Raw genomic sequence first — 140,130 nt, 5'->3', positions numbered from 1 at the left:
ACCGAAAAAGGAATGGATGCAATAAACATAAGGTCCTCTATGGTGTTTAATAGGAGTCTTTTTTGACATAGTGAAGGACTTTTAAACAGGGGTGCCTATCAAAAAAGTTAATAGTTTCCCTACTCCTAGCTATCACTAGGATTATCAATGTGGACAAAATAGCCAACCATTCCCATGGCAAATTGTCTCCAACTCTCCATGCATGGAATCATCTAATCACCTAAACTCTTTACTCTTTACTCTTTTTCTCAACTAAGAAAATAATTGAACAATAAAATTAATAAAGTGTTTCAACAAAAAATCAAATAAAAATAATAAAGAGATGATCACCTAAATATCTAGGCCAGCGCTTTCGGAAAAGTAAAATAGTTTCCGGGGTGTGAAGACTTGTTAAAAAATCGGTCAATTTTGTTTGACAATTTTATTTTGTAAGTTGTTATAGGGAAATAAAAATAAAAATAAAAAACCCTCCACCTCACCTCTCTCTCTCCACCTCATCTTCTCTCTCCCCACCACTCTTTCTCTCTTCTTTCCGGCCAGCCATCGACCATGAGAAAAAAAAAATATATTTCACTCACTCTCTCTCTCTAGAAACTCCGGCGAAGGGGTTTCCCTTCGTGGGAGTTCTGGTCTGTTGAAACATATTCTCCATAAAATATGTTTCCGCGGAAAATTTTCAAAATTTTGCATATTCCCTTTAGAATTTCACACCCCAGAGACTATTTAGCTTTCCTTAAAGCGCTATACCTAACTATACAACCCATGGTTGATGTACAAGTATATTGTTTACTTTGCTTAAACAGGCCTCCCGTGTGAGAAAGAGATATTTTCACAAAAAATCTAAAATGACTGTCCCAAGCTAATTTGCAAAATTTCTATATAGGTGGACAAATTTTGGTGGTCTCGATCCCACCGCCACTTCATAGAGGGGGAGAGATAGAATTTAGAGAGCGAAAGAGAGATGGAGAGAAATACGGCGGTGTTTATGGTTCTGAGTTAGTGGTGGTGGTGAAAGAAGAAGTTAAGAAGAATTTGTTTTAACGAAAGGTCGTCGACAATAGTTGTCTATTTGTATTGTAGGCCGACATGAAGAGGTGGTGGACGATATCATCATTGAATCCAAAATTTTCCAACTCCTAGAGCCCTTATAAATTACTCCATGTAGTTTATGTGAAAATCAAACAGAGAGAGAAGAAGAAGTGATGTTAAATTTTATGTAATAACACGAAAGGGGCAAACTGGAAAAATCTAATAAAAATTAAAACTCAGACGTGAGAACAGCCCTCGTGGGAGCAATAATCAATTTTAACGTCGCTATCTTAATAACAGGAGATACTCCTAATTTATATTGAGATGGAAAAAAGAAGTAAGGACGATCGTGATAGAGAAACTGACATATATAATGTGAAACCCTATCCAAAGACTGGGATTCACCGGTTTTGATCAGGAGAGAGAAAGCGACATGAATCGAATGGTTTGATTGGAATTTACGTCAAATTCACGCTGAATTTGCCGGTCTGGTTGTCCTTTTCCATAAATATATAAGTTATTTATGTATAGTTAGGAAAGGAGGAATGGCGTGTTTGGTTAATTAAAGAAAGAAAGTAACTTGTTTGGATTTTTCTTTTTAGTTTGGATTATTCTGTGATAAAATCAAAATACCCGACCAGAAACTCTTAACAACCTCTCTACCACAAACTACTACACTCTTTCCTTCAACTACTTTCTCTCTCTCTCTCTCTCTCTCTCTCTCTCTCTATTTTCTTCTTCAACTTCACATTATCTCTTTTCTCCACTCAAGGTATTCCAATCCAAACTCTCTCTCTCTCTCTCTCTCTCTCTCTCTCTCTCTCTCTCTCTTCTGTCATCCTACTTTGAGTAATTTAATTATTCTTGGTTTAATTTGTTGAATTGTTTGATTAATTTAGTTGAATTTTGAACTGTTATTATATGGAAATTGAAGTTTTGGAACATTTTGAAAGTTTAAATTTGTTTCCTTCTACTTTGATTTATACTGTTCCAGTGATGAAGATGAATTTTTCTTCTAGTAGTTATTTTGATTTTGGTGTTATTTGGAAGCAGGAATTGTTTTAGTACTACTATTTGTTAGCTATCAATTAGGAAGAAGTGGAAATGATGAATTAATTTTCTATGAGGAAAAAGATTTTCTTAATTGAAAAACCACCACTCAGGAGGAGGCCGGTTTAGAGGATTCATAGATAACCACCACCACCCACTAGTCCGTTCAAATAAGAATCAATTGGTCTCTATCTCTTCTCATGGTATCTGATTCTATCCCAATTTTATTGGTCTATCTATGTTCAATAGCATTATGTGAAAATTCCAATAATAGAATTATGTGACATTCCTCCCAACTTTCTTCTAACTTTTCCAACTAGTCAAATTCCCACCATTTTGTTCATAAATCTTACCATCTATTAATGGTTGTTTAGGTAGCTAAATTGGGAATTTTTTATTCAAATTTTGTTTCCTCATTGCTATCTTTAAGACCTTCCTAGCTCCTCAAGTGGTGGTATTGGACCTCTCTCACCCCAAAACGAAGCTCAAGAGGCGAGGTTTTGGGTCAAACTTATAAAATGACCTCCACCCTCATCCCCTCCATAGCCATTGTCGGACAACTCCGACATATAGTACTACTTGCCCATTGATATGCTTTCATGGTAATCTCGAGTCGGAGGGGCCGGAGTGAAGAGCTTGTGATGGGTTTGACCCACATAGCTTTTCCATGATGAGTTTCATTCTTTGACAATATAATTCGGCATTGTTTTTGTACAAGAACAATATATGACTAGTTCTTTTTATGACAAGCAAAATAATTCGGTGGGGCTGTTTGGTATTTCCTTTTTGTGACTAGTTCTTTTCCACTATAAGCTATGCACTGGCATTTCAAACAATTTTGCTTTTATCAGAGTTCGATTGGCCCAATATTATGTCTTAATTGCTTTTTTTTATTTGGTCAGATTACAGGTCCAGGAACAGTTACAATCATCATATAAAATGCATTCAGAAATCCGGTTTTCACATTTATCTTGAGTGAACTTAAGGTTAATCTTCCAAATCGTTTTGGTTATTATGCATGTCGGTCCCTGTGGTCTTTGTTGATAATGTGGAAGGAACACTTTCTCGCTTTGAAAGAACAAAATCTCATGATACTAATTACCTTAGTGGCAAGGAGAATTTGCTAACATTAGGTAATGGACAAGTTGCTCATCCATCTTCTGAACCTACAACGTTCAGAGTTTGCGATCTTTCGCTTCCTGATGGTGATTCTTACTCTGGTTCCTTATTTGGTAACATGCCTGAGGGTTCAGGAAAGTATGTATGGTCAGATGACTGTATTTACGAGGGTGAATGGAACAGGGGAATGAGGCATGGTCTCGGAAAGATTCAATGGCCTTCTGGGGCTGTCTATGAAGGTGAATTTTCAGGAGGTTATATAAACGGGGAAGGGACATATACTGGACCTAATAAAATAATTTACAGGGGCCGTTGGCGGTTGAATCTCAAACATGGGTTGGGATATCAAAAATATCCTAATGGAGATTCCTTTGAAGGGTCTTGGAGTCAGGGAACAATAGAAGGGTTCGGTAAATATATTTGGGCTAACGGCAACGTTTATTTGGGCCACATGAAAGGAGGGAAAATGTCCGGAAAAGGAACTCTGACGTGGACGAACGGGGATACTTTTGAAGGAAGTTGGTTAGATGGAATGATGCATGGACTTGGAGTTTATACCTGGTATGAAGGTGGTAGTTATGTTGGGATTTGGACTAGCGGCTTGAAGGATGGAAAAGGAGCTCTTTATCCAAATGGAAGCAGACTCCCAGCTGCACAGGAACTTTACCTTAATGCCCTGAGAAAACGAGGGATATTGCCAGAGGTGAGAAAACAGATCCATGATTTTCATAGCCGAAATGATTCTTCAGTTGATATCGGAAACTTCAATGCTGGCGAGAACCCGGGATCTTCTCATGAAACTTTATCTGATAAACTTCCGAGAAGAAATCAGCTAAATTCGGAGCACTCTCGTTCGAAGAAGATTTTTATGGGAAGGCGTTGGAGTCTAGAACCAGCAATCGAAAAAGTACTTGGACAAGTTCCGTCATTCAATTCAGTAGAATCCTTTAGGGAAGGTGATGAAAAGGATTGTAATCCAGTTGCTGCTCCAGTCCTGGAGCGAGAATATACACAAGGTGTTTTGATAAGTGAGGTTGTACTTGAAAATAGTTTTTCAACGTCAAAAAGATTAAGAAGACAACAGAAGAAACTTGCAAAGGAGATAAAGAGGCCTGGTGAACAAATCATTAAAGGCCACAGGAGTTATGATCTAATGCTCAGTTTGCAACTTGGAATCAGGTAATTGCGAGGTATTCATTTCACGAAATAATCGAAATATTTCCATTTTTTGACTCAACCGAAACAAAACCTTACTTGCAAGATTTTTTTCTATTATTTCTACCAAAATGACCGAAACTTGTAGTTTGTGCAATTATAATGATTTTCGTCGTGTTATTGACTAGGTACACTGTGGGAAAAATAACACCAATACAGAGGCGAGACGTTCGAGTATCAGACTTTGGTCCCCGTGCAAGCTTTTGGATGAGCTTTCCCCGAAATGGATCCCAAGTGACACCTTCTCATCACGCGGAAGATTTCAAATGGAAAGACTATTGTCCCATGGTTTTTAGGTAGGACATAAAAAATACTATCATATTTCAGTATATCACATGTTAGACCCTAATAGTTGCAAGTGTATGACTAAGAAGGTTCATTTATCTTCTAACAGAAACTTGAGGGAATTGTTTAAGATCGATGCTGCAGATTATATGATGTCAATTTGCGGAAGTGATGCTCTTAGGGAGCTTTCTTCACCTGGGAAGAGTGGTAGTGTCTTTTTCCTGTCTCAAGATGATCGGTTCATGATTAAGACACTACGGAAAAGTGAAGTGAAGGTATGCACAGACGGTGTCAGTTTGAATTTATTCATATCATATTTTTCTGCATTCTCTAAGAACAGGATACTTTTCTTGTATGACAGAGGTATAACATTACTCAACTGCAACATGTCAATTAAGCATTTCTGAATTTTGTTGTTAGACATCATATATCTACGATTTTCTGACAGAGTTCTTGAACTTGTAGGTTCTGTTGAGGATGCTCCGAAATTATCACCATCATGTTCGTTCATACGAGAACACACTTGTAACTAAATTTTTTGGACTTCACAGGGTTAAACCTTCAAGTGGCCAAAAGGTAATTGATACAGTGAATTACAACAACCATGCTTTAGTATGTACTAGATTCATTTAAATGCAGACTTGGAAGAAGAAGTTACTCTTCTTTTGTATTAGAGTTGGTTATTCGTAAAGAACTCCATATGAAACTCATCTTACTATCTTATTTCGATTTTGCAGTTCCGCTTTGTAGTAATGGGTAATATGTTCTGCACCGCGTTAAGAATTCATCGAAGATTTGATTTGAAAGGTTCGTCTCTTGGGCGTTCCACAGATAAGGTTCAAATTGATGAGAACACCACACTTAAGGATTTGGATTTGAACTATTGCTTTTATTTGGAACCTTCTTGGCGAGAGGCTCTATTAAAGTAATGATGATTTTATTTCCTCTTCATTTCGCAAAAAATTATATACTAACAGGTTTTTATGTTGAATTTGTAACTCATTGCTCTATATTTTGCAGACAGATCAAGATTGATAGCAAATTTCTAGAATCAGAGCACATAATGGATTATAGCCTTTTATTAGGTGTTCATTATCGGGCACCACGGCGTTTGCAGTCTCTCATATCTTATCAACAATGTTTAACAACTACTAGCTTGGGGGTTCTTGTCGAAGAAGGTCATTCCTCATTTATTTACTGTGATCATTTATTCTACTTGTTGTCCCATGCACTAAAAACTGAAAATTTGTGAAGGAATTTGGAGCTAATTGTCTCAAACCTAAGCTCGAAGGCATTAATATTGTATATCTAAAAACTTCTACGTGTGAAACTTCATTCCTAATTCGGTGATGACACTATGACAGAACCTCTAGAAGATGAAACTGCAAACCACCCAGAGGGACTTGTTTTGGTGCCGCGTGGAAGTGATGATAATAGTTTCGTTGTGGGACCTCACATTAGAGGTAGCAGGTTACGAGCATCAGCAGTTGGCGATGAGGAAGTCGATCTCTTACTTCCTGGCACTGCAAGGTGAGCTTAAAGTGATTAGTCCTGTTATACCGACATAATTGTTAAACATTTGGAACTCATCTCATGATAACTACTCTGATTATTGTAATCACCTGAGCCCTTGGCAAATATTGATAATGTTCCAAAAGCCCATGCCCAAGCCTAACGGGTACATGATTTTGTTCTAGGGAAATGTTCCACAAGCTCACCCAAAAGGGCTCTTCACTTACTAAGCTCGAGCTTGCACCTAAATTCCATCTCCGAGCACTCCTCTAAGTGATTTGTGATATTAGATTCAATGATTTTTTCCTTATCGTCCTTTTATAATTTGATCTTGATTTTGAGCAGACTTCACATCCAACTTGGAGTGAACATGCCCGCTAGAGCAGAACTTCTTCCAGGAGTAGAGAAATCACAGTTGCTTCATGAGGTGAATGATGTTGTTCTATATGTGGGTATTATTGACATATTGCAGGATTACAACATGGGCAAGAAAATTGAACACGCGTATAAATCCTTCCAATTCGATTCCATATCTATCTCAGCTGTCGATCCCACATTCTACTCTACGCGCTTCTTGGAGTTCATTGAGAAGGTTTTTCCTGAAAAACCTTCTTAGCAAGTCAAAAAAGACCTCGGGTAACAATGAACGCCTCTTTATATTTTGGAACAAGAATGTCTTCGGGTTGTCCAAGAATACAGATCTTGTGAGAAAATTATTCAGTTGAGATGATCTCTTCCCCAATCTACCCATTTGCAGATCAGACCTCAAGATCAATCTCATTCTTATCTATTTTTTTTTTTTTAATGTTATGGAGCTTGTTACATTATCCCTTTCACTTCTATTTCATTGGATTGACATCAACTTTTGTTTTGCTGGGATTCTTAAGTTTTCTTTCCTGTAAAACTTGTAACATTTGAGGAAATATTTGTTCATATTAGTCAATGTATCATAGACTGGCCTTTTAAAGGAAATAATGTGTCGTTCTTTTATAGTCGTAGAACTCAATAGTACGGTAACTCCAATTCCAAAACGAAATCGAATTCCATTCTTTTCATTCTCCTTATCACAAACTAATAAGTGTTATCACTTATCACAAGAGTGGTTCAGAAAGGTTTCGTTGAAGAAACCAGACTCTTGTACGTATGTTAGCACTAGCCATTATGTTAAGTTTGTGGTCGTCCAACTCAAAACCAATTGACAATGAGTGGAGAGGACCTAAACATTATATTCCTGGTTGCTAGATAGCCCTTCTCCCATGTGGAACTATTCTCACACATTAGACATCTGCGATGTCAAGAAACTCAAAAGCGAAAAAAGTGATAACGAGTTCAGTGAACAAGCCTTTTCTCACGAACAGGCATCAGGTTGTGAAATCCCCGTCAAACCCGAGTTTTAGCTTAAGATGCCTGAAAAGAAAATTCAAAGACATAATCATGAAAACAACCTAGAGTTACTCAGGCAGCCAAGAACCATGACAATCCCCTGTTCTGTGCTTGGATAGCTCTTAGTATGAACCAAGCTGCTTACCCATACAAATTTAATTCTCACCCTAAGTTATTATATGATACGCCTTCCATTTGAAGCTACGTTTGTTTAAGATTTTTGCTTCTCAACAATGCTGAAATGCGCTAATTAATCGAGCCAAAGCTCCATGTAACTCGGTACGAATACGTAGGTCCACAAAAGTTCACCCTCTTTGTCGTACCACTCGAATGAGTCTAGACGGGTTCATAGGGACAAAAGTGGGGCAAACTCTTCATTACATTCAAAATTTTGCATATTAAACATAATTTTTGCATTATTAGACGAAGCTCTTTCCGTGTCTCCTTACTATTATATATTTTTTCGAATTAGGAAGCAACTTGTCCTTTCAACTATTTAGGAATGACCCATATCACATGTGTTACTATGAATCTTTTGTTCTTCTTCTCATGCTATTATAAAAAATGACTTGTGGACGACATTCTAGTGCATCAAAAAGTACAGTTGTACTTGCTTTCGATCTCTCTATACGTAAACAAACACACATAGTGATGTAGAACGCAGCGGAAATAAAGAAGACGATAAATAAACGAAGAACAATTAAAAGAAAGATTAAAATAACTCTAAAACTTGATAAACTTTATTAAACTCAAGGGGATTTTCTCTTCAACATGAGGATAATGGACAAACTAGACATCCTTTTATAGGATTTTGGACTTTCCTAGATAGACTTGAATTAGACTTTCCTAAATAATTAAAAAACTGCAACTTCCTAAATAGCTAGACTCAGATCTGGACCTTTCCAATTATTGGAAATACTAAAATAGCATAAATTCCTAAACCTAAATTCTCTAATAATCATACTAAAATTGGGACTTCCTAAAAACTACTCTTCATGGCCGGATGGCCTATGGCCCGGTTTGGCCATGGAAAAAGCCTCCACGCCGGGTGCCCCTGCATCAGCATCCCCTTCCCTCAAGAGGTTCGTCTCGAACCGTTGTTGAAGAGAATGTAGTTCCTCCGATCCATCTTCAATTGGTAACAACGTCACAATCTTCTTGTTCCATGGAAATTCATAAACATTCAAACGACCACGGTAAGTGGCATCAACATCAGATTGCCATGGTCGTCCCAATATGATGAGGCATAAATCCATATCTGTGACATCACAAGTAACTGTAGACAAATAAGAAGAACCAATAGAAAGATTAATAGTACACATGTGATCAACCCGTGTAGTAGTACCCGACTGAATCCAAGCGGTTTTATACGGGTTTGACTTAATCATTGTAGTAATACCCAAGAAGTTGACAAGCTTTGTAGAAATTAAATTCTCTACACAAGCATTGTCAATCACAATAGTACATACTTTATTCAGTACTGTTCCCCGTGTAACGAACAAATTCTTTCGTTGAGGTAAATTCCTCTCGAAAGGTGTAAAAAGAACTCTCCGAGTGAGTAACATAACTCGATCACCGTTGTCTGGAATAGTGTTAATACGTTCTAATTGATCTCCATCTGAATCTGAATCTGATTTCTTTTCTACAATATTTGCTTTATCGCGAGAGGGGCAAGCATTAGAATAGTGTCCCGTTTCAAAACAACGATAACACTTTACTGGCGGAGGTTTTTTTATAAGGATTATCGGCTACCGATTTAGTACCCTCCTCCGATTGTTTTGTTTGATCTAATTCATCCAGTAGAGTTCGAACTGCTTGACTTCTAGTACTGTGTCCCCGGAAGATGGAACGTGAATCTGATTCAAAAGACCGAGCTACACTGATACATTCAAAGACCGAATTAAAAGACCTTAAATTAACCAAATCTTTAATATCATTCCGAAGTCCGTCTTTGAATTTTTCTACTTTCATTGATTCTGAATCTGGGAGATTAAGCCTTGTAATTAGTCGTTGGAATTCCAAAGCATATTCCTCCACTGAACGTCTTCCTTGACGGCAACGTAAATAATCAACACACAATTGGTTCTCATAATCCGGAGGGAGGAATCGTGAGAACACTAATGGTTTCAACTCTAACCAAGAAGAAATAGGAGGCAGGTGTAATAAACGACGATTTTCAGATTCTTGTTTCCACCAAGTAAGAGCAGTTTTAGATAAGTAACCAGTAACACAATGTACCTCTTCAGGACCTTCCACTTGCATAACATCAAAGAAGATTTCTAGTCGTGAGACGTAATCCAAGAAATCTTCAATATTTATCGAACCATCATATGATGGTACTTCCATTCGAATACGGTAAGAGGAGTTGGGATTGTGACACTCGGTTTCAGTTGGTTGAGTGTTATGTTGGTTGGTTTGAGGGTGTTGGGAAACTAAAGGTGGACGTTGGGGTAGGTTGATTGGACGGTCGGTAGGTGTATTGGGTTCTCGGGTTTGGGTGATGGTTAGGTTGGGTTCTCGGGTTTGGGTAATGGTTAGGTTGGGTTCTCGGTTTCGGGTTATTGGTTGGAATGGTTCTCGGTTACGTGGGGGTGGTGTGTGTTCGGGTTGTTGATGAAAGTGAAGATTCGTCTCGGTGTCATGGTTGCTTAACTGGTGTAGGGTTTCATGTGGACGGCGGTGGTGGATAGGTGGTGTAACCGGGTCACGAACGGTGGTGGTGAATCTTGGTTCAGTTTGGAGGTGTTGGTTGATTTGATGAGGTTGATAATGTGATTGGTTCTCGGTTTGGTTGATAGGGTTAGGTGTGTATCGAATGTACGGGTAAAGAAAACGTGGGTCTTGGTAGGTTGGGGTGGTTCCCAAAGGGATGATCGGTTGGTGGTGGTGTGCATTGTTTCGGTTGTTGATTTGGGTGTTGGTGAGGAGTGGGTGTTCGGCTGAGAAGGGGGAGTCGTGTTGTGGTCGATGTGGTGTTGTAGTTGGCTCGGAGAAGGAGAACGATGGTGGTGTTGGTGTATGGGTAAAGGAGGGGTACGTAGGTGTTTGTAAAGGAGTGTGTTGTGAGTAAGATGTGATGAAGGGTGGAGTAATAACCGGAGGGGGGTTGCTAATGGTGTGACCGAAGAGTGGTGTAGTGGGTTCGGGTTGAAATCCGAGAGGTGGAAATCGGTTGGTGTTGGTGGTAGTCGGTAGTTGTGAGGGTTGTTGAGTTGTGATAGTGGTGGGGGGTGGAGTTTGGTTTTTACACATACCTTCGAGTTGTTTGGAGATGAAGTTGATGGAGTCGTTGAGTTTATCGAATCGTTGATCGATTTTATCGAATTTTTCTGTTGTTTCTTTTTTGTACTCATTGAAACCTTCTTCCAACTTTTTACCTGCAGATAGCCCTTCTTTAATGTTGTCCCATTCGGATGAAAAGGTTGGTGTTTTCTCCTTAGTTGGTGTAGCGGTGATAGTAGTATTAACCATGGTGATAAAAGTGAAGAAGAGGAAAAAAAAATTTTATGGCTCTGAATACCACTTGATGTAGAACGCAGCGGAAATAAAGAAGACGATAAATAAACGAAGAACAATTAAAAGAAAGATTAAAATAACTCTAAAACTTGATAAACTTTATTAGACTCAAGGGGATTTTCTCTTCAACATGAGGATAATGGACAAACTAGACATCATTTTATAGGATTTTGGACTTTCCTAGATAGACTTGAATTAGACTTTCCTAAATAATTAAAAGACTGCAACTTCCTAAATAGCTAGACTCAAATCTGGACCTTTCCAATTATTGGAAATACTAAAATAGCATAAATTCCTAAACCTAAATTCTCTAATAATCATACTAAAATTGGGACTTCCTAAAAACTACTCTTCATGGCCGGATGGCCTATGACTCGGTTTGGCCATGGAAAAAACCTCCACGCCGGGTGCCCCTGCATCACATAGGATGACATTTGAGGATAGAGCTTTATATTACAAAGATATGATTCAGTATTACCTCATATAGAACTCGACCGCCGATCTTGATCCATTGAAGCAAACAAACCATACCAACACAATTATCAATATATCTAGAGTTATTTCCTTTTTGGCTCCCTACTTTGTGACCAATTTCTTTTTTGGCCCCCTATTTTTCATAAATTCAAATTTGGTCCTCTATTTTCAAGTAAATGCCATAACTACCCTTCCTAATTTCAAAAAAAAAAAAAAATATTAAAAAAAAAATATTTCTACCTCACCTATTTTCAAGTAAATGTCATAACTATTCGGAAAATTGTCTCTTTTTTCTTAATATTTTTAATATTTTTTTGATAGTTTTGTTTAGAAATTAGGAAGCGTAGTTATGACATTTACTTGAAGGCCAAATTTGAATTTATGAAAAATAAGGGGCCAAGAAGGAAACTGGTCACAAAATAAGGGGTCAAAAAGGAAATAACTCATATATCTTAACATGGTTAAGACCCATTTCAAACTAGTTGCTTTTGTGGGAAACCAAATTACATTAATACATTGTTGAGCTATCCAAGATCATCACGAAACCCTAGAAAAGGCAAAGGCTCGTGAAGAGAAGTTATGTCTAATGAAGAGATATATATCTATAAATTATGATTGTAATGGTAAAGTGTGGAAGTGGAATAACATAATCATCTCAATGATATATTTGCAATTATAGTTGCCACTATTGCCATTGCCATTATCATTGAAAACGATGTTTATGAACTATATGTTGTTGAGGAATGCCAGAAAAAGACTAATTGGATAAACTGGAAACTGGAAAGAAGCAATCCAGACCAAATTGAAACCATTTTCAAAACATAATGTTTTTGGACCTTCAGTTCTGACACCCAAAAAAGTAAACACAGTAGATTTTTGATGGGTATTTGTTAGAAAACGAGGAAAAAATGAAGTATTCTCTATAAAGCGAGACTTGTGGCACAAAATTTCCTGCAGAGGTTGGAGATCGTTACGAAGAAACATTTCACCAACTATGGATGGAATATTTTCGGTGTTTGATCAATTTAGTAATTCTAGAAAAAAATGGAGATTAGTTTACGGGCGTGGTCACCGTGTATGTGTATGTGAAATTAGATATATATATATATATATATATATATATATATATATATATATATATATAAAAGTCCCTGAAGGATTTAAATTACCTAAAGAAAATTCATGTACAATGTATTCACCAAAGCTTAATCAAGCTTTATACGGATTGAAAAATCTAGACGAATGTGGTACAATTGTCGTGGTTAATATCTAATCAAAGAAGGTTATATGAATGATTTCATTTGTCCATATATATTTATCTAGAAATGGGATATTGAAATTTTTATTCTTCCAGTATATGCAGATGATACCAACCTTATAAGAATTACAGAAGAGATCTCTAAATTAAGCAACAGAATATATAAAGAAAGGATTCGAGATGAAAGATCTCGAGAAAACAAAATTATGTATTGACTTACAAATTGTCAGAAGTACATGTGACATACTTGTACATCAAATATTATACAATAAAAACATCTTGAAGCGCTTCAACATGGAAATATCTTATCCACTTAGTACTTCCATGGTTGTAAGGTCTCTCGACACACTAAAAGATTCATGTATTCCTTAGGGAAAAGGCAAAACACTACTTAGTCCAGAAGTACCATATTTGAGTGCTATTGGTGCATTATCATACTTTGCTCAATATACTAGACCTAATATTATTTTTGCAGTAAATCTATTAGCTAGATATAATTCTGCACCAACTAACGTCAGTGGGTTAAAGTAAAGCAAATTCTTCGTTATATTAGAGGAACAACCGATATGAGGTTGTTTTATTCACGAATTTATCTGATAATTTCCATGTATAGGGACACACAGACGAGGTTATCTACTTGATACGCACACAGAGATTTCAAAAATAGGCCACGTTTTCACAAGCAGATGTATAACTTTCTCATGACGATCTAGTAAACAAAGTATGCATGTTACCTCATCTAATCATACATAAATTATTGCTCTCCATGAGACCACAAGAGAGTGTAGGGGTGGCAATTTGATCCGAACCGGTGGGTTTTTTCCCGAACCCGCCCCTAATGGAACGGGTTTTACCGCCCCGTTTATTAAATGGGACGGTAATGGTATGAAGACAAAACCATTTACCGGGTTCGGGGCGGGTTTGGGATTAGGTAGTAAAACCCGCCCCGCCCCGATTATATATGTTATGTATTATATATACAATAGGTTTCTAAAACTTTTTATCTTATATCATCAATTTAACTAGTTTATATTTTATATTATGTAATAAGTTGTAGTGTTTATAGTTGATAAAACCAAAATGTTATAAAATTTTGTTTATAATATTTATATTATTTTGATTAATCTAACTTATTTGAAATAAAAATATGAAATTTATGTTTAAATCCGACCCGCCCCGCACCGTTTCATGTTAAACGGGGCGGGGCGGGTCGGTAATGGTTAAGTAATTTCTAATCGGAACGGGTATGGTAATTAAATACCCACCCCGATTAGCTATTGGGACGGGAATGGTAAAACCCGTTTACTAACGGGGCGGACTTGGAAAAGAGATAACCCGTCCCAAACCCGCCCCGTTGACATCCCTAAGAGAGTGTGTATGATTCAAATACACTATTGAGCACATTAGAAGCTCAAGTGGTTTCTTTCAATCATAAATTCTTCCACAATCATTCACGAAGATAATTGAGCATGCATCATTTAGATCAAAGGCGATAGAAGTAAGCACATCTCTCCGAAATTGTTCAACTCACATCTACTCCAGAAGAATAAAGAAATCGATGTCCATAATATACAATCATGTGAGAATTGTGTTGACTCGTTTACCAAGTCTTTGCCTACTACAACGTTCATAAAACTAATGCGTGGCATCAAAATGCACCAATCAGTTCAAGTATGATATGTTGGGTTATGTGGTCTCCTAGTGTTGGTAGCGGAATCTCAGACATCTAACATGTTGGGTTCTTGAGAATTTTTCACACCTTATTTAAGTCTTAAGAAGCATTATATAGACCCCCTAAGTTAGAGTACAACCCTAATTAGGTCTCCTAAAATACACTTTTGAATAAGATTTAGGAAACCCTTAAAAATAGCAACTAGTTGCTATTTCCTTGTTTCACATAGCTTGGCCGACCACATCATGACCATCTTGGGCAGATCTGGCCGGACCCTATAAGGGAACACGCCCAAGCTTGGTTGTCCCCTTTTGGGCCTAAAACATCCCTTTTGGTGCCCGACCCAAATACCCCTTCTTTGCCTTTTGTACTATCTTTGTCTAAACTATTTTTAGGCCTTTAGGACATATCTACGGGTCTTACCCAACCATATATGTCTCATCCCTCTAGTCATATCTTCCGATCAAGTTGACACTCTTTGTGTAACCCGATGATCCGGACGAAGTTAGTCGTGAATCACTCCGTGATTCGACGATCGTAGTTGGTTTTTAGCTAAAACCTACGACCCCTAAATCATCCGGACTTAATGATCTTCTTCATAAATTGTCCTATCCAACAAATTGCTCGCATTACATCTCTGGTCGAAGGATATCTCCTTCATGATATTCATCAGAGGGAGCCTATCATCATTGAAGAATTCTGTATCGCTACTCTATTTCCTTCGTCCAATTTTCGTCCCATTGGATTTTTGTAGCACGCCTATAACGAAACAATGTTTGCATATCTAGCGCCATTCAGAATCTGTACTATCACACTTTTTCCTTCACCAATTTTTATCTTACATGGTTTTACTGACAAGATTTTTGACGAGACAATCATTACAGAGACGATCATGGTCATCTAAGGGAAAAGTGTTGTAGATAATGATGATGTAGACGCCCATAGCTTTATGTGGAAATCAATTTGCATTGCCCAGACATGAAGTTAAAGAAGTGCCCAACATAGCATGAGGTCTCTATACCACAAAATATCACACATAAATTCGCTCCATCTCCCACATGCAATTAGTTTAGAGCAAATCCAAAACTTACGCCTAAAAAACATTTTTTTTTATTATAATTAAATGAAGGGGCTCTACCTCAAAATCAACCCCAACCTTAAAGGGGCTTAGACTTAAAAATTGTGCATGCGTGAAACACGTGGGTATGTTTTTTTCGGTGTCGAAAAGCGAGTGTGATCTTTGGTATGTGCGAAACATGCGCGTTAACTATTTTTTGTGTGTTTTTTTGTAATCCAAATGTTTTTTCTTTTGAAAATTTAAATAGGGAACCAACCCATTTGGATTGTTGGACCTAATCCAACGGCCATAGGACTTTCCCACACGACCGTTGGAAGCCCAACAGTGTCAGTCGACTCTTCTTGTGGAATCGATTGAGGGTTGTCTTGGGGCTCAGACCCAAGCATCCCGGGTTGGACCATAAAGGTTGAGGCCCAAAAGTTGAATGTTGGGCCTCAACCCCTATGGGTTGGATTGGCTGTTATGTACATTTTTTTAATACAAACACTTTCAGTTTTTGTTTTGTTATGTTGAAAGACACACTTGCAAGTTACTAATAATATATATGACCACTAATATAAAGAGTTTATAAATTTGGTTGCTACTTAGAGTATTAGATATCTCTTTGGCATCTATTTTTTGTTTACAAACATTCTCATAGACAGTTTCACATTAATTTGATTGTCCCTGTCACAATGTTTATTTTCAAGAAAGATGGGTTTTGTGTTATTGGTATTGCAATTAGGTCTTGCACGAACCATAGACAAAATCATCAAAAGACCCCACCATCCCCACTTGATATGGGAAAGGAGAGTATTCTTAAGAAGGGGGGGAAATGAGGGGGGGTTGGCCGGTTGAGGGAGTAATAAAGGGTGAGAACAAAGCATTTACTGCCTTGTCTTCCTTCCTCTTCTTCATGAATCATCCATTCATTCATTCCCCAACAGTCAAAGAATAACCCCTCTTCTCTTCCTTCCTCTTCTTCATGAATCATCCATTCATTCATTCCCCAACAGTCAAAGAATAACCCCTCTTCTCTTCTTCTTCTCGTTAATAGTACTAACAGATAAAGAAAGAAAGGAATCAATCTACTTAATCAGGGCCGGTCCTGAGATTTCGGAGGCCCGAAGCAAGTTTAAAGAATGTGGCCCCAATTTGTTTCACAATAAAAAAAAATCGTATATTGAAACTTCTACGTTTTCCTTATACTTAATATCGAGCGTAAAACCGGCTCAGATTCGAAGAGAGTACTAGTCGGTTTTTAGTCGAACTTTCAATTTAGTGGTTCAACGAGATTCATAAGAAAAAAAAGTTGAGGCATAAGTGTCGGTAATGGAGGTTTGATAGTGATTTATGAGAAACCCGACCAAGACAAAAAAAACGAGTCAAACCAATTGTCTAGTTTTATGTAAGAATTAATTGTGCTATAATGCAACTTTCTATATTTGTAGGCTTGTAGCAATTGCTATGTCCTATTAAACTAATGCTATATAAATTTGAGTTTTTCAGTTTACATAAAAAAATAGTTCATGTATTGTTATATAATACTACTAATTGTTTTGAGTATGTTATTAAATTTGCAAAATAAAAGTTTATATTTAATAGTTGATAGCTCAATTGGTAAGTACTCTAGGTCCTAAATTCAATTCCCAACCGATGTGAAATTTATAGTTTATAAAATTTGGATTATTAAAGTATAAATAAACTAGTTTGATTACATTTTTTATAAATTCGTGGTAAACCTTTCAAAAATGACAAGAACAATAATAAAAATTATATTTATAATAATATCAATAATAATAGTGAGTGTGGTTAAAGTGATAACAATAAATGAAAATTACAATATTCCCATGGGTATGTATCAAATAAATCAGAGTGAGAAGTCAAACAAAACAAAGAGGGAGTCAGAGAGAAAGGTGGGAGAGATATAGTATGAGACATACGAGAGGAGAGGAGATATCGCCAACCGCCTAAAAGACTTTATTGTGGGGCCCTTACTTTGTTTTAATCCTTAGACCAACATTATTGTGGCCCTATTTCCCAAGAAGAAAACATTGTTGTGGCCCTTTTCTATAATTGTTACTTGAGATTTTAAAGGCACCTCAAGTCAGATTTCTCTTAGAAGTGGCCCTTAGATTTGGGGGCCCAAAGCGACGCTTTGTTCGCTTTGGGCTCAGGGCCGGCCCTGTACTTAATTGGTCAGGCTCTATCTCTCTAGTCTCTATCATGTAGTATCATCTCAAGTGTTGTCTTATCTCATAGTATCTGAGTCAAAGTCAGATTCAGATAGAGAGATTGTCTGTCTGTCTTTCCGTCTTCACTTTTCTTCTTTTTCCCCACCACCACCCACTCAAACCCCACCCCAAAGCGTTGGCAAACTCATTTCCCAATAGCTTCTATATTCTTTTCTTTTCGTTATAACGAATACATTCTCTCTCTCTCTAACTTTACACTCTTTCTTTCTTCTTCTTCTTCTTCTTCTTAACCAAACCAACAACAGAGTAGTTGTAGTAGTTCGATTCGATCACAGAGAGAAAAAAACAGAGAGAGAGAAACAGTACTAAAATGGGTTCATCTTCAGGAAATGGGAATAGCAATTACGATCTGTCGTTTAAGATCTTGTTGATTGGTGATTCGGCTGTCGGCAAAAGCAGTCTTCTTGTTAGTTTCATCTCCAATACTTGCGAAAATCTTTCCCCCACTATTGGTACTAACCCTTTCTCTCTCTCTCTCTCCCATATCTATCTAGTACTATTATATATCACTTAATTTCATTTTCTTCTTACTAGTTTCATTATAACAAAAATCAATTTTTATTCATTTTTATTTATACGCATAGAAAAGCATTAGTATTAAGTTTCAATCCGCCTCAATAACATACAAAAATGCCTGAATACGGATGCTTCTTACGTTTCAATCCGCCCCAATAGCATTATTACGTTTCAATCCTTCCGTAGTTTCCACCGAAACCAAAATTTCATTCCTTGCTTAATAGAGACTTGGTTGGGCTCGAGCTGGCTGAGAAGGAAGGTCCCAACTACTGAACTTTACTACATAGAATAGATATGGTTCCCCCTTACTCCTGGAGCCATATTCGTTCCGCTGTTGTACTTTGGGTGCATTAAGTTGTGCTGTAGCTAAGTTTTTTAAATTTTTAGGTTCTCCCTCAATTTCTGCAGATTACTTAATTTATCTGCAAATTTACTTCATTCACCTTTTTTCTGTTCATTCCCCTGAATATCATGATTATCGTCACACATTCGTCTTGTATCTTGTCTCCTCTCTTTTGCAGGTGTGGATTTCAAGATTAAGTTGCTCACAGTTGGTGGGAAGAGGTTGAAGCTTACAATTTGGGATACTGGTAAAAGCAATTTAGTCATTATTTTTTCTTCACATTTATATCGTCTTGTACTTTTGAAACAATGCATTTCAGAGAGCCCTAAAAGGCTAAAACGTTATTTGAATATTGAAAATGTGGAAGTGCATCGACATTACCGAATCTGTTTAACAGAGATATGTCATCATTTTTTCTATTGCAGCTGGACAGGAAAGGTTCAGAACATTAACAAGCTCTTATTACAGAAGTGCTCAAGGGATAATTCTCGGTATATCACTTCATCGAGACAACTTCTTATTTTCCGGGTCTTTTTAGTTTCGTCATAAGCATATTTGGGTGGAATGGTGAAGCTATTAGTTTCTTACCTACCATTTGTTTGATCTTCATTCAGCAACTAATTCATTATTTACTTGTAATCTTAGTTTATGATGTTACTCGACGAGAAAGCTTTACAAACTTGTCAGATGTATGGTCAAAGGAAGTCGAACTTTACTCCACTAATCAGGATTGTATTAAGATGTTAGTTGGAAACAAGGTTGATAGGGTAAATCCTTTTTGTCTCTGTCTCCTTTAAATCTAGGATTATTAAACACGGGGAGATAGACAAAATCCACAACATTTCATGTCGTTTGATACATGAATTTTTCAGGATAGCGATAGGGCAGTAACAAGAGAAGAAGGGATGGCTCTTGCCCAAGAATTGGGATGTTTGTTTCTTGAATGTAGTGCGAAGACTCGAGAAAACGTGGATAAATGCTTTGAAGAACTCGCTTTGAAGGTAAACCCTCTTTCATCTCGAAAATGTGCTAATGTATAGCTTCTTGAAAGTTCCTTAAATGATGGTGTAAAGTCGTTCTAACGAAATCTAAAAAATTCCACAGATTATGGAGGTTCCAAGCTTATTGGACGAAGGGTCGTCGAATGTTGTTAAAAGGAACATCTTGAAACAAAAACAAGAAGATCAAACACCCCTGAACACAGGTTGTTGCTCTTAATTGGTCCACAAACAACTGTAACTGAAGTGTGAAAATATCTGCTATATACTATATATATAAAAATCATGTAAGTGGTGAAAATTTTAAAAACCTTAAAAGTTGTCATTTAGTTTCTGCAGATATTGGGATGAATACAAGATTGAGTAGATAATGTAAGAATAACGTTGTTATTATCGAAACCCTAACATTCATTTTTAGTCTTTCATATGTCGGGGTTTGTTCTTTGTGATTGAATGCAATGAATTTTATTTCTTTCAATATGTTGTAATCATTCATTTCTTCTTTCATCATGAGTACTTTTCCCCTCGATATTGGAACAGCCTCATGAAAAAGATTTGACCTCAATGTTTCCTCTGCACTTATGGCTACGCTCCTGGCATGTACGTATTTGCGATGCCTAGGTGTGTGACTTTGTTGTACCATCACTTGGGTTGTGCTTTCCGCATCGCTTTTAAATGTGCTTTTAGCTCCACATCTCAGACAGTTTTGCTGGTGCTTCAGAGCAATGCTTTTCCCTACTAGCAACAACGATGAGTGGCTGAAGCGTTGGCGAAAATACTTGAAAGCGTAACAAGTGCGACATAAATGTCGCCGAAAGTACATATACCTAAAGTAAACTACATACACCGAAAGTACATATAAAGCCTTAGGGGAGTAATATTATGAATTTACTTGCAAACGATGGCGAAAGCAAATAAATAAAAAGAAGATGCTATTTGACCCGAATGGCCCAAGATAGCGCTAACATCATGGTGCAATCACTATAAAGTTTTGTTTTTGTGGTCCGTTTTAGGCCATGATGATGCAGGGGCACCCGGCATGGAGACTAATTCCATGACCGGACCCGGTCATGGTCCAACCGGCCAAGGAGAGAGGACTTAGAAAGTTCTTATTTTAGTATGTTTATTAATTAATTTTGGTTTAGGAATTATGCTATTTTAATATTTCCAATAATTGGAAAGGTCCAGAGTTAGTCCAGTTATTTAGGCAAGTTGCAGTATTTAATTATTTAGGAATTCTAATTCAAGTCTATCTAGGAAAGTCCAAAAACCCTATAAGAGGGATATCTAGTTTGTCTATTATTTTCAGATTTGAGAGAAAAACCCCATTAAAGTTTTAATAAAGTTTATTATTTAGAGTTATTTGATCTTTAATTTCATTGTTCTTATTTAGTTATTTCATATCTTTAATTCCGCTGCGTTTCTACATCAAGTGGTATCTAGAGCCATAATTTTTTTTTTCTTCATCACTTTTATCATCATGGTTAATACTACTACTACTACACCAACTAAGGAGAAATCACCAACTTTCTCTTCTGAATGGGACAACATTAAAGAAGGGCTATCTGCAGGAAGAAAATTGGAAGAAGGGTTCAATGAGTACAAGAAGGAAACAACAGAAAAATTCGACAAAATCGATAAAAGATTCGATCAACTCAATGACTCAATCACCATCATCTCCAAACAACTTGAAGGTATGTGTAAAAACCAAACTCCACCTCCTACCACTATCACACATCAACCCTCACCACTAACGGGCACCACCACCACCACAACCACTCGGTTTCCCCCTCTAGGTTTCTCCTCCGAACCGACGACACCACTCTTCGGCCACACCATTAGCCACCCTCCACCGATTATAACACCACCCTTCACCACCTCCTATTCACCAAACACATTTTTTCCAACACCTAGCTACCCCCCCTATACCCACTCTTCAACACCACCATCATTCTCCTTCCCCGAGCCGACGACAACACCACACCGACCACCACACCGACCACCACACCGACCACCACCCGAGAGCCACCTCTCGGCCGATCACAATACCCTCACCACTCCATAAACCAACAACCGAAACATCACCAACCTAACCCAACCAATTGGCCCTTTAGGAACCGTTACGACCCAACAAGACCCACGTACCCTTTACCTGTATAACCGATACCCATCATTCCCAACAAACCCAATCGAAACCAACCCACCGTACCATCAACATCACTACCAATACAACCCTCATACCGAAACACGATCAACCACCACACCTTTTGATCCGGTCACACCACCTTCACAACACCGTCGCCCCCTTGAAACCGAACCACACCACAACCTCCCTTTCCAACCCGACAACACTACCAACCAACGTCATCAAAACCACCCGGTCAACCGAAACCGAGACCACCTCTGCACCAATTCTCTAAACCGTGACCTTACTATCACTCTCACCCGTCCAACCAACATACAACAACGACAAACTTTGGGAGTACAAAGCAACCAAACCGAACGTGATCACTACATTCCACCCACCGACATCGAATCTCCAAATCCTAGTTCATCATACCGTATTCGAATGGAGGTACCTTCATATGATGGTTCGATTAATATTGAAGATTTCTTGGATTACGTCTCTAGACTTGAGATATTTTTTGATGTTATGCAAGTTGAAGGCCCTGAACAGGTACGTTGTGTAACTGGTTATTTATCTAAAACTGCTCTTACTTGGTGGAAACAGGAATCTGAGAATCGTCGTTTATTAAACCTTCCACCTATTTCTTCATGGTTAGAATTGAAACCATTAATGTTCTCCCGTTTTCTCCCTCCGGATTATGAGAACCAACTATGTGTTGATTATTTACGTTGCCGCCAAGGAAGACGTTCCGTTGAGGAATATGCTTCGGAATTCCAAAGACTTATTACTAGACTTAATCTCCCAGATTCAGAGTCAATGAAAGTAGAAAAATTCAAGGATGGACTTCGTAATGATATTAAAGATTTGGTTAATTTGAGAGCTTTTAATTCGGTTTCTGAATGTATTAGTGTAGCTCGGTCTTTTGAATCTGATTCACGTTCAATTTTTCGAGGACATAGTACGAGAAATCAAACAGTCAGAACTCTACTAGATGAATTAGATCAATCAAAGCAGGCGGAAGACGGTACTAAATCACTAACAGAAAATCCTTATAAAAAGCCTCCACCAGTTAAGTGTTATCGTTGTTTTGAAACAGGCCACTATTCTAATGCTTGCCCCTCTCGCGGTAAAGCTAATTTGGTAGAAAAGAAAGCTGATTCGGATACAGATGAGGATCAATTTGAACGAATTAACACTATTCCCGACAATGGTGATAGGGTTATGTTACTCACTCGACGAGTTCTTTTCACACCTTTCAAGAGGAATTTATCTCAACGAAAGAATTTGTTCGTTACACGGGGAACAGTACTGAATAAAGTTTGTACTATTGTGATTGACAATGGTTGTGTAGAGAATTTGATTTCTACTAAACTAGTCAATTTCTTGGGTATTCCTACAGTGATTAAATCAACACCATATAAAACAGCTTGGATTCAGTCCGGTACTACTACAAGAGTTGATCATATGTGTGCTATTAATCTTTCTATTGGTTCTTCTTATGTGTCTACAGTTAATTGTGATGTTACATATATGGATTTATGCCACATCATATTAGGACGGCCATGACAATCTGATGTTGATGCCACTTACCGTGGTCGTTCGAATGTTTATGAATTTCCATGGAAGAAGAAGATTGTGACATTATTACCAATTGAAGATGGATCGGAGGAATTACATTCTCTTCACAAACGGTTCGGGACGAACCTCTTGAGGGAAGAGGATGCTGACTGATGCAGGGGCACCCGGCATGGAGACTAATTCCATGACCGGACCCGGTCATGGTCCAACCGGCCAAGGAGAGAGGACTTAGAAAGTTCTTATTTTAGTATGTTTATTAATTAATTTTGGTTTAGGAATTATGCTATTTTAATATTTCCAATAATTGGAAAGGTCCAGAGTTAGTCCAGTTATTTAGGCAAGTTGCAGTATTTAATTATTTAGGAATTCTAATTCAAGTCTATCTAGGAAAGTCCAAAAACCCTATAAGAGGGATATCTAGTTTGTCTATTATTTTCAGATTTGAGAGAAAAACCCCATTGAAGTTTTAATAAAGTTTATTATTTAGAGTTATTTGATCTTTAATTTCATTGTTCTTATTTAGTTATTTCATATCTTTAATTCCGCTGCGTTTCTACATCACATGATGTTTCGGGCCAAATAGCTTTGTTAAAAAATATCATTGAAATATCTACCAGAGCATCAATAAAAATACCTTCTTGGTCCTAGTGCGTCATTAGGATAACAACAAAATGTCGAAAAATAGAGAATTATTTATTCTTTAAGTTCAACAAAAAAAAAAGAGAATTATTCTTTACTTCATAAAGTAACTTATAAAATGAAATCACAAATGACACTCAACAAAATAGGGTATTGTCTACATTAGAAACCCTTTCAATAGACAACTGCCCTTTCATCTAAAGGGGTGTGGAAAAATCAAAATTGAAGTTTTGAGGAATCCCAAATGAACCAGTCCAATTCCTCACATTTGATTCAACTATTTAAGTTCTAGCTATTAAAATAGCAAATATAAACCAACATTAGTGTTTTCAACAAAAAAAAAACAACATTAGTGCTTTTCATTTTTTAAAACCAAACAAATAAAACGTGCCCATAACCAATCACATTACTACTCAAAATGTCTGCTAAGCTTTTAAGGTGGAGTAAGCCATACCAGCACTTTAGATGAATGAACCCAAATTTCTCACTCATCCTTTCCTCTTATCTCTAAAAAAAAAAGAGAGTTTGTTTTTAATGAGTTTGATGTAAAATTGCCAAATCCCAAGCTAAGAAAGGTTGATTTTCTATTTTCAGCAAATGCAGCTGAATGTATAGCATTCCAATAGATCATGTTGATACGTGTCTAAGATTTATTTGCTTGATCTATTCCACGAATTTGAGTTCGACCTCATTCCTAAAGGAAATTATTCCAAGATATATATTATGTCATGATCAAGTATTTGGAGTAAGATACTTATGCTCAAACTATCAAGTTTTGTTCAATGCCTTCCATAATTATGATAGACGATAGCAAAGAAGATGAAGAGGACCATAATTTTTGTCGTATGTGATATATATATGCAATATTCCAACCTAGAATAATACGTTTTTTTTTTGTTAATTTAGCAATTTGTTATATCATTCATCATTTACCCCTGTAGACTCACTCACCATATATCCACTTAGCAAATCGAAAACTTATTGAACTTGGGTATAAAGTAGGGTAGATTAGATGGGCTTTAGGTCCCTTAGGATGGCACGTAAGCAGATGTTTGTGGGCTTTAGGACTCAAATGAGACAGTTATAATGTTTATTCAATTCATTAATATTGATATATGTTTGTATTATCTCTTATTGATTTATCAGTGTCTTGTAATGATGACTATTATAGTCCATTTAGAGAAAAAAATAGAAATAAAAATATATATCAACCATTTTAAACTAAAATAAATGTCCTCCAAGCCGTCATAACAACCGCACAACGAGCATAAACACCCTAGCTAAATACTCTAGATGTAACTGTAGCCGTATACATAGAAACACTTGCGCGCCCGATTTCAACTACAATTAAAATTAAAAAGGAAGAATATCATTATGTTCTTATGTTCATTTCACAATACGTATTATCATTCCGCAAGCAATCACAACCACCACCACTCCACAAGAGGCTTATATTATATGCTGTGGAGATACACTCTAAATTACAATGTGTGAACTCATTGTTCTATCATACCAACATAAGTGCAACCAAATCTAATTAAGTCAAATTTGATTAGATGTGAAAGAAGTATATTGGGTGGGGAAGTTAGAAGTAAAGGTAAGATATGCCGGCCAAATTAAAGAAATGGTAAAGAACCCAAAACTCTAAGTAGAATATAAGCAAATAAAAAGTGAACAGATGGATGAATAAGAGGATGATTGAGTAGTTACCTACTCAGCTTCCTTATGGTTTATTTTTGTCATTTAATGAACAAGATGGAAAGAGAGAGAGAGAGAGAAGCTTTACCTTTCTTGCAAATGAAACAATGGAACCTAATCCATGACCCCTTTTTGGGAGGTGGTGGAAAAACCAATCCAACCTCTCTCTCTCTCTCTCTAGGAGTTATAGAGAGAGAGAGAGAGGAAAGAAGATGCTTCCATCACTCACTCACTTTTCGTGAAACAAAGGCCACCATGAACCACACTACCCACTTCACTACTCAACCGTAAAAATTCATAATCATCATCAAAAAAGTAAAAAAAGAAAAAGATAATCAAATTTACTCATAAAAAGAATGAACTTATAACAATTAAGAATGATAGTAGTATTAACAATTACCCCTCCCACCCTCCCCACCCCCCCCAAAAAAAAACAATGTAAATAATTCACAATCTCCTATTGAATTAGTGGGTAATTTGTTTGATATGTAAACATTTAGTAATTAGGAGAGTCATGGGTTTTAACTCTCTCCTAATTTTAATTTGATTTCTCTCTTTCTCTCTCTCTAGCTCTAGCTCTAGCTCTAGCTTTTGCTGATGATATCAGTAATGACAATCCACTAGAGAAGAAGTTGATGAAAAGATCAATTTTTGTTGTTTAGAATTGAAGAGAAAATTTGTTTCTCTATCTTCTTCTGGTGCTGGAAGATTGAGATCCAAAGTTAATACGGTTTTCGCCTTCTTTGTTATTATCTCTTGATGATGTTGATTTGATAAATCTGCAGTCATAGTGGTGGTGGATGCCCTATGTCTTCTCATATGACCACCTAAAGCTTGACCTGATGAGAATTCTGAACCACATATAGAACACTCGTGAACCCTAGATTTGTTACTAGTATTATTATGAAAATGATGAGTTGAATTACCCATTTGAAGGGTAAGAGAAGGAAGACTAGTTTCATTGAATTGGTGGGTTTCTTCAACTTGAAGAAAAGGTGATGATGATGGTGATACTTTCTTCTCTTCAACCATGGCCTTATTAGGTCTTTTGTGACTTGCCCTGTGCCCGCCTAGGGCTTGAAAAGACGGAAAACATCGGTTACACGTCTTGCACTCGTATACATATAATCCCGATCCCTTGTTAGAATTATTTGTTGTTGTTGTTGGATTGACAAATTTTCGATTACAAATTCTCTCCAACCCACCACCACCATTTTCATTATCAACTTGTTTTGATTTGTATTGATGGTTGTTGTGACCACCTTGAGCAAGGAGAATTAGGCAATTAGCCATGTCTTCTTCTTCTTCGGAATGAACGGAGAATTGATCAACCGAGGTGGTTGGTGATGATGATGACAAGTTAAGATTTTGATCTTCTCCACCACCACTAGGACCACCACTAGGACAAGCACCACCACCACTTGATGAACTTGTAGTAATGGGAAAAGCATGAGGAGACAATGGTCTTTGTCTTTTGGTGCGTTTTCCCTTGACAACATTATGTATGAATTCTTCTTGAGGATGAACAACGTCCATGATCTTACTAAGTAGACAAAATCTTAGAGAGAGAGAGAGAGAGAGAGAGAGAGAGAGAGAGAGAGAGAAGTGTGAGAGAGAAGTATGAGAGAGAAGTATGAGAGAGAGGAAGTAAGCAAGGTAAGGGAGGAGGAAGAGTAGACGTTATTGTTTATTTATAATGAATCAATGAATGAATGAATGTGAGAATAATAGAGAGAGAGAGAGAGAGAGAGAGAGAGAGAGAGAGAGAGAGAGAGAGAGTTTTAAGTAGTCAAAGATATATAGGGTGATGGTTGTGAAACAGTAACCGCATGAATTAGTCCGCAAAACTTCCCTCTTGCGTTAATTTCCAACCTTTGAAGTTATTTAGTGGATACTCCAGTAGTTTTAAAATCACAACCCTATATCTATATTAGAGGTTGAAATTCTAGAGAGAGAAAGAGAGTGAATTAGAGGAGATTAGTAACTGATGAAAATAGCTTAATTAATAACTAGAGATGAAAATTAGAGGTCATAAGTAGTAAGTAATTAAATTAGAACTTAACAGTTGGAGAATTAAAGTGGTTAAGAGTCCGTCCGTCCGTGTCACACTCCCTTTCTCACACTTTGCCAACACACTCACTCACGTCAGGTTAAAACAACAACAACCCATTGGATTGGCATCTCTTCTTCTCTACCTTCACGGTAAAACCATGCCTAGCTTTCCCTCCCTCCCTCTTCTTATTCACAGCTCGATCCTTATTCCTTAGAGAGAGAGAGAAACACTGTTTTAGAGAGAGAAAGAGAGATTCGGTTGGCTGTGAAGCAAACCCAATCTCAAATTCTCTCTCTCTCTCTCTCTCTCTCTAGAGGATTGGAATGCAAGTCTGTAGCCACGGAATTTGCGGTGATACCTTTCTTTTCTTCCTCTCTTAATTTCTTAATTTGGGAATATATTATTTTTAGATTAGACAACTCTTTGTACATGGCTTTTGGTACAAGAAGAACACTATTTAGTAAAGGCAGTGCGTTATAAAGGTTAATTTATGTATTTGCTCTTCCTTTACCAAATTAGTTTAAGGAGGGCGTTATAAGGATCACTTAATAAATAGTGCCAAAATAGAAGGACTTAGATAAAAATTAATAATAAATTTAATATTTTATTCACTTGTAGTTTCTCTCACATAAACAACCAAAACCCTAATATCGTCACTACTATCAACATCACCATTAGTATTAAAAAACTTCCAAAGTTTATCATCACTATAGTCTTAGTTTCGAGATTTTAATGATGCCTCAGGATCTCATGGATGAGGAACCACCGTTAATGAAGGAGGCAACCTACATCAAGAAAGAAGATTCCTTCGACCTAAACGAACCCATCAACTTAAACGAAACCATCGAATTAAACAAGGACATCGACTTAAACGAAGTTATCGACTTAAACAAAGACATTTATAATGAAGATACTATGTCTCAGGTAAAGAAGTATCATTTTCTTGTCTTCCTCTATGGTTGAGCAAACGTTTTAGGGTTTTAGGTCGTTTTTCTTTTCGTAAAGAATTTTCGGTTGGATCGACTGAAAAAGACAACAAATTTCAGTATGGTCGGTTGAAAAATACAACAAATTTCGGTAGTAACAACTGAAAAAGATGACAAATTTCGGTTGGATCGATTGAAAAAAATAACAAATTTGGGCCGGTCCCGCTGAAAATAGTAATAAATTTCGGTCGAGATGGCTGAAATTAGTCTGTTTTTTCAACCGCTCTGGCCGAATTTTTTATAATTTTCAGTTGGTGTTCATGATTTTTATTTATGCCAAGCGAAATTTCTTTTATGTAAATGTCACTTATATATTTTTCGAGTTACATCTTTTTTTGTATTCTTTATTGCAATATTGATACTTGAAATCCTCAAAAGTTACTTTAATTAGTGTTAAAACCCTAAAAATCTATTGAGAAATCAAGCAATAACAAGAATTACAAACTCTCTATGGAGATGAGTGTTGTGTTAGTCATCTAAGGTTTAGGTTTCTATCTCTATATCTATCTTTTAGATAGGATCAAACAGATTTAGGGTTTTTCTCCTTCTCAAGATGTTTATCTCTCTTCTCTCTCTCTTTGATTTGATCTAAGGTTTTAGGTCGAACAGGATTCTCTCTTCTCTCTCGAAGGTTTTTAGCCGGATAGAAGGATACTCTCTTCTCTCTCTTTTGGTCCAAAATAGTTTGATGGGAGGGACCAAAGTATAAATTTGGGATATTTTAATAAAAATGTTTATCCCTCCCTATTCTAAAAAAAGTGATCTCCCTATCTAATGCACTGCCTTTGCTAAAAAATGCTCTTCCTATACCAAAATCCTTGTACATCTAGGTTGGGCGGCCTTCTTCTTAACTGATCATAACTAATTATGGAATTAAGGATTATTATGTTACTATTATAAGTGAAAGGAAAATGCTAAAATCACATACGATTTTGACAAAAGAAGATTCCCAGCTGATTTGATTGAAAAAACGGACTTTTTTCAATGAATTCTGATTTCCGTATAAGAAAATGGGACTCTGACCAGCCATTTCTGTGTCGGGACAAGATTTAGAGAGAATGTGTTTTATTTTGTCAAGCTGTATCACCCGAACGAAAATCAACTAGGAGGCCGACCACGCATTTTATCACGATATTCTATCTAATCATAATAAAAAAATTGTAGGGTTAATTCCTATTTGACCCCTTACTTTGTGATCAACTTCCTTTATGACCCTCTATTTTAATGTAAATTCAAATATGACCCCATTTTTTAATGTAAATGTCATAACTACCCTTCTTACAAATATTTTGTCAAAATAAAATTAAATAAAAAACATGAATTCCACCTCACCTCTTTCTCCACCTCATATCTCTCTCCAACTCACCTCTCTCTTCTCCGACGAAGGTCGCCGGCCGGAAAATTTTCCGACCGACGACCTTCAAAAAAAAAACTCTCATCTCTCTCTCTCTAAACACTCAGAGAAGGAGGGTTCTTAGAGAAAGCTTCTCGATTGAAAATCTTACTAACCAGAGTTAAAAAAGATGGTGATGGCTAGTAAAAGCAACTATAAAGATCTCTGACTGCATAGATTGCAAGAAAAGAAAAGAGAATAGATTATCTCAAGCTCAATCATCTTTCTCATTCTCTTAAAAACTCATCCACCAAGTCTTCACCAGTTCTATCTCTCTCTAAAACTCTCTTTCTCTCTTTATGATTTCTCTTTCTAATACATCCCTTTTATTCAACATTTTAGGTTAAACAATCAAAAACCACGAATGATTCAACATAAAATTGATTTTGTTCAAGTAAGAAGATCGAGTGGTTTAAAACATACAAAATCAAATTTTGAAACAATTAACATAAGCCCTAACCCAAATACCCTAATACCTATATCATCTTCTCACACAAACATAACTATTTTGAAACCCTAATCACATAAATCTTCATACTTTTAAACAAAACATAATACCCTCTCACCTATTCGTCATGGAAAAACGCTCTCTCTTCACGTTAGTTCTAAAGATCTATAGAGAATTAAAGTCTGCACCAGAAATTTTCCCGTGATCATCAACAAAAACCTAAAAAAAAGCAAACTTTAATAAAGACCCAAATCAGAATCAGAAACATAGAAGAAAATCGATGAAGGTTACTAAGAGAAAACCCTAACCCCGACGAAGGGGATGAAGAGAATTGAACCCGCACCAGAAATCTTCCTGTGATCATTAACAAAAACCAAAAAGAATTAAAACCGAGTTTCAAGTTTCAAAATCACGGCGATGAGCTGAGTTGTTTTCAGGGCTAGCACAATCAAATTTCAAGGATCTTGGAAGCTTAATGGAAAGTTCCAAATTTTTATTAGGTGTTTCAAATTCCTTAATAGCACTTCCCAGATCAAGAATTTGGGGTGGATCATTAGAGGAATTAAGCATCTGAACAATTTCAACAACCGTGACACTTGTACTGACTTCACATCCATTCTCAGAGGTCAATCCAGATTTCGATGATTCTAAGAAAAATTCTCTGAAATACAAAATACAGTAACGGAGCTCTTAATAAATACCCAAATCAGAGAGAACAATCTTATTGAAGATGGATTATCCATGATTCCCTTTCTGGGCATGAAGGGAGAGAGTTTTCAGAGAGCAAAAGTTTTTAGAGAGAGAGTTTTGAGATAGAAAATGAATGTTTTTTTTAAAGTTTGAAGGAAGCCGAGCGGAAAATTTTCCGGCCGGCGACCTTTGTCGGAGAAGAGAGAGGTGAGGTGGGAATATCTTTTTTTTTTTTAATATTTTTATTTTGAAATTAAGAATTATGGCATTTACTTCAAAATAGGGGGCTAAGTTTGAATTAATGAAAAATAGGGGGCTAAGAAGGGAGCTGGTCACAAAGTAGGGGGCCAAATAAGGATTAACTCAAAATTGTAAAATTGAAACATTTAAAAACATCAAACATGACTAGAAAAAGAATGGTCATAGGTAAACCGCAATCAGTTATCTCTTTCCTTAGACAATAAACAACATATTATGTGTATCTATAATATGTGTGAGTGTCTCCCAAGATACGTTGACTTACCTTCTCTCATTTTTTTTTATCTTAGGTACGCACTTCTTATCGACAATCAAACGAATTTAAATAGGTATTAGGAACTCCTAACTTCGGTTTTCATCTCTGGAATTTCTTTGTAATTTGACGATTTGTTTACACTCAGAATCTCAGTCGGGGATCTTCCACTGCTGCAAGTATCATAGAGGTTTGTCCTGCAAAGGTATCCGAAACGAAATATTTAATCTTTCGTAATCAATTGCATTCTCCACATAAAACTAGCTTTAGCCTCAGAGTGCCTTTTGTAACTCCCAAACACCCCCTTCCCATCAAGTTAGCATAAATCATTAATATCTCATTCATACAAAATCAGTTTTGTGCAAGCCTTAACCTGAAACTCAATCGCTAGACTACACAAATGCAATGGTATGCAAATCTTGTCACCTTGATGATTCAAACTCACTCAAAATACAAAAAAACAGTCTCAACTAAAGGTTTGATTCTAACATCTATTATGTTAGCGATAAAAGTTCAAATCTTGTTATTTCAATTTTCTTACAAATGCTTTAAGAACATATTTGGTGTGAGGGAATGAAATGTTGTTACGTGGAATTGCTTTTCCAATTTTTCGACGAAAGTGCATTAAAATCACATTTCTTATAGAATAAGATCTCATTAGTGAACCCAAGAGTGGGTGAGTTTGCAATTACTAACTAGTATTCACACTGAGTGATTGTTATTCCTCGCGGATTCGGTTTCGTATGGCAAACATAGTCCATGAGTAATTTTAAGAAAAAATGGTCCAGAGGTAAAAAAAAAAAAAAAAACCTTAATAGTGTTTATAGTCCATCCATCTCCCAAAATGTATCAAAAGTCCAAAAATAAATGATAAAGTCACATTTAGTCTAAATGAAGATCCCAGAGCACCAAATCCCATCTCTATGCAAAAACTTTTTTCGCTTCTTCCGACTTTACCCCTCTATATATACATACATACAGATTTATGCATTCAACATTTCGAATAGTGTACAACTCAAGTCCCATACAAAGTCATTTGTGCATTGAACGTTTTGAATAGTGCATAACCCAATTTTTCAGATATTAAGAACCTAAAGTGACTGACTAAAATGGATTACAAACCTAAAATTCAATGTACAAACTACCAGATGCAATATACAAACATTGAATTAGAAATGCATTACATCCAAGATCTATACAAAGTCATCTAGGTATAGTTCATAACCTAACTTTTCAAATGCTAAGAACCTAAAGTCACTGACTAAAATGGATTACACACATAAAAGTGACTAACTAGTATGGATTACACGCTAGAATGTGCATTGTACAAATTACCAGTTGCAATATACAAACATTGTATTAGAAATGCATTACATGTAAGATTAATACAAATTCATTTCTGTACTCAACATTTCTAATAGTTTTTAACCTAATTTTTCAAATGCTTTGAACCTAAAGTCATTGAATAGTATAAATTACACACTTGAAAATGTATTTTACAAACTACCAAATACAATATACAAACATTGAATTAGAAATGCATTACATCTAAGGTTCATACAAAGTCATTTATGCATAGTCTGTAACTTTATTTTTCTGATGCTAAGAACATAAACTAACTGAATAAAATGGATTACATATTCAAAAATGCAATATACAAACTACCAGATGCGTTACACAGACTACCAGATGTATGAAATCTTTTGATTGAAGGTATTTTGGGCAAAAGACTAAAAATCTATAGACCTTTATGGGTGGATCTTGGACTGGATTTTCTCTAACTTTTGGACTTCCAACCCATGACCCCTAATTTTAATTTGGTTCACATGTCTAACTTGAGCCACACGACATACAGATGATTCAATTTGAGTATGACAAAATTAATTCGTTATTCAACTATGATGTACAATTCACATATGATATTCTTAAAATGTAACACCTCTAAGTGGGAACCAATAATAAGTTGCTACTAGAATCATTATCTTTTTTTTTTTGTTGAAGGTATTAGGATCATTATCTTAATTATTAAATTTAAAATTAGATATACAGATATATTCATTATCCATTAACAATGTCTTGCCTCTGTGCCATCACCAAGATGGAATACAAACAAAAAAATAGAGAAACTGAGTTTTGGGAAAGGAATATTAGTACTATATAGTTTTAGTTAGTGTATCTACTCAACTATTGGGGTTCCATTTCAATTATTCTGTACTTAAGAACCAAGTTAATAATTAAAACCAAACTCCCACATTTGCTTGGTTCCACGTGGCGAAAACCCACGAACTCCAAGTAGTCCCCTAAAACTACACCTTGTAACACCCTATCAGAATTTTGATATCTTATTGTATTGAAAAGTAGTCAGTTAGTGAGAGAGATGGCAAATACAGGTAAGGTAGTAAGTCAATGGGGGAAAAAAGAATTAGGAGTGATGAGGGTTAGAGAGAGAGAGAGATTCTTGGCGTTAGGAATTATTTAGGTAGGTTGTGTGAAGCACGTAAGGGGAAAGGGCAGAGAGGTGTTAGTAGGAGTAGTAAGGAGTGGGAGTATTTAGTATTATGAAATAGAGAGTAGGTGGTGGGGGAAGGAAAGCATCGGTTGGTGGGGGATGGGAGATACATGGAAGCAAGAATAAGAATTAATGGGTGGCCTTCATCTCCTCACTTCTCACTCTTCTTCCCTTCCTCACCTTCTCCACCTCCTCTTAATTTCTCTCTCAACAATTTAACAAGGAAAACTTTATGCATATCACCCTATACATAAATTTGATTTAATTTGTGATTTGTCACCCATTAAGTCAAAAACTTTTTCGCCTGACCGAAATTAGGAAGTCACCCATTAAGTCAAAACTTTTTATACACGTAAGACGTAACATTTGGGATTTAGTAATTCGAGAGTAGTCTATAGTGATTTCTTTTGTTGCAAGAGTAGGCTATAGTGATTACCAATTTGCCAACAATTATAGATTGCGTTTAATCGTTAGATCTCCAATATTAATCCTAATTTATCTACGTTACTTGATGTAATTTTAGATTTGATTAGTTTGATTCTAATTTGCATACGTAACAAAAAAGAAAAAAAAAGTTGGATTTAATCTAATCATGATATTGTGTCAAGCAAATACTGAATTGAAATTCGATTGGCTATGAAACATAACCAGACTACTGATCAATCAGTATTGAGTTTTTTTTTTTTTTTTGATGAAAAATCAGTATTGAGTTTGATATGTCCAATTTTTCGAAAATATATATTGTGGGGTAACACATTTTTTATCCTGAAGTTTAGTATGTCTTATTTTTTTATACTTCATTTCATTAGCATGCCACTAGTACAAAATTGGGTAAGACTTATAGTAAGTAAGTATGAGTAATGACTTTTGAATTAATAAATATTTCATGAATGAATAGTAAGCTTAAAGAAGGTGTCAAACAATCAAACGTCACCCACATGAAGAGATTTTTTCAGTGACTTTGGAGCCACTCATGCACCAACTTTCTTCTTGCAACTAAGCACTATCCTTATTACCTCCATTCTTGCCTAAAGACACAAAAAAATAATGAACAATACCCTACAAAAGTCTACTACACTCTCTCTCTCCATTTCATATATTTTTTTCATCCCTCATCCATCCAAACTGTCCAATATATTTTTTTGATTTGGCTGGAGGGCTCCTTATGGAATATGGATCATTCAAAAATATATATTAAATGCATGACCAACATACCGCAAATCTCACTTACGCTCTGTAGCTTCCCACTATGTCCGCTTGTTCGTTGGATCCGGTCTTTGCCTTCTACTTTTCTATATAAGTTTCTAAACACGTCTACATTTATCTTGGGTCTTTGTTGTTTGACTTACTCTTACACTTTAGTTTACTTCTGATCTGTAGAGTGTAAGTCAGATTTTCATAGCTGTCAATGTGTACCCAATTATTCGTATCCACCCCTACTTTAGATCTTAAATTTTGGGGTTTTCTTGAAGGTGGAACTCCAATAACTCCTACAATTTGGACCGAATAGATTCTTGGCTCCAAATAGTTTGTTAGTGAATAATTGAAGGTTTGGTGCATATTGGGCAAGTAGTAGTGGTAGTAGTTTATTGGTTAATCATCTACTTAGAAAGCTAAATATACTGACATCTTAATGACTTAATTAATACTCTTATTACTTTATTCCTAAGAAAACCAACTGTCTAGAGACTGACTACAGATCAAATCATTGAGGAGTAGGGCTACCTATTCTCCAACCAATTAGTTGTTTGTTTAAATTTTATAATTATCTAAAAGTGGACTAATACAAAATTTAGTAATCATATTTCTTGCTCAAAACTACTTTTTTTTTTTTTTTTTTTTATGAACACAACCTTGCATTAACTAAACCAAAGAGTATACAAAACACAAAACAAAGCTACTTTAAAGCAGAAATAAACGATGGTACAGAGTTCCACACTTTCTTACTCGTATGTCTTCGTCCCCACTTGGCAAGCGCGTCCGCTGGAGCGTTACCCTCTCTATGAACAAATGAGAAGATCGCGGCTTCAAATTGCTTTCTGAGGGTCTGAACTTGTTGTAGAGTTGATTCCGTCTGCCAGTGTATGCCCACTTTGTTACCTTTAATAAAATTAATCAAGGATTGATTATCACTTTCGATGTGGATGTGTGAAATCTTCAGTTCTAAGGCCCATCTCATACTGTGGAGTATAGCTAAACCTTCACCTTCTTCAGCATTTTGGCAACGAATCGAGTCTGCTGCCGCTATGATGAAGTTTGAATCTTCATCTCGTATGATGCATCCGATTCCTGCCTGTTCTGTCATGTTACTAAAAGAGGCGTCCACGTTTATCTTAAGGAAAGGTTTCTCCGGGGGGATCCAGGATCTTCCCTTGGTTTTCTTTCTGTTTTTGGTTTTGGTTGTCGTCTCAATTTTGAGAGGAGTAATAGTAGTGTTATTGATTCTGTCAATAATTAGTCTCGGATTTTGTTTGTTTTCATTAAAACAGTTTTCGCATCGAGCTTTCCAGATAAACCATAAGATCTTGGCGTATAGTTGAGTAAGCTCCTCTGGCAAATCTTTCCATTGAAAGATCCACTGCATGGTTGAACCAATTTGATCCGTCCGAACTTGAAAATGGAACCAAATGGCTTTACCAAAAGTGCAATGAATCATTACATGATCAAGTGTTTCATCCTCTGCACAATTAATACAAGTGTAAGAGTTACCAATGAATTTACCAATTTTTGCTTTCACCGGAAGGCTATTTGTGCAACACTTCCATATGAATAGCTCAAAACTAGTTAGGAGTATATATATTTTTATCCAAACTAGAGTATTTGTCAGTCCAACCGTTTTCATTTCGAGATTACACTCAACTCAGTTAATATTAACACGGTCAAAACATGTAGGGAAAGATAACGCGTCAAAATTCTTACCAATTAATTAGACCACAAAATCTTCAACCTAATACAAACACACATTATATATATATATATATGTTGAGTGATAATGGTAATATGTGTATAGTAGTAGTGGTGGTCATGACTACTACTTGCTTTTGGGAGTTGCAACTAAAATACACTTTAACTGCTCATCATCCTCTCTGTGGAATAGAAATTAAATATAAAGTAGCACCAAAAGCCTCACTTATCTCCCTTAAAAGGACAATGACTTTATGTCCACCCCACCTAAAGTAGACTTATACCACTCTAGTTGGTACTCTCACTCTTGCCTCCTAAGGTAACTCATCCATCTCCCAAAGTAATGAAAACCTTCCTTTAACTCTATTTCCTTGTTTGGAAGCACCAATATTTTATACATGCAGTACTTGGTTAGTTTTGGGGCCATCTCACCCAAAAATTAGATCAACAAGTGATATTTTTTCATATTATATAATTCATCGGAAACATTTTTCTCTCTGTAATAGTTCGATATTATCTTATCGTTATAGAACCAAAATCTTAGAACTTTCGTGCAAAACCATGCGTCTTTGTTTACCTAAAATAAAGTAGTTGGAATTGTAGGTTTGGAACATCAAAGGAATTTTAAATAGTTGCAGATTTGCAATTTATTTATGCAACTAACTTAACTATAGAGTTCAACAAAAAAAAAAACTAACTTAACTATAGAGTTTTTTTTTTGTTGAAATAACTTAACTATAGAGTTGATCCAGGATTAAGGGAAACTCTAAAGGCGATCCCCCCTTAATCAAATTCCATGTGTGAAGGGACCGCCTTTAGAAAACAGGGCTTCTTTAGAACTTCTTAATGATTCATTTTATTGGTAATGGGCCTATTCGTGAGGCAGCATATCCTGGGCCTGGGCTGTGAGCTAGTTCCTTGGTGCCCGACGTCGACCCACTCATTAATTTTCCAATAAGCAACCGGGTGAGTCTAAAACCACAACTAATAACAAACCCAAATTCGCCATATTATTACTCGGAGTGTTCAAGAAAACTTTGTTTATACATGGTCTCATACAAATTAAACTCGGGCCTATGCCAAGGATATTATTATTACAAACAACCTTAGGTAAATGTGTACTTCCAGCGACAAATGACCATGAAAAAACACAGGTCTTTGCTTCCATACTTAAGAAAAAGTCAAATCATCTGATTCCAAAACACGATAATCCATTTTTGTACTACTAGGCTATCCCTAGTACTCTTTCGGTAGATTCTGATATTTATGTCTCTATCTTTGATTCAAAATCCCAAATTTGTCATGTTGTTTGACATATACTCAAAACCCTGGTTCAAAAGAGCCCTATTCACCCATAACCTCAAGTTTGACAAGCTCATGTCTTCCCAATCACCTTCTTTGACCTGTTTCATGAACCACCAAGTCACGATAACGAAAATCAAGGTGTGTTCAAGAAGAAGTAAATAAAGATTAAAGATATGCTCAAACAAATCTTACATTTAGGATAAATGTGAAAACCAATCGTTCGGGAAACATAGCAAAATTTGAACTTTGAATGTTGAAGGCTGTTAGAGACTCAAGAGCTCTGTAAAGAGCAACTGCAACACCTTCTCCTATGCTGCATACCAATCTCACACAGAACATACTTTCTTCTAGGTCTACCACATCCATCTACAAAATCATGTAAAAACTATTCTAATAAATCACAATGTTCGAAATGTAAATAATTTTTGTTTAACAAATGATCTTCTTACAGTTAGTACCCATAGGCTCCAGGGCCAATCCTGGCGCAACAGGCTGCTTAAGCACCCATGACGCCTGGCCTAGCCCAATTTCCACCCGTATCCTTACCTGCAGAATCTTCTTGTCAAGTTGATGCTTATAACAATCTTGAGTTTGTGACTTCTTTCCACAGTTTTGATCTAAACTTTTTTCTTTAATGGATGCCGATTCAAGTTCTTCTATTTCAGTTCCGAGCTTCTTAGCTTGCATCTGCAACTCTTTGACATATGAAACTGCATCTCCAACTATTGATGCTTTATCCATCTGTAGACCCAATTAAACAAGATGAACTCTTATTAAGTATAAACATCGAATATATCGATCCTTAATTTATGAAGAAGCATTAGCTTAGCTAGATAAACTATATACCTTGGTAATGTTAGGAACCAATGCACGTAAAGCGTAAAGCTTCTCCTTCATTCGAACTCTCCTCCTTCTTTCTGAAGTTATCATCGATCTTGAATTATCAACCAATACTCTACCATTTGACGATATTGGCGTAGTACCAGTTGTTGTAGTCCCTGAAGAGTAGTCCCCTACGTTTGCTTCTTCTACTTCTTCCATGTAGTTAACACCAAAGGGTGGTGTATAAGCTATGTAATTTGGATCATAACTAGTAGTACTAATGTTGTTGAGCCCAAACACTTCCTCTAGTCCAAGACTAGTGGACAAAAACGGCTCACCACCACCACTACCACTATCACCAACATCATCACTACCATAAACACCACCACCACCACCAAAAAGAAGGTCTTCATGAAGGGTTTCATGATGAATTGGGGTATAAGAGTCAAATGAGTCATTTGCTATTTGTTCAATGAATTGCTGAAAACTCGCATCACTAATAAAATCTCCAAATAATTCAAAATCGTTTAGCGGAATTCGAGATGTCTGGAAAGGTTGAATGTCATTCATTGCTAAGCTTGATTTGGATGTTAATAACTGTGCTCTAGTACTTGGTTGTTGTACAGTTATCGATTAAAAGAGGTTAAGAGTGGTTCTTATACTAATAGTGGTACTAATTAGGTGTTCATTAACATATATAAACTAAACCAGGCAATAGTTGGAATAGAATTTAAATTTTATTGTTGTTTAAATATATCGCTTATGTTTTTCGAAAACTTTGTTAATAACTATACCTTAGTTTATATAAAACTTACTTAATAATGCTTCTAAAACTAATTTAAAAAAATCGGGTTTCAGTGTTTAACTATGTTTATAAAAATAAGTCATTTCGAGATCAGGAGCTTGTACCTATCAACTTCTACTATTTTTGTTTGTTTAAATCAATAATGGACAATTAAAATTAATATTTTATTTAAATAAGTTACCAATTGGGAAACATATCTTAGGTCATCCCAAAGTAAGATTACTGATAATAATGGTATTTAATTAAGAGAGAGAAGAAGAAGAGAGTCAACTCATACTTCTTAGTTTAACTTACTATCTTATGGGTCGAGTTAGAGTTACATATACATGGGTCGACAGGTTAACTCATTCTTTAACTCTGATTTCATTCGTCCAAATGAACCGAGTTGAATTGACATTATTTTTGAAATTTTCTCCCCTTGAGGAATTACCAAATTAACATGATAGATCAAGAAGGTTATTCCCAAAAGTTCCCTTCTTTCATCTGGTACCTTTCAACATAAAATTGATGAGACAAAGGGTTTATGTCACTATATCGATTCTAAAAACAAGAGGAGCAAACGACTCAACGTTTTCTTATGCAGTGACCATCTTCTCGTACCATTTGGAGTTATTTCTTTTCTTTCTTGATTTTAGGTGGTTAGACTATCTTCGTGGTTCAATTTTTAAGAGACTGGAATATAGATAAATCAAATACATTAATTGTGAGGCTATCATTCAATTGCGATCCCTTTTGCTATTTGGTGGGACATTTGGAAAGAAATAATCGGTGTATTTTGTGGCATGGAGGCGAGTCTGATTTAGATAATTAAATGAGTGAAGTTTTTTTTTTTCACATAGAGAGCTTAGTTTACATGTTTAAAAGACCTCAATTGATCATCTTATCATCCCAATTTTTTTTTTTGTTGAAATATCTTATCATCCCAATGAAAAACAATTTCGAAAAACACCCAATCTATCTTGTCTGTGTTATCTTTCTTTTTAATGTATTTGGTGCCATATTGACACTTTGGGGTCACACTATATGACTGACGGTCAGAAAACTTCAACTCTTCTCATTTTAAAGGTGAGTTGGGTCAACCCACGGGTTGATGACCCGTGATGTAATTGCTAAGGCTGCCCTAGAATGTGGGAGACACGCATGAAGTTGGAGGTGGTATTTGATGGATGGGAGTCGCACACAAGCTTCAGCTGCTCATCTTTTTATATCAAAATTAAAACCTCTTTGTTCCTAATCCACTGCACGTTACTCCATGTGCCTTTCTTTATACTATGGATTAGTTCTATATTAAGAACTAATGTTGTATTAGTAGTTTCCTTTTTTAATCTTTTCTTGCTTTCTTCTTCGTCGGAGATGATAGTCGGCTCAAGACCCCTACATCCAAAAACCACTTCTTTTATGTTCTTCCTCCCTTCACTTCTACCACCATCGTCCGATAACCACAATCGTTCGTTGGGTGATTTGGGGTCTCTCTCACTCCAAAATCTAGCTCATGAAATAAAGTTTTCTTACACATATAGACTCACCTTATGCCCCTTTCCCTTCCAAAGCGGAATTATCCTGACATCTCTTTCGAAACCAATTAAGTTTCATTTTGAAAAATTAGAATGTTTTAAGATAGAAAAGCATGAAAAGGAGAAGAGGAATAAGAAGAGGTAGTGGGGGTCGACGAGTTGGTGGGGGAAGAAGAAAGAACAAAAAAATATATTTTTAATGCAGGGATCGACACCCCGTAACAATTTGTTAGTCTTGGACGAAGAACAGAGTGAGAAAAGATAGAAGATTGGATAATTTTGAAAAGAAAAGTAATAAGAGAAAGAAAAAAAATCAACTATCACAATTGACTAGCAGAAAAATAGGCCAAAATAAAAGGTGATCATCTTTAGGTGAACCATTTTGGTGAGTTATCACCATTAAGAGCTAAGAGGCTAAATGGGGATTAGCATTTTCTTTTCTTTCATCTTTATCCTCCAAGCCTTTATCTAAACTTTTGTACTTTTTTTTGTTGAACTCTAAACTTTTGTACTTGAAATAGGAACCCTAATAAATGCAGGCCTTACACATGAACCAAAGTATACTTAGGATCCCAAACTTCCATTTCAAAATTCCCTCTCTTTTTTATTTCTTTACCCACTATCACCCTTTTCCCTCCATACACCCTTTTTCAAACTTTAACCTATTATTGTTTGACTTGCATTACATAATGGTTCTCTTCTCTCTCAAAGTTCTCAAAAACACAGTTAAATGACAAAATTACCACTGACTCCATTTATACTGTCAAAATTACCAGACTTGTCTGGTGGAAGAAATGCTGTATATATCTGAAAAGTACAGAATCATTCAAGAAAAGCTGAAGACAAAGCAACAAAGTGATTAAAATCTTGGCTCCCACCTGAACTGAACCAGAACTTACACATCCCCACACTTCTAAAGAAAGGCTATTTTCAAATAGAAGAACAACCCGCCCAAATAAACAAACCCATCTCTTCAAATTTCAAAACTTAAATTTTACACCTCCAATTTCACTGTCAGAGAATACGTGGTCGACAGGACTGCCTGTGCTGCTAGGCACAGGTTATACCTAGTTATCATACAAGAAGAACCCTCCCTATGATCTTCTCTTTACAACATTCACACAAAGACTAACGCATTATATACATAATATGTTGATGTAACTAGGTCATACATACTGACGTGTGGAAGCACGAATCCGTGCTACAGTTGCCAAGTGCCGCCTTCGTGTTGCACATTATTATGTAGCGAGTTTTCGTGGTCTCCTCGCATCACTCTTTCTCTTACTACTCTTTGCTCGAGTTACAAAATCAAGAGCTTCCATCGCTGTCCTCAGATAGGGTATTTGACTGGATAACAACCCGAGCTCCTGATGTCAGCCTGCAAGAGGAATAGACAAATTCAAAACCGAGAACATAAAGAAGTTTACTACATTATTCAATTTTAGATTATGGGAGAAAATGAGAGATCTGGAACCTAACTTTCTTCTATCTTGATCACTCTATCTTTCTCTCTAACCTTGTCTGATTTCTGTGTCAGTCTCTCCCCAAAGGACGACTCCAAGATTCTTACGCTTTTAGGTGTTTGTTTGAAGCTATCCGTTTCAGCGGAAGACTTCTTAGGTTTATCTGAAACAGGGGATCTCATAGAGCCTCCTTTGGGCTGCTTAGTCAACGAAGCTTTAATTGACTTAAAAATGCAATTTGAACTTGCAGAATCAATATCTTCGTTGTTTCGTGTTGAATCCTGTGGGTCAAAGATCCTGCAGTTTACATGTCAAGTTTTAGTTTCTTATTAGGATTAAATGCAACGGGCGTCCAGTCAACTCAAAATCAATGTGGACCTAAGAAAGTAACAATGCCCTCAAATTTGTCTCATATCGGTCAATGTCGATGTTAATGGGTATCTAATTCTCAAAGAAAACTCAAATGCATCTTCAAATACTGGAAAAATATTTAAGACTTGTCTAATGGAAAAATATTTAATACTTGTATAATATACATATACAAGTATAAGACTATTTTCTTGATCAAATTTATTAATGAAGACTTAATCTGACTAAAATACAAAATGAAATTTAGAACTTACCTATAAACTTCATAAGATAGGAAAATTTCTATGCGTTTATCATCATGAACACCATAAACTTTTCATATTTGTATTGCACAAAGCGAGTAGGAAAATTACCTGATCGTGTTGTAGACCAAAGAATGCTTTAGACCTTCATCCTTGTATGACTTAATGTCCATTGGAGTCCCAAAGGAATAATCTTTGTCTTCCAATCTTAGACTTGTTAGACTTGGATTCTCTGACTGAGTATCAAATTCTCTTAATACCATTGAGCTAGAGAAGAATGGTGCATGAGAAAACCTAGGTCTGTAGTTTGGGATAAAACCAAAACTATGATCTTTCATGGGGAGAGAACCACATGAGATCAGTTGCATCAGTACATTTGATGCCTTGAGTTTTGTATTCGTAGGTACACAATTTTCTTCCCCTTCAAGTATTGTAACGTTGTTTGTCTTCTTAGCCTCGGCTTTAATCAGCGATTCCAAAGTCTCGGTCTTTCTCCCACAAGAAGAGTTACTGGAAGAGGACGGAGGTAGAGAGATCTCCTCTTGGCAAATCCCGGGCCTCCCCGTTTCAGGTTGGATTTCATTTTGTTGATTTGCGCAGGACTGATCCTCTAGCGACTTATCATCAGTTGAAACACCTCTTGTACAAGTTTCTCTAGTTCTAGCTTCTAAGTGTTCTTCAGTCTGACTCGAAGCATCAACAGCTCCTTCACCCTTGACAATCGTGTACTCTGTTAAACTACTAGAGTCACTAGATGAATGACTCTTTCCAGTGCTAGAATCAGGTGACGTGCTAGTTGAATTTGGGGGTTGAAGTCGAGGAGAAAGTTCCTCCTCTTGGGTTGGTCTATTAGTCTCATTCGCAATAACGTTTGAAACTGAGTTAGAAGCTTCTTCGCTTCTTGAAGAAGTGGGTTCTTGCAATTGTTCTATATTCTGCGATTTAGTAGAACTACCGATCGGTAAATGATCTAACAACATACAAATAAAAATCCATATTTCAGTTTTCGGTCTTCTTTAACAATTGTTAAATGGATTGATAGAGAAAAATGGAAATTGGTCCAAATTTGAGTTTCTTGTTACCTGAATGAGATTCTTCGAGGAGTTCGGAACCCTTGAGAACATATTCATTATGATGAACAGGAAGTATCAAGTCATCTTCACAAAGATCTTGCCAAACAAATCCATTCCTATAACTTCTGCATCAAAAATTTAAACAAGAAATTTCTATAAGAACCCTAAACACAGGAGAAAGAACTTGAATTTTGTGTTAGAATATATGGTTATTCACCTCTTACAAGACCATGAATACATTGTAGCCATTCCTTTTCCTCTAAGAACATTCAAACGATTAATCACATCTGAGAATAAACAAAAAACATTAAACTCAGAAACCCTAAGATTCAAATTAGGGAAACTTGACCTAACTTCAACCATGAATATATTTTTACCTCTCAAGTAGAGACCTTCAGGCGAAGAGAGAGAAACTTCAATGAAATGGGGATGTTCTAGATGGTGATTCCTACAAAGATAATAAACCACCGGAACTTTTCTATTCCGGTGGTGCTTTGGCGACGGTTCTATCCAAATTTTAGCCCTTTCTGGACTTACTTGTCTTGTTTTCTTCACTCTCGTCTCCATTTCTACTTCTAAAATAACCTCAAATTCGAAAAACAGATCTAAAACGAACCACTTCAAATTCAATCAAGTAAAATCCTGAACAAAAAACCAACAAATTCACACCCATAAATAAAACAAGGAGTTAAACCCATGATTTAAACTTGAAAGTTAGGAAATTTACCTTGAAAAACAGAAGTTCAAAAGTAAAATGAAAAATCCCTTGTTTGCATTTCTACTTCGCCATTAGAGAGAGAGAGAGAGAGAGAGAGAGAGAGAGGAGGTAAGTAAGCTCTACAGTTTGAAATTTAGAGAGAGAAAGTGAAAGAGAGAGAGAGAGAGATCGAAGTAGAAAAGAAAAACAGAAGCTTTTTTCAGTTCTGTTGAACTTTTGTTCGTTTTGTATTTGTAGACAAATCGTTAGCCTTATATTAGTTCCGCACCGTTGGATGATCCTCGTAATGTCATCTGAACTTGCTACAAAACTTGGTGCCTATAAAACCTCCCTTGAGTAAGACCAGCAAAGAGCACATCAAGAGAAATTTTAAATGCACTACTCATTTTAGTTATATACTCACATCCAAGTACTTTTTGTTCAAGTCAAATATGATACGAGTGTGGCAGGTAGAACTAATAAGCATATAGTATAAAATTTCCCGCATCTAGATTACGGATAGGCGAAAAATTAATTTAGGACTTTGGGTGGCCCATGGGTCATTTAGCTAGCTCGATACGACAACTCAACCACTGACATTTAGTTGATACTGTATATGTTATTGAAACCCAGGGCCAAGTCCAATAAGTAGTTCGTCCGTCTCTTGTCTCTAGTCCGATTTTGGATCAAATATGAAAATACAGAAGGTTGTTGTGATAAAGCATCTTAATCCATGGAGACAAGTTCCATCGATATCAAATTCATGGAACTTAAGAAAAAGCATCTTAATCCAATGAATGGAAAAGTTATCGGCATCTTCCTGTTGTTTTCTTTACTTTGAACTGGCCATAATATTTGAAACAGATTGATTGTTAATCTTCTATACGTTTGGTATCAGTATACTTTCAAGTTTCTATTGTTGATCTAGCTTATAACTTGACAACTTCTTTGCCTCTTTCTCTCAAATGGAGATAAGTATTGATGTAGATTGTTGCGGAAGCGTAAAAGTAATGGAATCCACCATTGTTAATAAACTAAACTAACGAAATAAAACTGATAAAATAACGATAAACAATAAACTTGATTGATAATAAACTTGGTTGATAATATTCTCTGATCTGGTTAACAAAGACAGACTAGACTTCTCTTATATAGAGATTGTACTTTCCTAGATAGACTCAAATAAGGAAATAAGATAACTACTAATAATACTTTCCTTGATTGCTAAGACTCATAATTATGGAAACCCTAAATACTTAATTATAAAAACTACGCTAATGTAGCTTCTTGACCGTGAGGCCCACTATCACCATGGCCGTGAGGCCCAATAGGAAGATGGTCTCCATCATACTCCCCCGCTGCGGAACAACTTGCCCCCAAGTTGGTGTTGTCATAAAGCGGATCGTCCAAGTAATGAGGATATATATGAGCGATGTTGAAGGTAACTTCGGCGACGAGTTTGAAGGCAATCCTTAGTTCCCACTTTTCACGAAAATTGCCGAAAATCCGAAGAAGAAAAATATTGACAATATAACCAATTATAATGTGAAACATATATTGCCAAGATACTCGCAAAAGCAATACCAACGTAGATACGTCTAGTAAATTGCGACATCGCCCGTCGTCTTTTAGTTTGACGAAAGAGGTCACATCTACAACCTGTCTTGTTCTTGGAAAAACAATGGATGGCCATGAAGATTGGTTTGTATGATTCTTTGAAGTTGAAAGCCATGAAGAAATCAATGGAGGAGAAAGTATTTATGATTCGACACAACTAATTCGTCTCCCGGAATCATATATGGATCAAACAACTTATTCGAGCTTGTGTTAGTCAGTTGAATTTCTTCTTCTTGATCTGGCTTATCGAAATTTTCTTCCTCCATTATTGAAAAACTAGGATTTTTTTTATCAAAAACCTCTCCTTCAATAATATTGACCATGGTAGTCGAAGGAATTTCGGATAATAATTTGTTCGATTGGATTTGAGATTCTATAAAAGATAAGTATTCATGTAAAGGGAGAAAAGCATATCGAAAAATACTTTTCACTTTATTCCAATCATCTACGAACGATTTTCTTTCATTAACGAGTCTCCATTGCATCTCGTTGTATTTTTCATACACTCTTGTAGACAAGTGTTGTTCAAGAATAAAAGCCTTATCTTCATCACGAACCTCTTGGTTTATAAACCAATCTTCCATCTGAGAATCCAAAAATCTATATGATATTGATAATTAAACATAGGAATTTTGGAATCGACATTAATTTTGTTTTGATCTTTTCGATCAACATAGAGTTGTTGTGCATCTCTTAAAGGATCCCAACCTAAACGCGGAAGATTATTCCAACATTCAAGATGAGAAGTATTTAAAAAGTTATCTGTTCCCAGATTCTTAAAGCTCTGAATACCAGCTGATGTAGATTGTTGCGGAAGCGTAAAAGTAATGGAATCCACCATTGTTAATAAACTAAACTAACGAAATAAAACTGATAAAATAACGATAAACAATAAACTTGATTGATAATAAACTTGGTTGATAATATTCTCTGATCTGGTTAACAAAGACAGACTAGACTTCTCTTATATAGAGATTGTACTTTCCTAGATAGACTCAAATAAGGAAATAAGATAACTACTAATAATACTTTCCTTGATTGCTAAGACTCATAATTATGGAAACCCTAAATACTTAATTATAGAAACTACGCTAATGTAGCTTCTTGACCGTGAGGCCCACTATCACCATGGCCGTGAGGCCCAATAGGAAGATGGTCTCCATCAAGTATTATGACATCAATTTTTCGATGTAAACTCAGTCTCCATGTCCAAATGCATTACAAAAGTCCTCACTTACGCATATTATTGGCGACCCCTATCTGACAAATTGAGTCGGTGGGTTGACTGTCTTAACATATTTAACACTCGTTATAAACATTTTTTTTGTTGCAAGTCAGTTATAGTACGAAATGATTTTTTGGAATTTACCTTTATAAGGTTGCATCCAAGTATCCAACTGTCTTGGGTGAATGGTGATGTCCAGATATGAGAATTGGTCTCTTACATCTAGGGCTGCTTAGAATGAATACCATGCTTCATTTTCAGTCTCTGTTGTTTCTCTAGGTCTCGTGACATTTGATTTCATACCGACCTGAAAGGGACTTGAGGCCCATCATAATTGCTATACACGCTCATTTTACGCACAAAATATCACTAAAATTTGGTTATAAAAGGGCGGCTACAACAATATGCTAGGCATCTTTAGACTTTCTCGACTGACTTATTTCTTATCCACTTTGCCACATCACACCCAAATGCCTTGGTCTAGCTTCTAAGTTTCTTTGGAAGGCCCAAAATTAATTGTACTATTCTATCTGGGATTTATGGGTTTATAGTCCAACAAACAACACCTAAACCCACATTTAGTCTACCATAATATTAATATAGGTTTTTAATCCAAAATAATAATTATAATGGAAATTTAATCCAAATAGTCCTATCTCCGTACAAAACACAGATTCCTATGATATATATTTTTTCCTAATACTCTTTATAACCTTCTATATATGTTTCATCTATAAGAGGGTAACAAGGTCCAAAAGGGAAAAGGACTAAAATCCCTTTTTCTTTGAAGATAGGACCCTATTCTGTTTTAGGATTTTATTTTGGGCCTAAAATCCATTGTCTCTATTTGTCTGTACGTAAAATCTTGTTCCTGCAAAGTTGTATGTGCTAATTTTTCGTTAATCATATTGTGGACAACTTAAGGGTTGAAAAATCAACATGAATTTTCCTGCAAGGTTCAGAAATTAGAAGGGGAAATACTCCAATTTGTCTGGAAAAGTAGTGGCAATAGGATTATTCTTCTGAGTCTTAGACACCTAATTAGGTGATCCTAGCTAGGCTAGTTAGATTGCAACTACAACACAAATGGTTGAACAATTGCAACCAAATTGGTCCTACCACCCATGTGGAGTGGAAAACGGATCCAATGAGATACCTAAGTGGGTCAAGTCAAGGTCCATTATCCATTACCCAAAAAATGACCAAAAACCCCACCAAAGCAACTTCTCTTCTTGTTAGTAATAGTAATATTGACTATTGTGTAATAATCATGCCAAACCAATAAAAAGTGTAGATCTTGGATTCTTGGTACTACTTTTTGGGATCTACTCTATGATCATTAACGAATAACCTTAGTAGTGTTTTTCTCATAAGTAATAGTATTTGAAATCAGACTCGAGATCTGATTTTACTCTATTCAAATTTAGATTGTTTACCTTTGTATGCTCTTGATATTTGACGTATCAAATGACTGATTTGAGATCTAATTGGATTAAACAATGCACATTAACGAGTCAAGCTAGTGGATTTCTACAATGGAAAAATAAACGAACCACCTTAGTCAATCAACTATCAGTCTCTCTCAAATGCTACACGAACAGACAAATCCAATTCTTCAGAAATCAAAATCGAATGTACCTAACTTTCCATGTACATTTGCAACAAAAAAAAAAACTTTCCTTGTACATTGATATCAACCAACACACAACCAAGAAAGGTGGAACCTCTCTCTATTAGAATCTTTATTCTTTCTCTAATAAGATAATCTACTAGTATACAAGTTTGCTTTCTTGATGCAAATCGACATAACAAAAGACTAGATTGAAAGATATACAATTAGATAATATAATTAGAAAAGTATAACATTAGTAACTAAATTTGGTTATTGTCAATGCAGAAGAGTTCTTCTTTGGTACTTAGAAATGATAGAAGAAATATTAGAACCTTCACATAAAGTTCTTTTCTTGTCATTAACTCTACCAACAAAATTGTTGTTATTAGAATTGGCAATGTTGATTGTAGTAGTAGAGTCTAGGTGATGAAGAAGATGAGAGTGTACTAGTGGTGGTGGTAGAGGTGAAGAAGGAACCACAATTGATGGGATATCAAAGGAATTAAGTGGGGGTGGTGGGTTTTGCCATTGAGGTAGTGGTCCGGCGAGGAGAAGTGTCTGAAGGAGCGGTCCGGCGTTCATCACAGCTTCTAGAAGTTTCCCTTTTTCAGGCAATGGCTTATCAATTCCTACTTGTAATATCCTAGCCGGAAAAGGGCCGAAAGCAACCGGAGAAGAAACATTACTTTCGTCATAATCTGATGAAGATATTGCAGTATATGAATCTCCAATTCTTAATTCATCTTCTATGCTAGAAACTCCAGAGAGAGGTTGTTGTTGTTTAAGGATTAGTACCTTTTCCATTAAAAGTGTTTTATAATTATCTTGAGCTTCATCTCTTTCTTTAATGGCTATCTTTAAGAGATCTTGAAGCTGAATCATTTGATCTTCTTTCTTTTTTATCTCCTCTTTTGCTGCAACTCTTGTTTTTTCTAGCTCTAAACTAGTATACAACAGAGATTGCTTTAAATCATCAATGCTCTGAAATTACAATTCAAATTTCAAAATCAAACAATACCCATTGAAGAAAACATCTTTAATTACTAGAAAACTATAAAAATTTCAGAGAAATCAAGAAATGGAAGTCTGGTTTTACCTTTCCTTGGCAGAAATAGGGCCAGCTGTAATGAGCAGCATTTCCTTGAGTATTCATTTTTTATTTGTAACTAAGAACTCTGTTTTGAATATGACTCTTCATTTGGTAATGCATCAGTCTTTATAGAAGATGTTTTTTTTATTGGAGTTGGACAAAGCAGAGACAGCCAAAAACCCTAGTAAGACCAAAACATCAGCTTCATCTCTCTCTCTCTATATGTCTATAGGGTGGGAATGTGAAACCAGTGTAAGAGGTAGGAGCCAAGTCATACCTCAACTTCTTTAAATGGAGGTTCAAACATAAAGTAGATGTTACTGCAAAAAAGGTGTTTGAAATCAACTATGGAAATAACAATAAATATTGAAGTTAAGCTTATTTTTCTACTCAAGAAATGATTTTATATGACTAAATAACATATTAGTACAGTATATTATAATAAATATGATAGTGAAGTGGGTAGAGTAATAGAGTTAGAGTACTTACTTTTTGTTTTGTTTTTGTCAATTAACTTTGTAATGGGTAAATAATTTTTTTTTATTAATGTTTAAGCCATTTTAGTTTCTAATTAGTTAGATGGTTAAGAATCTTAGGATAGTTAATTTGAAATAAATATTTCTCTAATTTATTACTTTTATAAGTTGTTTACTACGTCTAATTTTAACAGTCTACTAGTTGTGTACTCATGAATTACCCGAAGCTAACGAACCCCACTTAGAAAAGTACAATATGAAGTAATTAGTCTCTCAAATTTATTTTCTCAAGTACGAGTGGGAACGATTTTTTAGAGCTAAGAAGCTCATATTATAAGAAGATCAACTCCTTTGTTGTCTTATTTTGTCAAAAATGTGGTGAGGTACTTGAATAGTTGCAGTCACACTATTTAAAGTTCTAAAGTTTTCAGGGTTTGGGAAGGCAAATTCACACCAAACCATTGCAAAGGAAAAGATTATGGGCATAAACTTTAGGACCCATTTGGATAAGAAGTTCATTAAGTAGACTAATTGAAGATCTCATTTTTTAAATATCTTATTGAAGGTGAGAAAATGTGTTTGTACTCCATAAATAGTCGAACTTAAATATCCGCTCTGCAAATTCCATCAATTACATTAGCAGAATTGCTTCCGTTACCACACAAAGGTGCAACTTTGTAATTTCAAGGTAGTAACTTCGTACTATAATTTGTTCATTTCGGGATGGGGGGCCTAGTGAAGTAGGCGCCCACGACCTTACTTAAGTGTCTATAAGCTCGACATAAAGACAGACCGGCCTGGTAGTGCCTTTAACCTGAGGCTTGAAGTGCTCAAAGATACTTAATAGCTGGCCTATGAAACACATTGCCAAGACCCAAAATGTAGAATAGATATGAAGGCCCAAACCTAAGCCAAGAATAGCCAACCCTCTGTTTGCAAAATTTCCTCTAGCAAAGCAAATCACCAGTCATCAACCAATTAAAGAATAAATTTAAGATATGGACAGAATGTAATCAAATATAGTATTAGTTAGGGGGATATTCTCCCAAAAAAGTCGTGGGTGGGGACAAGAAAGCAGAGGAAAGAAAGGGGATCAACTTTTGACCTTTGGTTATGACAAGTTGTAAACCAAAACAATCCAATCCAGTAGGACCTATCCACGAATGGATTTTAGATAGTCATTCTTTTTTTTTTTTTTTTTTTGTTGAAAGAGATAAATATAATTAAGCTAAGCATCCATTACAATATAATTTAGCTAGAAAGTAAGGAACATGCTTCCAATTCATGTCACGGTTCTGTCGCCTAGCCCATTTGGCGATAAGATCAGCCTGGGAGTTTTGGGATCTCTTCGTATGATGGAATATGATACTGTCGAGCTTTGAGGTCAACTTTCTTATGCCATGTACATGAATTTTGGATTGCCATGTAATAGCTTGTCGATGATCTTGGATATGCTTGATGATGCTTTGGTTGTCGCTTTCGATGATGACTCTTTGATATTTTCGATCAATTGCCCATTTGAGACCATTGAGTATGGCGATTGCTTCACTTTCTTCACTATTTCTTGCCCTGGAAACATAAGCTGTCGCTTCTATGAATTGAGACTTCGAGTCATGGACTACAAGTCCAGTTCCTATAGAGGTATTGATTGAAGTGAAGGAGGCATCTACATTAATCTTCAGAAATGAGTCGTTCGGGGGTTTCCATTTTTCAACTTTCTTCTTATTAGGAATGGAGATCTCTATTCGTTTCTCTGGGTAGCTATTGATCGTATTAATGATTTCTCTGGTGTCAGCCTTCACATTCTTGAAACAGCTGTCACATCTAGATTTCCAGATGATCCACAGAATAGTAGCGAAGTGAGATTTGTTTTTATTATTACATCTATGTTGATCATTACTCCACGAGAAAATCCAATCTTTGATAGATTTAACATTATCAACTATGATATTAAAGTGAAACCAAATATTCCTAGCAACAGGGCAGTGTAGGAGTGCATGCTCTAAGGATTCAATGCAAGGGCATAAGTGGCAGTTCAAGTTATTTCCTATATATTTACCGATACGGTTTTTAACAGGTAAAGCGTTATGACAAATTTTCCACAGGAAAAGCTGGACCCGTGGGAGGACCGGGAGTTTCCAAATGAAGTTCCAATTTAACTGTTCAGGGTTAGGGGTTATATTGGCCCTTTTCATGTGATTGTATAAGGATTTAACTGTGAACTGTCCAGACTCCGCCAGAGTCCATCTGATTTCGTCTTTTCCTTCATTATAAATAGGAATAGCTTTATTAAATTTCTCGTGTTTTCATCGAAATTTTGTTCGAGTATATGGTCATTCCATTCATGGTTAGTGATAAGCTGAGCGACCCACTTTAGATTGGACTCATAGCGGTTAGGGATGGGACTCTCCATAGAAGGGATCCAATTATCCTGCCAGATGTTTATATTTTCTCCGTTGTGAACCTCCCAAATGCTAAAGGTGTTAATAGTATGAAATGTTTTGCAAATGTTTTTCCATATCCAAGAATGATGTTGTTTGAAGGCTCCCGGATTGTCTGTGTTAGGATAGTATTTAGCCTATAGAACTCTCACCCAAGCTGCCTGTGGGTTTGACTTGATTCTCCACGCCAGTTTGCTCAGCATGGCAATATTATCTATTTCTGGAAGATGAATACCCAGGCCTCCCAGGTCTCTCGGGAGACAGATAGATTTCCAAGCTTTAGTGCAGATTCCTTTAGACTTACCCCACCAGAAAGACTTCTGTAAAGTCGAGATGCGCTTGCTTACGCCTTTCGGGATGACAAAGCATTGCATCTGGTATCGGGGTACGGCCGCTGCGATAGCCGAAATGACCACCGTTCGACCAGCTTGAGAGAGGAACGCATTGTCCAAATTAGACAGTTTTCTATTGATCTTTTCTACTAATTCATTGAACACTTTGGTTTTTTGAGGTCCTATGAATAGTTGAGCACCCAAATACTTCTCCGATGTCGACGCATATTTAACTTTAAGGGATTTCATGATCATTCGTTTGAATTTTGGGTGAGAATTCTTTGAGTAGAAAATATTGGATTTAGAGTAATTAATCATTTGTCCCGAGGCCGCCCCGAAAGTATTGAGAATATTTTTAAGGTTGGCAACATTTTCTAGAGAATTACGACCAAAAATGATACAGTCATCTGCGAAAAGCAGATGATTGATCTCACAATCGTTATTGTTGCTAGGGAAGCCAATGAATTTTCTGTTTTCATCCTCCGCGTTAAGAAGACGGCTCAGACCTTCCATAGCAATAGTAAACAAGAACAGAGAGAGAGGATCTCCCTGTCTGATTCCTCTGGAGGGAGTGAATGTCTTGCTAGGCCGCCCGTTTAAGAGAACCGCCATGGAGGAAGTCGAAATGCAGTTGTGAATCATATTGGTCCATTTTTCTGAGTATCCTAAATTCCGCTTAATGCTGATAATGAAAGGCCACTCAATTCTGTCGAAAGCTTTCGACATGTCCAGTTTGAGGCCAAAGTAGCCTTTAGCGCCTTTCATTTTCTTGAAGGAATGGATAATCTCTTGACCAATAATGATATTATCGGTAATTTGCCTCCCTGGGACATAAGCCGCCTGGAAAGGGGACACTATGTTATCCAGAGTATACTTGAACCGATCTGCTAGAATTTTTGTAATGATTTTGTAAGTGGTATTGAGGAGGCTAATAGGTCGGAAGTCCGCCGGAGAATGCGGAATGGGAGTTTGCGGAATGGGAGTTTTTGGAATAAGACAAATGTGGGTATGGTTCGTGCCAGCTGGTAGGACTTCCGACTCGAAAAAATTCCAAATTAACACGTAGATGTCACTCCGCACTGTATCCCAGTTGGATTGAAAGAAAAAGTGAGGGAAGCCATCCGGGCCAGGAGAGGCTTCCTTTTTCAGCCATTTAATGGCCAAATCAATTTCCTCGTGATCCGGTTGCCTCGTGAGATTGTAGTTTTGATTGGAGGTGATAGTTGGTTGGAATAGCTGTAGAATCTTTTGATTGTGTTCCGGAAAGGAGGAAGAACTAATGTTAAGAAGATGAGAAACAAAAATGTTTTGAATGTCCGTGATGTTTTCTTGCCAATCGTCATTCTTATCTTTAATAGCTAAAATACGGTTTCTTCTATTTCTTTGAATAGCTTGGGAATGGAAATATTTCGTGTTTTTGTCACCTAAGGTGATGAAATTATTTCTGGATTTTTCTTTCCATATACTTTCTTGTTGTCTATATAATTCTTCTAACTTCATATTGAGGTTGCGATAATCCTCACTATTATTGCACACCTGAATGGAGGAGATGGTTTTACTGATCTTGTTATCAATATTCCCGAAGACCTCGGTGTTCCACTTCGTAAGGTGTTTACTCAAGTTTTTAAGATTGATTTGGATATTATTATCCGTGAGGTCCTTATCCTCCATAGCCCATTTATCCGCTATGAAATCATGACAATTTGGGTGCGACATCCAAGTACGCATAAATTTAAAAGGTTTTGCTTGATCATGTTTCGTTTCCTGAACAGACAGGAAAATCGGAAGGTGGTCAGATCCTACCGATTCAAGATGAGTAATCCCAGAGGATTTGAAAGTGTTGAACCAGGGGTGGTTAGCCAGCGCTCTGTCCAAACGTTCTTGAATAAAAGTATTTCCAAATTGTTTGTTGTTCCATGTAAAAGGGTTGCCTTTGAAGCCCATATCCATAAGCTCAAGTTTATTGATAATGTCGGTAATCTTAGAAACGATAGAATTAGTCGCACGATTACCCCCTTTTTTCTCCTTGAGGTCCAGAATGACATTTAGGTCCCCTATTATCACCCAAGGATGATCCGGTTCCGGTTTGAGCTCAAACAATTTTTTCCAAGGTTTAAGTTTATTATGGTGATATGGACTACCATAGAGGCCCGTAATGTTCATTTGGTTGTTATTGATATCATCCTTGAGATTCATATGGATAATGTTATTATCCGAGTAAGTAATGTTAGCTTTTAAGTGGTGTTTCCAGAACATCACTAGCCCTCCCGCTTTATTGTTGGGTTCAACGAAGTGATTGGCATACATTTTTCCAATTTTAATATGTTTGTTTATCTGAGCCGAGTGGTTTTTCGTCTCGGATAGAAACATAATGTCCGGACTGTGTTTGTTAATAAGATGTAAAAGATATTTTTGGTTGTGAAGGCATTAATACCCCTGACATTCCAACTTAAGATTGTGGGACACTCCCTCGTGGGAGCGATTATGGCTACCATTGACGATTGAAACTCAAAACTCAACACTAGCCTAGCCGAGAGTAAGTCCACCTGAAAACCAAGAAAAAACAAGAACCAACCAAACCAGAGAGTATCTACAAGTAACAGAGGAATAGGAAAGAAAGAAAGGCTGAAACCTAAAGGAGGAAAGAAAGAGGAAGGACTAACACAGAATCCACGAAAAATAAAATAAAAACTAAAACGACTATAACTAAAACAGAAGGACAAAGAACGAACACCTGGAAATAACTTAATAAGCCGAAACCCAACAATCTAAATAACTAACCAGATTCATAGTATCATTCACATAACAGAGATAGATACAACCCAAAACACTTAACAAAAAGAAAACTAGGATCAAAGCTTCAACTATACTTGAAGATATCCTAGTAAACCCGTAAACATGCACAAAAAGATAAACTAAGAACTAACAGAGAGAGGATAGACCCATAAGATCAACAAAAAGATAACTAAGATTCAAAGAAAACACAGACTTAATCAGCTAGACCAGGTTGTTCATTAAGACCATCATCACGAGCATTGGAGGAGTGACCAGGAGAGACCAGAAACGAATCCGAGAGCTTGTGTCTCCTGCGTTCTTCTTGACTATGGATAGATTCAGGAGGGGAGATATACCAACTAGGTGGAATAGCGTTAGCTTGATCATAAGCCACTAGAGCTCTCCCATAAGAAGTGATTCCACGAAGGTTTTCCCCCCTCGAACTACTGCCCAGCTCCTTATCTTTCTTCTTTTTAAAACCAAGGTGACCAAACTCCCCTTCCTCAATCTTCACATCCATCAAAACCTCAGTCTCTTTACGCTTGCCCTTCTGTTTATGAGTCTCCAAATGAGATGGGGATACCATCTGTTGTTCCAGAGAAGGAACAACAGATATGGCCCAGTTGCTAGGATTGCTAGGGGCAGACTCATTAACCTCCATAGGAGTGACTGAAGTTCTCTTACTAGGTCTGATACAAGGAGTGGCCGGGTGTTCTATGATGCGACACACACGACAAATAGCCTTGGGAAACCTCAAATAACTGAAATTGATAGGTTTACCTCCATCAGTGAAAATCGAGTGAAGAGTAGCCAAGAGAGGAGTGCGGACATCATACATAAATTGGATTCTGATCAGGGAGTTACAGACCATGCTGAAATTCTTCGGCTGAATTTGCATAATATATCCCATGCAAGAGAAAATCACCTCCAGATCTTGCTGGTTTTGAATGGCTGACGGCAAACCAGCAAAACTGCACCACATAGGCTCACACATCAACTCATGAATTTCATCTCCTAGAGGGAAATCAACCTCCTGCATCACCACTAACCATCTTCTAATGATCCAAGGCCTTCCTTGGTTTATTTCATTCATCACTATCTGACTCCTCGGCTTAACAACAAATTGGTTGGGACCTGATGAAGCTTTGGTAATGGCACATTCTCTAAAGAACTGAGACTGAGCAGATAAGTGTTTCCTAATGAAACCAATACCAAAGTCATTCTTAATTTTATATGTGTCTTCGAATCATTTTCACCAGTCTAGTGACCAATAGTAATGCATGTCGGTTGAATACCACCAAATTCAACAGATTCTATCGTTCTCATGATTTAAGGGAAAGATCAAATCCAAATTGGCTGTCCATGCACCAACACCCCCATCTCCTTCACCATCTTCATCTTTACCATAGTTTATAGTCTCATTGGGTTTCTGATCTAGACAAAGGAAGAACAGGAGAGAAATGAAGATGGTGAAGAAAATGGTAGTGGTGGTGTTGGTAATGGTTGTGGTGGGAAAGAGGAGAGAGGAAGAAGATTGAAAGATTTTAAAATCTCATTTCAAGTTGAAGATTGCTAGAAGACAACCAGGGGCAGAGCCGGGATTTGAACTCAGACAAGACTAACTTAAAATTACGAAGTACAACCAAGGGCAGAACCGCTCTGCGACAACTTTACAACAGCTTTGAAGCGCCTTGCAACACCTTTGCAATGCCTTGCAGCTCTTTGCATTCCCTTGCGACACTTTTGTAAAAAATATTGGGTTTTTAACCACACAAAATACAAATATTTGGTTTTTTGACAAAAAAAAATACAAAATTTGAGTTTTTAGCAAATAAAAATATAACTTGTCATTTTAACTAAAAAGTTTTATAATTGGGTCTTCGACCCAATTTCCTATTAGAATTAACCCATGATTTATTTCACATTAACTGTTGACCAAGTTAATACAAAAGTGACTTATGTACTGTTGAGGGACTTCATTTTACTTTCGTAAGAAGAAAACTTCATTTCATTGATGATTATTATATAACATTGTAAATGGTTGGGACGCCATCAAGTGAGAATCAAATTGCATCGTAATGATTGGGAAAAGGGAAGTTTTATAGACATGTAAAGGATAATATATTTTTCTCCCAAAACTTGGTCAAAACAGGTTGACTAAGTATGGTCAAAGGCAAATGCCCAAATCAGAGGGTGCTTATCACCTACTTACTCTTTTCTCTCCTTCCAACCAAAAGTCGTCGACCGACAATGGCCCTAATTTTTTTCTCTTCTTCCTCATTTTTTTTTCTCTCTTTCTCTAAACCCCCTTTCGTCGGCAAGAACCCGACGAAGGGGAGCAAAGCAAGGGTTTCTAGAAAAAAAAAACCTTCATGAAGGAGGGTTTCTGGAAGCCTACCGTGAAGGCGAAGGGCTTTTAGATCGGGAACCCTTCTTCAGGCGAAAGGTTATAGTAATTGAAGAAGAAGAAGAAGAAGGAGTAGAATAAGGAATAGTAGAGGAGAAGGAGGAAGGAGAAGGAGAAGAGAGTTCAAAAAGGAGAAGGAGTAAAAATTTCTACAAACCCTTAAAGAAAGTTCTAAAGGCCCTACACCCAACAATTATACAATATTTACCTTATGTAACGCGTTGCGATTATTTAGCTACTATGTTTATCGAGACAATAACGGTAAATGAACCAGAACGGTTGGAAAATATTCAAGCCCCTAAAAGAGCCCGCTATACGAAAGTCATTAAGAAGAAGAAGAGAGTTCTACAAATCCTTAAAGAAAGTTCTAAAGGCCCTTCCGAGACCCTTCAAGAAAAAAAAAAACCCTCAAAGAAAGTCTTAAAAGAGCCATCCTCAAAGAAAGTTCTAAAAGCTCCATGTGTTTGTGGTATTAGCGCCCAATTTATAGTTGAAGACTTGAAGATCCCTGAACTTTTGCTTGCTAATGAGCACCAAAGCAAGAACCTCGGGTGTCTATAGAACCACCTTACCTTTAAAGGTGATAAGAAGACCTATCAATGCGACAATGCCTAAATTTTTTTTTATACCATATAAGGGCACATCTTTTACTTGAACTTAATGAATATCACTTTCATGATGAGTCGAATCCACTACTTCTTGGATTTCAAAGTACAATAGATCAACCTGAGCTACTAAGAGAAAAAAATAAAAAGTTCATGAATATGTCGGGTTGAGGTCGTTGATCGACTATGATATCTTCTTCTCAACGTCCTCTCTATTTTAGCTATTGGGTTAACCAATCCCAACACCATAAACGACTAGGCTATGCTGATTTCTTCTACACCCTTCAATGTCGGGCTGGTGGTACTCTCCTAATTCCTTGTCTCATAGCGCTAAGTTATCCTAGATTCTCCTAGCTAATCGACCTTTTTCTTTGATAATAAAGTAATAGGATGATGTTGTCAAACTATTGTAAAGCATTAATAGTATCACTTCTGGTTGCTTCCATTTTGTCCTTGTTAGATGCCAAAATTTGTTTAGGGTTGAGACTGCTTTGTTTATCTTTCTAATGGTTTAGAGAAAAACAATTTCAAATGAAAAGTATACTAGAAGGCGAGTCATCCCGTTGGGGATACGCTCAAACGAAAGAAGATAGCTCACCATTGGACAGCACACGTATGATGGAGGACATACTCAAACAACGACCTTAATTTGAATCGCTTACATTTTCAAGGTCAATAGACTAGGAAAATGATAAAGTGGACAACTATGTGAGACCATCTAGAAAGATTTTATCCTCGTCACGTTTGCATGTTGTACATCCAGACAATCACTCCAGTGTGATTTTAAATTCTTCCGATCAATAACCAGTATTTAAAAAAGAATGTCTCATAAAAACTACTACAAGTCTATTCAAATTATCTAGTGGCCAGACTCGAGCTACAACCTAAGTCAGCCCACTGGTTGTTCAACCCTTCCCCAACACAAAAAACTATGAAACTATAATCCTTATTCTTTTTCTTATTGTTTTATGTGGTGCTAGGATGACCTCTTGTTATCAATCATCTTCACAAGGGCAGGGCTAACGCACATCTTTATAGTATTAACAGAATTGATTACTTTGAATATCCAAAGATGTGCATCAAAGCGGGGATAGCTCAGTTGGGAGAGCGTCAGACTGAAGATCTGAAGGTCACGTGTTCGATCCACGTTCACCGCAGCATTACTTTTATTTTTTATTTAATTTTTTGAAACTTGTTTCAATATACTCCGTAACAATTTTGAAATATGCACATTAAAATGTATCAGAAGGCACTCACGCACCCATTGTGAAAAGATAAATTGCTTTCCTAACAAGATCGAACAAACTCATTATTCAATGTAACTTTTGAAACTATTTCATTCCTGTGGAAAGTTCCAAATCCTGATTCCAGTTCCAGCACAATTTGAATGACATACAATAATACAAAAAGAAGGAAGCTGCTTTGAGAAATATTACATGAACAACAAAGTCCGCGAGAAAAAAACAAACAAATAAAACTAGAAAATTCTTCCTACACATTAATAATCTGCAACTAAGTATGATGCTCCGTTTCTCGTACACTAAATTACACCATCGATCACTACCTTCATAGATGATATCCTCTTCCGGCACCACCACCACCCTCAAGAGCACCACCACAACCATCCTTTGAAATCTCTAACAGACAGAATCGGGAAAAAAAAATTAATTATGAAGATAATAGCATGAATTCAAAATCCATCCACACCAATCCTTGAAAATAATCAACCGGTCCAATGCCTAAGTAATCAGCTAACCATAACTTCCTCTCCTTCGGCTATTGCTGCAACCACTTCTTCTAATCTTTTCCATGTCTGTTCACGTTGTTCTTCTACATCTTTGGCCCTAGCTTCGTTCTCTTCGTATTGCATATGACACTTTTCAAACAACTCCATGTCTATTTCAGCGACCATCTTTCGCACATTACCAGTCAGCCCGTGAATCGCATGGTTCCAGTGGCTCTGCATATTCCTTTCCAATGCATCAAAGATGATTGGAAAAATTACGCTTCTGTGCTGAGCTATTAAGCTGACAATGTGCTCATTGTTCCATAAGAATAGGGCACGTTCTGCTACCTGCCACAGCACTTTCATTTTAGAAACGAAATCAAATGCACTTCCATGACGAATAAAGTTGTATTATAAAATACAAACAATACAAAACTACCAACTCACGAATTAAAGATGGAATCGTGGAAAGGAGTTCGATAATGTGAAGCTAAGCAGTTAAGGATCACATGGGGCAAGGGCTGATCTCTGATCCAAGTCGAGTAACTTGGTCTAGTTTTCACTTACCTTTACACACACGCACACACACATATATGTACCCATTTATATAGTGCAGTACATATATAATATGTGTGTGTGTGTGTGTGGGAGAGAGAGAGATCTTTATTATACAAATGCCACAAACTCTAGTTCAAAATAAACTCCAACAATTCAAAGACTCGTACTTGACAACTACTTTGGGGGTAAACCATGGAATCACCTCAGCCTTCGCAATCCTGATCTGATCCATGAGTTAACAAAAAATACTTCGATACAACTGTTCGATTAGATCAACGAGAAGCTTTGCAGCTTACAAGAATAGTCATGTACCTGAAAATGGGAGCTATTAAGGCAGCGACCAATCTGTCTGAAGAGAGGCACCATACAGCGTTGGAATTCCGGAGATTGGGTAGCATCAAGCACTTCCTCTAGTTCGTTGAGGTACATAACTTCCTTCTGACAGTTGGTGACTGGCCAATACTTCAATAATCCCCTTATGACAGTATCTGCGAGCTTGTAATCCTTTTCGACAAATTGGGTAATGCAGTATAAGAGCTGCTGATGGTACATGCCAACCGATTTTGGTTTATGAAGTGGGATAAGAGCTCGAATAAGGAACAACTTATGCTCTTCTTTCATCGGCAAGGCAAACCCATTGATTATGCTCCCAAGAATTTCTAACAACTCGCCGATCCCAGTGTATCTATCAGTCTCAAATATAAACCTATAGAAAATGTTGTTGATCCCTTTCCTTATAAATGGACGGTGCACCATAAACTTTCCGTATATGCGATGAAGTATAGTCTTCAAATAATCTCGCTCACGAGGATCCTCAGAATCAAACAGATTAAGAAGTCTCAGAACAAAGGAATGATCAATGTACTTTTTTGCAATTTTAGCATCAGTATCTGGTGATACAATGTATCTTAATAGCAATTCATATACAATTTGCAAATGTAACCATGCAGGTTCAAGATAATGATCATCTTCTTCCGCATCTTTACCCTCAGATCCCGTGTTTTCATGGGCAGCCGGGGGTAAGCACCGAAAAATATTGAGAGAAACCATTCGTATTAGTTGTTCCTGAATATTTTCTGTGAGTTTACTCGAACCAGATTGTATGAAATCTACAATCTCAAGCAAAGTTTGACGTTTCATTTCCTTCTCCCGGGCAAAACTCATAGTGTCCGAAAAATCAAAGAGTAGACAACATATCTTCAACTTACGGAGAAACAAGTTCTCACGATCCGAGATATCGACATTCCTAAATAACGGAAGAACCTCAACGATATCAATTGATGCCTTATCGAGGTCATTAGATAATTCGGTTTGGTGATGACAATTACCAATAGAGGGTGAAACACTAGTTCTTGAAGCATGATTTACAGTCAAATTCGATGCCGATAGACTCGAAACTAATCCAGAGTTGGCAAAACCAGAAGATGTATCACACCCAAAAGAATCAAGCTCATTTGTATCAGCTTTGAAACCCTTGCGGGTTCCACGTTTTATGATTTTATTAAACATCTATAACTTGAATAAACCCTAACTGAGTAACTCTTAACCCTAAAAAATCTAATATTATCTAGATCTTTCTTATTTTATTAAGAGTGGGTATATGAAGTAATCAATCAAAAACCCTAACTGAGAATAAAGTTTTGTCTTTCTAAGATCTGAATACAAGTAGAAATCAAAAGAGATGGATCTGGAAAAATGAAAAGATAAAAGGTACCTTTTTTCTAATGAAATCATGTGAGAGAAAGCCAACTTGACACTCGAATAGGTCTGAAATCGATCAAGTGAAGTGGGTTTCTGGTGGTTGCTTGCTTATGAAATTGATCCATCGAAGAGAGAGAGAGAGAGAGAAAGAGGCAATAGAGGGTGAAAAAACAGAGTGGAAATCTAAAAGGTAGAAGAAGACAAGAAAATTAGTGTGAACAGTGAAGTGGGACTTAACGGGAAAATAGAGATTCCAAAAGTTTCAGCCCAAATTTCCCACCAAGTATGTAAGTACCATGTGAACATAATTCAACAACTACTTTGGTCAGTTAGTTGTGTATCTATAACGAAAATCTCTCGCTTTGTTTTTTGTGAAGGCTCGGCAGAGGTTCTTCTTAGACGGAAAAGAGGGGGAGAGATAAGAGAGGATAAATCTAAGGCCCAAAAAAGGAGCCCAAATACCAAATCCAACCCAATAGGGAATATTATCTAAAAAAAACCCAAAAAGTGATTTTACCTCTCTATCCCTCCAAAAGAAATGCTTACCTCTCCTGTCCCTCACTCATTTCCCGCCCAAAAAAGCCAACCAGCCTCTCTCCTTTCCCACCTGACTTGATATGACCCAAGAGACATGCCAACCTTTCTCTCTTCTCTCTCGGTCTCCGCGCTCTCTCTCCTCATTCAAACCCAAAATTCATTAGACAAAACCCTCTCCATCTCTCTCTCTGAAAATTTTGAAACGATTCCTCTCTATCTCTCCTCTCTATCTCTCCTCTCTATCTCGATCAAACGATTGCTCTCTTCATTCATTCAAAGCTGCCTCTCCGTCTCTCTCTCTATCTCTTTTTCAAGCGAAACAACCACAGCCATTAACACCTACATTCGAAACGTTACCGGTGAATCTCTCTCTCATCAAACCTATTTAAGCAACTTGATCTACTCATTTCTCTCTATATTTCGCTCTCTTTCAACAAATCTGGTGCTTCTCTCTCGATTTCTCTCTCTTTCAAACACAGGTACGTCTCTATTCTTCATCTAAATCTTGTTACTCTCTCTGTTTTTCGTAAATTTTTAGGATTGTTAAAACATTTTTGGGGATTCTTCTTTCAGATCTTTGTTTGTTGGTAATATTTTAGGGTTGTTGGTACAGTTTTAGGGGTGTTCAAAATTTTGGGGGTGTTTTAAAACAATTAGGGTTTATTTTTTCAAGTTCAGTACTCTGATCTTGAGTTTGTGAGAAAACATTTTGGGTTGTTTTTCAAAAAAGTTTTAGGGTTAAGTTGCCCTACAGTTTGTGATAAAACATTTTGGTTGTTGTTTTGTGATTTCGGAAGCATTTGGGTGTTTATGGTTCTTCATCAAGCTTCTAGGTTAGGTTTGTTTTAACATTTAGGGTTGTGATCCGAAAGTTAGGTTTCTGTGGAGACATTTAGTACTTTGTCTTTGATTTTTGGGGGTCTGTCTTTGTTGATGAAGTGAATGATTTGTTTTATCATTCTAGATTGTGTTGAAGAAATGTTGGATTATGTTTAGACATTTTGATAGTTGTTTGTGATTTCGGAAGCATGCATCTTCACAGAAAGGTCATTTGGGTGTTTATGAATCTTCATCAAGTTTCTAGGTTAGGGTTGTTTTAACATTTAGGTTTCTGTGGAGGAATTTAGTCATTTGATTTGGATTTACAGGTGTTTGTCTTTGTTGATGAAATGAATGGTTTGTTTTAACATTCATGGTTGTGTAAAAGAAATTAGTATATGTTTAGACATTTTGGTTGTGTACATACATTCTGTGTTTGTTTGAAAAATGTGGATGTCTAAGACAAAACATAACTAATTTTGCAGATTACAAAGATGGTTAAAACAAACACAAAGAAAGGAGATGGTCCTGAAAAAAAAAAACAGACTCCAGTGAGGGCTAGCCCTAGAAAGAGGGCTAGTGAAGAACCATCATCTGCTGGGCCTAGCAAAAAAGGCAAGAAAGTTGCTAGTCCTAAACAAGCAAAGGTATGTTATTGTATACACATCTTTGACAATGTCCTGTAATTAATGTTTGTGTTCTCACATTTCTTATAATGGTTTGACATATTTGTTAGTGTGTTGTCATTCTGTAAAATGTTGCTTCAATTAGAGATCTGTCATTATTGTGTAGACCATTGGCCTAGGCTTATTGTGTAGACACATTCAAAAATGATCTGCCATTACTTATAGTGATGTAGCATTCAGATTAGTGTTGAACATTTTGTTGATTGCCCTGACATTTCTGTTACTGTTTGTGTGAAGCATCGAGGGTATACTTCGAAGACGAGAGAGTCGACGGTGGAGCCTCAACCAACAGAGGCTAGGGAACAGATGAAGAAAACTACTTTCAATTACAAATGTAATTTGAAAGCAGTTTATAAGGTGGCGCGGGATTGTAAATGGGACATGACTGACGAGCAAAAGAATATGGTGTTTGCTTCCCCATTCGGGGCCTTCTTTAAGGCACTGACCAGTGGGAGTTTCCGAAAGGAGAATGTGATGGAGAAGCCTAACAAAGCCATATACGATCTGCTCTACTGCTTCAACAAACAGAGCCAAGCCTTCAACATCGGAGGGAAGATGATTGAGTTCACTCCCGGAGATGTTGCTTTGCTGTTGGGAGTCCCCATGGAAGGACACGTTTACGAAGCATTCCCAACAAATGTCACCATAGATGTGGCTAAGGACCAGTTTCTGAGCAAGTATTTCAGAGACTGTATTGTAGAGAGGAAGTCTGCATCGTTTGGGGGCCCGAGCATCGAAAGGGCACTGAGTGTGGCTGCCAGAACAAAGACTCCTGCCATTGAGTTCTTGAAACTCTGGATCATGTACATGGCAGCAACCTTCATCTTTGCTTCAGCGGCCGGCTCCTCGGTGGTCGGGAGTTTTTATCACAATCTCCAAACGGAGAGAATGATAAATAGAGTTTCATGGCCGAGAGCTATTCACTCCTACATGATGGAGAGAATCAACAAGCACTCGGAAGACCCGGCCAAAGCTTCAGGCTGCCTGACTCTGCTGCCCGTAAGTATTCATAATCATGCATGTACATGTTTCATAATTTCTTATAATGATAAAAGTCAAATTATTTTGCTCTGACATTCTTTAATATGTTTCATCATTATTTTGGGGGGCTTATCTAATGCCGAAACACTTTACAGAATGTTTGGGAATTTTATAATATGTTTTTCCATTCCTTGTGATGATACAGAAAAACACTTCTGACCTATTTGTGTTTAATTTATTTGCAGTACTGGTATTGCATGCACACCAGGATCCATGAGGATCTGGTAGAAGAAGTAGGGGTAAGTCCTAGAATAGCTCGATGGATGATCGAGCCATTCTTCCTTAAAAGACTGGAAAGCATTTCAGAGGAGCAGGTAATTTGTTTTAACATTTCCTATAATGTCTCTGTGATTTGAATAAATGTTCTAACATAACTGATGTCTGAGTGACATTGTGTCAAATGATGGAGCATTTTCATGAATTTTTACACATTTAATTAAATGTATGCATTTTTTGGGAGGTGTTGAGATAATAACCATATGTATCCCTCCTTGTAGGTGAAGGTGGAGTTGGTGCCGGAGTCTGTTGAAGAGGAAGATTTGTTAAAGTTCACTGAGAGGGTGGTGGTGGAGATGAATGATGAGGAAGTTGAAAAGTTGAAGGAGGAGGTTGAGAGGTTGAGAGAAGAGAATGTGTTTGTTAAGAGAGAGAATGAGATGGTTAAGAGAGAGAGAGAAGTATTAAGAGAGGAATTGGGGAGGATGAAGAAAGAGAGAGGAGAGAAGAATGATGTTTTGGAATTTGATTTTGGTGTCGGAGGGGAGGTGGATGTTCGAGACGAGGTGATTGGTCGAGATGAGGTGATTGGTGGAGAGGAGGTGGAGGGTGGGGAGGTTCGACAAGAGGTAGAGAGTGGAGATGGTGGAGAGAAGATAGTGGAGCAGGAAGTAGCCCCAAAAAATCCGGAACAAGTAAACGTAGAAGCCCGCCACGAAAAAGAAAGTGATGCCGAAGCCCAAACTGGAAAAGCAGAAATAGACAACAAGGGTAAGAAGGCAATTTCTGATGAGTTGGTAAAGGGTCAATCTTCAGGGGATGTGCAAAACCAGGAGCAGACAGAGAGCCAAGTTGCTGGGTCAAGTGAGTAAATGCTCACGCAATTCTTTACTTCTGTTGACATTCTTGTCTTTGCTTGAGAAGAAGTTCGAAATGTTGAAGAAAATACCAGAATGCTTCAATATTTAACATTATGTTTTTAAATCAGTCTACATTTATAAAAGAAATGAATATTGTTTTTTTAGATTTAAGTTGGTTTTATTTCTAGTTTATTTTTTTTTAACCAACGTATTAACTTGTGTGGAATCATTCTATCTTCTCTGAAATTCTTACTTACTTGTCAGATGATTGGTATGAACATAAATTGTTCCGCCATCGTTACAAGTTTTTTTGATAAACGGTAAGTAAAAGAGTTCTATCGTACTCCCACGATGTCTTTTACCACGACAATTGAAGACTGTCTTTTACCACGAACGACAGTAGAGTGGTCGACTAAGTAATAAATAAGAAACAAACAAGTAAGTGTTCTTCTCCGCATAAATACGTAAAATGTTAGAACATCCGTGATAACGTTTATATATATTGATCAAGAATTGGAGAATGATTTTTGTTAAGATTTGGTTTTCTATCGAATGTTGACTAGTTAAACGTGTGGTGGTGGGAACAGGTGAAAAGCAATTTGCAAGTTTTTTGAATGTAGGTGAAAAAGAGACGGAAGAACTTGACTTTCAGCTGACTTGGCCTTCAGCTTTCTTTTCAGAGGTTTGTGAGGTGGCCAAATAATATGAAAACTATGAGATCGCGGAGAATGAAAGTTCTTCTGAAGACGATTTTGTAGATAAGCCAAAGGTTGAAATGTCTGAAGTTGATGAAAAGAAAGAGAAAAACAAACAAAACTCTTTGGTTAAGAGGGTTAAAACTCAGCCACGAACCCGAACTATGACCGAGAAAGCAAAGCAACTCGAGAAAAAAAAAAACAATTAATGTAGAAGACATTGTAGAGTTGGGAGCCGGAAGGTCAGAAGAGGAGAAAGGTCAAAAGCTTGGAAACTGGAGAAGAAGCCCAGTCTGGAAGAATGTGAAGGAACAAGAAAAGGGTCTGTTGGAAGAATTCCTCAGGAAAAGTGACAAAAGGTACGAGTAGGTTACTGTAATGTTCATGCACTGACAATAATGTTTTCGCTTATTTTCGCTTACTGTAATGCCCTAGCATTGCCTGAAATGTCCTATCATTAGAAAAGGTGACACTGTTTTTTCCAAATTTTGCAGTACGAAAGTCTGGTTTAGTGACGGGATTAACGACATCTGTGGGAAGCAGCTCGATATGTTGATGATGAATCTCGAATGCGATTCACAAATAATTAACTGGGCGAGTTCCTTCGTCACTAATCACCAGGAATTGAAAGAAAAGAGTGTGCTATGCCTCCCATCCGAAATCTATGTAAGTTAAGTGATTAGAATGTTTTCCTATAATCATCTTTTATATGAGTGAACATTTTGATAACTTTGTGTTTGTTCTACAAACAATGATAAAGTCCGAGGTCAATCAAGCTTCCATCGAACAAATGCTCAATTGTACGTTGAGTAATAATACTGGGAAATCGGAAATATTATTTGTGTGTGCACCAATCTGCCAACCAACAACGGGAGACGCCGCAAGGGGGGCACTGGACACTCTTGATATATAATGTATTTCTCCATCGGTGGACCCATTATGATTCGATGTCATTTGATAAGAAATGACCAAGGAGTATTACGAAAATGCCAAAGAATACGCGGCATATGTGGAGGATGTAATGGAAGAGGTGGGATTCACAATGTTTAGAACCCAACAAAAATATGCAGATGTTCTTGGGGAGCCAGAATTCCCTACTCAGGGAGAAAAGTAAGTGTTTTCACTCTTTATTTGTTCCAACATTATGATGCATGGTTTAATTAGTTTGAAATTGTTCCTACATTCCGCGAAATGTTGGAACAAAAACCTTTTATGTTTTCAGACAATTGATAAAAAGACACGTAATTATTATTAATGTAGTCTCATTTAACATTATGTTTCAATATTGTCTGTGACTGTGGAAACATTATTGGTTATGCTTTAACATTTCATTTGTGTCTTGAACGCCCGGATTGCGGTCTGTTTGTAATTTTGAAAATTGAAGAGCTGGTGGAAGACTGCATGACAACAGGAGCCAAACAGCGTACACAAAACCCAGATTGGGTTTCTCTGGCACAAAGGAAGAGGGCTAAGCTCACCCACAACATATTGAAGGAGAATACGATATCTTGGAGGATGGCCCGAGCTTGAAAGTGTGGTTGCCCCGACATATGTTTTTTTTGTAAAGGATCTTTTAATAAAAAATGAAGTAGTTGTTCAGGTAACGGGTTATGTTCATATCACTAAACCCGAAACGACTTCATTCTTGATTAGATTACAAACAAATATGGTTTGTAAATTATTTTGGGATGTTAACAACATACAATGATTTTGGATGGGATATTTATGTTAAAACAATATGAAGTAAATTTGAATATATTATTATTTTTCTTCAACAACATGTGTGACATGCATTGTCCCCTTAGAGTTTGTTTTAGGGAAGAACATACACAGACATGTTAGAACATTCCTCTTAATGGTGGGACATATTGACAAATGTCTTGAGAAATATGTAATAATGTTCGTTCATTAATGAGAATGTATTCAAAAAACTTCATAATGTTGACACATTGTAAATAATAACTAGACATGTAAGGATTCATTCACTGAACATTTTGTAGAATGTTATAACATATTCACTAGACAAAAAAATATGTACTAAAGACCAAAAGATTTTACTAAAACATTCAACACAATGTAAAGACATTCTCTTACATGTTGAGACATATCGTTGAATGTTAAAGCATTTAGGAAAATGAGAACTACAGTTGGGCTCGACATGTTGCACTGTTGTGATAAGCGGGTTGGTTGCACCTGCGACATATTCTTTTCCTCCTGATAACATCTCCGGAACTTTGCAACCGTGTTGTACCTGGTCTCCCTGGTGCCCTTTTAACTAGTGGAGGAAGAGTCTTGGTTAATGGATCAAAAGTATAGGGTTCGTCAAAATTTGGAACGGGGTAAACACAATGTTGGTATGTGTTTCTGTAAGCCTCCACCGTCCAGACCGGATCGTAAAAACATGTACTATCACCACGAGTCTTGTTGATGCATAACATTGCATGTTGACACGGAAGCGAATCTACTTGCCAACGCCGACAAGAGCATGTGAGAGTACCAAGATTTACGGAATGACGTGGAGTCGAATATACTTCATAAATAAGTGGGGTTGCCTCAACGTATCTCCAAGTCTCCGCAACTTTGTATTTCGCTTGTTGCTCCAAGTTAATGGATGGGCAAAGAAATGTATTCCATCCAATAGCGGCGTCTCTATGCTTTCTCATCTTGTTCATAATCTTCTGTCTTATGGCATCCAACAATGCTGTAATAGGGAGAACGCGGGCTTTCTTTACCATGTTGTTGAAGTTCTCAGACAGTTGGGAACTGATGGCGCCATACCTGTAAGAAAACATTATAACGAAAGACACAACATTTAATGGAATGCTTATAATAAATCATGTCGTGTTAGAACAGTGCACTAAATGTAGTAACATGTATCAGAATGACGGAACACTAGAAAGAATGCCCTTTCATAACAGAAGATATGATTAAATGTGAAAAAATAACTGAGTAAACTTAAAGTGTGCCGGTAACAGGGTTCATGGTGTTTCAACATTTCAACTGAAAAAGAGTAAACAAAATACCTATCCCCTGGGAAAAAGGAATCTGCCTATGATTCCGGATTAAGGGATTGGAAAAACCTCTCCACATTGGTTCCACCCATCTCAACCATTTGTTCAATGGTTGCGTGATACTCGCTCTCGGGTAATGCCCGTGCCGCCGTAAACATAAGACTCTGAAAATAACGTGACTGGCGCGCCCCGTTACGTATTCTCAAGTTCAGATTACATCGTAAGTGCCAAGCACATAATGAGTGGTGAGCGGTGGGAAAAACATTCTTCACGCCTTTTAGAATTCCAGCATGTCTATCCGAAATAAAGGTGTAACGTTTTATCGGATCCACCACTAATTTCAAATTTTGCAGAAACCAATCCCAATTATGATCATTCTCAATGTCCACAACTGCGTAAGCAATGGGGAAAAGACCAAACAAAAAAAAAAAATACAAAATTAGTTATGTTGATTCATAAAGCAATATTGCATAAGCATTTGCTGAAATGTCCAAACATACTTGGGAATGAGGAATGACATCAATAAACGACGCAGCATCTCACTGTATGCCGCGTCATTGTAGATCATGTTCTTAACATTTTGTCAAGTGTTAGCAGGAACAATAGAATGTTAACGTAAGATGTGAAAATGAAAACATACCGTCGTTTCCGTCCTTGGTAACCGCAGCTAAAATGCAGCCATTAAAACGAGTTTTGGCGAATGTTCCATCAATATAGATCACAGGGCGACAGTGTTGAAACCCAAGGATAGATGCGTGAAGGGCAGTAAAAACTCGGACAAATCTATTGGTAGTGGGTTCGATTTGCAAATCAATTATGCTATTGGGATTAGTCGCCAAAGCATCTACGTACCACTTCAACTTTGCATAGGAATCACCCTCCTGCCCAAATACTTTGTCCATGGCTACCTTCTTACCACCGTAAGAAAAGTAATAGCTCAACTCAACACCGTAATCGTCTTGAAACTTTTCTTTAACTTCAACCGTACTCCAATTTGGGTGTTTTTTGATGTCTTCATCCATTAGGCTGCCAACAAGTTTACTAGACAGTTTGGGATCCGCAGGTTTGAGAACAACATCGAGACAATCGTGTTTCGGTTCGTACTCTTTCAACAGAAACACGGATTTACATCCCAATGGTGCAACCCCGTGGACACTCCAATTACATCCGGGTTTGGAACAAACGGCAGTCACACGACCTGGTTCATTTTTGATATATTTGTAGTTGTTCTTGGTTGCATTGGTATATCGACCAAGAGCGTGTCGAAAAGCTTTGACACCACCGGGGAATATTTGCCCAATCTCCGTAAATACGTCGCCCCATGAGTCACATACTAACTTCTTGTCATTATTTTGAGATGTAGAAAGTGCCCTTTCAGTTTCCATACTGCAAAATTGAATAAAATGTTTTGAAAGTATCATCAATTGTCTTAACAGGTTAACAAATGTATGAACATCTAGTATAATGTGTGAGTTTATGTGAAAATGATGGATAGAGCATTCTACTGAATGTTTCGAATATGTGGTATAATCAGGTGGTCCAAGAAGCAATGTCTGATCATTCTATCAAATGTTGGTCAAAGTGATAATTCCATAGCTATGAAACAAATGTGTTAACACATGATAAAGTACTGTTAACATGTAACCAAATGTTCAGAAATTTTAGTAAATGTTAACACAAACTTTAAAGTTGTACCAGAAACAAAAATAATGTACGGACAACGAAAGAACTGTACGGACACTTCAGAAACTAAGCATTAGACAAGAAGGATGAACAAGAGCATAAAATCTCATAAAAAAGAGTTTCATCATCAACAGTTACCTGGATTTATAGGAGAAGAAGATGGTGATTCGAACAAGTTGATGGCTGAAGCAGAGTCTAGAAACGAACAAGTTGATGGCTGGAGAAGATAACTCGATATGATGAATGAAGAAGAGGGTTTGTATCTCGGTTTGTGTCTGTAGGTGATGACTGAACGAAGATGATGAAAATATTAGAGAGAGAAAGGTGAAAACGAAGATGATGATCGAAGAGATGATGACTGTAGAGAGATGAAGGTGGAAAATAGGGTTTGTGTTTCGGTTTAGGTAGAGAGATAAAGTGAAGCAGATTTTGGAGAGAGAAAGTGAATCAGATTTTTGAGAGAGAAAGATATGATTTGTTAGGAGTTGTTGGATATATATAGGAGGGCAAAAGAGGGTTTAGAAGAAAATGAGAAATCTTAGAGATACGAGTTGGGCCCGGATTGAACATTGGGATGTGTATTTGGGTTTGATTTCAAATATTAGTTGATTTTTGGGTTTTTGGTGGGTTAATAATCCCTATTGGGTTTTTTTTTTGTATTTGGGCCCAAAATTTGGGCCTTTCATCAAAATTTTCGAGAGATAAAGGGTGTGAGCTAGGAGGTTTAGTCTTCCACCTTCTAGATCATGAGTTCGAACCACACTAACAACACACTATTGGTTGGACATCAGAAACTAAAAAATAAACAAATCAATTTCTGGACTAAAAAAAGATTGTGCACTAAATTAAATTAACATAGTTTTTATGCGCAAAGGGACCATTTAAAGGGTAAAAGAGACATTTAGAGTGGAGTAGTTCTTTTGATGCAACAATTTTTTTATCTAATGTTATTTTGCAACGGTACTCTTTTTAACTCTCATTGCATTGTAAAGGTTCCTAGGTTTTCGTAACATTAGAGAGGGAGACTAAGATATCGAGGTCTACACAAAATGTCTCCTAGTGATAATTGATTCATAGGTGTAACGAGAGGTTGAAATATTTTAAACTAGCGGTTAGAAACAAAAAAAACTTTGCAATTTATATTGTGAAGCTAAAAATCAATAATAATTGTTTATTTTTGAGTTTGAACCATCACAAATAATTTTCTTAAAGTTTCTAATTTCTCAAAATTTCTTAGTTTTGGTTGGGAAAATTCTAAGTTCCCATTTATTGAAATGAACTTTTTTTTAGTACTATTATTCTTCTTGGTTCTTGGGTTTTTCTTTTGCATTTGTTTGTCTTTCTTTTCTCCTCTCTTCTTCTTTTCCTCATCTTCCAATAATGGTGGATTATTCACTCTCTTTTGATCCATCCCATAATTAAGGTCCATATTAAGCCCAAAATACAACAGCCCATTACCATTGGAGCAATCAAGACTCAAATATCTCAATCTCTTAATAACAGTCCAATGGTCAATAATAATGTAACAGTTCATTAAATAACCTAACAAGTTACAAAACCAATTTCAAACTCCAATTTAACTTTTAGATCAAAGCAATTACTATAGGTTAGAACTTAGAACAGTTTCAAATCTATATTTGTATATAAAACTAGTATAAATCTTCTCTTTGGTACTGCAAGTCATATTTGAATAGCAAATTAAGATCATAAAAATAGAGATGTATAACATTAGATCTTTAAGCTTCTCTCAAGTGGTGATGGTGGTGGTACCACTATTATTCCTAACCACATTAGAACCAACCACCCTCGTCTCAGCCTCCATCCCTAAACCCAAAACATCGATCGAAGAAACCAAACAGGTAAATGCCGGGGTGTCTGTGGATTGGTTTCGTGAAGTAGACTTGACAGCACTACGGCCTCAGTTCGTAAAATGTGTTGGAAAATGTCGTCCGGAATGCAAAGTGTCTGACGGGAGGGTGATTGATGGTGAGGGTTGTGTAAATTGCTTGTACGGATGTGTACAGCTTTGTGACGTACCTTCGCAATGGTTTGGGTTGCTCCTACCTCGACAATATCAGAGTTCTCCTACATATGCCCCGGCCCCTTCCAGAGTTGGTGATGCATATTCTGTGGCCTCATCGTTGCCTATATTCTGTCTTGATCATCACAAACATTAAACCTAGGGGAACTAGTACCTCTACAAGAGATTGAAATAAGTAATAGACAAAGAAATGAATTTGATTGAAGCAACCACTCTTGCCTTTAAGTTTCACTTTCCACCTCAGGAACTACTCCTAGATTTTTGTTAGCTAGTTGGTGATTTTATTTTTTATCATGTTATTTGTAGTAACGGTAACTTAAAGCGTCTAAATACTTGTTTTTCCGCCAAGAAAGGAAAGAACATAATTCTAATGGTTAACGGTCTATCCTAGTCTTTTTATGGTGTACACGCATATCCCACTTCTTGGCTATATACTTTTTGTTGGTACGTTGTCGAAAAATTGTTACACAAGTGTTTTTCTATTGAAAATATGGAAGTTTTCATTACCATAACAAGTAAACCTAAAGATCAAGATATTGGAGAAATAATATCATTAGCTTGAAAATTATTGAAGAAACAACAAACGATAATGGAATTTAAATCCTACGGCTGTAAATCATTGTTCAATCCGCTTAAATTCATTGGAACATCTTTGGACGAAGCAGTATACCGAGTTTCTTCTGCTTGGCAATGACTTATGCCGCTTCCACCTCTCTGAACTTCTTATATAAATATGTATGTGTGTGTAGTGTGTGTTTGTATACCTTGGTAGAACTTAATAGTCCTCATAGCCAAAACAAGAGAATGAAGCGGCTGACTATGATAGAAACATATTCTTAGCTTTGATTTCCTATACAGGTCAGTTCTTTTCCTGTTTCCCTTTTAAGTCCTTTGATACTTGCTTGTTCTAATGCTTCTTTTGTAAACATGGGTTATGTTCATGCAAGGCCCATTGCCCAATTGTCATGAACAAGGCCCATTAGTATTCCTATACAATAAGACCATGCATAGACTCCTCTCTTTAACCGTCTCTCTCTCTCTAAAACTTCTCCGATCTGCGTTTGCTCTTCCGGCGAAGGGTCATCCCTTCGCCGGATCCCTCTTTTTTCATTGTTTGTTAGTCTTCCTCCATTAATAGGGCCTCTCTTCTGCAGCCTTCTTCCACTATATTCCATCAATCGATTAGGGTCTCTCTTAACGTCATGAAGTTTTGATCGGAACTTTGTAGTAATGGTTTTGCTTCAAATTTTTGGGGACAGAAGAATTGGTTTTGCTTCAAATTTAGGGACAGAAGAACTGGATTTGCTTCAAATTTTTAGTTTAGATTTACCTAGTTATAAGGGATTAATTCAAGGTTTTGTCGATCTTTTAACCTATGGTTCATCTTAGAAAAATGAGTCCTTGATTAGAAAGTAGATGATATTTGAAGATCCAAAAGTATTGATTATATAAATCCATCTTTAATCTTTTGTTCACATCTTGATAGAAGAGTTATTCGTTGAAGGAATTCTTCAACCACGATGATGTTGTTAGTTAAATCATCTTCTTTTTTATGTTCTTTATGAAGCAGAGATTGATTTCCTTCTGGAATCAATGATCAAGTTCATTCGTTCAGTCATGATTGGAATCTGGAGAGAACTGAGTTGATGCTGATGAACGGATTGGTGTGGTTGTGTGGTATGTGGCATTGAGTAATGGCGGTTTTCCTTCCCGGCGATGGCAGCGGTTTTCCAGCGATAGAATCGGCTTTCCGATGACGGCGGCGATGGGGCAGTGGGGGGTTGCTTTGGCGGCGTTTCCTCTGTGGTGGTGGTTCTCCGAGAGATGGCGGCGGCTCTCCGGCGATGGAGACGGTATTCCGTGATGAAAAAAGTTTTCTCCGGTGACGAATACGGTTTTTCCGGTGAAGACTAGGGTGGTTATTTTAGTACTAGTATTGTATTAACGGTCTTTAGTCTTTTCATTCGCGACCTTTAGGGTCTTTTCATTCGCGACCTTTAGGGTCTTTTCATCCGTGATCTTTAGGATCCTTTCATTTTTCGACCTTTACGGTTATTTTATTGAGTCTGTCTAGTCCAATTTCTTTCTCTTCATGAGGCACTTTGCATTTAAAGGTATGTAACTCTCATGAAGTTTTCAGAGGAGAGAAATAAGAATTCATCCATGTAAACATTGTGATTTAATCACTTATTAATGGAAATTGTTCCCTTGGTTTTAAAAAAAAAAAGATCATGCATAGACTTGTTGGGTTAAAGGTTTGTTGGGCTCATAAAACTCATTCATATATTGAATCTATGGACACTAACTATGGGTTGACAACAAGATGAATCTATAAGCATGAGGTGTGTTATCTTGTGTCTTGGCACTTAATGGTCTTGTTGTTTGACACATAAGGGACACTTGTCTTGTGTCTTGACAACTAATGGTCTTGTTGCTTGACACATAAGGGACACTTGTCTTGTGTCTTGACAACTAATGATCTTGTTGCTTGACACATAAGGGACACATGTCACCCATGTAGTAACTTGTACAAGCTCTATGATAGATTGGAGACTTGTACTAGTATAAATAGAGATGGAGTATAAGATGAAGCTATGCTCTTGCTCATTAACTCAAGCTAGTCTCTCCATCACTAGTGCCTGAAGAATAAAAGAGAAAAGAGTATACAAGTTCATCTTCTAGAAAGTAAGGAGTCAAACTTATTGAAGTAAGGAGCTTATATTGGTTATAGTAAGAAGTTTTTTTCTAATCTCTACAATGGAGAAAGGTATGTAACTATTTCATGTTAATAATTACTTAATGTGCATATTTCCATATTGATTTTGTGACAAATATGAGTCCCTAATTTCTTGTGTGTTCATGAGAAAATTTTGATTTACTAATTTGTCTCATAAACACTACTAATTGAATGCATAACATGTGGTATCAGAGCTATGGGTGTGGATTTCATGTTTGTTCAAAATCGTTTTGGCAAATTATCGGATTTTAATCTATGTTTTGTTGCCATATTGAAAATATATTTGGAGAAAACTATATGAGTTGATTTGAAACAAAAAAATCCTTTTGTATTATAGAACTCATTTAGTCTCATAAAAATCTTTTATGTATTAGTGTAAAGTTAGTAAAAACCATAATTGAATTTTTGGTTTTGATTTAAGAAAAACCTTTTTTCATGTGTTTTTATCGCCTTATGAATTTGCGATACGAAACTAGTCAAGGGTTAATTTTAGAACTTGTAAGGAGACAATATTAAAGTTTATTATGTTGGCTAATTAAAGTTTGTTATAGTCAAATAATTGAAGTATATGTAAATTATCTTCTATCAAAGTTTTAAATGAAAGTTTGACATAAGATTAAAAGTTTAACCATGATATGTATAATTAGTGAAAAAAGGTTGCCAAAGTGACTTTAGAACTAATCCCACATATCTAAGAAGGTTAATTAAGGTTCAAACTTATGTCGAATAATTTGAATTAAACTACTTCAGGTAACGTGTAATTTTTTCAAACAAGAATTATAAGTTGATTGAGTACTATTGTTAATGCTTTGTACCATCTAATCAATTTGGTTCTATTGCCCAAAGGTGATGAATCCTTTTGTAGTTAGATGATACATTAATAGATTCATTTATGTATGGTATTTAAATGATGAATGGTATGGTATATATATATATATATATATATATATATATATATATATATATATATATATATATATATATATATATATATTAAATTAGACCCAGAGGATAAATTTTGATATAGTTAACTTGCTTATAGTATATTGTTTAAATGTTTGCAGTATCTGTACTGATATCCCTACATTCGCAAGTTGCGTCTGTTCCTTTACTCACTGGTTTAATTATTATTTTTCCTAACAGTATACTCGGTTTATTCTGCTTGGCAATGACTTCTTACATTAAAGACATACGACCCAAGTGACATTGCCATTATATTAGTCCTCTGATTGTCTATCTTTATTTGGTCATCTCCTATAGGCACTACAATCCTGCTTTTGTATTTAGACGACATCATATCGATTGGTTCCTTTAGTTCTCTAATTCAAACTCTGATTTTAGCTCTCCCAGATACATTTGCCAAGTAAGACTTGGTATTCTCTATTATTTCCTATGGATTGAACCTTCTTATGCATCTAATAACTCTTCATTGATGCTCACCCAAAACAAGTATGCATATGACCTCTTACACGAATGGGTGTTGCACATTCATTCATCCGCGTTTGATCTCCTGCAGTTCTCACAAACAATCCGGTACTGATTCGAAGTCGTCTTTCAGAGGCTGAATATCGATCCATATGGTGTATATGGAGTGTTACTTTACATTTTAAGTTTAACTCATAACAGGAGGATAATTTCAAGTCTATCTTTTCCTGTTATAGTTTAGAGATTTCAGGCTCCATATTGAGATGAATATGTTGATTCTCTCTTATCTGCAAACTCAAAACCTCGATTGAAGAACCCGAACAGATAAATGAAGAACCAGGGTGTCGGACGATTGGTTTCACGGGTAGACTTGACAGCACTATGGCCCCAGTTCAAAAGATGTCGTCCAGAGTACGCAGTATCTTATATTAGTTGAACAATGATTAAATGGTAAGAGTTGCGAAAATTTCTTGTGTGGATGTGCAAAGCTTTGCGAAGTAGGCAATGGTTTGGGTTGCTCCTACCTCGGTATATCGGAATTCTCTTATGCCCTGGAGCCGGCGAGAGTTCCTGATGCATATTTTTGTGGCCTCATTGTTGCCCCCAATAATTTCTCTAGCCTCTACAAGATACTAAAAGAAGTAATAAACAAAGCTGTGAATTTGATTTAAGCAATCATGCCTCTATGTTGAAATTTGCACTTTATGGCACTACTAGTAGATTATTGTTTTACCATTTCGTTTCATTATCTTCTTATTTGTAGTAGACGTAACTTGAAATGTCCAAATATATTGTTTTTGTTAGTTGCCTATTCTATACGAGTACTTTTTGTTGATCGAAAAAAAATATTTTGTCGCTCTTAAATTGTTTTCTTATTGAGAATTTGAAGTTCTCATGACCAAAACAAGTAAACTTAAAGATGAAGTTACAAAAATTCACGATTCTTTCATCCAGACACACCAATATATTAGTCTTTTTTCTTGAATCTTTCTTTTGCATTTGTTTTTCTTACTTTTCTCGTCTCTTCTTCCTTTTCTTCATCTTCCAATAATGGTGGGTTACTTGAGTAAAATACCATTAACCACAATTCACTCTCTTTCGATCCATCCCATAATTAAGCCCAAAATACAGCAGCCCATTAAGATTCGAGCAATCAAGACTCACATATCTCAATCTCTTAATAACAGTCCAATTGTCAATAATAATGTAATAGTTCATTAAAAAACATAACAAGTTACAAAACCAAATTCAAACTCCAATTTAACTTTTAGATCAAAGCAATTACTATAGGTTAGAACAGTTTCATATCTATATTTGTCTATAAAAGTAGTATGAATCTTCTTTAAAAGCAATTAAGATCATAAAAATAGAGATGTATAACATTAGATCCTTAAGCTTCTTTCAAGTGGTGATGGTGGTGGTACCACTATTATTCCTAAACACATTAGAACCAACTACCCTCATCTCAGCCTCCTCCATCCCTAAACCCGAAACCTCGATCAAAGAACCCGAACAGGTAAATCCAGAATCAGGGGTGTCTGTCGATTGGTTTCGCGGGGTAGACTTGACAGGACTGCGGCCTAAGTTCGTAAAATGTGTTGGAAAATGTCGTCCGGAATGCAGAGTATCTGACGGGAGGGTGATTAATGGTGAGGGTTGTGTAAATTGCTTGTACGGATGTGTACACCTTTGCGACGTACCTTGGCAATGGTTCGGGTTGCTCCTACCTCGACAATATCAGAGTTCTCCTACATATGCCCCAGCCCCTTCCAGAGTTGGTAATGCATATTCTGTGGCCTCATCCTTGCCTATTTTGTGTCTTGATCAACACAAACATTAAATCTAGGGGAACTAGTACCTCCACAAGAGATTGAAATAAGTAATAGACAAAGAAATTAGTTTGATTGGTGCAACCAATCTTGCCTCTCAGTTGAACTTTCCACCTCAGAGACTACTCTTAGATTTTTGTTAGCTAGTTGGTGATTTTATTTTGTTATCATCTTATTTGTAGTAACCCTAACTTAAAGCTTCTAAATACTTAGTTTTTCGTCAAGAAAGAAAAGAACGTAATTCTAATGGTTAACGGTCTACCCTAGTTTTTTATGGTGTGCACACATATCCTGTTTCTTGGCTATTTACTTTTTGTTGGTACATTGTCGGAAAAATGTTCCACATAGTTTTTCTATCGAAAGTTTTAAGTTTTCATAATCATAACAAGTAAACCTAAAGATGAAGAAGTTACTGAAATAATATCATTATTGCAAGTTACTGAAGAAACAATGAATGAAAATAAAAATTTATCGAATCTTACAGCCGCAAATCATTGATCGGACGTCTTACATTCATTTGATACATCTTTAGACAAAGCAGTATTTCGAGTTTCCTCTGTCTTGGCAATGGTTTCCTCCCCTTCTACCTCTCCGAACTTCTTATATATATCACCTTGGTAGAACTTATATGTCCTCATAGCCAAAACAAGAGAACTTAGCAGTCCAATAAAAGTCGAAGCGGCGAGTATAATAAAACATAATCTATAACACTGAGTTCCTATACAAGTTAGTTCCTGTCCTATCTCTCTTTTAAGTCCTTTGACACTTAGTTGTCTCAATGCTTCTTTATCATAGAGTTTTCCTGCAATTCTTACATTAAACACATAAGATCCAAGTGACATTGCCATTATACTCCAATTACACAATGTTGAGAAGTATTTGAGCCCAAATATTTCAGATATGATGGTGTAGTTCATTGCTACTTGTGCTCCGTAAGAGAACCCGATGATCACCGAAGAAATATACAAGGAGCCCATAAATGGGAAGGCGATAAGTATATGACCGATACATGAGAAGAAAAGGAAGATTGTCATAACAAGTGTTCTTGGGAATCGACATTTAGTGACTAGCCATTCAGAGGCGAAACCGATACCAACTCGTCCGAAAAAGTTCCAAATACTTATAAGTGATAACGATGAGCTAATGGCAAGATTTGGGTAGCCTTGAGATTCACCTATTTGACCCAAGTTATCGATTGCTGTGAGACTAGTACCAAGTCCCGTAAAAGTCATAATGAGGAGTAAGAACATATCGATGCTCATTATCGCTTGTAAGATCGTGTAGTCTTCGCCTCTCTTTGGGGGATTGAAGACATCAGAAAAGCAACCAGAAGTTTCGGGTTTTTTACATTCAACTACCTCTGTTGTGGGCAATGGCGAAGATATCGATCCTGTAACTGGTGGTCTACTACTACTATCAACTACTATCGTTGTTGGGTACTTAAGCGCTTGGGTTTTCTGATTCCAAATCGAAAGCTCTTCTTTAATTGAAACTGCCAATGGAAGAAAGAGCAAGAAACAGACAGAAGTTGCAGAAACTACGTATCCTCCATGAGAGAATGTCTTATGTTTCTGAGTTATGGTAATAGCCATTATGAATAAAGCTAAGACAACCGATATTAAGAGATAGCTGTGAAGGGCTCTTTGATCATTTGGCCTTCGAACGGCTTTAATCTCCCGTATCGTGTAGACGAACAAGATCAAAGCAACAACAGGGAGCCATGAAATAAGAAGGATTAGAGATTTAGAATCATTACCATATATGGCTAAGTAGAGTTGAGTCATGATAGCTCCACTAAGACCACAACAACCCTTTAACAACCCGATTAATACTCCTCGACCTATTAGGAAGTTCTTCACACAAGTAGTTAGAACAATTGTATTAGCAAAGTTTTGTGAATTAGCACCAATGGAAATGAATAAACACATTTGCCAAATTCGGGGTTTGGGTATTCGACTAGTAACTGCTAGCCATAAACTGAAGTAACCTGCAAAGTTCATGGATGCACCAACAAGAAGTGAAAACCAAGCAGGAGTTATCTCCGCGAGTAAACCAGAAAGAATACCAACTGTAGTTCCAAGATCCTTGAAGAAACCAAGTAAATTAAGGGTTGTTTGATCATACCCGAGAGACTTTTTAATGTCTTTTGAGTAGATCCCGAATACGTATGTTGAACCAGAACCTGCCATTATAATGAACGAGGCGAATAACATGAACCATCTTCCTGTGATTAGTTGTGCTGTAAAACGGATAATCTTAGTCGAATCACCACCTTCCTCCACCATTACTTCCTTTTTTCTTCTTGAATAGTCTAAAAGAAGATTAAGATGAAGAGTTGATGAAGAATGATACAATGTGAATCTTTAATGGAACTATGCTTTAAGTCAACTGTTTAAGCTTCTGACAACTATTTGGGGGGGTGTTTTAAAATTAACATAGATTGATGGGCAAGACTTTAATATATAAATATTTAATTTATACACAAATCTTCAAAATAATGCCATGGTTGTGTTGCTTGTGCATTGGGAGCAGTTACAGTTGTATATTCTAAAGTTCACATTGTTTTGTCTTGTGAAACATTTCATGTAATTTCCACTCTGAGAAAGTACAACCATGGAATCAAATTGAAGTTTCTTTGGATTGTCAACTCTCTCTCTCTCTCTCTCTCTCTCTCTCTCTCTCTCTCTCTCTCTCTCTCTCTCTCTCTCTCTCTCTCTCTCTCTCTCTCTCTCTCTCATGCAACTGAATTAAGAAGAGAATCTAATAAGATCTAAGTTGTGCATAAAATAGTAGCCTTGAGTTTTCAATTTTAAATTTGAAGTTGTCTTGAATAAAATACAAGAAAGGAATCTGGGACATATCAAATAATAAATTTATGTGGTTCATGTGAATACTTTTGACTCTAATTGAGTGTACCTAAATACTGCCTGCCTTCTTGGTTGTTTCTTCACAAATTTTCTGCAACTTGAAAGGCTCTCCTTTATTATTTCTTATTATGTTAACAAACATCATTGAAATTGGAGATGATATATTACAGACTCCATCCCTTTAATCTATTTACTACTACAAGAGAGATGAAATGTGATACTCATTTTGGAAGAGCGCGTCCCGAACTTGGACACTAGGTTCAAGCTAAACCACGAACCTGGACACTAGGTTCAAGCTAAACCTTAATAAATGTCGAGTCCTTTTGGGTTGACTCGTGGAACCAGGAACACAACACCGTACCTCGTGGGCTTGGGCCTGGGTGTCTCAGCGGGGACAATATCGATAACTGTTTTTTTTTTTTTTTGAGAAATCGACTACGATTTGCGTTAGTCGTTACAAGGCATTGATACATCATGAAGATGTGATAAGCACGATAACCGCCTAATTTAAACTATTAATGAAAGAGACCTAAAGCCCAACAACATGAAACAGGCTTAAAGCCCGACAAATTTATTACATTAAATTACTATATTTATTGCCTAAATTGCATGGGATAAATCTTGATGGCAAACTGCTTCCACCGAGACTCGATCCCACGACCTCATGGGTTTAAGAGGGGGTGTCTAACCACTGCACTCCTTGGTAGACTCCCTTGCTTAGGTGGTCAATAAGACAAAGGGTATTTTAGTCTTTTCACACTGACAAAGACTAAAATGCTTCTTGTCTATTAGGGAGGTGTACCAAGGAGTGCACGAGAGAGTCCCTGTATCCGCATATCAACTTCCAGTAGTTAAACGGAGAGTGAGGATGAAGTACATTTCATATTCTTAAAGCATCTCCAATGCAACACTTAAACTCTAAATCTTACAGTGTCACATAAGATTTTTTTTAGAATTTTTCTTTAAAATCCATCTCCAATGCAAAACTCAACATGAATCTCTAAAGTGATGTGTCAAGATTTATTTTAGAGATCCTTAAGAGGACACTCTAAATTTAGAGTGTCCTCTTGAGATTCTATAAGTGCCACATAAACAAATCTATTAGTTTTAAACTAAAATATAGGTTTTTAGAGTTTCTCTTGAGTGTTGCATTGGAGATGGTTTTGAAATAGAGTGTCTCTAAATGGCCAAATAGGAAAGAGACCATTTAGAGATCCATTCTTCACACTTGATACATAGGATTTTTAGAGTTTTTCTTGAGTCTTGCATTGGAGATGCTCTTATCTAGCCAATAATGATCTTTAGAATCATTCAATAAATAAATTAAGCATTTACAGACAGACATGACTTTCATCTCCTTGTTACAAGGAATTCTAAGAAACCTACATTTTTCTCCTCATCTTAGTTACCATTTTCTTTCTTCTCTTCTACTACCAAGTAAAATATGGATCTTATGATTCAAGTTTACTACCTGACTAGAAATTCTTCTCTATCAATTTTAAAGACACTGTATTGTGCAGTGGATTTGAACCGAAAAAAACGTGTCAGCTTTATGCAGAGTGTAGTAGTATACCTACTCCCAACCCATCAACATCTTCCTGACTTCCCCTTCAATCTTCTGGCTCGATAAAGAAAACCCGTCCCCTTCAAGAAGGACTCTATAAACTTCCCATTCTCGATCACTAATTATGCGCCTTCCAATCTCAGCCTGAAAATGGAATCAACTAATTTTGATTAGGGTAGGAGATAGTAGTTGGAGTATTAGTCTAAGGTAGTATTCTTTTAGTGTCTGAACTTAACTCGTCTAAGGTCTGACTTATCTAAATCTGGACTGTTTGGGTCCGACTTGTTTCGGTTAGGAGCACAATAGTCACTTCAGGTTATTTTATGACTCGCTCAGATGGAACAAAAATCAGCTTAAATGAGCCATTCAGACGAGTCAGACGCACAAGTCAGATTTCATTACTCAAATTGAAATAATAAAAAAACACCACCACCTCAGTTCAAGCATAGAAAGATCAAATAGTACCGAGAAAATGCAAACATTGAGCATTTTGAGAGCGAGAGTGATGTCGTAGAAAACAAGAGGGCGCCCCTTGCCTGATAACTCAACAGGGTTAGCAACCAGAAGCTCAGTGTCAGGACCTCGAGTCAGCATTGTGACTCTGAGAGGATGGCTGAGCTCCATGCGCAAGCGAGAGCACAATGAGGTCTGTTTGTTTGGGTCGACAACCTTCTTACCATCTGATTGCACTGTAAATAAGTCGACTTCACACTTTTTTCCTTCTTTCGTGAAAAATCGTCCATAAGAAATCTGATCAAAACAGTTGAACAAAAAAGAATCACTTCTCCAACTAAGAGATTCTTCATCAGGTTGGTTTCTTAACATATATATACGGTTTTACAGATAGAAAGCAATATAATCAAACAATACTAATTTTTTATTATTAGTATATACCTGGATGTTATAATCCTTTAAAGTTCTCATAATGTCATAGAGTAGGCCTTTGTGATCTAGACAATGGATTTGGATGAGTGTATGAGCAGGGCTGAGAGAATTGTCCACCGTGACAGAGACACTATTTTGATCCGAAGAGCCACTTGATTGTTCGCTCGGCAACTCTAAGCTGAACATCTCTTCTGCGAGTACAGGAGGAAGAAAAGAGTTCCCTTGCGAACAAGTAGCCATCTCCGAACCAGCTAATTCGATATCACAACTTATCATTACATCCCCTAAAACCGCTTTCAAATGCTCATATGTATCCTTTCGTCTGTTATTTGTACGAAGAAGCTCCCTGATAAAAAAACCACAAGAATCAACATATACAAGTTTCGGTAAATAAATGAATCAATATAAGAACATCAAAGGTACACATATCATATGAATTTGAAAGATGTAACAATTTGTCACTGTCGGTGCATGAATTAAGAGGGTTTAGAAGTCTTAGAACGGACTTACTTCAGATGAAATGAACTACTATATGATGACGAGGTCACCTCCAACCGGAAATCAACTCCTATCTGACTCAACCCTATTCGTGTACGTGTGAAAACAGACCCACAAAAAAAAATTACAAAGGGGAATCTCATGACCAAAACTATAATACTCCATTTAGGGGTCTCTCTACTTATTGCTAATTGGCTTTGAGTTAGTAGCCCACAAAGTGGACATGGTATAGAGGTAGGCCCACGGCGGTAGGTCAAACGGTCACATGTGTTCCATGTAACCCAGAACAAAAGATACATACATGTCAGATCGAATTGGGCCATAGGTGAAGGGACGTGCAAGAATTGTCCTACACTGACAAACTAGGCCCACACATAGTAGGCCCATTGGTGACATGTGTTCTACGTCACCCAACAGAAAGTATACATGTTAGACTCGAAAAGGCCATCATAAGTGAGGGGCCGTTCTAAAATTGTCTTACATTGACAAAGGAAGTACCGTAACCTAGAACTATTGAACGATCGAATGGATGCCTACAAACTTAACAGTACAATGCATTCTAAATCAGAAAATATTTGAACGATCAACATAGATCATGCAGAACCCCAGACCTCTAAATTATACGTCAAGATGAATCTTCTTCTTCTCACAATAAACTCAAAAGCATCACCTCTTTGGAGATACTTATCTTCAAACAAATTGACTTGGTATAATTTGACCTTCACATTTTACTTTAAGAACTTGTCTTTTGGGGGAAATTAGATGTTATATTAATCAAACACCTAACATTTACTTCAAATCCCATAAGAAGATTCAAATATGGAAAAATTATTAAGAACAACCAAAAGATTAAGCAAAAAATAATTTAGAACCTGGTGTCTGTAATGAAGAACAAATCCATCACTCTCCCATCTGGGGTAGTAGATACCTTCACCCTCTTTATTATAAGCTCAAGTTCATAAAGAACCTCTGTCACATCTGCCATAATTCCCCCCAAGATATTAGAATTCCATATCATAATTCTATAAACCCAAATTTCAGTTTTTCCTAAAGAATAGATAAAAACCCTAAAACCCAAGAATCAAATCTCACCTAATGAGCAAAAAGGGAGAAGAATTACAAAATTGAGATCAAAATGAAGAAGAACGAAGGGGATCTTACCATGCAAAAGACCTCTTCGATCATTACAACATAACTTCAATAAGAAAACATCAGGAGGGTTTGGGTGTTGAGTTTCAGCCCTAAAATAAGAAATTTCAGAAGCTGAAGAACATGATGGAGATGCTTCAATCAATCTCTTCTTCAATAAATTCCACTTTGTTTTTGGTTTCCCAACTACCCAAAACACTATATAACACCACTTCCCATCCGTAGAAACATCTTCAAGAATCAAGAATCAAGAATCAAGATAGAGAAAGTTATTGATATTGATGAAAAGAACATTAAAGAAAAGAGAGTGATGATTTAATAAGGGGTTACCTCCTTTAATGATGCTCAAACCAAACAACAAGATAATACGGCAAAGATCACAACCCAAACCAGTTTTATCTGGACAATTTACAGTAATAACGTTTGGTTCTCCTGCTTTATCTGATTCTCTAATAAGTACTATATCATCTGAAGGTATACCCATTTCTTATTTCTTCTCAAATCTTAAGATGATCAAATCACTATTATTTCTTACTGATTCTCTCTCTCTCTTTCTCTCTCTCTTAACTTGTAGTAGTACTAACTAGTTATTGCTTTTAATTGGTCAATGAAAGTTGTAAAATAAGTGAAGTAGAATCAAAGTAAAGAAATACTAGTTTTCCCTTTTTCTTTAATCTTTCGGATGTGAGTCCACATCAAAGAACCACTCAGATAGTAGGTGGGGGTTTCCTCTGCTTTTCTTCTCTCTTCTTCTTCTGGTTTTCAACTTCTCTCTGTCTACTGTTTTGGAAGAAAGAGATCAAAATGAAGAATGAGATATTAACCTAAATTAACAAGGAAGGGCTTCAACTCATTATTCCAATACTAGTGAAATTTGTTACTACAAATTCAAAGAATTTTTACTTGTTAGGTGCAGATTCTTACCGGTAGGTGTGGATGAAGATTCGAAGATTTCAAAAGGAATATACGTTTTATTTTATTTTATGGTATCTTTGATACAATATTTGAAAATTATCAAGGTTAATGCTAGGGGGCATCCAGTTTTAGTTGTGGGCATGTAGAATTTGAGTGGGTTTGATCCAATTAGAAAAAATTTAGGCTAGAGGACCACTTTTGGGAATTCTTCCGCTAAAAAGACACGATATCTTTTTTTTTTGTCTTTAGAGGCCAACTATATTTTCAAAATAAGTTTCACTCCCAAAATTTGAAATGAGTCTAACGTCAAATTACTAAATTACCCTAACTATTCTTTTATATTTCATCGTAAACCTATTGGAACAGAGAAAAAGAGAGCCACGAACTGAGATTTTTCGAGTGAAGACTTTGGCGGTTTTATTGATTTGTTGTTCGAGAAACTAATGGACGATCTATTGCTCCATTCAAAAGAAAATCAAATTGTTTAAGTTTTTTTTGTTGAATGTATTGAGAATTTTATTTTTATTTTCTTGATTTCCGGTTGCAACCCACTTAGCCCAATTGCGAAAAATTTGTTATGTTTCTGATTTCCACTTCTTAATTGCAATCAGTTGCAAATGTTGTTTTATGCTGTTGATTTCAAGTTGTAAATTGCAAACTAGTTGCAAATTAATGTTATGTTCCTGCTTTCTCGTTGTAAGTCATTGTAATTTTTTGTTTAACAAAACATCACGTGCAGCCTTTTTTTGCAGAAAAAAAAAATTAGAAAAAATTGTAAATCATTGCAAATACTATGCAAACCACTGCCAAACAGTTCGGAAAATGTAACAAACAATTCAGATAAAATTAATCGATCAATTTCAGAGTAAACATATTAGTGTATAATTCCTCATGTTTCATTATTTGAAGATTAAAAGTGTATTGTGGTCATTGTTGAAGTTTCAAGATCTTTTATTTTCTTTTCGAGTGTTGAAGAAACTGAATCCTACGATTTTTTTAGAAAGTGGATGAGTAAGTGTTTCTTTTAAAGATTAAGAGGTGTTGCAGCTATAAATTAGATCGACCTTGCTTCGTTATTTATCTTAATCAATTGATTGATATGAATTTCAACAAAAAAAATTAGGATTTCAAATATTGAAATCATACGATTTTTTATAAAGAGCAAACGAAGAGTAAAAAAAGATAAGTATGATTTTTAGGGAGGGGAAGATCAAGGGCATTTTCATCGTCTCTATTTTTTTCTTTCTTTCGCTATTGGGAGAAAAATGTAAAGAATGATGATGATGATGATGACGACGATGACGATGACGATGATGGGCGTTGATGGTGGTGGTGGAAGAGAATAACGAGAGATGAATAAGAGATTAAAAATAAAATAGAAACGGATGAAGTAGGTGTCAGTCGTCTATCAATGACTATTTTCGTCAAGCACGGAAGAAGAAAGAGATATAAGGAAATATTCTGGAAATAATGGGTGAAAAAGGAAAGAAATTGGACTATCAAGTTTGTTTAACAAAATTATGATCTTGGGGCCCAATTAGAACGTTGGATAAATATAGGAACCGAATTTTCCAGTTGGTTACAGACTGGGGTCCAACTGGAATTAACTTATTTAGAACACAAAAGTCACATGTTTGTTTATTAATCTTAATCTTCACTTCATCATCACCATCACACTTTTTCGATTTTTGTCCTATTTTTCTCTGTTTCGAAACAGAGAAAAAAAAGAGTCTGCAAAGAAAGAGAAGCGAGGGGAAAGAGTAAGTCTGCAAAGAAAGAGAAACGAGAGGAAAGAAGGAAAAAAAAAAAGATAACAACGGAGTTGGTCCAAGGTGGTGCTGTGGTGGTAATGATGCAGATGAAGATGAGGGGTGAAAAACAAACATTTAATTTCAGGTTCTTAAAATAATTTGATCTCTATTGACCCAGGTTTTCGTGCCCCCAAAGAAAACTAGATGCCCCCAAAGAAAACTAGATGCCCCAAAAATTAAGTTATTTCAATATCTCGTGAAAAATTAGATGAATGTCTCTGGTATCTCGTATTTAATCACGCGTCATCAACTTACGAACACGTGCTTGTGGATGTACCAAATATCATGCCATTCTATTGGAAGATGTATGGCTTAATTTTAATTTGACCCCAAATTTTGACTAATTGGAAATTTTGCTCATATATCTATTCCACATTTCAATTTAGCCCTAGACCATGTCAAATGTAACAGTAAAATATTTCTTTCTTTTTTTGCACCCCTATATTAAAAGTATTTCTTTCCATTTTCTTTTTTAGTTTTCTTATTCGTCGTAGGGGTTATCGGCAAATGTCGGTGGACGTTACTTGCCGATGACCTTGAACATAACTTTTTTTTTGTGTCAATTTCTTCTTCTTCCTTTTACACCACCAGTATTGTTCATCTCTCTCTCTCTCCTTCATTCTCTTCTTATTAAGGCTTCAAGACTAAATAAAATCTTCTGATTGAAGCTTTTGTTGAAATTCAAAATCAAACAAAAAAACTGAAGCTTCACGGTAGAACAAAATCCTCAACATGGTGTTTACAACTCTTCGTTTCATTAAGGTTAGTACGAGAAGAAAAAACGGGGGGGGGGGGGGGGGGGGGGGGGGGGGGGTAGATTAGAGTTCCCTTGACTTTTTTGCATTTGGTGGGTTTTCGTCATATCGAGAGAAAAATTCTTTATATTTCTTTCTAATTTGAGGAAAGATAAGGGATTTTGTTCGATCATGGACAACTATACCGGAATTTATAGTGAACTAAACACACACAATTTATTCTTGGGATATTTTCTTTATAATGAGTATTAGAAGAATCTCATCATTCCTCAGGAGAATTAGAGAGAGAGAGATGGTGGCAATTATTGTGGTGCTGGTAATCGCGGTGGTAACGTGAAAAAAGTTATGTTGAAAGTCGTCTTTGATAGTCATGGGCCCTCTCGACAACCCTTCTGACGATTAAGAAATAAGAGAAATGATAGGTAGAGAAAGATTTTGAAACGAGGTAAAAAAGAAAAATAATTTTGTGAGTTGAGTTTAACTATTGAAAATATATTCTTTGAGAGCAAATTAGAATGTTGGACAAATATGTAAGCTAAACTTTCTAGTTGGTCATAAATTGAGGGGCAAATTGATATTAACCCAAGATTCTCACCTAACCCTTGGTAGCCAATCCTAGAATAACTGTCAGCAGGCGCCCACGTGCAAAATTGCTGGTTGCTTTATCACGTGACACATCTAAGGCCCCCCCGTGATTTATCTCGACCAATCTGTTGACAGTCAAACGAATCTACGACTAGAAACGTTTTTTATTTGCAAATCACTACTTAATTAAGATCTCAGGATCTAGTATCTGGAATCCCCCTTGAGGATAGGAATGGGTTTCAATTACAGTTCGACCTCTCATCTGTGACCAACTCAACAACGTGGTCTCTACATTTCACCACTCGGACTTCACCTCAAAATTATATTTTTGTTAGTCAAACTTAATAGTCAATGTTTTATTATTTTATTTATTTTTCTATAAGTATTTTTGCATTTTCTTCCATAAATTGGAAACGTGTCGACGACAGGTGATTAACCATTTTGCCCACCTTCACAAAAGAAAACCATCTGTCTTTTTCCGCATTTCTTTCACCACCACCACTTTTTTCTATTGTTTTTCCTCTTTACTTTCTCCCCCTCTTTTTCTGTAAGATTGGAATTTTTCATCATGTAAATGTCTCTAGGAAACCCCAATGACGTATTCATCTTCATGAAACCCAATGAGGCTTCACTTTCCCTTTATGGGTTAAAAGCAGATGAACATTTCAGGAGTTCATGAAACCCCAAATTATGGGTTTCCATGTACTCCATGTAGAGTTCAAATATTTGATTATGAAATCCCAGTGGCCAATGGGGTTTCTTAAACAGGTAGAGAGAAAAGTAAAGAGAGAAAACATCAAAGAGGTGGTTGTGATGTAAGGAGAAGTGAAGAAAATAGAGACAAATTTATTGATATTTTTATTGTTGGACGTCTCCACCAGATGGTTGGTCCATCGTCCAACAAGGACAAGATTCCGAACAAGAAGGATGAAAGACAAGAAGAAAGTCCTTTTGAAAGAATTGGAAAAAAAGAAAAAGTAAATATTGACGGTTAAATTTGACTAATAGGTATAAAGAAAAGGTTAATTTAGAATGCTAAACAAATATGGAGACCTACTTGAAATTAACATATCAAATTTTCTATGAAACCCTCCATGTGTGTAAGTTGTAGAATTAGGGTGTGCATACAAAACTTCTCGAATTTGCGACATCAGAGGTGTGACTGGGATTGTGATGGCCTGGTTTCTAGCCCAACTCGCAAGCCCACTTCTCATGTGAGGCGTGTATATGTGTATTGGAAGGTCTACTGTCTTTTTTTTGTTGGAAAGAATTAATATATGATATATCAACCGCGTAAAATACTATTACAATAAAGGTGCGACAACATCTGAAGGACCGCAGTCTAGAGATGATCTCCAGATTTTTTGTTAGAACGTCGTAATAATGCTTTGTAAACTTAAACTTGATGGATGTGATTGCTGTTTGCATATTTCTTGAAATTGACTGATGGTATGTTTGGATTGTCCGCGGATGTCTTTCGACAATAAGATGTTGAATATTTTGAGATTAAGCCCACTGATACCGAGGTAAATGACTTCCGCTTTACAATCTCAAGTTCTGAGAGTCAAGGCTTTAGCAATGATGAACATAGGTTCATGATTGTGTAATATGAGGCCTCAGCCAATGTCTTCAGATAAGTTGGAAAGTCTACTTAGCACATATCCTAAGCTTGGAAATCCATATTACTAGGTGCACGGGAAATAGGGTCAAAGGATCTCGAACATAAAGAGAATAGTCTCACATAGACAAATTAAGCCTTATATTAAAAATATATCATTCCATTAATGTCAATTAGTTTTGAGTGGAAATCTACAAAAAAGTAGTAAAATGAACATTCTTATAGAAGTATGAATCAAGAAAAAAGACGAATGACGACCCCCATGGCAATAGCTCAAGACTGTTTTTTTTTCTTTTGAAGTAGTCAAGCTAGTAACTTCTACTAGTGTTCACCTTTGCAGGGAGTGTCAGTGCAACGACAAACAGGTTTTCCTGAAGCTTCCCATCCGTTGAAGCCACGCTCCAAAACCATGACATCCTTTATACCTGCTGCATCTTCTCCCTTCATGCCTTCAAGATATTCCACTAATTTACGCGCACAAGATGGACCTCTAACCTACAAAATCATAAGCACACCCGGTTAGTGATGCATTAACGTTTTCAAAACCATCTCTTATATTAAAAAAATGGTTACAAACTTTAGTTCAATTGAAATATCAAAAGTCTTAACATACTTGATAATATCTAGCTATAAGGCCACTAACGAAGGCAATGGCTCAACAATTTGTAAGAATATAATGTGGGTGTGGTTTTGGGCCCTCTTATCCTCGTGTGGTCTTGAGCCTCTCTCACTCCAAAAGCTAGCTCAAGAAGGCGAGGCTTTCCCTCACACTTATAAAGTGACCACCACTCCTCTCACAGCCAGTGTGGGACTAACTCGAACATTCAATAAGGGAATTTAATAAAGATAAGGACATTGGTTGTGATGGGAGTCTATATCAAATTGCCATGGGAATTTATCATAATTTCTTTTAAGACGAATTGGAGATATAAAGGGATACATGTCTCACTTGACAAACCTACTTCCCCGTCTCACTTGACAAACCTACTTCCCCCAAAAAATTCCATATCCATAATAGAATAAGGATGAGAAAGAATCTACGGTAATAACCATGGCTCCTCTGGAGTGCCTAACCTAGACCTTGCCCCGTAGAAGTCTAATAAGACTTAAATCGTGTTCCCTATCTAAAATAAAGTATATAGTATATACACATAACACATACATATAATTCTACAACTACACACAAAAGCATAACATTTTCTTGGTTGGAAAAGACCAACTTATGATTCCTATTTTCCCAAATTGGGTAACAGGTACAAATCCATAATTGACTATAACATAAGTTCAACTGTGTTTACGAGAATAGTCCCACATGGAGAAAGAAAATGTGGCAACCTAGGGCATCATCTCTCTCCAGTCACTGCCAAATGGTTTTGATAGTGTCCACAAACTTAATACTATTTTACGTATATTCAGCAATTCCGGATAAACTGTTCTGGTCCCAACATTCATTCACATTAGCAATTTTGATGGGTAAAGTTAAGAAAATATAACATTGATCTCAAGTCCATATCTTTTTTGGATTCAAGGAAGAATCAAGTATTCAAGTTCATGTTGTTTATTCAAGCAGATTTATGGGTATTGTTATTTGCAGAGAAATTGGTCCATTTAGGGTTTATCTCGACCCAAATTGAGAAAATGAATCAGCATAACATCATTATTAGATTTAGGGACGGATTAGGAGGACTTCATTTCTATCAAATTTCATTGTTGGATCATCCAATACATGAAATTGAATTTAATCCCAATTAAATAGAACTTCAAAAGCAAAATAACAAAGAATTTCCAGAAACCCAGATCGAGAAACCCAAAAAAAACCAAAACCCATAAATCAGAAATTCAAAGGACATGAATTTTTGAAGGAGGTGAAAGAAAGAGACCTGGCTTAGGGCACAATGAAAGACAAGGGTATCTTTCCCTTTAACTTGATGAATGAGGTTAGGGATTTTGTCAATGAAAGTGCCGCTGGCATAATGAAGAGAACCAGCTATATGTGCATCGTAACTTCTCTCATTGTCTCTGTAGAAGAAGAAATCCAACAAAAGAAGTAACTTTCTATTCTCTGATTTTGAACTTCCATTCGAGGAAATGAATTAGAAATTAGAGAGGGAAAGAGAGAGATGGTTGAACCTGACATCGACAATAGCTATGTTATTAGGTTTTCGTTTGAGAGAGAGGAGTTGAGAGCCAGTGATGTAGGAGATACTTCGAGCCATTGTTTTCTCTCTTCAACCAAGACCTTTTTCCTTCTTGGTGAGAGAATGATGGATGACTTCAATATGAAGGCGAATGAGCCATGAGAGTGAGCACCCCACATTGATGGTCTCAAGAGGGGGCTCACAAGTAGAGAAATTTTACCGGGAGATTTTATAGGGCTCTCATTTTTGTTAAAAGGCCCCCTCAATGATAATTTACCAAGTAAAATGGTTCATGGGGAGGCCTATCCATCCTCCCGTGACTCCCGTTGGTCTTTCCCCCGTCCTTTCGCCTGATGTGCCGACATATCACCTGAGCATACTTAGACCATTTTCTCTCCATTTATTCCAGATTCAAATGAATATGTCGCCACATCAGGTGGAGAGACGGAAGAAAGACCAAATGAGGAATAAATAGAATTATATTTTCAACACAAGAAGTCTTGAAGGCATCCCATGATATCTTTATAGGCGTCTTACTTGCATAACTTGCATAACTTGCACATGAACCACTTAAAACTTGGCAATATAGTGTAGCCCAACCACTAATGTGTTACACCTATAGAATTACTTTTTAACACAACAACATCTTCAATATTTAAACTTTTACGAAAAGTTTAAATATCCTTAGGTTTGTTAAAAATTGAACGACACCATTTTACTAACATAGTCTAAAACACTATTAGTAGAATATATTGTCATCAATAGTAGTATTATAACTAGGGCTGGGAAAACGGTCTGGGATCCTGGGGTCCGGCCCGGACCGTAAGAGCCTGCTGTCCGTAGCCAACCCGAGCCGGGCTAACCCGGGCCGATGAATCGGGGTTAATGGGCCGGGACTCGGACATAACTTCAAATCCGAGTCCCGGCCCGTTATACCCGTCCGTTACCCGAGCCCGATAGAGTCTGTCCGCTACCCGAGCCCGGGAACCCGCGATCCGTGTGAAATTCTTTAGATCCAACGGCTAAGATAGGGCGTCTCTTCTCAGTCGTTGGATCTAACCTACTTTTCTTTTTACCTATTATAAAAGGATCCAAGAACAGAAAACCCTAAGAAAAACCTAACGCCTCTCTCTCTGCCTCTCTCTCGGCCTCTTTCTCTCCCTCTCTCTCCACCTCTTTCTCTCCCTCTCTCTCCGCCTCTTTCTCTGTAACTTTACTTTCTTCTTTGTTTATTTGATTATCATCAATTATCATCAAGCAATCAATCATTTCTTTCATTTGAACTAACATGGAAATCAGAGAGAGAAAGATCGTGAAAGGGCTCAAGCTAGAAACGACGGCAAGAAAGGGAAAGATGATGGCTTGACTCGTGAACAACGTCGAGAAAGGTTTACTTGATTTATCAAACTTTGATTTGATATTTGATTTGGGGTTTTTTTTTCTTATTAGGGTTTGATTTTGTTTTCTTATTAGGGTTTGATTTGTTGTAACTTGGTTAGTAATATATTTTATTTCTTATTAGGGTTTATTATTTGATTTGTTTTCTTATTAGGGTTTAAATGTGATGTAATTTTTTATAGATCTGGAAATGGTTTGTATTTTGCAATGTTTTACTGTTTTTTTAGATCTAGGGTTTACTGTTTTCTTTAGTATATAGGGTTTACTATTTTTTTTAGATCTTAGTTGTTGATGTATTCTTTTTAACAATGGGTTGAGAACTTGAGATGGTTTGTTTTATTTTGTTGTAATCTAGTTTTTTTTTTGTTGAACTTGTTGTAATCTGGTTACAAGAAAAATAGTTTGATGTTTTAATTTATGTTTATGTAACTCTTTAAAAGCATAATAGCACCAAAGATAAGAGAGGGGCAGAGAGGTTGACCCTAATGCATGATTAAAAAGAAGCACAATCAAATAAAAAAGATACTAACCTAGGGTTACAAAAAGAGTTGGCTAATTATTAAAAAAAATACTAAGTTACAGGAGTTGTAATTAATAAAAACAAATACTAAATTAACCCGAGCCCGTCCGGCCCGACACCGATGGAGCCCGCTCGGGCAGGCGGGCTCGGACGGGCTACGGGCAGTGAATATGTTGAATCTGTCCGGCCCGATCCGCCCGGATACTAGTAGCGGGCTAGGTATTTTAGTGTCCAATCCGCCCGAGCCCGACTCTATCACACCCGAGCCCGACCGAACCCGCCCGATTCCCACCCCTAATTATAACTCGTCTAATAATATGCATATCATTTTACAAACCCAGTCTAAACTCTAAAACACTAAAAAACTGGCCCGTTTTAGCCGTTACACTTGTTTGCCTTTCTTAAAGACGCATTTAAAGCTTCATTGCTATACTCACTAAGAGCATCTCCAATGGGACACTCTAACAAACACTCTAAAAGTCCTAGTTGTCAAGGGCCAATAGAGATTCTCTTTCCTAAATATCAATATAGAGACACTCTAATTTTAGAGTATCTCTCTCTAGACACTCTATAATAAATGTGTCCACCTCATATTAGAGTGTCTAATAAAGTGTTCCATTGGAGATGATTTTTTATCAAAAAAACTCCAAAAAATCTATGTGGCACTCTAAGTGTTAGAGATTGAGTGTCCCATTGGAGATGCTCTAAGTCACTATAGTACTCCAGAGGCTGATAACGCACGGTTTTTCCGGCTTCCCGCGGTCTCTCCAAATTTAGGGCTTTTATCTCTCTCTCTCTATCTTTTTATTCAACCCTCTAGTGTTAATTTGAGTGATTTTGTTGATGGACGATTTCTATTACGAGGACGTAGTCCTGGAGGAAGACGTCGAATATACTGAAGGAGAGGAAGATGAAGATGATAACTACATTCCCCCAATACCAAATCGATCAAGAACTAGGGTTTCATTAAATCCTACTCATCCCAATATCATCGGTGAACCACATGTAGAAGAATTGCAGGACGAGGAAGATGAAGAGGAAGAGACAGAAGAAGAAGATGAGGACGAAGAGGAAGATGAACAAGAGGAAGAAGAAGAAGAGGGGACATTTGTTGACGTTTCAAGCAATGCAGTCGAATTAGTTGATGTTGATGAATTAGAAGAACGCTGTCAAACAAATAAAGGCGAATCATGTTCGAAGAAGAGAACTGAAAGAGATGAAAGTGGTAATTGTGGTGACTCGATTGGAAATGAAGGGGATTCTGTTTGTTGTTCTATTTGTATGGAGTCATGGTCTTCTGAAGGTGATCATCAACTTAGGTGCGTTTCTATTTTGCCCTAATTCTCTTTCTTTACAATTTCAATTTTATAATGGTATTACTTTTGCACCATTTGGTCTATAACCCTTAACTTGATTTCTATGAATTTTTGGCATGGTAAGCAAAACAAGTTCAGAGTAACTATTAAAAAACCCTAAAGTTTAGATGATTTTGAAGTTTATTATAGTTATTTTTATATTGAAATCTGGGAATTACTTCTTATGTATTTATTTTCCGTCTTAGCTTTTTGTATTTGAGATTGCAGTTGTCTTCCTTGTGGACATTTATATGGTTTATCATGTATAAAGAAATGGATTCAACAATGTAAGGGAAGGTATTCCAAGGTACTCCCTTTTTGGTGATTTCTATTTTTATTCGTCGAATCACCTTTCAAATTTATAAATTGATCGATGCCCTCATCATTTCTGATGTTCGATTGTCGTCTTTGTTCTTAGTGTCCTCAGTGTAGTAGGAGGTGTACACAGAAGGATATCATAAAGCTTTATGTTACGCGACTGGCTGTTACCGATGGAGAACAACAAAAGGTTAGACCAGTCTCTCATTATTGTTCTTCTTAAACTTATGGGTTTGGACCTTTGTTGATGCCCTTTTCCTCTCTGCAGAAGTGTCTCTCTCTTCAGGCTGAAAATGATTTTCTTAAGATGAAGGTAAGACAACTCTGTCCATTTAAGCGAGTACTTTGTTGAAGAATATTCTGTATTAGGCAATTGAGCAGCCGGGTAGCCTTTCTTAATATTCTTACGTTGGACTAGTTTGTTAATGATGGTATTACAGTAAATAGCTTGCTTAGTAATTGAATAGCGGTATAAATATGTTTCACCGTGTATGTGTAGATTGAGAGTTTGAAGGAGAGAATACAGCAAGACAAGGAGGAGAGGGTGAACAATGTGAAAGAGAAGACGGCTGAACAATGTGCCATCCTTGCTCCTCTGTATAAGATTGAATTACAGGTGAGGTTGGATTGGAATTCTTTTGCTGCATACTCTTGCGTTATTTTTCGGTTGTAAATTTCCAATTTCATGTTTCCTATTCAATTCTATTAATATTTATGTACTGTTGAACATGTCAATGCATCTGACAAACTTAATCTTTTCAGGATGAGTTAATTGTACATGGTGGGCGGGTATTTGATATGGATATGTCTAATCAAGTCCTGATTTTAGCACGAAGACTGGGGGGATTGGGAGGATCACATGTGCTTAGCAAGGTAAATTTTTTGTATTGAATATAAGCATCAGATTTGAGAATATTTACGTGTGCATATTAAGCTAGCGGTGAACACAAAACATTATAGCACTATATATCACTTGAAATATGGATGTTTCTCTTTCTGGCTTTCTGCAGATTAGTTTGATGTATCCTTATGAATCTGAAACCATTTCCCTTCCTCCTAGCACAAGAGCTGTTAGAGACATACGTGCTTCCCCTTCTGGAAGAGTTGCACTTTTTGCTGCATTGGGGAAGAAAGTGTCTATTGTCAGGTTTGGCCTTTCTTTCACCTTGATGGTTCTTCTATCCTCCATTACTCAACTGTATTATTTTGCTCATATTTGAAACTTATTTACTCTACTCCACGTTTTCAGCATGGAAAGCAATAACATTGTTCTATCGTATGATTTACCGGTAAGGCTTCTATCTACGAACTGGTTGATTCTTGACCCTTTAAAAAAACTTCTATGTAGATTAAGTAACACAGATTTGGTTGGTTTGACAAAGTACTTAAGAAGCATAAACATGGAAAATTGACATCATATGACGATACAACCAAAAACTGACAGAAAGGGTCCATATACCACTATCACACTCTTACACAATTGACTAATTTCATGAATTATACAGAAAATAGATGATCCTATTATATACTTACAACTCAAACATTGACATAAATTTAAGAAAGTAATTATGACTTTAGGAGTAGTTATCTTGGATACATAGTTGGAGTAAAAGAGTAATTATCTTGTTGAGTTGTTTCATCTGTTATTTACTTGGCCCATTATTCATTCAATCGTCACTTGTAAACATGATAGTCATGATTTTCTGAGTACCTTCTCCATATTCCAGGCCCCTGCTTGGTCGTGTTCATGGGATCTTAATTCTCAATATCATATATATGCTGGATTGCAGGTCTGTCTTTTTTTCTCTACTGTCCTAAGAAAGTTCTTAATATGAATTGGAGTTTAGATGATTTTAGGAGTCGAGACTAGCTTAAACCTCTTCTCGGTAAAATGTTTTGTTGCAGAATGGAATGGTAATGGTGTTTGACATGCGACAAACATCAAAACCTATGGAATCCATGAACGGGCTGACGACTCACCCTGTTCACACCATACACTCTCTTGCACATAACTCGGCTCTTCCTGGTGGTGGCAGAACAATCCTAAGTGCGTCTCCAACTGGCCCATGTGTGTGGAGAACTGGTGATAGCGGAGAAAGGTTGGTCTATGCAGTATGCAGGTATTATGTACATTATCTTGATGCTATAATCAGCAAACGGTTGCACTGATCTTTACGCTTTGGTTTTTGTTGAAGGCCGCTTCTGATCCCTGGAATGGAGAATCAAGGTATATGTGTATCACTTGCTTATAATCCCACAAGTGATGATATTGTTGCTACATATCGCCCAAAAGTTCAGATGTCTAATGAGCCAAACAGTTCCCAACTTCAATTTTCATCTTCACCAAGTATTCATGGACAAGCATTACCAGGTTCTCATTTTCATATCAAGAGAGTAAGTGGTAGCCATTACCAGAACATGGGATTAGCGTCAGCCAATGTCAATGATATTCGAATGTCGAAATCTACAATTATAAACACACTTAATGAAAACCCGTTATTTGTACACGGCGATGAAGTAACCCGTGGATTAAACTTATGGGAGTTGCCATCGTTAAGGACTGTTCAGAATCTTCAACCAAATTCAAATCCTATTTTCGACGTGAAATATGCGAGTAACACAAGTTCTCCTGGAAAAGGTTTACTTGGCTGTGTCAGTGACGATAAGCTTCAACTCTTCTCTGTACAGTTCTAATAGAGCAGGTATCTCGATGACCACTTTTCTTTTAGTCAATTTCTTTTATGATGCCTTGTTTTTAATACCTTCCTCTTTCCTCTCAACTTCAACACAGGCCTTAAACCATGCACCTAAATCTTTCTTGAGCTGCAGTCGATGATTCATCATACTTGGTTGCACGAACTGCATCGCCTTTTCTCTCTACAGGTTTTATTTGTAATTTGTAAATCTAAGTTAGTTCTTTAACAAAATGATATATAATTCGTTGAGACCAATGAGCAGCCTGATAACACTATCCGAGTAATTCGGGATTATTTTTGTATTTTATGTTTTACAGTATAGTTATTCAATATTTTGAAATGTAAAGTGGAAAATGGGCAGGATGTTTTTTTATCCATTTACAAGAAATAGAGATGGAAGGAGTTTCTTATGGACTCTTTGAATATCCTCCCTTGAACAAATGAGCTTATATTTCTTACTTGAACATGATCTTAGAATGAACCCAATGATGGATGATGAAACTGTCATTTGCAAACCCTAATTTACAAGCAGGTACTCTTTACCTTCAATTTCAAGACTAATATTTCTTTTTTTTTTTAGAAATAAGTCAATAACCTTATATTCCAAATAAAAGTTCCAATGCTAGTCCAAAAGAAATAAATTGTTACAAAACAGGACTAAAATATAACTAAGTTAACTACTAAAGTATCAATGTTTGATATTCAAAGTTGGGGGGGTTAAAACCACAGCCGCGAGATCATGGACGTCTTTAATGTTAAGCTGGTTACAATAACTAATCACAAGATGTGGTTCTTGGGCCCTCGATCTGAGATTGTCGATCTAACGCATCAAAGCCAGGAACATTCAGAATCTACTGTGGATATCAGCTCAAGTAAAACCATACTGTCACCTTCCACTATAAAAGCTTCTAACCTAATTCCTCCGCTAGTTCTAGTCCACTTTCAAACCCTAATAACTAACTGTATATTGGGGACTTCAAAGTGACGACGACCTTAGCTTTAGTTCCTAAAATCTGACCCTTTGAGTTACTTGCAATTCAAAACCAACTATAGGTTGGTTGAGTAATTCAAAACCACCATTTTCATCTTTGTCGCCCTTTAGAACAGATTAGGTCTGAAGTAATGTCCATCTCAATGAAAAACATTTATAATTCTGCAAATAAGAAAGTATTGAAAATAAAAAAATCCGACCTACCGGATTCGAACCAGTGACCTAAGGATTAATCTGCTTTCACACTACAGTCCTCCGCTCTACCAACTGAGCTAAGGTCGGGATAGTTGCTTGAAGAGAGGGTTGGATGTAAACCTACCATTACATAATCAGAATCCATACAAAACGTCAATGGAAAGAATAGATTTGGAGAGATAGAGAGAGAGATGAGTGACTGTGAGGAGGGCATGTGGTGGAGAAGGTGGTGGTAGACTTATCTATTTTGTTTTTTTTTTGGAACAATTCATGATTCCATCCGGTGGAAAAATATCTACATCTATTTGTTATATCACTTTCTAAAAGTACCACTACCCATGCTAGCTCTTTGCTCATTTTGATAAATTCTGCATCATTCATTTTGTAAGGACTTGTCCATTCATATCCATTATGTTTTAATTAGACAAGTTTAGTTGCAACTTTTTCTACAAAAAAAGAGAGAGAGAGGATTGAACAAATTATAGAAAAGAAAAAGATGAGGTATCCACTCAACAATTAGGTCTAGTAACCATTTATATTAAGTTTGCAGTGGTGTCTCCGTGGTGTGCACGTCTTTCTACTAACAAAATCATCCAAAGAATTTTTAGTCGGATAATGCCCATTGCTTATCGCATATCCACTTGATCATTAATATTACGTTCATCTTTGTTTTCCTTTTTGTTCAACTCCTCATATTTTGTAAAGTCTTATAACTTTCAGTGAGTGTTATTACACTTTTTAACTAGTGCAAACAGATTTATGAACTTTCTGATATGGAGGTTCTAAAGGTGCTCCATATTATTGTTGTAAGTGCCCCTTCACACATGAATCCCATTTTCCTATATTTGTTTTTGATAACTTGGTCAATATGTAGACACATCCCTAAATTTTTCTTCGTTTATTTGTTGAAATTAAATCATCCTTTGTTGAAAAAAAAAGAACATCCCTAAATCTTTCTTATCCTGTGGATGTGGTCCCATCAATGATAATATGTGAAGTTCAAACCTGATAGATGCAATATCCTATTCTACTCCTATATCTTCTCATAAATTTAACACTACTTGTTTTGTAATTCAAACTTATTCCACCACACTTGCAAAGTATGTTCGTAACAAATTTACATATATTTTGCAAAGTTTGACATCAATTTGCATAGCATATTACATTCAAACTCATCCTAAAAAGAAAACCAAGACCACGTTAAAAAAAATAGATCTGCAACAAATTTCTCATGTTTGACTTTTTGAGAATATTAAAAATTCGGCCCCCCCCCCCCCACACCACCACCCCTTCTTCTCCACGACCATTAGGTTTGTCGGCAATTTGTTGGCGATGATTACGATGGTAGTTGTGATTAGACACAGTGGTCGGAAGTGAGAGGAAGAAAAAAAAAAATCTAAAAGAACATTTGAAACATTGGCGATAGAAAATTTGTTGGTAACCCTTGCTGGTGTGAGATGGTGGTGGGGTAGATCAATGGAACTGTCGGGTAGAAAAGAACTTATTCACTGTGTCGTGGTATGGAGGCCACTGCCTTGAAAGTGATTTCGGAGTAACCGGGGTGCTAATTACTTGATTCCGATCACTCCCCAAGGATTGACCACAGCTTACTTCCTCTGTCTGCACTAACAGAGACAGTAATGGAGATAACAGAACTCGAAAACTTGAACAATCAGAAAGAGGAAGATAGCCGATAATGAGTTGTGTTTTCTCTCTTGATTTCGGCTGGTATATATAACCTCTGAGAAAACCCTAACCGCCTAGGAAACGTGGTAGAGAAGTTAAGGGAGTGGGAGATAAACTCGGAAACTGATTAACCCTACGAAATCAGTTAGAGATATACTCAAATACTGATTAGGTTAATCCCGCCGACTTAGTCAAAATCCGAGTTTGAGTAAAACTACTCTTCGTGGCAAAAGAGTCTTTTCACTATAAGCTCCCAAGCTCCCAAGCACCCGAGCACCCGAGCACCCGAGCACCCAAGCACGCGGGCTCACGGCCCAAAGGCCCATAAGCCCAATTAGCCCAAATAGCCTAAATAGCCCAAATAGCCCAAATAGGCAAAGAGTTCAAATTGGTTAAAAGCCCAAATGCCTCACATGTGTGCGTGAGCATGTGGGAGCCTTCTCTACACCACCATGTGCTTTACAATGAGTTGTCAAGCAACTTATTATAAGACACCTATAGTTTCACTAGTTGAGAGATGTGGGACATTAATTGTCTAGAGAAAGAAAGCTTTGAATGCCATCTTCCTTCTAGAGGTGGAGCCCACCCATGTGCTAACTAGAAGACAAATAGTCTTGACTAGTAGTGAGTGGGTGAGGCTCACTCTCAATTAATTATTAGATGGTAATGGGCCCAACCATGGAATCACCCAAATGGGCCCAACCATTGTATAAACCCAACAATCCCCCACAAGATGGCTATCAAAGACTTCTGACTGCTAAGCTGGAAGTGGGACATGTACTTAAGTGTTCAATATCTTTCGATTTGAATTGACACATAGTTAGGGGTGGCAATTTGGTCCGAACCGGCGGGTTTTTTCCCGAACCCGCCCCTAATGGGACGGGTTGTACCGCCCCGTTAATTAAACGGTTCGTGTTTGGTATGAAGTTAAAAAAACTAATCGGGTTCGGGGCGAGTTTGGTATTAGATAGTAAACTCCACCCCGAACCGATTAGTATGTTATATATTAAATATATTTTTTATTTAAGGTTATGTTTCTAAAACTTTAATCTTATATTATCAATTTAATTATTTTATGTTTTATATTATTTAAGTAGTTGTAGTGTTTATGATTGATAAATTCAAAGTCTTATAAAATTTTGTTAACAATTGTTATGTTATTTCAAACTAAAATAACTTTTGTGAAACTAAATACTTTGAACCCGACCCGACCCGACTCGTTTTATATTAAACGGGATGGGGTGGTAATGGTTTAACACATTTTTATTGGGATGGTTATGGTAATTGAACATCCACCCTGATTAATTATTGGGACGGTTATGGTAAAACCCGTTTACTAACGGGACGGAGTTGGGAAGGGGATGAACCGTCCCAAACCCGCCCCGTCGACATCCCTACACATAGTGGAGTGAGGCAACAACCAAAAATAAAGCAACCAAGTGAAATTACTCTTGAACTTGGAGATTTCTGGCTGAGACCCCCACAACACATACGATACCCGGTGAGTTCTGCGTTTTCCGCGATTCGTTCATGTTCATTAAGTAGGCCCTGAACATACCTTGGGACTGGTGAGGTTTTAAGAAGACTGCTGTCTGTCTTCCATAGAGGGCGGCCTTACACCCTCGGGCTCACGTAGGTGATCTCGGTGAGTCTACCTCATCGTAGGCTCTGACCCCTTACTCGGGTATGAAATCATTAAGAACTTTGGGAAGTTCATCCCCATCATCATCAGCAGCTAAACACCATATAGTCCATCTCAAAAGGACCACCATTACGGTAATGGATATATTAGCTATCGGTGTATTCATCAAGTCCGTCTCATTAGAACCACCACAAAGGGCTATGAATACATTAAGAGCCTTAGGCTCATCCTTAGGTCAAACTCTGACCCCTCAATGGAGCTCTGCTAGTTTTATTCTAGCTGACTCCGCTCCACGTCACAAGAATGGAAAATCAGCACAGAGGCTTCAACCCCATTCCCTTAGACGTCTCGAGAACTAGTCTCCTCGTTAAGCCTTTAGTAAGTGGGTCTGCCAAATTCTGTTCTGACCTCACATAATCCAAGGCTATTACACCATTTTCAGCATATGCTTAACTGCAGCATGCCTTATCCTGATGTGTCTCTTCTTGCCATTGAACACACTGTTCTTTGCAACTGCAATGGCAGCCTGTGAGTCACAGTGAAGGGAAATTGGTGTAGTTTCCCTTCCCCATTGTGGTATGTCTTCCAAGAGACTCCTCAACCACTCTGCTTCCTGACTTGCCAGTTCAAGAGCGATAAACTCAGACTCCATAGTGGAACGTGCTATGCATGTCTGTTTGGATGACTTCCATGATACAACACCTCCACCTAACACAAAAACATAACCACTGGTTGAACTGACTTCGTCATTGTCAGTGACCCAGTTAGCATCACAGTAGCCTTCCAGCACTGCTGGGAACTTTCCATAATGCAGGCCTAGATCAATTGTGCCTCTTAAATACTTAAGCCGGCGATGAAGTGCTCTCCAGTGTTCCTCACTAGGGTTATGTGTGTATCTACTGAGTCTATTTACTGCGAATGCAATGTCAGGTCTGGTGTGATTCATCGAAAACATCACACTTCCTATGATCTTAGCATACTCAGATTGTGAGACACCTGGTCCTCCATTCTTCACCAGAGTTGTGCTAGGGTCATAGGGGGTTCTCACAGGATTCACATCATAGGAGTTGAACTTTCTCAGTATCTGTTCAACATAATGAGGTTGACTTAGAGAGATGCCATCTCGGGTTCTCTTGATTTTGACCCCTAGTATGACATCTGCCTCTCTTAAGTCCTTCATCTCAAACTTAGATGACAGAAAAGTTTTTACCTCATTCACATCATCTTCATTGGCACCAAAGATGAGCATGTCATCAACATACAGACATATGATGACATATCCAGACGTACACTATTTAGAATATACACATGAGTCTGAGTTATTCACAGTGAAGTCATTGCTCAACATGGTATCATCGAATTTCTCATACCATTTCTTGGGTGCCTGTTTTAGACCATAGAGAGACTTCTTCAGTCTACATACCTTGCTCTCCTGACCAGGGATTACGAATCCCTCTGGTTGAGACATATAAATCCCCTCATCTAGATCTCCATTCAGGAACGCCGTTTTAACATCCATTTGATGTATTACCAGGTCATGCATGGCAGCCAACGCGATTAGAGACCTAATTGTGGTGATTTTAGTCACTGGGGAGTAGGTGTCAAAGTAGTCAAGTCCCTCTCTCTGAGTAAAGCCTCTGATCACCAGTCTGGCTTTATACTTATCTATGGTCCCATCTGGCCTAATCTTTTTCTTAAAGATCCACTTACTGCTAATGGGTTTACACCCTTTAGGTAAGTCAGCCAGCTCCCACGTATGATTGACTAGGATAGAGTCTAACTCACTTTTTATGGCCTCTTTCCATAAGCTTGCATCTACTGAAGTTATGGCTTCATGATAAGTCTTTGGATCAGTCTCAATTAAGAAACTAGATACAAATTGATCGTTAAGCCAGTCTACACCTTCAGATAGAAAGGCAGTAATGAAATCGGGACCAAAAGTTTTCTCTATCCTACGTCTCTTACTTTTCCTAAGTTCTGTTCCATCTTCTACATCATCAGTGGAAGAGTTAGATGGAAGCATACTGTTAGGCACTTCTTCATGTGTGGGTAAGTTAGTAAGCGACGAATCATTCATGGGAATACTTTCAACAGGTAGTTTCAAAGGAAACTCATGTTCAAAGAATTCAGCATCTCTAGATTCTGTTATGGTTTCATCTTCCAATAACATGAATCTATATACTGCACTATTTTAAGCATAACCAATAAATACAGAATCAACTGTCTTTGGTCCGACACTGACTTTCCTAAAGTCAGGTATACCCACTTTGGCCAGACACCCCCACACTCTTAGAAATTTCAGATTAGGTGCATAACCTTTCCATAATTCATAAGGTGTTTTGTTTAGCTCTTTGTGAGGTACTCTGTTGAGTATGTGGCAGGCAGATAAGATCGCCTCCCCCCACAGTTCATCGGGTAATCCTGAGCTTAGAAGCATGGCATTCATTATGTTTTTGAGTGTCCTATTTTTCCTCTCCGCAACATCATTCTGTTGTGGCGTATAAGGAGCACTAAATTCATGGATGATTCCATGTTTTTCACAGAAAGATTTAAGGGTGTTAGAGTTATACTCTCCTCCCCTGTCAGACCTAAACCTCTTTATTTTTCTGTATAGTTAGTTTTCTACTTCAGCCTTATAATTCAGAAAAGCTCCTTCAGCTTCATCCTTAGACCTCAGGAGGTAAACTTTCGTGTACCTTTAGTAGTCATCTATGAAGGTAATGTAGTATCTCTTACCTCCTCTGCTAGCTAGGTTTCTGAAGTCAGCTAAGTCTGAGTGTACTAGTTCTAAAAGTTCTGTCGTTCTAATTGTGACATTCTTAAAGGACAGTTTCGCATGTTTAGCTTCTACACATATGGGACATCTAGTGTGATCATCAAGATCGTCTGCACTGATGATTCCATTCTCTTTAAGTTTCTTAATAGAAGCGTAATTAACGTGTCCTAATCTACCATGCCATATATTAGAAGACTCAACGATATAAGCAGAACTAGAAGTATTATTAATTTCTGAATCGACGTTCACTACAAAAAGGCCCCCACTCAGATATCCCTTCCCAACAAAGACCCCATTTTTAGAAATTATAATTTTATCAGACTCAAAAACTAATTTTAAACCAGCTTTGTTGAGAAGAGATCCCGAGATTAGATTCCTCCTAAGGGTGGGCACGTAGAGAACATCGTTCAGAGACAGATTCTTTCCAGAGGTGAGTTTCTGAAGAACCTTTCCTTTGCCCATGATTCCAGCTTTTGCAGAGTTGCCCATGTAGACGCTGGATCCATCGTTCATCTCCTCGAAGGTCTGAAACATCTCTCTGATTGCACACATATGCCTGGAAGCTCCTGTGTCTAGCACCCATTCATGTTTGCTTTCCACCAAACAAGTCTCGGCTACTGCAGCAATGATCTCTTCAGGTTCAGCGATATTCAGTACAGCAACGTTTGAGCGTTGGTCCTTCCTCTGGTTGCACTGGTATGCCTTGTGTCCTGATTTTCCACAGACATAGCAGAGACCTTTCGATTTCTGGATCTTCGAGTTGGACTTTACTTCTCCAGTCTTACTCTTTCCAGACTTCTTCTTCTTCTTATTAGTTTTGGACCTGTCTTTGTTTCCAGAGGGAACAGATTCAACCAAGTTAGCAGAAGGGGAATTCAAAGATAGGTTAGCAAACTTATCCTTGAGGCGATTTGCCTCTTCAGTCCTCATGTGACTGATCAGCTCCTGAAGAGACATGTCCTTCTTCTTGTGCTTCAGATGGTTTCTGTAGTCACTCCAGGATTGATGAAACTTTTCCAGCAGAACATTGGCTTGAAGGATTTCACACATCTTCATGCCTTCAGCAAGTATTTCAGCAACCAGGTTCTCATAGACATGAACCTGCTCCATGATTGAAGAGTCATCGTTGATTTGGAACTGTAACCACTTTCCCACGATGTACTTCTTCCTTCCAGCATCGTCCGCTCCATATTTCTTCTGAAGGGTATCCCAGATATCCTTAGCAGATTTGTAGTTGACAAACAAGTCGAATAACTTGTTATCCATATGATTCAGCAGATGTCCTCGAACGATTTTGTTGTCTTTCTGTTGTTTGACAACATCCCCATTCGAAGTAGAAGACCTATCCTTAACAGGGGTAATATCGATGTCGATTGAAGAAAGAGTGGATAAATCTTCGAACAAAATATAATCGACTTCGAGTTGTTCGAAGAAGATAAACAGCTTCTGTGACCACCTCTTGTAGTTAGTTCCATCAAGAGGGATCATCTTTGACATATCAGGTAGGGTTTTGAGATTAACAGCAGCCATTGATCAGAAAATCACTTTCAAATTATTGGAAATATGGGGTAGATCAATGGAACTGTCGGGTAGAAAAGAACTTATTCACTGTGTCGTGGTATGGAGGCCACTGCCTTGAAAGTGATTTCGGAGTAACCGGGGTGCTAATTACTTGATTCCGATCACTCCCCAAGGATTGACCACAGCTTACTTCCTCTGTCTGCACTAACAGAGACAGTAATGGAGATAACAGAACTCGAAAACTTGAACAATCAGAAAGAGAAAGATAGCCGATAATGAGTTGTGTTTTCTCTCTTGATTTCGGCTGGTATATATAGCCTCTGAGAAAACCCTAACCGCCTAGGAAACGTGGTAGAGAAGTTAAAGGAGTGGGAGATAAACTCGGAAACTGATTAACCCTACGAAATCAGTTAGAGATATACTCAAATACTGATTAGGTTAATCCCGCCGACTTAGTCAAAATCCGAGTTTGAGTAAAACTACTCTTCGTGGCAAAAGAGTCTTTTCACTATAAGCTCCTAAGCTCTCGAGCTCCCGAGTACCCGAGCACCCGAGCTCACGGGCTCACTGGCCCACGGGCTCACGGGCCACGACCCAAAGGCCCATAAGCCCATAAGCCAATTAGCCCAAATAGCCTAAATAGCCCAAATAGTCAAAAAGTTCAAATTGGTTAAAAGCCCAAATGCCTCACATGTGTGCGCGCGCGTGTGGGAGCCTTCTCTACACCACCATGTGCTTTACAATGAGTTGTCAAGCAACTTATTATAAGACACCTATAGTTTCACTAGTTGAGAGATGTGGGACATTAATTGTCTAGAGAAAGAAAGCTTTGAATGTCATCTTCCTTCTAGAGGTGGAGCCCACCCATGTGCTAACTAGAAGACAAATAGTCTTGACTAGTAGTGAGTGGGTGAGGCTCACTCAAAATTAATTATTAGATGGTAATGGGCCCAACCATGGAATCACCCAAATGGGCCCAACCATTGTATAAACCCAACATAGGGAAAAAAAGTTTCCCACACATCAACCTTCCTTATTTCTCTTATTGGTGCACTATATGAATATAAAAAATGGGACTTCATACAGAGAGCACAAATAATAATATAACTCATGTTGGTAACCCTTGATGGTGTGAGATGGTGGGTTTCTGTAAAAAAAACCAAGAATTCTTTCACTGTTATGTGTAACACAGGAAAAACGAGAGCGAGAGAGATGTGGAACTCGTTGGATAGTTGTGTTGGCTTTTTTTTTTTGATGTCATACATTTGGAAAACATCCTAAGTTATTTATAGGATGCCAAGAGATACAAATGCATTGGATGTTCCTAAAATGAATAGGTGTCATCCCTATTCAACCCACTGGATGTGGCGGTGGATGCATGCTGTAAGAGGCGGTTTCACAATTCCAATTGAGGCGGTTTCTAATTTAAGAGGCAGTTTCTAAATTGTGACTTCCACCAAAATTTAGAAACCCATGTTCCTATTATTGGGCTTGTTATGACGGTGGATATCCTATATAAATAGGGGGTTTGAGTGCTTGTAACAACACACCAACACAAACAACAACTCTTCTTTAGAGAGCTAGAGAGAGAGCAAGAGTGAGAGAAATTTTTCATAGTTTTTGAGCGGTGTTAAATTTCTCGGTCGTCGAAGATTTAGTATAGAGGGTTATTACTATACGGTACCATCTTGGGACGAACTTGCGGATTGTGTTAGTCGTCTTCATCTATCCTTCAATAAAGATTTCTTGTTCGCCCGAGGACGTAGGCTTTAAAGCCGAACCTCGTTAAATTCTGTTCGCATATTTGATTTTGACTTAGCTTTTCGAGTAATCTTCATAATCGGATCAATTTCTAGGATAGGTTCGATAGCTTCCGCGACTTTTAGTTATAACAATTGGTACCAGAGCCTTGTTGAGATTGAACGAAGAGAAGATGGGATCGAGAAGTGGTACGGTCAAAGCAGGGAAATATGAGATAGAGAAGTTCAATGGGAAAAACGATTTTTCTTATTGGCGGATGCAGATGAAGAATCTGTTAATCTCGCAGAAATTACACAAGACGTTGACGGGAAAGAAACCAGGAGATATGTCAGATGAGGATTGGGAGGAGTTAGATCTCGAAGCACGGGCTACCATTATGTTGTGTCTTGAGAGGGACGTGGCGTTCCTAGTAGACGGAGAAACAACGGCGGTGGGTGTGTGGTTAAAGCTAGAAAGCAGTTTCATGACGAAAACTTTAACAAATCGGGTCTACTTAAAATCCAAATTATTCACATGTAGAATGGAAGAGGGTTCTTCTATTCAGGAATATGTGAATAGGTTTGACAGGATTATCTTAGATTTGAAGGATATCGATGTTAAGGTTGAGGATGAGGACCAAGCCCTCATATTGTTACTTTCATTGCCTAAATCCTATGAGAACCTTGTTCAAACTTTGATGCTTGTTGGTGATAGTCTAAGCATGGAAGAGACGAGAAATTCGCTATTAGCGGATGACCTTCGTAAGGTTGCTACTAGCAGTATGGCGTCGGGTGGAGTAGACAAGGATCAAGCACAAGGGTTGTTTGTAACGAGGGGGAGGAGTAATGAAAGGGGAAAGGGAAAGGGAAAGGGAAAGGGCGGGAAATCTAGATCCAAATCTAGAGGCTCTTTCAAGAAAACGTGCTTTAGTTGTGGTGAGCTTGGCCACTTTAAAGCGGCTTGTCCGAAGAGAAAGTTGAAGCAAAAGAACGAAGGCTACAAGGAGAAACAAGAGATGCAAGAGGCGGGATATGTGTCAGAAGAGGCGGACGAATGTTTCTCGGTGACAGAGGTGTCTGAGAAGATCTTCGATAAGTGGATGCTTGATTCAGGGGCGTCACACCATATGTGTCCAAATAGGGAGTTGTTTACTACCTATAGGAGTATAGATGGTGGTACAGTTATACTGGGTGATGATAGTATATGTAAAACTGTGGGACTCGGAACAATACGGATCAAGATGCACGATGGAGTGGTGAGAACATTGACGGACGTAAGACACATACCCGATTTGCGGAAAAATCTAATTTCCCTTGGTGTGTTGGAGCGGAACGGCTGTAAGATAATTATAGAGAATGGCTCCATAAAAGTCGTTAAGGGTTCTTTGGTGGTAATGAGAGGTACTCGTTACGGTAATTTATACAAACTTTTGGGGACAACAATTACGGGAGATGTAGCAGTAGGAATCAGTGGAAGGAATCCAACGGCTAGTACGAGGCTTTGGCATATGCGCCTTGGGCATATGTCAGAAAAGGGTCTATCTTTGATGTGCGGGAAAGGCTTGTTGAAGGACATGAAGAAGCCTTGCATGGAGTTTTGTGAGCATTGTGTGTTCGGGAAGGCACACAGGGTGACGTTCTCTACAAGTAAGCACAGGAGCAAAGAGGTGTTAGACTACGTACACACCGATGTCTGGGGACCGGCAAAGTTACCTTCCAAGGGTGGTTCCAGGTATTTTGTTACATTCGTTGATGATCATTCGAGATTTGTCTGGCTTTATTTTCTGAAGCATAAGAATGAGGTATTCAACACGTTCCTGGTGTGGAAAGCAATGGTTGAGAACAAAACTGGTCGAAAGCTGAAGACGTTAAGGTCGGATAATGGGACCGAGTACACGGATGGGGCATTCAAGGAGTTTTGTAATCAGGAAGGCATTGTGAGGCACTGGACAGTAGTAAACACACCTCAGCAGAATGGAGTCGCAGAGAGATTGAACCGTACACTACTTGAGAAGGCTAGATGTATGCGCTCCAATTCGGGATTAGGCGTAGAATGGTGGGCAGAATCTGTTGCTACAGCTTGTTATATTGTGAACAGGTCTCCACATTCTTCTTTAGATGGCGGCATACCTTACGAGGTATGGTCAGGTGAACATGCAGATTACGGGAGACTTAAGGTTTTCGGTTGTACGGCCTATTACCATGTTAAAGGTAACAAACTTGACAAATAGAGCAAAGAAGGCAATTTTCTTAGGATATGCTACAGGAGTCAAGGGTTATCGGTTATGGTGTACGGAAGACAAGAAGTTTGTAATCAGCAGAGATGCGGTGTTTGATGAGTCATCTATTGTAGCTATGGCGAAAGCTACGGTGCCTAGTTGTGGTGATGTTGGGTCTACTAAAGCTCAAGTAGTGGAAGTAGAAATCGAAGACCAACGGGTTTCTAGGAATCATGATCAGGTGGAGCATCAGGATAATACTCAGGATGAGGAAATTGATGAACCCGATCATGAGGAGGTTCAAGGGGAAGGTACACAAGTTTTACAACAACAACAGCAGGATGTTTCGGTACACACTAGGCCGAAACGGTTATATAAGCCGGTACAGAGGTTAGGGTCAGACAAACCTCTTAGGCATTATGGGCAGGCAAATCTTGTTGAATATGCACTCTCGGTGGAAGACGACGAGCCGGTCACCTTCAAACAAGCTATTACCGCGGAGGAAAGAGAGAGTTGGTTGGTTGCTATGCAAGAAGAGATGGAGTCTCTTCACAAGAACAAGACATGGGAAGTTGTCCCATTGCCCGAAGGAAAGTCTGTTATTGGTTGTAAATGGGTGTACAAGAAGAAAGAGGATTCTTCCGAGATCAAGGGTACAAGGTATAAGGCAAGACTAGTGGCCAAGGGTTATGCACAGAAAGAAGGGGTCGACTACAATGAGATTTTCTCACCGGTCGTGAAACATACTTCTATTCGGGTGCTATTGAGTATTGTTGCTCACAGGGATCTTGAGTTGGAACAACTCGATGTTAAAACCGCCTTCTTGCACGGTGATTTGGAAGAAGAAATTTATATGGCTCAACCTGAGGGATACAAGGTTGAGGGTAAAGAAAATCAAGTATGTCGTTTGAGGAAATCTCTTTACGGATTAAAACAATCCCCTCGCCAATGGTACAAACGATTTGATTTTTTCATGCTAAAGCATGGTTTTCGCAGAAGTGACTATGATTGTTGTGTATACATCAAGAAACTTCGCGAAGGTGACTTTATTTATCTCCTTTTGTATGTGGATGACATGCTTATTGCTTCTCGAAGCATGGTGGAGATAGATAAGTTGAAATCTCAACTCAGTCAAGAGTTTGAGATGAAAGACATGGGCGCTGCAAAGAAAATACTGGGAATGGAGATTAAGAGAGAGCGGTCAAGTAAGAAACTGTACTTGAATCAGAAAGGTTACATCGAACGAGTAGTCTCTCGATTCGGGATGCAGAATGCGAAGGCGGTGTCAACACCTTTGGCACCACACTTCAGGCTCTCGGGAAAACAATCTCCCACTACTACGGTGGAGAAGGATCATATGGATCGTGTACCGTATGCTAGTGCAGTTGGCAGTTTGATGTACGCTATGGTGTGTACTCGTCCGGATATTTCACAAGCGGTCAGTGTGGTTAGTAGGTTTATGGCAAACCCGGGGAAGACACATTGGGAAGCTGTGAAGTGGGTCTTGAGGTACTTGAAGGGTACCGTTGATACGGGTTTGTGCTTTGGTGGAGACACATGTCAGGTAAGCGGTTATGTTGACTTGGATTATGCTGGCGATCTAGATAGAAGACGATCTACTACTGGTTATGTATTTAAGGTACATGGTGCTCCAGTTAGTTGGCGATCGATGTTACAATCTACAGTTGCGTTATCTACTACGGAGGCCGAGTATATGGCTATGGCCGAGGGTGTGAAGGAAGCATTGTGGTTGTGGGGTCTTCTGGATGATCTAGGGATTAAGCAGGAGTGCGTAGATTTATGGTGTGATAGTCAAAGTGCGATCCACTTGGCGAAGAATCAGGTTCACCATGCTCGTACTAAGCATATCGATGTCAGGTATCACTTTGTACGAGATGTCATAGAGGAAGGTGATGTTTCTCTCATGAAGGTACACACAGATGAGAATCCCGCGGACATGTTGACTAAAGTGGTGACGTGTAGCAAGTTTCAGCATTGTCTGGAATTGCTGCAAATCGGCTCGTGTTAAGTTGCCCGAAAGGGCGTAATGGCGACAAGGTTTTCTTTATGTTAAGGGTTGGTAGAACTACAGTAGGCTTGATCCTGTAAAAGGGTACGTAGGCAACCATGGTCATATGGTGCAGTCGGATGAAGTTACAAGAAGCAGATATATCTTACAAGGAGAATCCTGGTGTTCGTCCAAAATTTGAAGTATATCAAATTGTGTACGAGGTGGAGAATTGTAAGAGGCGGTTTCACAATTCCAATTGAGGCGGTTTCTAATTTAAGAGGCAGTTTCTAAATTGTGACTTCCACCAAAATTTAGAAACCCATGTTCCTATTATTGGGCTTGTTATGACGGTGGATATCCTATATAAATAGGGGGTTTGAGTGCTTGTAACAACACACCAACACAAACAACAACTCTTCTTTAGAGAGCTAGAGAGAGAGCAAGAGTGAGAGAAATTTTTCATAGTTTTTGAGCGGTGTTAGATTTCTCGGTCGTCGAAGATTTAGTATAGAGGGTTATTACTATACGGTACCATCTTGGGACGAACTTGCGGATTGTGTTAGTCGTCTTCATCTATCCTTCAATAAAGATTTCTTGTTCGCCCGAGGACGTAGGCTTTAAAGCCGAACCTCGTTAAATTCTGTTCGCATATTTGATTTTGACTTAGCTTTTCGATTAATCTTCATAATCGGATCAATTTCTAGGATAGGTTCGATAGCTTCCGCGACTTTTAGTTATAACACATGCCATCTCTTCATTTTCCATTAATTAACACATCCCACCATTTTGAATATTTGAAAATATCCAACATTCCCCCACTATTTTCAAAAGATTGGAAGTATAAAATAATATATCCATCCGAGGCAACAAAAAAAAAAAAAAAAAAAAAAAAAAAAACAAAAAAAAAACAAAAAGAAAAGAAAAAACTAACAACTTTGACATTATCGTAGAAACTTGTACATACATGATAGGTATCTTATGGATTTGAACCTTCACTTAGTGCAGACAACTCAAAGTTTTATCAGAATGCTATGGTGAATGTATCTTGAACCAAGAATCCTTTAGTGATGAAACCGGAGCCATCGCACATACTTGTTTCGGTGAATCAGAGTGTTTATACTCCGCACATTAATGGCCATGTGCAATATCCCTTTCATGAGTCTTCTTCGGAAAACGGTCTTATTTTCTTAGGAGACGGCCTGATCTCCACACTCACTTAGGTAAGTCCACTTGAGGTGTTTCCGCGAGGCACCACTTAAAAATTAGGACTTATTAAGGATATATCATCCATCCGTTGTCTTGTAGAAAACCAATACTAGCTCAGAAATGGGAGAATATAAATTGCTAGTATTCCATATTCGCGAAAACTTTAACTTGTTGGTACCCGTTGAATTTTGCCTATCTATTTCAAGACATAAGTTGGGTTTCCGTTAAAGGCGATCAACCTTCATTCACAGACGTGAGTCCCATTTTCTTATTCTTAACCGAGACCATTACTTTAGGAAGTCCTTTAGTTAATGGATCCGCTAAGTTTTTCTTTGATTCTACATAGTCGACTGTAATTACTCCTGTCTTGAGTAATTGACTCACAAATTGATGTCTGAGACTCACGTGTCTCGACTTGCCATTGTTGGTCTTATTTGCAACGTTATAAAGTGTTGCCTGGTTGTCACAATTTATCATGACTGACGGAGATGGCTTCTTCCATATGAGAATTTCTTCTAGTAGGTTTCTAAGCCATTCCGCTTCCTTACTTGCATCTGCTAATGTAATTAATTCTGACAACATAGTTGAATCAGAAATTATGGTCTGCTTCTTGGATCCCCAAGACACAGCAGCACCACCTAAAGTAAAAATCCATCCAGTGGTAGATTTTGACTTTGTCTCAATACTGTAGGATTTTGTGTGTGTCTAATACACTATCTAGTGTTCTAAGCGGAATCTCAAACATCATATGTTAACACTAGAATACCCAGAATCATACGCATGAACTAATCAATGAACTAGAAGAGGGATAAATACCTTTAACGCGTTTTTCCCTCGAACCTTTCCAATCGCGTGTAAAGATCGAGAGCTCCAATTGTCGTTCCTCTACTTGAGACACCGAGTGTATAGACTTGATCTCCCTTCCTTTCAGACTGCTAGGACTTACTAGAAGGTTGAGAAGAACTCTTCTTCTTGACTAGATTGATAGAACGGGAGCTTTTTCTCTACAAACCTCTCTCTCCACTAGCTGTATATTGAGAGAAAGAGAGATGTATATTTTTCTTCCAGAGAAAAATCCACACCTTTTCTGTTTTCTACTAACCCTATATATAGAGAAACCCTAATTAGAATCATATTCAGATTAGGTCTTTCTATTTTCGGGTCACAGAAAAGATAATTACCAAAATACCTTTGGCTATCCCTTTAAGTGTGGCCGGCCAGGGCAGCCCACCATAGGCTTTATATGGCCGGCCTAAAAGGCCTTCCTCCGGGCACCTCTTTTAGGCCCGGTTCTTTCTATCTTGTTCCAAATCTCCATTCGAACCTTTTCGGCCTTCTTAGTTGGATCCAATCCATCAATAGCATGTTCCCGTCTAGTCAAGTCTCTCCGATCAAGTTACCACTCTTATGTGTAACCCGTTGTAGGATCCGGTCTATGTTAGCCGCGAATCACCGAATTGATCCGACGATCGTAGTTGGCTTCTAGCAAAGCATTACTACCCCTAATTGGACCGGACTGGATAATCTTCACAGTATGGTCATCGTTATCCTAACTTACAAATTGATCGCATTGCCATCTTGGTCGAAGGACACTCATTCGGAAAGACATCTCCTTCAGACCGAACGGATATATCCTTCAGTCTCCCACTTGTACTTAGAACAAGTGCAATGCTCGATTCCCATGTCTCTTCGTATCTCATCTGATACGTCATATCCTTCAGACTTTCTTGATCTGGAGAACAACTGTCAATACAAATGATTAACCATTAATCCATTTGAGTGTGGCCACACATTTTCCATCTGCTTCTCCTCAAGTGGCCCGGAGATACTTATCCTAACTCAATAGGAGAACATCATTCAGTCTTGTACTCCCACTTAACTTCATGTATATCCTGTCTCCCCTAGTAATCCGTCTTTATAACCTCCTTTTACGGCACGTCGTTTGACGGTACCAAAATTCGACATTCCTTACAAAAGATGAGTGGAGCACTCATGTTTAAGGAATCTCTCCAATCTTGCCTATGAGCGTTCATGACGTTTTTCAACTCTTGAAGAACTCTCATGTTTGGGTTATCCAGTGTACATTCCCCAATCATACACCCATGTAATTGACTTAAATAACATATTCCTATAGCCCATGAAAGTGCGCTATCAGTCAATCTCCCATGCTAGTCTTCATTAGTCATTGTTGTCCATGCAATGACCTGGACTAGGGACTTAATAATGAATCTATTCCATATTCACTTAGTAGGGTTTCATTTACCAGATCACGCATCTGATAAACCTACTTGGAATGCTTCATTATTTTTGGACTGTCAATTAAACACTAAACCATTATTTAATGACAGAAATAACTTATTTATTTCTTTTATTGAATGTAGCTAATTGATTACATGAAACTCATTTCATTAATCCAATTACAACCTAAAGCCATTCTTCAATGCGCTTTATACCTATGACCCTTCTATGACTCTCATACTTGGGTTGAGGCAGTGGTTTAGTTAACGAATCGACAACGTTGTCGTCCGTATCGACTTTGCAAATGACCACATCTTTTCGCTCAGTGATTTCCCTAATCACGTGGTACTTCCTTAGGATATGTTTGGACTTTTGGTGTGCTCTTGGTTCCTTAGCCTGGGGAATAGCTCCATTGTTGTCACAATATAGAGTTACCCCATTTTCTATGCTAGGAACGACACCAAGTTCGGAGATAAACTTCTTCATCCAAACTCCTTCCTTTACTGCTTCCGAAGCGGCTAGGTAGTCTGCTTCTGTGATAGAGTCTGCTACAGCAGTCTGCTTTGAGCTTTCCAGCTTACTACTCCTCCGTTTAGACAAAAGACATAACCCGACTGCGATCAGAAATCATCTCTGTCCGTTTGGAAGCTCGCATCCACATGGCCTTCCACGATTAGTTCATCTTTCCCGCCATAAACCAAAAAGTGATCCTTTGTCCTTCTCAAGTACTTCAGGATATTCTTGGCTGCGGTCCAATGTCTCTCACCTGGATTAGATTGGTAACGACTACACATGCTCAGAGCATATGAGACGTCTGGGCGAGTGCAGACCATGGCGTACATGATATATCCTATTGCCGAAGCATAAGGCACCTTCTTCATATATGCTAGCTCATCAGGATCTCAGGGACATTGAGTCTTGCTTAGCGTCGTGCCATGTGTCATGGGGAGAAATCCTCTTTTAGAGTCTTCCATTTTGAATCTCCCAAGAATCTTATCGACATAAGTTTCTTGACTGAGTCTAATCATCTTCCTTGATCTATCTCTATAGATCTTGATGCCCAATATATATTCTGCATCTCTTAGGTCTTTCATTGAAAACACTTCCTAAGCCACTCTTTCACGGAGTTAAGCATAGGAATGTTATTTCCAACGATCAGTATGTCATCTACATACAAGACCAAGAAAACTAGGTTGCTCCCACTAACCTTCTTGTATATACAAGATTCTTCTTCGTTCTTCAGAAAGCCAAACTCTTTGATTTTCTCGTCGAACCGAAGACTCCAGCTCCTACTTGCTTGCTTCAACCCGTAGATGGACCTTTGAAGCTTGCAAACTTTTTCAGCATTTTTGGAGTCCTCAAAACCTTCAGGTTGTGTCATGTACATATCCTCTTCCAGTTTTCCGTTCAGGAAGGCGGTTTTGACATCCATTTGCCATATCTCATAATCGTAATGAGCTGCAATTGACCATTGCATTGACCATCTCAATCATAGTCCTATTTAACATTGCATTGACCATCTCAATCATAGTCCTGTTTTTCCTCTGTGCAATACCATTTTGCTGAGGAGTGTAAGGTGCAGTGACTTGGTGAACAATTCCATGTGTTTGGCAGAATTTAATAAATTTATTTGGATAGTATTCACCATTTTTGTCAGATCTTAAAATTTTAATCTTAAGACCAAGTTGATTTTTAACTTCCGCTTTAAATATTATGAATTTTTCAAAGACCTCATCTTTACTTTTCATTAGATATACGTAAGTATATCTATAATAATCGTCAATGAAAGTTACATAATATTTGCTGTCACCTCTAGTTATGTGATTTTGCAAATCATCCACATCACTATGAATTATGTCTTGCAAATTGGAATTCCTAACAATAGACGTATGGGATTTTCGAAATATTTTAGCTTGAACACAAACATGACATTTACTAATAGAATTAAAATCACAATTAGAAATTAAGCCTAATTTTTCCATATTTCTAAGAGAACCATAATTAACATGACTTAATCTACCATGCCATAAATTAACAGAATCAACAATATAAACCGAAGAATTATTATTTATCAGATTCAACTTAATCATTCCATTACAAGAACACCCCTGACCAACAAACGTGCCCCTTTTGGACAATACACATTTATCAGACTCATACACCATCTTAAACCCCTTCTTATTAAGACGGTCTCCCGATACAAGATTCTTAGTCACAACGGGCACATGATGAACATTTTGAAGAGTTAGAGTCTTTCCAGATGTAAAGAAGAGTTCCACCGTTCCTAATCCCATGACTTTAGAACAGATATTATTGGCTCCTTTAATATCGGTTCCGTCACCGCCAACTTCGTAAGTCTTGAAAAGATTACGGTCATTGCAGACATGGATAGTAACCCCTGTGTCGTACCACCAACCACTGTCGGCATCTATTGTATTGGCTTCAGAAACTGTGGCTATAAATTTTCTTCGGCCATGTTTGCTTGCCCTTTAAGATTTTTCTTTCTTGAGCGACAATCACGAGCATAATGGCCGGATTTGTTACAATAGTAACAAATTACCTTCTTCTTGTCCTTTGGAGTTTGTTTCTTAAACTTTTTATCCTTTCTAGGCTTTAGAGAATCTTTTTTAGATTTCCCTTCTTCAACCACATTAGCCTTAGGTTGATAATCAGTTTGGGTCTCTTTTAATTTTCGAATACGAGAATCTTCTTCAATACGAAGGTGACGTTGTAAATAATCTAATGAATAATTTTCTTCGTCATGCTTGAGTTTTTTCTTATAATCGATTCAAGATGGGGGTAGTCTAGAAATGATAACCCCCACCAGAAAAGCATCCATAAGAGAAATCCCAGCTTTTTAAAGATTGCTAACAATAAGTAAAAATCCATAAAATTACCAATTAAAAATTTTTGATTACTTGCCTCTTCAATGCGGTATTTGTTGTCCAGTGCTTCCCATAATGCTTTGGCAGAATCAATTGAACGATGAGCATTGTAGATAGAAGTAGACAGAGCGTTCAGAATATGACCACAGCAAAGAAAATCGTCTTCCTTTCGCTTCCTTCGTTTTTCCCATAATTCAGAAGAGTCTTCAGGAGTCTCCTCGGGAATTTTATCAAGAACCCCTTCTATTATATAAAATAATTTAATAGAAGTCAGAAAGAACCGTAATTTTTCTTGCCACCTTGTGAAGTTCTCTCCATTAAAACTTTCAAGACGTGTGTAGTCTTGATTCATAACGCGAAGAGATTGAGTCAATGCTGTTGATGCTTCCATTTCAAAACTAGGCGAGATTTACTGTCTAAAAATTGTTGGAATATATTGCTAACAATTTGAAATGAAAAAAATCAGAAAATACGATGTTGTAATACACGAAACTTCAAAGCTCGATGAATCGATTCTTTTAGACAGTAATTCGCCCCCTTCTGGTAAAACCACGAGTACACAACGGGTATGGAATTATGCCTTCAGGATACGATGAAGTCTTTACAACTATATTGGTTCAAAGTATGTACGCTTTGACCAACACCAAGAACACTCCGAGAATTAATTAACTAATAATGCCAAATCGAAGCAGACACCGAATTCGCCAAAAAATTGTATAAAAAAAAAAAAACAGGAATTCTTTCACTGTTTTGTGTAACACAGGAAAAATGAGAGCAAGAGAGATGTGGAACTCGTCGGATAGTTCTGTTGGCTTTTTTTTCGATGTCATACATTTGGAAAACATCCTAAGTTATTTATAGGATGCCAAGAGATACAAGTGCATTGGATGTTCCTAAAATGAATAGGTGTCATCCCTATTCAACCCACTGGATGCGGCCGTGGATGCATGCCATCTCTTCATTTTCCATTAATTAACACATCCCACCAATTTGAATATTTGAAAATATCCAACAGCTCATACCGAAATTATAATGAGCCAAAGCGTATTGTCCATAGGGAGATTTTAAAGGTCGCGGCTTTGGGGAATAAAGAAAAGTCTCCAGGGAATAAAGATTTGGCGGGTCAAAATTGACTTAGAGGGCATATCTATTTTGGATCCAAGAATTGAATTTTTTTTATTTTTTAACCCCTAATCTTCATCTGTCAAAGTCTTTCTCTATCCTTTATTTCTTCCTCTCTCTTTTCTGTTGCTCCTCCTTTTGCTTTTTGGTTCTCTCCCCCTCTACATACCATGAAATAATGATTCTACATACCCATAAACTTTCAAATTCTACAAAAATCTGAAAGAATGAAGCTTCATCTGACAGATCTCCAGTTATCTTGTAAGATCATGGAATCACTGCTAATCTAATCTCTCTAGATCCGGAAAGAAAAGATTATATCCTAAACAAGTGAAATCACAAACCCACTAATAATATTATGGTGTTGTAACAACATTGAGAGGTTTCTCTCTATCTCCCGCTCTTTCTCTCTTTAGATCCATTTCAAAAATCCATTTTGCAGGGCACGCCATCAGTTCTGTGTTATAGCAAAAAAAGTTCTCAGCTTAATTTTGATATTAGGTTTGATAGAAGTTTTCTTTCAGATTTGCTTGTTTCTACAATTACCTATTAGTTGTTTAATAGTTTGAATCATAACCTGTTTTGTTAATTATGATATCTTTCTCTTTTATATATATATTAGGGTTTCAATTTCTGGTTTTAGGATTCAAAAAGTATTCTTGACTATTCTGGAAGTGATTTCTTAAAAAGAACAAGAAGAAGAGAGAAGAAGAGAAAGATGATGAACTTTGATTTCTTAGAGAAAGAAGGATGAGCAATAGAGAGGGGAAGAAAGAAGGAGATGAAGATTAGGGAGTAAAGTTCAATAAGTAGATCTCTGGACTAAAAAATAAATACGTTGTCAAAGTCTATTTTGACCGACTAAGTCTTTATGCCCCGAAGATTTTTCTTTATTCCTCAAAGCCGTGGCCATTTTAAAAGGCCTCCCCGTTTTTGTTAAAAGGCCTCCCCATGGTTTCGTTGACTTAGTAAAATACCTTTGACTTAGCTTGGTTAAAGGGCCCTCCTCTTTGAATGGGTGAAAAAAACCCCCTTTAAAGGTGTATTTCACCCACATTTTCTCTCCTCCATCTCATTTTCTCTCTCTGGCACATCATTTGACCACGCCACATCATCATCTTCTCCGGCAGGATCGCCGGCCGGCCAAACTTCCGGCCGGCGACCTTCAAATTTTTTTTTATTTTTTTTATTCTCTCTCTTCTCTCTCTCTCTCTCTCTAAATTTTTTTTTTTTAATTCTCTTTCTCTCTACAGATCTAGAGAGAGAGAGCATATCTATGTCTGCGAACAGATCCAAAACGGATCTGTTCGCAGACTCCATTAGAGGTCTGCGAACAGACCTTTTGAAGGTCTGTTCGCAGACCTCTAATGGGGTCTGCGAACAGATCCATGCTCTCTCTCTCTCTAGAGAGAGTTAAAAAAAAAAATGTTTTTTTTTTGGAGAGAGAGAGAAGAGAGAGAATAAAAAAAAAAAAATTTGAAGGTCGCCGGCCGGAAGTTTGGCCGGCCGGCGACCTACCGGAGAAGATGATGATGTGGCGTGGTCAACATCTCTGGTCTTGGGTTAAGTTTGACCTAACGGCGTTAACTTTGCCGTTAGGTCAAATATTGATGAAGGAGGTGCTCTTTTGTAGAGGGGCCCTATAACCAAATGGGTTATAATGAGGGGCGCTTTTAGTGGGGAGGCCTTTTAACAAAAACGGGGGGGGGGGGGGGGGGGGCTTTTAAAATTTCCCTTGTCCATAAGGTAACTAACTACCTTTTATTTTCCTGGTTTCAGCTCTCTAGATTGGGTAACTTTCTAATTGCAGAAAAAAAAGGGTTATTTCCCAAATAGCCCCCAACTTTATGACCAGCTTCCTGCCTAGCCCCCTACTTTATCAAAAATACCCAGATGGCCCCCTTTTTCAGTTACCGTTATAACTCCGTTAACTAGTCATCACCTCTCTCTCCTCCATCTCATCACCTCTCTCTGCCACCTCATCCTCTCGCCACCTCATCGTCTTCACCGACGAAGGTCGCCGACCAACCAATTTTCCGGCCGACGACTTTCAAACATAAAAAAAAAAAAAAAAAATCTTTCTTCTTTTTTTCTCTCTCTTCCTCTCATTTTCTCTCTCTTTAAGGACTCAGACATCTGATTTGAAAATCATACAAAACCAGATAAGAGATTATCTTCCTTACTTTCATTAAACTTGAAACCTGTTCATCAAAAAAAAAAAAACTTGAAACCCATCAAATAAATTGGTAGTAGTCCAAATTATTGATGTCCCAAAAAGATTCAGATCAAGTTGTTTTAAAAACCCTAAAGAGTTAAAATACAAGAAATAAATTTCCACCACCACCATTATTACTCAAACATCAATGTCTGAACCATCAAATCAAATTGAAATCTTTAACCCAAATTCTAAGAGAAGAAGAAGAAGCAGAAACCCCTATTTGTTTTAGCTTACTGTTAATCCTTTACAAATCTACATCCATAACCAGAAGAAGAAGCAGCAGCAGAAACCTTTACCTAATCAAAGCAATTGAAGATGGAAGAGATGAAACTTACACAAATGGTCTCAACAATGAACAAACGAGAAGAAAGGGGTTGAGATTGTGTTGTATCCGGGTTTGAATTCGATTCAGGATCTAAAGGAGGACCATTTCCACTTTCATTTTCGGATTTAGGTTTTGCTTCAGGTTCTTGAACTGGAATACCTTCCAATTCATCTTCACCCAGTAATCAAATGAAGCAGATGATGAGGGTTAGTAGTAGACGGATCAGAAGATGAAGAATTCACCGTGGGTTGTTCTTCGATGGGTTTTCTGTGATCTGTTTTTGTTTCAGATTGAGTTAGGGTTGGAAGAGAAGAAGGTGGTCGAAGATTGGTAAGCAGATCGGATTCAGATGATTGAGTCGTATATTAGCAGACGATGATTCATCTTCTTTGACGAGTTACTCGAAGGACTGAATATGACCTGTTACGAAATACGATAATGGACAAGTTGATGAACGAAGAGGTGAAGATGAAACCCTAGAGAGAGAAATGTCCATGGTGATTGTTGTTGTTGGAGGGTGAAAGATGAAACCCTAGAAGAACAGATCTGCTTAGAAAGAGACAGGAGAGAGAACAAAACAAATTTTTTTTTAGAGAGTGAGAGGAGAGAGGATTTTCATTTTTATTATTTTTTATGTTTGAAGGTCGCCGGCCGGAAAAGTGGTCGGTCGGCGACCTTCGTCGGTGAAGATGATGAGGTGGCGATAAGATGAAGTGGCAGAGAGAGGTGATGAGATGGAGGAGAGAGAGGTGATGACTAGTTAACGGAGTTATAACGGTAACTGAAAAAGGGGGCCATCTGGGTATTTTTGATAAAGTAGGAGGCTAGGCAGGAAGCTGGTCACAAAGTTGGGGGCTATTTGGGAAATAACCCAAAAAAAAAATTGGGAAACTTTCTAATTTTTTTTTAGTTTCCCACTTTTTTTGGAAACACCAATCCTACTTAAACTCTGTTTCTCTATTTCACTAGGCCATAAATCTCGATATCCTTAAAAGGATCTCTCAGAAAACCAACCAACACAACACAACCAGCAGGACAAAGGAGTTGCAATGGCACGATGGCCATGGAAGATTAACAAAGAGGAGGTAAATGTCTTTGAAGAGTTCTTGAGGCTAGCTTTTCAAACTAGCGAGGATGGTTTCATCGATTATAAGGACTACTGTCTGTTCTTCCAAGCTTCTAATTTGCCAAAGCACACTGTCGATCAGGTAGTTAGTTGTCTTTATTTTTTAGGGTTTGCTATCTGACTCAATTTTATCTCTAATTTTTATTCTTCATGTATATAAATACTTTGTCAGTCATAATCAAGTAAGATTTTAGAATAAGTATTTATATTATATACTTGAAGAAGAAAAAAACTCAAATGTTACACCTAATAAGAAGTCAGATTCAGATTCAGACATTAAAAAAGATCATCAACATTTTATACTCTGCTTCAATCCTGTTTTATCTAGGATCAATTAGACACAGAGTAATATAATCAAAGTTTTATTTTATTAGTTTGGTTGGTACTTGGAGCAGTTTCTAACCCTAGTTTGAACATATGTGTAGATATGGTTGGTGGTTAATCGAAAGAAGCCAGAGGACGAGGGAGTTGTCATTGGACGGGAAGAATTTCTCGAGGCTCTTCAACTTGCAAGTGTGGCACAACGATATCAAAAAGAATATAGACTTTATATGTTTGGCATCAAAGTAGGTTACCTTGACGTTTATGACGAGGAAGTATTACCCAAGTTTGATTTACCTAATGTCCCACCACCTAATATTGATATTTTTTCTGATCACACGACATGGGAAATAACATGTACTCCAAAACGTCCTAAGATATTGCGTCCACCAGAGTATGTACCACAGACTGATGCTCAGAGGCTTGCTCAAACGGCTTTTGATCTTTATATACGCATAGGCGGTGATCCTATTAAATCGTTCCCTGGGTTTGGCTGCAAAGGTACTTTAAGTCGTTGTACGATACATATACCTGCAGAATGTGAGCCAGTTCAGAAGGTGGTATATATACCTCCACTCGGAGATGACATCAATTATGGTGATTGGAAATGCTGGGAGGATGTGCATGAAAACGTAAAAGCAATAGTGCTGAAAGAGATACCTTCACTACCAATACCACCACCAAAACCAAAACTATCACCGATGGAAGAAGAGCAGTTGAGGGAAAAAAAGCGTCTGAGGGAAGAAGAGATGTTGAAGGAAGATCAGATTATTCAAGAGCTGATCAGGGAAGAGTGGTTGAGGACCGAACAAAGAAGACTAGGATTCTTTTAGTAGCAGCAGTTCAAGTATGTCTTAATATTTACTAGGTTTGTACTTCTGGTACTATATATATATGTAAAGGTATCTAAGGATTCTAAGAAGACTAAGTTTGCTATGAGTTTTAAGAACACTTTCTGATCTCGTCTGTTGCTTTTCTCTCTAACAATGCTCTCTTGTTTTATTAAATTTTGTGTCTTGTTATGTTTTTGAGAGTACGGGTTCCCTAACTTCGTTATGAAATATACTACATATTAGTTATGTTGGAACAAAAGGTTGGTTGGGTTTCATTCAGCTTGCAACTAGTTATTCTTGTTTAACATTGATAAGTGATTCATTTATCTTGTCATATTAATTTTCCATGTTAGGCGATCCATATGATAGAACTGTATAATTAGTGTTAACTTACCTCTCTTTTGACAGGAAATTATAAGACATCACAGGGAAAAAGTTAACCATTCTATAAATCCGTACACAGTTAAGTCGTTACTCTGGCAGCTTCTAGATGGGCTGAACTATCTTCACAGGTAAAATTTCATATAAGAATTCAATTCGGTAGGCACTAGATTAGTAGCATTTAACTCGAAGTTATGATATAATTATTATTTTTATTAAATATATTTCTTTTCTGTAGTAACTGGATTATACACCGAGATCTAAAGCCATCCAACATTCTGGTAGGCCTTCAATATATTTGTATGTTGTTCCTATTATACGTTAGTTTGTGATTATTGCTGATTAATGAAATAACGCATTTCGAGCAGGTCATGGGCGATGGGGAGGAACAAGGAGTTGTGAAAATTGCTGATTTTGGACTTGCTAGAATATACCAAGCCCCCTTGAAGCATTTATCAGAAAATGGGGTATGAATCACCATCTTTCTTCTCGTCAACGTTACTCTTTGTCAGTTTTGTGCTATGTTTGCTTGTATGATTTTTCCCTTTTTTTTTTCCTTGGTCCCTTTTTTCCTTTTGTTGTGTATGTGCATTGCCTCTTCTCGTTGGCTTCAAACTGCATCTCGCTTCTGGAGTGCATTGCGTGCATGATTTGCAATTCTGTACACAAGATGTCTGAGAGAAGAGAGTGGGCAAGTCGAATAAGTTTTCCAGCAATGAAAAGTTCGAAGTATTATCACTTCAAAAGAGATCGTGCAAAGGAAGTTCAAACCTTTTTTCTCACATTAGGTTACGTGCTCCATCTCTAAAGAGCTCTTATTTCATTGGAAAGATCTGTAACTGGTTTACGGTTCTCATCCTAATGTCTTCCAGGGTAGTATCATAGTATCACTTTTGGTGGTTTTACATTATTCCTCTTACCAAATGATGCACTGAATTTATATGCGCTTGTATTCTCTCTCATTCTTAACCAATATGACATCTTCACTTAAGTATTATCTTTTCCAATAATCAGCCACGTCAAGTTCATGAATTCAGCAAGAAGCAATACTGACACTAGCCTTAGTATGAAGTGTTTCAAAATCTTCTCTATAATCATTATTTTTAGCAAGCAAACGGTTGCACTGATCTTTACGCTTTGGTTTTTGTTGAAGGCCGCTTCTGATCCCTGGAATGGAGAATCAAGGTATATGTGTATCACTTGCTTATAATCCCACAAGTGATGATATTGTTGCTACATATCGCCCAAAAGTTCAGATGTCTAATGAGCCAAACAGTTTCCAACTTCAATTTTCATCTTCACCAAGTATTCATGGACAAGCAGTACCAGGTTCTCATTTTCATATCAAGAGAGTAGGTGGTAGCCATTACCAGAACATGGGATTAGCGTCAGCCAATGTCAATGATATTCGAATGTCGAAATCTACTATTATAAACACACCTAATGAACAGGGCCGGCCCAAGTAGGGGAGGAATCGGTCCGGTCGGGCCGACCGCGGGCCTTAACTTCATCGGTCGGTCTCGGTCGGGCACTCAAAATCAATGTTCGCCTATTTACTCGGTCGATCCGGTCCGGTCAAAATCAACATTTCCATTGACCAAATCCCGCTTGTGACCGAGAGACCGGTCGGGACTTACCGGTATCGGTCGGACGGTATCGGGCCAAACCTCCTAATTTACAATTAAATAATACTTAAATGAAAGGTTAAAATTCTGAGATTTCATTAACTATTCTTATACTTTTAAATACTACTTAATCACTTACAATTTACAAGTAAAATTACAATACTTTCAATGAAAAAAAAGTAACATTACAATATTGGGGGTATTTAAATTACAAAGCACAAAAGTGAAGGCAGAGAGATGAACTTGAAGTGAAGAAGAGAGTCGAGAGATACGAAAGGGGAAGGCAGAGAGATGAACTTGAAGTGAAGAACGAACTAGGGTTGGTTGTTTACAACTTAGAACAGATGAAGTGATGAATGGAGGCAGATAGCGAGAGAGATGATTCTGATGAAGGTGCGGCAAATGAAAGGAAGGGAGGTGTTTAGATGGTTTATATAGAGGATGGTAGAATGTTCTGGACTCTAGGGTTTTAATCCAACGGTTGTGCATCATACTCGATTGGCTCCAAATATCAACCGTTGGATTAACCCTAATTTACTACGGGTAGCGGGCAGTCGGTCGTGTAGGTAGTTAATTCGGTACTTAATGGTCGGGCCTATCGGTATTAACCATCGGTCTTTAATCGGACGGGTTAATCGGTACGGTCACCCGGTCAAAGGGCTATGACCATTTCCCGACTGCTAACTACCCGGTTGACGGGCCAGGTTTTGCCCGTCACGGGTATCGGGTACCCGCAATACCTAACGGACCCGGGCGGACCAAAGCGGGTACCGGGCTTCCGGGACGTTATCCCACCCCTAGGCCCAAGTATATCGGAGGCCCCAAGCGAAATTAAAAATTGGGGCCCCATAAATTGGGTACTAGAAAAAAATTAAATAAAAATTGGGGCTGCAATCGATTCATCTTACTTGGTTGCACGAACTGCATCGCCTTTTCTCTCTACAGGTTGTATTTGTAATTTGTAAATCTAAGTTAGTTCTTTAACAAAATGATATTTAATTTGTTGAGACCAATGAGTAGCCTGATAACGCTATCCGAGTAATTCGGGATTATTTTTGTATTTTATGTTTTACAGTATAGTTATTCAATATTTTGAAATGTAAAGTGGAAAATGGGCAGGATGTTTTTTTATCCATTTACAAATGAGCTTATATTTTGAAATAGAGATGGAAGGAGTTTATTTTGGACTCTTTGAATATCCTCCCTTGAACAAATGAGCTTATATTTCTTACTTGAACATGATCTCAGAATGAACCCAATGATGGATGATGAAACTGTCATTTGCAAACCCTAATTTACAAGCAGGTACTCTTTACCTTCAATTTCAAGGCTATAAGATTGACTAATATTTCCTTTTTTTTTTGAGAAATAAGTCAATAACCTTATATTCCAAACAAAAGTTCCAATGCTAGTCCAAAAGAAATAAAACGTTACAAAACAGGACTAAAATATAACTAAGTTAATTACTAAAGTCTCAATGTTTGATATTCAAAGTTGGGAGTTAACCCGAAGCCGCTGGTTACAATAACTAATCACAAGATGTCGTTCTTGGGCCCTCGATCTGAGACCGTCGATCTAACGCATCAAAGCCACGAACATTCAGAATCTACGGTGGATATCAGCTCAAGTAAAACCATACTGTCACCTTCCACTGTAAAAGCTTCTAAACCTAATTCCTCCGCTAGTTGTAGTCCACTTTCAAACCCTAATAACTAACTGTATATTGGGGACTTCAGTTCAGAGTGACGACGACCTTAGCTTTAGTTCCTAAAATCTGACCCTTTGAGTTCCTTGCATTCAAAACCAACTATAGGTTGGTTGATTAATTCAAAACCACCATTTTCCTCTTTGTCCCCCTTTAGAACAGATTAGGTCCAAGAAATGTCCATCTGAATGAAAAACATTTATAATGCTGCAAAAATGAAAAAGTATGGAAAATCAAAAAATCCGACCTACCGGATTCGAACCAGTGACCTAAGGATTAATCTGCTTTCACACTACAGTCCTCCGCTCTACCAACTGAGCTAAGGTCGGGATACTTATTACTTTGCCGATTAAATTACTTAAAGGATAATATACCAAGGTGGAGAAATAAAAGTACACCTAAAAGCTTGTGACATGACAGGTTGCCACCACTAGGGCGACAAGGCAAGACTTTGTTCACGATTTTTATTGTTCTTTTTGGTCATGAATCAACCACTAACATTTAAAAAGAGAAACTAACAAAAAATGAAAAGTAGTTGCTTGAAGAGAGGGTTGGATGCAAACCTACCTTTACATAATCAGAATCCATACAAAACGCCAATGGAAAGAATAGATTTAGAGAGAGAAAGAGAGAGATGAGTGAGTGACTGTTAGGAGGGCATGTGGTGGAGAAGGTGGTGGTAGTAGGCTTATCTATTTTGTTTTTTTGGAACAATTCATGATTCCATCCGGTGGAATATCTACATCTATTTGTTATTTCACTTTCGAAAAGTACCACTAACCATGCTAGCTCTTTGCTCATTTTGACAAATTCTGCATCATTCATTTTTATAAGGACTTGTCCATTCATATCCTAATATTATGTTTTAACTAGACAAGTTTAGTTGCAACTTTTTCTACAAAAAAAAAAAGAGAGAGAGAGGATTGAACAAATTATATAAAAGAAGAAGATGAGGTATCCACTCAACAATTAGGTCTAGTAACCATTAAGATTAAGTTTGCAGTGGTGTCTCCGTGTGCACGTCTTTCTACTAACAAAATCATCCAAAGATTTTTTAGTCCGGTAATGCCCATTGCTTATTGCATATCCACTTGAATACTTGATCATTAATATTACGTTCGTCTTTGTTTTCCTTTTTGTTATTTCTTATTTGTTTTATTGTTTTAGTTTCGGTTCAACTCCTCATACTTTCTGAAGTCTTATTTCTTGATCTCTTTGTAGTTGCAACCTTAACAATCAATGAAATCTATTTGCCCTCTTCAAAAAAAAAAAACTTTCAGTGAATATGGAGGTTCTAAAGGTGCTCCATGTTATTGTTGTAAGTGCCCCTTCACACATGAATCCCATTTTCCTATATTTGTTTTTGATAACTTGGTCAATATGTAGACACATCCCTGAATCTTTCTTTGTCAACAAATAAAAAAAACATCCCTCAATCTTTCTTATCCTGTGGATATGGTCCCATCATCAATGATAATATGTGAAGTTCAAACCTGATAGATGCAATATCCTATTCTACTCCTATATCTTCTTATAAATTTAACACTACTTGTTTTGTAATTCAAACTTATTCCACCACACTTGCAAAGTATGTTCGTAACAAATTTACATATATTTTGCAAAGTTTGGCATCAATTTGCATAGAATATTACATTCAAACTCTTATCCTAAAAAGAAAACCAAGACCACATTAAAAGAAATAGATCTGCAACAAATTTCTCATGTTTGACTTATTGAGAATGTTAAAAATTTCAGTTACAAAATGTAGAGTGAATTCTTTTTTTCTCTTAAACCCCCTCCCACCACCCCTTCTTCTCCACGACCATTAGGTTTGTCGGCAATGCCATTTGTAGGCGATGATTACAATGGTAGTTGTGATTAGACACAGTGGTCGGAAGTGAGAGGAAGAAAAAAAAAATCTAAAAGAACATTTGAAACATTGGCCATAGAAAATTTGTTGGTAACCCTTGCTGGCGTGAGATGGTGGGTTTGGGGAAAAAAAAAAAGTTTCCCCACACATCAACCTTCCTTATTTCTCTTTTTGGTGCACTATTGGAATATAAAAATGGGACTTCATTTAGAGAGCACAAATAATAATAATATAACTCATCTTTTTGAGTTTCAAACCCCCACATTCAATAATCTTCTCTCTCTACAATTATACACACATAGTACTATTCTTATTGATACGCACACACCAACAACTACATAACAAAATCAATAAAACCTATCAAATCTTGGGAGTCTTGGACGCTTTAACAACTCTTGCATTTTTTCTGTCTGCAAGTTAATTAATTGGACCCATCTCAAGAAACTCCAAGATCTTAAATTTAACCTAATTTGATTTTTGTAGAGAGAATTTGATAAAATCTCAAGCCCAATTACACTCGGGTATGACAGAATGATCTCTCTTAGAGTCCTTGCAATAGTCATATACTAAGTAGTTCTGAGCCCATTTCATGGCCGAGTACTGTTGTTGGCTCAGTCCACCAGAGGCATAAGGAGAGGCAGTGACGGGTCGACACGAGGCTGGTGCGTTCTCAGAACATCCACTTAGTTTAAAATTGGAGTATCTGCCGACGAACGGTTGGTAATTGTAGTTGGCTCTGTATTTTCCGTCTTCGGTGGCCCATGGTGATGCATCCCATATTGATCCGTATACCCACATAGGTCTCAAAGGAAATGTTGAGTCACTCTTTTTTTTATACCTTCTTATTGGAATATCATCTACAAAAAATCTGATAATTGGAATAGCATAACTTAGTTTCAAATGATGTAGGCCAACATAATACGAGTTAAGACATATATATCATATATGTATACACATAGGTTGAGTTGAGGATTTTTGGCTTTTAGATGCGCCTTCTTCTTACTTTACTTTTTGTTAAATATGGCTCTATGCTCGGATACCCCGGTCCCCGGTGGGGATTCAGACTCGACATATTATGAGCCTTGTTTTTTTGTACACCTGTACAAACCTCTCACAAATTTGATTGAGCAACCTGAAGTTGACCCGGGCTAAACTCTATACATGACATGATGCGTAAAAATGGCAAATGACCCGAAATTTGGGCCGACAACGATATGTGGCCGGCCCCATTAGTCGGATCGTAGGGAGAGAGAATGGCATGACTAATTATATTGAGTGGACCAAATCAGCTTTCGGTCAATGGTCGACTCCAAATTTTGGGCCTTTTGACATTTCTCTACTATGCGAGACATCCTGTACAATCCAAACCTACAGTACAAGTAGCATCTTTTCTCAAAAAAAAAGTAGCATCTCTCCTTTTTTTTTTTTTTTTTTTTTGTTGAGTAAAGTAGCATCTCTCCTAAAAAGTTAAAAGTAAAAAAAAAGAAAAAAAAAAAGTCAAAAACAACTATAATACTACTTATAAAGTGTCATACTTACATGATCTCCCTAGGACTCCATAGTATAGCATAGTTATGGAAATTTGCAGTCGGATCAAACCAAAGATGGAACTTCATCTCTCTTCCTATAATCCTTCCATCTCCACTCCCTCTTATGTACACATTAGTCTGCAAAGTGTAAGGCTTTCCGGGGGTAGTCCCAAGGAATTCGATATCGACTTCATCATGGTTCCCTGGATGTGCTTCGTTGTTCGAAAGCTGCCATTCTCCAATATCGTCATACAACAATAATAAAAACATTATATACATGTGTGTGTGTGTGTGTTAGGAAGATTTCTCACATAAAGAGATGTTATCACTCCTGCAGTATAACCAGGATGAAGCTTAATGGCTGCACCGAAATAGCCCGAACGATAAGCAGAATTCGATTTGAACCCACTTCCTGTTATAGGAATTAAATTACCAAACAAGAACAATAAGTAGAAAATAAAATCCAAATTCTATAGATACCCATCAAGAAATTCAACTCTTAATGAACTTAAGAAGTACTAAAACATTATAAGATGTAATTGACCTGAATTACTATCAAGCCAGATTGTTAGTGAATTTTGGTCTAGTCTTTGATGTTGAGGACCCCATAAATTTCTAAAACCTTGATAAAACTCTATTGTTCTAAATTTAGAACTTGGGTAGTAGCCAGGGGAAGGTTGTGCATTGCTTAAAAGGACCATGAAGGTGATTAGAAGGAGAGGTAAAAGTACTAATGAGAGAGCCATACTATAAGAGGAGAGAGAGAGAGAGAGAGAGAGAGAGAGAGAGAGAGAGAGAGAGAGCAAAGGGTTTAAGTGGAAGAGTATGGGAGTACAGAGTTGATATAAATAAGGAGATAGAAGGCCCACCACACAAGGGAGGTGATAAGGAGGTTGTATGGGGAGTTAGAGATGCAGACAAAACTTGCCAATTTTTTATCATATAAACAACTTTATATATACATACAGAGAAAGTTTGATCATAAATAACTAATCTAATGGGTGAGTATAGCTACCAATTTTTCATACTCAAGTAATCTTAACTAGTTCCATTGATTCATATTGAAAGTAAAAACTTCTTGGTGAATCTTGTTAACATCTAGCTCTAAATGCTTGATTGGATGGAGAGGGAGAGAGAGAGAGAGGAAGAGATTGGTAGATGGATGTATGCTTTAATGTGTTTGCATGTATTTTTATGACCTAGGGAGAAGGAAATTGGACTACTTGTGGTAAAATTGACCTATCAAGAATCTTCCTTACTGAAATTTAATTTTTTAGCATTGTTTGATAACATACTATTATCCTTAACAAAAAAAAAAAAATACTATTATATCACAATCTTTAAAAAAAAAAAAAAAATACTCACAAACCCTATAAACCATTTAGTATAAGCAAGAAGTAACTGATTCAAATCACCTCCAAAATAATCTTCCTTTTAAAAATCACTAAAATATCACTTATTATTGATAACTTTTCTATAGGTACTCCAATGATTATATCATTGGATCCTCAACTTTACAGGGATATTAGTGATTGATTAAGCCCCAAATAAAGAGATCCAAGGCTTAATTATTGTTTCTTATATTTTACTTTACAAAACGGATCTTACACTCCCTTGATATTATTCTCCTGATTAAGGCCGACTAGTAAGGGTGCTGGTAGTGCCTCACAAAGTCACAAGATTGTTTTCTACAAAATTTTCTGAGTTTTTTCTTTTAAATCAAATTCTTAACAATCTTAATTAAAACAATATCACTTTGAGACTGTCTTAAACAAAATTTGGGGGAAAATATATTCCAAACAAGATTTTTTTTGTCCCTCATAGTTAATTGGTGAGCATAACCCTTTAGGGGAACTTAAAAACATCTTGAACTTGATAAATAAATAAAGTAAACCATCTAATAATTTATGGCTGAAACGAGATAATGTTACACCAACCCTTTAAAAGTCTAACATAAATTCCAACGCAAATTTCTTTCAGGATACTTTAAAACAAAATTCAAGGACTTAATTTCTGTGAGGCATGTGGGTTCATTGATTTTTTTTCTTCCACATGGACTCCAAGAGCCATTGCATTCAAAATGATATAGATGCATGACTTCCAAATTTTCAGATTAGATGCACAACTAACTTGCCAAACAATTATCGGTGTTTCATTAAATTCTTAAGTTTAAGAGTAAGAGCATCCCCAATGGTTGGCACACAAAAAAATCACCAAAAATGAATCTTCACCGAATTATTTGGTGTTTGTTTTCAAATTTTTGAACCCAAAGACAAAACTCTAAAATTCCCACCAAATCACTATTCATCGCACCAAATTTCATTTTTAATGCTCATTTTTTAAATAAAAGAAGATAACAATTAATTTCTTAAAATAGTAATTGGAATTATAAGACTTATTTTACAAACTAAGACCACTACGACACTTTATTGTTTATGGAGACCAAACAAAAATATTTTATGAGGACAAAATACAAACATTAAAACAAGTAAAGGGACTAAAAGAGAAAAACAATTTAAGAAAGGATCAAATCTAAAATAAAAAACGGGGGCCCACCCATTCCACCATTTTGGTGGGATGAACAGTGACCAGCTATATACCTTGTATCTGTTGAATAATGACATTCTCCGTGACTGTTGGGTTACTCAACTCCTCCATAACCGCAGATAATGGCGTTACGGAGGACGGTTGGAGATGCTCTCAGTTTTTTGACTTTTTTTTTTTTTTTTGTTGAAATTCACTTTCTTTTTATCAAACATACAATGATTGTTTTAAGATTCTTCTAATTCCTTTCTCTGTCACTCTTTCTGAAACCATCAAAGTAATTTGAAAAAACTAGTTTTCTTAATTGAATGTTTTAAACAAAATTTAGGGGAAAATATATCCCAAGCAAGATATTCTTTTTCCACTGAGTTAATAGGCGAGTTGTGAGCATGACCCTATAGGAGAACTTAAAAACATCTTGAACTTGGTAGATAAATAAAGTAAATCATCTAATAATTTACGGCTGCAATGAGATAATGTTACATAGACACTTTAAAAATCTAATAGAAATTCCAAGTCAAATATATTTTAGGATACTTTCGACACAAAATTCAAGGACTTAATTTCTGTAAGGAATGTGAGTTTATTGAATTTTTTTCCACATGGACTCCAAGAACCATTGTATTCATTTAGAGGGATTGAGCCATTGGTCCAAAAAGGGGGCCAAAATGAAAATTTCACCTAAAGTTGCCTAAA

The 140,130-nt window shown here is 37.2% G+C and overlaps 13 protein-coding genes and 3 non-coding genes across 24 annotated transcripts; 5 read left to right on the top strand and 11 right to left on the bottom strand.

Moving 5' to 3' along the window:
• The first annotated feature begins 1,115 nt into the window (after nt 1–1,115).
• Nucleotides 1,116–7,182, top strand: LOC147550197 (phosphatidylinositol 4-phosphate 5-kinase 9-like). 3 transcript variants are annotated; one of them, XM_086672392.1, is made up of 10 exons: nt 1,426–1,801; nt 2,083–2,282; nt 2,982–4,377; nt 4,542–4,709; nt 4,808–4,973; nt 5,164–5,274; nt 5,436–5,623; nt 5,719–5,876; nt 6,063–6,228; nt 6,556–7,182. In XM_086672392.1, exons 3-10 carry the CDS (start codon nt 3,098–3,100, stop codon nt 6,824–6,826), a joined length of 2,508 nt encoding a protein of 835 aa, XP_086528518.1. In that variant the 5' UTR covers nt 1,426–1,801; nt 2,083–2,282; nt 2,982–3,097; the 3' UTR covers nt 6,827–7,182. The 3 variants fall into 3 exon arrangements, with proteins under 3 accessions (XP_086528517.1, XP_086528519.1, XP_086528518.1); XM_086672391.1 differs by lacking the exon at nt 2,083–2,282 and having other exon boundaries at nt 1,116–1,801; XM_086672393.1 differs by lacking the exons at nt 2,083–2,282; nt 4,542–4,709 and having other exon boundaries at nt 1,184–1,801.
• Nucleotides 7,183–17,773: 10,591 nt separating this feature from the next.
• Nucleotides 17,774–20,107, top strand: LOC147550196 (ras-related protein RABC2a-like). The gene is made up of 6 exons (XM_086672394.1): nt 17,774–18,277; nt 18,863–18,931; nt 19,110–19,175; nt 19,330–19,451; nt 19,557–19,685; nt 19,789–20,107. Exons 1-6 carry the CDS (start codon nt 18,136–18,138, stop codon nt 19,900–19,902), a joined length of 642 nt encoding a protein of 213 aa, XP_086528520.1. The 5' UTR covers nt 17,774–18,135; the 3' UTR covers nt 19,903–20,107.
• A 5,942-nt stretch (nt 20,108–26,049) lies between these two features.
• Nucleotides 26,050–28,021, bottom strand: LOC147550195 (zinc finger protein ZAT5-like). Its single transcript, XM_086672612.1, has one exon. It carries the CDS (start codon nt 27,259–27,261, stop codon nt 26,329–26,331), a length of 933 nt encoding a protein of 310 aa, XP_086528738.1. The 5' UTR covers nt 27,262–28,021; the 3' UTR covers nt 26,050–26,328.
• Nucleotides 28,022–38,204: 10,183 nt separating this feature from the next.
• Nucleotides 38,205–40,018, bottom strand: LOC147550194 (transcription factor FER-LIKE IRON DEFICIENCY-INDUCED TRANSCRIPTION FACTOR-like). The gene is made up of 4 exons (XM_086671524.1): nt 39,371–40,018; nt 39,071–39,265; nt 38,717–38,890; nt 38,205–38,622 (listed from the first exon to the last, which is right to left on the bottom strand). The coding sequence occupies exons 1-4, from the start codon at nt 39,914–39,916 to the stop codon at nt 38,503–38,505; spliced, it is 1,035 nt and encodes a 344-aa protein (XP_086527650.1). The 5' UTR covers nt 39,917–40,018; the 3' UTR covers nt 38,205–38,502.
• A 2,378-nt stretch (nt 40,019–42,396) lies between these two features.
• LOC147550193 (protein SOSEKI 3-like) lies at nt 42,397–45,836 on the bottom strand. 3 transcript variants are annotated; one of them, XM_086667895.1, is made up of 7 exons: nt 45,540–45,836; nt 45,190–45,454; nt 45,030–45,099; nt 44,822–44,937; nt 43,851–44,709; nt 43,140–43,425; nt 42,397–43,043 (listed from the first exon to the last, which is right to left on the bottom strand). In XM_086667895.1, exons 2-6 carry the CDS (start codon nt 45,377–45,379, stop codon nt 43,140–43,142), a joined length of 1,521 nt encoding a protein of 506 aa, XP_086524021.1. In that variant the 5' UTR covers nt 45,380–45,454; nt 45,540–45,836; the 3' UTR covers nt 42,397–43,043. The 3 variants fall into 3 exon arrangements, with proteins under 3 accessions (XP_086524021.1, XP_086524019.1, XP_086524020.1); XM_086667893.1 differs by having other exon boundaries at nt 42,956–43,045; nt 43,146–43,425; XM_086667894.1 differs by having other exon boundaries at nt 42,956–43,045; nt 43,146–43,425; nt 44,822–44,934.
• A 4,170-nt stretch (nt 45,837–50,006) lies between these two features.
• Nucleotides 50,007–51,273, bottom strand: LOC147550192 (uncharacterized). Its single transcript, XM_086670128.1, has 2 exons — nt 51,060–51,273; nt 50,007–50,944 (listed from the first exon to the last, which is right to left on the bottom strand). The coding sequence occupies exons 1-2, from the start codon at nt 51,114–51,116 to the stop codon at nt 50,240–50,242; spliced, it is 762 nt and encodes a 253-aa protein (XP_086526254.1). The 5' UTR covers nt 51,117–51,273; the 3' UTR covers nt 50,007–50,239.
• A 9,900-nt stretch (nt 51,274–61,173) lies between these two features.
• TRNAF-GAA (transfer RNA phenylalanine (anticodon GAA)) lies at nt 61,174–61,246 on the top strand. The gene has a single exon. It is a non-coding gene; the product is annotated as a tRNA-Phe (tRNA).
• Nucleotides 61,247–61,387: 141 nt separating this feature from the next.
• Nucleotides 61,388–64,456, bottom strand: LOC147550190 (serine/threonine protein phosphatase 2A 57 kDa regulatory subunit B' alpha isoform-like). Its single transcript, XM_086669572.1, has 2 exons — nt 62,686–64,456; nt 61,388–62,163 (listed from the first exon to the last, which is right to left on the bottom strand). Exons 1-2 carry the CDS (start codon nt 63,880–63,882, stop codon nt 61,837–61,839), a joined length of 1,524 nt encoding a protein of 507 aa, XP_086525698.1. The 5' UTR covers nt 63,883–64,456; the 3' UTR covers nt 61,388–61,836.
• Nucleotides 64,457–82,063: 17,607 nt separating this feature from the next.
• LOC147550189 (protein NUCLEAR FUSION DEFECTIVE 4-like) lies at nt 82,064–83,939 on the bottom strand. Its single transcript, XM_086670384.1, has one exon. The coding sequence runs from the start codon at nt 83,937–83,939 to the stop codon at nt 82,146–82,148; it is 1,794 nt and encodes a 597-aa protein (XP_086526510.1). The 3' UTR covers nt 82,064–82,145.
• On the bottom strand, nt 82,064–89,572 carry ACR10 (ACT-like superfamily protein). Of its 2 annotated transcripts, XM_086670385.1 has the most exons (7): nt 88,948–89,572; nt 88,630–88,848; nt 88,341–88,446; nt 86,980–87,316; nt 86,551–86,835; nt 86,095–86,229; nt 82,064–83,965 (listed from the first exon to the last, which is right to left on the bottom strand). In XM_086670385.1, exons 1-6 carry the CDS (start codon nt 89,099–89,101, stop codon nt 86,095–86,097), a joined length of 1,236 nt encoding a protein of 411 aa, XP_086526511.1. In that variant the 5' UTR covers nt 89,102–89,572; the 3' UTR covers nt 82,064–83,965. The 2 variants fall into 2 exon arrangements, with proteins under 2 accessions (XP_086526511.1, XP_086526512.1); XM_086670386.1 differs by lacking the exon at nt 82,064–83,965 and having other exon boundaries at nt 85,817–86,229; nt 86,519–86,835.
• Nucleotides 89,573–94,427: 4,855 nt separating this feature from the next.
• Nucleotides 94,428–96,642, bottom strand: LOC147550187 (dual specificity phosphatase Cdc25-like). The gene is made up of 3 exons (XM_086672390.1): nt 96,432–96,642; nt 96,182–96,320; nt 94,428–94,796 (listed from the first exon to the last, which is right to left on the bottom strand). The coding sequence occupies exons 1-3, from the start codon at nt 96,515–96,517 to the stop codon at nt 94,623–94,625; spliced, it is 399 nt and encodes a 132-aa protein (XP_086528516.1). The 5' UTR covers nt 96,518–96,642; the 3' UTR covers nt 94,428–94,622.
• Nucleotides 96,643–98,887: 2,245 nt separating this feature from the next.
• LOC147550186 (uncharacterized) lies at nt 98,888–103,149 on the top strand. Of its 2 annotated transcripts, none has more exons than XM_086667614.1 (12): nt 98,888–99,676; nt 99,941–100,019; nt 100,131–100,220; nt 100,299–100,343; nt 100,530–100,646; nt 100,793–100,903; nt 101,041–101,177; nt 101,280–101,319; nt 101,758–101,820; nt 101,936–102,129; nt 102,226–102,732; nt 102,822–103,149. In XM_086667614.1, exons 1-11 carry the CDS (start codon nt 99,201–99,203, stop codon nt 102,722–102,724), a joined length of 1,851 nt encoding a protein of 616 aa, XP_086523740.1. In that variant the 5' UTR covers nt 98,888–99,200; the 3' UTR covers nt 102,725–102,732; nt 102,822–103,149. The 2 variants fall into 2 exon arrangements, with proteins under 2 accessions (XP_086523740.1, XP_086523739.1); XM_086667613.1 differs by having other exon boundaries at nt 98,961–99,676; nt 101,936–102,150.
• A 762-nt stretch (nt 103,150–103,911) lies between these two features.
• Nucleotides 103,912–103,999, bottom strand: TRNAY-GUA (transfer RNA tyrosine (anticodon GUA)). The gene is given in 2 exon segments: nt 103,912–103,947; nt 103,963–103,999. It is a non-coding gene; the product is annotated as a tRNA-Tyr (tRNA).
• A 24,376-nt stretch (nt 104,000–128,375) lies between these two features.
• Nucleotides 128,376–132,892, top strand: LOC147550184 (uncharacterized). Of its 3 annotated transcripts, none has more exons than XM_086667609.1 (7): nt 128,376–128,708; nt 129,052–129,815; nt 130,189–130,292; nt 130,400–130,442; nt 130,530–130,949; nt 131,315–131,771; nt 132,651–132,892. In XM_086667609.1, the coding sequence occupies exons 1-2, from the start codon at nt 128,550–128,552 to the stop codon at nt 129,778–129,780; spliced, it is 888 nt and encodes a 295-aa protein (XP_086523735.1). In that variant the 5' UTR covers nt 128,376–128,549; the 3' UTR covers nt 129,781–129,815; nt 130,189–130,292; nt 130,400–130,442; nt 130,530–130,949; nt 131,315–131,771; nt 132,651–132,892. The 3 variants fall into 3 exon arrangements, with proteins under 3 accessions (XP_086523735.1, XP_086523734.1, XP_086523736.1); XM_086667610.1 differs by having other exon boundaries at nt 128,409–128,708; nt 129,052–129,794; XM_086667608.1 differs by having other exon boundaries at nt 129,052–129,794; nt 130,530–130,628; nt 131,315–132,892.
• Nucleotides 132,893–133,732: 840 nt separating this feature from the next.
• Nucleotides 133,733–133,820, bottom strand: TRNAY-GUA (transfer RNA tyrosine (anticodon GUA)). Its single transcript is given in 2 exon segments — nt 133,733–133,768; nt 133,784–133,820. It is a non-coding gene; the product is annotated as a tRNA-Tyr (tRNA).
• Nucleotides 133,821–135,567: 1,747 nt separating this feature from the next.
• Nucleotides 135,568–137,686, bottom strand: LOC147550182 (putative xyloglucan endotransglucosylase/hydrolase protein 32). The gene is made up of 4 exons (XM_086667611.1): nt 137,435–137,686; nt 137,202–137,302; nt 136,901–137,118; nt 135,568–136,229 (listed from the first exon to the last, which is right to left on the bottom strand). The coding sequence occupies exons 1-4, from the start codon at nt 137,634–137,636 to the stop codon at nt 135,863–135,865; spliced, it is 888 nt and encodes a 295-aa protein (XP_086523737.1). The 5' UTR covers nt 137,637–137,686; the 3' UTR covers nt 135,568–135,862.
• Between the last annotated feature and the right edge of the window lie 2,444 nt (nt 137,687–140,130).

This window comes from Eschscholzia californica, unplaced genomic scaffold (assembly GCF_041429995.1).
Source record: "Eschscholzia californica isolate CP2 unplaced genomic scaffold, dmEscCali1.0.p SCAF_3, whole genome shotgun sequence".
In the NCBI taxonomy this organism is placed as follows: domain Eukaryota; kingdom Viridiplantae; phylum Streptophyta; class Magnoliopsida; order Ranunculales; family Papaveraceae; genus Eschscholzia; species Eschscholzia californica.
The sequence above is the reverse complement of the archived record's forward strand: the minus strand, read 5'-3'. Positions and strand labels throughout refer to the sequence as shown.

Bases quoted from the DNA above. Each gene is read 5' to 3' on its own strand.
- LOC147550197 (XM_086672391.1), top strand. From the start codon at position 3,098: ATGTCGGTCCCTGTGGTCTTTGTTGATAATGTGGAAGGAACACTTTCT. The intron at 5,275-5,435 runs GTAATTGATACA...TCGATTTTGCAG, and splicing joins AACCTTCAAGTGGCCAAAAG to TTCCGCTTTGTAGTAATGGG. The intron at 6,229-6,555 runs GTGAGCTTAAAG...GATTTTGAGCAG, and splicing joins TTACTTCCTGGCACTGCAAG to ACTTCACATCCAACTTGGAG.
- LOC147550196 (XM_086672394.1), top strand. From the start codon at position 18,136: ATGGGTTCATCTTCAGGAAATGGGAATAGCAATTACGATCTGTCGTTT. The intron at 18,278-18,862 runs GTACTAACCCTT...TCTCTTTTGCAG, and splicing joins AAATCTTTCCCCCACTATTG to GTGTGGATTTCAAGATTAAG. The intron at 19,686-19,788 runs GTAAACCCTCTT...AAAATTCCACAG, and splicing joins TTGAAGAACTCGCTTTGAAG to ATTATGGAGGTTCCAAGCTT.
- LOC147550195 (XM_086672612.1), bottom strand. From the start codon at position 27,261: ATGGACGTTGTTCATCCTCAAGAAGAATTCATACATAATGTTGTCAAG.
- LOC147550194 (XM_086671524.1), bottom strand. From the start codon at position 39,916: ATGAATGACATTCAACCTTTCCAGACATCTCGAATTCCGCTAAACGAT. The intron at 38,891-39,070 runs GTAAGGATACGG...ATGATTTTGTAG, and splicing joins TTGACAAGAAGATTCTGCAG to ATGGATGTGGTAGACCTAGA. The intron at 38,623-38,716 runs GTAAGATTTGTT...TTCATGAAACAG, and splicing joins TTTTCACATTTATCCTAAAT to GTCAAAGAAGGTGATTGGGA.
- LOC147550193 (XM_086667893.1), bottom strand. From the start codon at position 45,379: ATGGAGACGAGAGTGAAGAAAACAAGACAAGTAAGTCCAGAAAGGGCT. The intron at 44,938-45,029 runs GTGAATAACCAT...TTTTTGATGCAG, and splicing joins TATTCATGGTCTTGTAAGAG to AAGTTATAGGAATGGATTTG. The intron at 44,710-44,821 runs GTAACAAGAAAC...GTATGTTGTTAG, and splicing joins CCTCGAAGAATCTCATTCAG to ATCATTTACCGATCGGTAGT.
- LOC147550192 (XM_086670128.1), bottom strand. From the start codon at position 51,116: ATGAATACTCAAGGAAATGCTGCTCATTACAGCTGGCCCTATTTCTGC. The intron at 50,945-51,059 runs GTAAAACCAGAC...TTGTAATTTCAG, and splicing joins CCTATTTCTGCCAAGGAAAG to AGCATTGATGATTTAAAGCA.
- LOC147550190 (XM_086669572.1), bottom strand. From the start codon at position 63,882: ATGTTTAATAAAATCATAAAACGTGGAACCCGCAAGGGTTTCAAAGCT. The intron at 62,164-62,685 runs GTACATGACTAT...GTGCTGTGGCAG, and splicing joins TTAATAGCTCCCATTTTCAG to GTAGCAGAACGTGCCCTATT.
- LOC147550189 (XM_086670384.1), bottom strand. From the start codon at position 83,939: ATGGTGGAGGAAGGTGGTGATTCGACTAAGATTATCCGTTTTACAGCA.
- ACR10 (XM_086670385.1), bottom strand. From the start codon at position 89,101: ATGGGTATACCTTCAGATGATATAGTACTTATTAGAGAATCAGATAAA. The intron at 88,849-88,947 runs GTAACCCCTTAT...TGATTCTTGAAG, and splicing joins TTTGAGCATCATTAAAGGAG to ATGTTTCTACGGATGGGAAG. The intron at 88,447-88,629 runs GTAAGATCCCCT...GAATTATGGCAG, and splicing joins TCGAAGAGGTCTTTTGCATG to ATGTGACAGAGGTTCTTTAT.
- LOC147550187 (XM_086672390.1), bottom strand. From the start codon at position 96,517: ATGGCTCGAAGTATCTCCTACATCACTGGCTCTCAACTCCTCTCTCTC. The intron at 96,321-96,431 runs GTTCAACCATCT...CTTCTTCTACAG, and splicing joins ATAGCTATTGTCGATGTCAG to AGACAATGAGAGAAGTTACG. The intron at 94,797-96,181 runs GTCTCTTTCTTT...ATGATTTTGTAG, and splicing joins TTCATTGTGCCCTAAGCCAG to GTTAGAGGTCCATCTTGTGC.
- LOC147550186 (XM_086667613.1), top strand. From the start codon at position 99,201: ATGGACGATTTCTATTACGAGGACGTAGTCCTGGAGGAAGACGTCGAA. The intron at 100,020-100,130 runs GTACTCCCTTTT...CTTTGTTCTTAG, and splicing joins GTAAGGGAAGGTATTCCAAG to TGTCCTCAGTGTAGTAGGAG. The intron at 102,151-102,225 runs GTATTATGTACA...TTTTTGTTGAAG, and splicing joins TTGGTCTATGCAGTATGCAG to GCCGCTTCTGATCCCTGGAA.
- LOC147550184 (XM_086667608.1), top strand. From the start codon at position 128,550: ATGGCACGATGGCCATGGAAGATTAACAAAGAGGAGGTAAATGTCTTT. The intron at 128,709-129,051 runs GTAGTTAGTTGT...ACATATGTGTAG, and splicing joins CAAAGCACACTGTCGATCAG to ATATGGTTGGTGGTTAATCG.
- LOC147550182 (XM_086667611.1), bottom strand. From the start codon at position 137,636: ATGGCTCTCTCATTAGTACTTTTACCTCTCCTTCTAATCACCTTCATG. The intron at 137,303-137,434 runs GTCAATTACATC...TTCCTATAACAG, and splicing joins CTGGCTTGATAGTAATTCAG to GAAGTGGGTTCAAATCGAAT. The intron at 137,119-137,201 runs GTGAGAAATCTT...GGAGAATGGCAG, and splicing joins GAGTGATAACATCTCTTTAT to CTTTCGAACAACGAAGCACA.